The sequence below is a fragment of the Euprymna scolopes genome, chromosome 2 (genome assembly GCF_053919585.1).
Source record: "Euprymna scolopes isolate OS-2025 chromosome 2, ASM5391958v1, whole genome shotgun sequence".
NCBI lineage: Eukaryota > Metazoa > Mollusca > Cephalopoda > Sepiida > Sepiolidae > Euprymna > Euprymna scolopes.
In genome coordinates, this window is record NC_136483.1 from 191,877,350 (window position 1) to 192,021,528 (window position 144,179).

At 33.9% G+C, this 144,179-nt stretch overlaps 3 protein-coding genes across 5 annotated transcripts in view; 2 read left to right on the forward strand and 1 right to left on the reverse strand.

Moving 5' to 3' along the window:
• Nucleotides 1–200, reverse strand: part of LOC145300203 (vacuolar ATPase assembly protein VMA22-like) — a 32,383-nt gene extending 32,183 nt beyond the window's left edge. Inside the window, exon 1 of the mRNA XM_080144464.1 lies at nt 161–200. Within this exon, the coding sequence (XP_080000590.1) occupies nt 161–185 (25 nt within the window). The 5' untranslated portion in view covers nt 186–200. The remainder of the gene's footprint in view (nt 1–160) is intronic.
• Nucleotides 201–18,997: 18,797 nt separating this feature from the next.
• On the forward strand, nt 18,998–80,265 carry LOC145300245 (cytochrome P450 3A4-like). The gene is made up of 14 exons (XM_080144468.1): nt 18,998–19,459; nt 30,278–30,374; nt 37,969–38,021; nt 39,720–39,816; nt 42,353–42,469; nt 44,390–44,478; nt 48,522–48,670; nt 57,862–57,989; nt 61,484–61,604; nt 65,703–65,860; nt 70,687–70,775; nt 73,581–73,718; nt 75,434–75,596; nt 79,833–80,265. The coding sequence occupies exons 1-14, from the start codon at nt 19,389–19,391 to the stop codon at nt 79,905–79,907; spliced, it is 1,545 nt and encodes a 514-aa protein (XP_080000594.1). The 5' UTR covers nt 18,998–19,388; the 3' UTR covers nt 79,908–80,265.
• A 15,783-nt stretch (nt 80,266–96,048) lies between these two features.
• Nucleotides 96,049–144,179, forward strand: part of LOC145300261 (cytochrome P450 3A4-like) — a 56,294-nt gene continuing 8,163 nt past the window's right edge. Inside the window, exons 1-11 of one of the 3 annotated variants that reach the window (XM_080144469.1) lie at nt 96,216–96,373; nt 100,915–101,011; nt 104,497–104,549; nt 113,186–113,282; nt 115,702–115,818; nt 118,756–118,844; nt 124,417–124,565; nt 128,589–128,716; nt 134,976–135,096; nt 138,668–138,825; nt 140,502–140,591. In XM_080144469.1, the coding sequence (XP_080000595.1) occupies nt 96,303–96,373; nt 100,915–101,011; nt 104,497–104,549; nt 113,186–113,282; nt 115,702–115,818; nt 118,756–118,844; nt 124,417–124,565; nt 128,589–128,716; nt 134,976–135,096; nt 138,668–138,825; nt 140,502–140,591 (1,170 nt within the window). In that variant the 5' untranslated portion in view covers nt 96,216–96,302. Of the gene's footprint in view, nt 96,374–100,914; nt 101,012–104,496; nt 104,550–113,185; nt 113,283–115,701; nt 115,819–118,755; nt 118,845–124,416; nt 124,566–128,588; nt 128,717–134,975; nt 135,097–138,667; nt 138,826–140,501; nt 140,592–144,179 lie in introns of all 3 variants that reach the window. The other 2 variants (XM_080144470.1, XM_080144471.1) reach the window with 2 other exon arrangements.

The window sequence follows — 144,179 nt, forward strand, 5'->3', positions numbered from 1 at the left end:
TTTTTAGTTTTTTTTAAGAGCGGGATTTATTGTTTGCTTGTTTGAGAACAAGCAAACAATAAATCCCGCTCTTAAAAAAACTAAAAAAAAAAACTGCTTGTGTAGAATAGAGGATTTTGAAACAAACATATTTCAGATGAAAACATTATTAGGTACTTACGTGTCACGTCAGAATTATTATACATTCCAAAAATTACGAAAAAATAATCCAGTAGAAAAATAATTATAAGTAAAAATAAAAGTTATCGAGTTTATCAATTCATAGTTTTATCATATGTTTTAATGTGGAAGAGTTCTCAAAATCCAGGGGAAGTAACTGCAATCGATCAATTTGACAATCTGTCAGTTCAAAATACAAAATTTCGGACTGTTATCATGCGTGATCTTTTTGTAACAACTAGATCTAGCACATCTTCTACTGGATCATTTTTTAAAAATAATCTTTGGAATCTATACTAATTTCGACATGACACTTGAATACGTTATAATGTTTTCACCTGAAATGCGTTTGTTACAAAATCCAATCACTTCCATAGGTAAATATTAAGGCATAGAATTTCGTAATGAAATATACTTTCCTGGACAACGCCAGAACACGAGTCTCGCTAGTTATAATATAAATTGTGAAATGACGAAAAGATTCAAATAAAAGTTAATTTTTAAAAAAATCACGTTTTATCTACCAGTGTTTATGACAAGTTTCATTTTTATAACTGATTGTGAAATAAAAGATAAAAGTTGGATAATTACTAACTAATAAAAAATGTTATCTTTATGTGTAACCGAAATAATAAGTGTGTATCATAGTGTTTAGTTATCTACAAAAGTTTGCTAAGTAAAAGTGCACTAAAGCATTACATCAAATGGTGAAATGTCTTTGAAGTTGGGATTGCTCAATAAAAGGGTTATCTATGAATGACAAAGTTAAAAGAATTTCATTCAAAACAACATCAAATGACTAACTGTACTTGAAGTTATGACCAATAAATAAAATGATACATTCTTCTCTATATCAATAACAATTATGTTGATTCTTCTCGTGTCATTTTGTGTTTCTCGTCCCCACGTGGCTGTAACCAATGGTTTTGGTTGCGAAATTACGACCAGTGGTTACAAGAAAGTTCTAGTGGTTATGACACGCCACGAGAACTAGGTCTTAAAAAAAAAAAATTTTTTAATTACATTTTCACCCCAAACAAGGCACGTTGCCACTTTGATATAGGGGGCTACTATCAGGGACCTAAGTTGCAGGGGTACTATGTAGAGAGTTTACCAGCAAGATGTTTGTTTACATTACACTTGAACTTCTGCATGTCAGTACAGTTGGGGAAGCAGGAAACCGGAAGAGAATTCCAAAGTCCTGCAGTTCTGGGGAAGAAGCTATTAGAGTAAAAGGCTTTCTTACATCTAGGGATCTCAACTGTATAGGGGTGGGACTTCGCTCCTTGATTGGACCCATAGCACCCGAGATTGGACCACGTATTAGATACAAATCTGTAACATCTGTATTTACTTCAGGATTTTGACGGTCAGTTGAGGCAAAATCAGCATCCATGAATATATCCATGTTGTAGTGGCTGCAAATCCTGCCTTGATATTGCGTTGTGGCATGGCACAAGTCTGAGCTTCAGAAACAATAGTGGGAATGTCATAAACGGTAACTGTTCTCCCAGGATGAGAATGAATCCATCTGTTCATTGCCAAATTGTAGGCTTTCTTAAATGAACCATAGACGACTCTTTCAAGACATTGTAATCTGTGTGTGTGTGGGAGTTGGGTGGGTGAACAGAACGACGCCATTCTCACGTGCAAGATCAATTGTCTTGATCGTGATATGTGCTTCCACATTATCCAGAATTAGCAGCACTGTTCTTTCTTTCGTGTTGAATTAAATCTAGCATATAATCTACAAACAGGCATTCATTCAACCAACCAGTGAGACGCTCTTCCAATAGAGCCAACATGGGCACCATTCAAGAAATATTCCCAAAACTTCACCTGTGGAAACATTAAAAATTGGTGGAATCACGTTCCTTACGGCATTCACACAATATCCCATTCTGCACTGGTCAGATATCTAACTTGATTTTTTTCTTTCTCTGTGACAACCATTCCAGCCGATTTCATTGAGATTCTAAGAATCACTTGCAGAGAAATTGAATCTGTCTATATATCTGTTGCCAAATTCTTGTAGAACTGGTCTGTATTGTGGCAATTAAAAGCAATCATCTGGGCAAGAGATGTAGATTCTGCTGCTCTAATGACTAATTTGTGCCTACCTTTAAATGAGTAAAACCAATCTCTACAAGCCTTATTTTCCCTTTTCCTTTTTTGTAAACTCAGTGGCAAGTGCCTGACATTTCTCTACACTTGATTGCATAAGTATGCTATGTGCAGTGGAACACACATTTTCATTTTGACAGTTTATCTGTTTTTCTCTTTACTTCACAATGAAGCGGTGCAGTATGGCACGGTTGATGCTGAAGTTCCATGATACTTCTCGTAGAAGATCACCAGCAACGAATTCAGCAGTGGCTAGTTTTATCATATCAATCGGAACTTGGCCCTGCTCTGTCTTTTGAACATATTTCCAAGGCATTTGAAATGGAATAGATATCACGGGGATAAGAGTAATGTTCTAATCTAAAACAGGGTTGCCAGACAAAAATAAATGTTTAAAGCCAAACTTTTCAAAATAAAAGGCCAAAAAAAGGCCAAATTTAAAACTGTGGCCACACTTTTAGAAACAAAAAGACCAAAAAAAGAAAAACGTTCCTGTGGCAGACCAAGGTGTCACATATAAAGATCAACTCTGCATGTGTACACAACTACATGTCAAACACTCTCAGTGGGAAAGCGTGAGTTCACACCAAGGCTTTCAGTGAGGTGCTCATTAGAAGACGACTGATTACCTTTAAAAAATTGGTGAAGGAATATGAGCTCTCAGTAGATGTGACATTGATCGGCCATGTTGTGAATTGACACATATCTTTCATTAATTCTTGGAGGGTATTCAGTCGTCTTCTAATAAGCATCTCACTAGCAATCTTGGTGTGAACGCATGCTTTTCCACTGAGAGTGTCTGACACCCAGTTGTGTGCTGAGTCGGTCTTTATGTGTAACTGGAGTGACAAGCCAATTCCTCTCAACATGGCATTCAATTTAGTCAGATTAATATGCTGCGCATTATTCTCAGGTTGCAGCCAACAAGCGTCCTTCACCACAGTTCCATCTCTTTCTAATGCCACTCCGGTTGCTAGCGCGCAGGCATCGACCCATACATTCAGTTTCTGACTGTTCACGCACCAGTCCCCATAAGCTGGACTGTTCCGCTTTACTGCATCCACAGTCTTACACATCATATGCCAGAGTAGAGAGTCTGTAACCTTGTCATTCCAGCTGTTTGTGATTGAACAAGTTCTTCTCTTTATTACTCCGCATGCCACAAGCTTTCTACACAAGGAAAATACAGTCCATTGTGTTATGATATTGGGAATTTCCGGGGTTGCATTCCCTTGTTTCCAGTGCAGGACACCGTGCTCTCTTAATACTGTCAGCCCCAGCACATGTGTACCGTCTCCAAGTCGTTTCGGGTCCTTGAATTTTTGTCTGAATCGAGCTAAATGTTCCCGGACTCAAGATGTGGGCACAATGTCTTCGTTAACAAAGATATCTTTGCTGTAAGCTGATGTCGCATGGTCCACAGCTTCCTCCTGTGATAGCAGTAAACAGCTAATAGTAACTGAGAGGGTGGGGGAGGATGTAAATCGGAAAATAGAGTGGGTGCAGAAGCAATTCAATGTACTCTTCATTGCCATTGTTGGAATCAAATTGTTACACAGTGCCTTGTATTGGTAAAGGAGCATTTTTTTTCTTCATTTATGGCAATATTTGGTGATTTCTTCCATCAAACATGCCAATAATGCGATATAATATTCGTTATTTATGGTTCATCTTTTTTTAAACAAATCAATCAACAAAATATCTTACACATTCCAAAATATAAAGACCAAAACCTTACCTGCTGATGTTTGTGTCTTTGGCCAGCTTTCACTTGTTTAACACTCATCCTCATCACATTATTGATGCAAACAACTCCTTTTTTGTTTCATCGAAATAGTTGCAAACAACATTTTAAATCATCAATACGTTTTTATCAACCGTGAGCAAAAGCGGCATCCAATTTGAACACAGTTTTCTTATTGACAAATGTGTTTGGCAAATGGTAATATATTCAACTTTTCGGTCATCTCATGGAACTTCAATTTTTAATTGGCCAAAACGAGTTTGTGGACTTTTTATGTTTTTTGGGATAACAATTTAAACTGTGTCAATCGCTTTATTGCAGATTAGTAAAATATCAATATTTCCCTAAATATACGTCACAAAAAAAATGAAAATTTTAGCATCAAAGGGTTGCTTTAAGTTTAGTTATTTCCCAAAATGTTATTCAAATTCATGCGATATTCACGAAGTTGTGGCATTTTATTTATTATCAAAGAAATTTTACTGTCCATAGCTTTATGGCAGATCTCTTACAATGCTAAAAAATCAAGCGAATAAAGCAAAGGATAGTTGCTGGACTCGCAGAAGAATTGTCCATCAAAAATTTAGCCACGGAGCTGGAATGGGATCCAAAAACCTTTGCTGCATTCTTGAACAACTCGAACACCAACTCCAGAAAAATAAGGGCATCTGGAGAAACCTTTTAGGTCGTGATATTCGGAAAATTCGTAGGGGAGGCAACCGAAACACAAATAGCACCAGTGCTTTTGTTTTTGCAAAAGCTGAAGTAGCTCCAAGATCCAGGCATGCCCGATACAATGTGTTGAATGAGATTGCAAGGAACATCAAACCTCTTCCAATGCCTCCATTGAGCAAACAACGTAGGGAAAAACGAATAGCTTGGACACAGAATTACATGAAAATAGATTTCCAACATGTCCTATTTAGGGATTAGGCCCATGCTACTCTTGACAGCCCGGATAGATGGACCAAAGTTTGAAACCCGAACTAAACTGACCCGTTACAGAATTCGTCGCCAACAAGGAGGTGAAGGCATTATGTTTTGGCCGGGAATTATTGGGGATAAATTTGTTGGACCATTCCGAGCGACGGAGGGTGTAAAGCTTACCAGCAATGCGCACACGGCCTTTTTGAATAATCATTTGTCGACATGGCTAGATGATTTACCATTGTCATGTCGCTTTCAGATGATTTGTATACATGACAATGTACCATCCCATTCTGCTTGGGGCGATTGCATCTTTCATTGAATCTATGGAATTCATTGGGGAAACTCCCATGACCCGTCCACCGTGTTCTCCAGACCTTAACCCCATTGAATCTCTAGTCAATATTCAAAAGGAGAAGTTTATGAGGAAGGAGAGCAATTTACTTCAAAGGCTGCCTTGTGGAGGAACATAGTTGATGTTGCTAGAGCCATAACTCCTTTTAAGATCAAACAATTGACTTCCTGGGGGACAAAAGGTTATTTAAAGTTATTTAAAAAAATGATGGACATGTCGATACATAATTAATTTATATGAGGCCGATATTTAGGATATGGTTTTGCTTATAATCCTTTGACAGAAAAATATAATAAAAACTAAAGTTCGCAAGATAAGACATATTATTTTGCCCTAAAACAACATTTCAAGAAACTTGCAATAAAGCGATGGACAGTGAAAATTCTTCGATAAAGAATAAAATGTTATAACTTCGTGAATATCGCATGAATTTGAATAAAATTTTTGGAAATAACTAACCTTAAATGAGTCGTTTGATGATATAATTTTCATATTGTTGTGACGTATATTTAATGAAATATTGATATTTTACTTATCTGCAATAAAGCTATTTACACAGTATAGACAATCTGAGCATTCAGCATTATTTGTATCTGTATGTGCATTTCAATTCTAACCAATGATGGAGCAGAGTCAAGATGTTACAAGAAAAGGATTCCCTTTTCTTGTAAGTAAGAAGAACATTCTCTCGGGCGTTGGCTTTTTAATCCCCCCCGTCTCCCGATTTTGTCACATCTTCCCCAAAACAAACAGGAGAAACATTTTTTTAATCCCTAATTGAGGTAATTTTCTTTACTGTAAATTTTGGTTCCTTTTAAAATATTTGTTAACAATTTTTCCAAAATATTTCTTCACTTTTATTTTGAATTAGACGCTAATATCACGATCTGTCATTTGTGGAAAATCCTGTTCTTCAAACACCCTACAAATTACCTCAGTAAAGAAGGATTTCTTCTCGAACGGGAGATAAAAAAATCTCTGGGAATATTATGTATTGGCTACATTCTCAAAACAATACTTTCATTAAGAATTATTTTTAACGTATTCTCAAACAAGTAAACAATAAATCCCGCTCTTAAAAAAACTAAAAAAAACTGCTTGTGTAGAATAGAGGATTTTGAAACAAACATATTTCAGATGAAAACATTATTAGGTACTTACGTCACGTCAGAATTATTATACATTCCAAAAATTACGAAAAATAATCCAGTAGAAAAATAATTATAAGTAAAAATAAAAGTTATCGAGTTTATCAATTCATAGTTTTATCATATGTTTTAATGTGGAAGAGTTCTCAAAATCCAGGGGAAGTAACTGCAATCGATCAATTTGACAATCTGTCAGTTCAAAATACAAAATTTCGGACTGTTATTGTGCATGATCTTTTTGTAACAACTAGATCTAGCACATCTTCTACTGGATCATTTTTTAAAAATAATCTTTGGAATCTATACTAATTTCGACATGACAATTGAATACGTTATAATGTTTTCACCTGAAATGCGTTTGTTACAAAATCCAATCACTTCCCTAGGTAAATATTAAGGCATAGAATTTCGTAACGAAATATACTTTCCTGGGCAACGCCAGAACACGAGTCTCGCTAGTTATAATATAAATTGTGAAATGACGAAAAGATTCAAATCAAAGTTAATTTTTTTAACAATCATGTTTTATCTATCAGTGTTTATGACAAGTTTCATTTTTATAACTGATTGTGAAATAAAAGATAAAAGTTGGATGATTACTAACTAATAAAAAATGTTATCTTTATGTGTAACCGAAATGATAACTGTGTATCATGGTGTTTATTTATTTATTTAAAACAGTTATCTACAAAAGTTTGCTAAGTGCACTAAAGCATTACATCAAATGGCGAAATGCCTTTGAAGTTGGGATTGCTCAATAAAAGGGTTATCTATGAATGACAAAGTTAAAAGATTTCTTTCAAAACAATATCAAATGACTAACTGTACTTGAAGTTATGACCAATAAATAAAGTGATACATTCTTCTCTATATTAATAGCAATTATGTTGATTCTTCTCGTGTCTTTTTGTGTTCCTCGACCCAATGTAGCTGTAACCAATGGTTCTGGTTGCGAAATTACGACCAGTGGTTACAAGAAAGTTCTAGTGGTTATGACACGCCACAAGAACTAGATCTTTTTTTTTTTTTAATTTTTAAAATTACATTTTCACCCCAAACAAGGCATGTTGCCACTTTAACCGAAATAATAAGTGTGTATCATGGTGTTTAGTTATCTACAAAAGTTTGCTAAGTAAAAGTGCACTAAAGCATTACATCAAATGGCGAAATGTCTTTGAAGTTGGGATTGCTCAATAAAAGGGTTATCTATGAATGACAAAGTTAAAAAAATTTCATTCAAAACAACATCAAATGACTAACTGTACTTGAAGTTATGACCAATAAATAAAATGATACATTCTTCTCTATATCAATAACAATTATGTTGATTCTTTTCGTGTCATTTTGTGTTTCTCGTCCCAACGTGGCTGTAACCAATGGTTCTGGTTGCGAAATTACGACCAGTGGTTACAAGAAAGTTCTAGTGGTTATGACACGCCACGAGAACTAGGTCTTTAAAAAAAAATTTTTTTAATTACATTTTCACCCCAAACAAGGCACGTTGCCACTTTGATATAGGGGGCTACTATCAGGGACCTAAGTTGCAGGGGTACTATGTAGAGAGTTTACCAGCAAGATGTTTGTTTACATTACACTTGAACTTCTGCATGTCAGTACAGTTGGGGAAGCAGGAAACCGGAAGAGAATTCCAAAGTCCTGCAGTTCTGGGGAAGAAGCTATTAGAGTAAAAGGCTTTCTTACATCTAGGGATCTCAACTGTATAGGGGTGGGACGGGGTTGCATTCCCTTGTTTCCAGTGCAGGACACCGTGCTCTCTTAATACTGTCAGCCCCAGCACATGTGTACCGTCTCCAAGTCGTTTCGGGTCCTTGAATTTTTGTCTGAATCGAGCTAAATGTTACCGGACTCAAGATGTGGGCACAATGTCTTCGTTAACAAAGATATCTTCGCTGTAAGCTGATGTCGCATGGTCCACAGCTTCCTCCTGTGATAGCAGTAAACAGCTAATAGTAACTGAGAGGGTGGGGGAAGGATGTAAATCGGAAAATAGAGTGGGTGCAGAAGCAATTCAATGTACTCTTCATTGCCATTGTTGGAATCAAATTGTTACACAGTGCCTTGTATTGGTAAAGGAGCATTTTTTTTCTTCATTTATGGCAATATTTGGTGATTTCTTCCATCAAACATGCCAATAATGCGATATAATATTCGTTATTTATGGTTCATCTTTTTTTAAACAAATCAATCAACAAAATATCTTACACATTCCAAAATATAAAGACCAAAACCTTACCTGCTGATGTTTGTGTCTTTGGTCAGCTTTCACTTGTTTAACACTCATCCTCATCACATTATTGATGCAAACAACTCCTTTTTGTTTCATCGAAATAGTTGCAAACAACATTTTAAATCATCAATACGTTTTTATCAACCGTGAGCAAAAGCGGCATCCAATTTGAACACAGTTTTCTTATTGACAAATGTGTTTGCCAAATGGTAATGTCTTCAACTTTTCGGTCATCTCATGGAACTTCAATTTTTAATTGGCCAAAACGAGTTTGTGGACTTTTTATGTTTTTTAGGATAACAGTTTAGGCAATCTGAGCATTCAGCATTATTTGTATCTGTATGTGCATTTCAATTCTAACCATTGTTTCTGATGGAGCAGAGTCAAGATGTTACAAGAAAAGGATTCCCTTTTCTTGTAAGTAAGAAGAACATTAGATAAGTGGAAAATGAAATTAGGATAGACTGAGATTCGAACTTTGTAAGCAAGATTCAAAGATAGATTCAGGAAATAGAATGTTGGAATTTGGCTATTGTTAAATTTCACATAAAATAGTTTAGATATGTTTGTTTGTAAAAAAATTAATTGTTCATTCTTTTATGGAAATTGAATTTAAAAAAAGTCAGCTAAAAAAATAATGAATAATACAATTTAAAAATATATTTAAAAATAGGTTAGTGAGAATTCTTGTCTGCAGAAGCATGTTTTGGGAACATGTGCCGAGCCACGTATGTTTAAGCCGTGTGAGTCGATCACGTGTAGAGCCATACATATGACGTCATAGCAGAAAGGGAGATTCTCAATAATAGAAGCTAGGTTTAGCAGAGAGAAGGGAGTCGAAGATCAAAAGCAGTCGAGTCCGAAAAACAGGCAGCAGAGTCGGTCGGACAGAGCTGACATGATCAGAGGAGGGTCCCTTTAGAAGTGAAGGGAGAACTTTAATCATGTAATACGACTCTGAATTTCTTGACGTCATCATCATTCGACCGGTCGATCTGATAATAAAGAAGTTATCATGTTTTTGTAAAAATGTGTCGTGTCATCATTCAACAGCAAAAGGTAATATGTGAAGCATCCTTAATATGAACTATGTCTCCCTCATTGTTATTAGGAACTTTATGTAACTCTACAAAGAATGTGCATCCCCTATCTCAACCCTCACTAATATATGTTATAAGAAACATCCCAGAACGGTATAAATGTATCTTCTCCTCATCACTGTTATATATATGTCCGCCGTCTCCCTCCAATATGAATGTCCCCTATGCAACAAAAATAACACTTATCAAGCCATTGTTTTCCTTGAACAGTATTTTTCCCATCAGAAAGTTAGGTTGATAGATTAGTTTGGAAGTCAATTTCTAAAAGCTGTCAGACACATGCCCGCGTGTAAAATGGTTGTTTTATCCATGATGATGATGATGATGGTGATGGTGATGATGATGATCAAAGACAAATCAAATTTTTTAGTTCTTTTAAAACTAGCATCGTAGCTTAACTTAAATAATAGTATTTGTAAAGTAATAACCCAATTAGGCTACATTTTGATATGTGCGATTTGATGAAATATTGATTTATATGTCAAGTCCAGAATTTATTACGTGATGTGTTACAGCACAAGAAATACTTAGTCCCCAATTTATGTGCATTCTACAAAAAATCAAACAGTCTTTTTCCTTTTCTTTTTCTTTTATCTGTTTCTTTCAAACAACATACAGCCAAAACAAATATCAATACTTAATTCCGCCTTACAGAGGAAATACTTTTCTTTCACTAGAACATTCTCAGATCTTTTGAACTTTCATTCTTTATGAAAATTTTATTTTACATTGTCTTAACAACGTTGCTGATAAAAGGTATTTATTTTGTATGCATATACTGTCATTCTTCCTCTATTTTGATAAAGTCCTATTTTCTACAATGTTATTGGGCAATGGAGACAATGTTGCAGGTTCGAATACAGGTATCAATCATTTCAACTTTTAGCTTTGAAATATGGATATGCATTAAAGACTCTTTACAAATATAAGTTTGAACATATATAATGCATACATCTATGAGCTGTACTTGTGCGTTCATTGAGCAACGTGTATATGCTTCGTTGGACACTATATTTAGAATTCCATAAAAGTCTTATTCATCTGATGAGGCCTTTTTTCACTAAAGACTGTAATTAGCTTTTAAGGACATACTCGCATGCTAAGGATGAAAAATAATGAAACAAAGAGAGTTTGGTTAGATTATTTGAATATTTTTTAGAGCCTTACGGGTTGGATTGTGATGCAAACCTGTGTTCAGCTTTTTATATTACACACTGATTTCTCTGAGTCTCTGAAAGAAACTTGTAAATGGAGATTTTGATAAATGAAGAGTTGTTATGCAAATATCATATTTACAGTGTTGTTCCTCTCAACAACTTAAAAATACTTAATTATTAATCAATAATTAGTAGTTTTCTTTAATAGTTACTACAAAATAAAATTTTATGTGAAACTGCTGAAAAAAAAAAATTAAAAACTTTAAATGTTCAAGTTGACTCAAGAATACATATTTGTAAAGTTTCCACGAATAATTGCTTTCAAATATATTTGCAAAATAATAAAGAAAAGGCCAAAATAAAAAAAAGCTTACGCAATATTTCAATGCCAAACTGCTTGAAAAATTACATTTTCTGTAATAATTATTCCTATTTACTTGCCTTCCCACGAGGGCAGGGTTAGAGACAAGGTCGGTTTTTAATGTGGGGCAATCCAGCTCCCCAAAAGGGGGCACTCTAGATAGGTTTAACTGTCCGATACAGTGTGAAGCGCTGGTCGAGTTAAATCTATTCAATAATAGAAAATCCACTGTTTATAGTAAGCACAGTTGATATTGGAATACAGTCAGACAATCATAGTGTAATTTATTTACGAGGAAACGAGTCCTTTACTGAATCTGTTACGGTTTGTACAATCTTTCTACCGGGTAGCGCCGGTACGCGGGTACTGCTAGTTATTATGTGAACGATAAGTACTGGCTGAATTTTCCTGCAAGTTGAAAATCTATGTTGAGCAGTTGATTTTGAATGAAAGTAACTGAAAGTAAAACCTGTTTAGCTTTATGTACATTTAAGCTTAGAATTTGTACAGGTTTAACGGAAACCTTGTGTTGCCTTATTTAGAAAAACAAACAAAACAAAAACAAACAAATACTTTTATGTTGAGTACATTATTCGGAAGTAAGCTAGATGTTGTGGATAAGAACACGTGACTTCATTCATACAGATATCACAGAAAATAAATACCTTGTATGGAAATACGTGAACATGGTTCGTGCAAATTGGAAACTAGAAATTCTTTATCGTCGCATTTGATAGAAACAAGTGAAAAATACACGCATTAATAAAAAAATATTTCTGCACACACATTTATTATAAGTAATAATCCTTGCTTTTTTGTTATTATGGAGATCATTGTTTATCAAGGGCAAGAACCACTGGAGGATAAGTGCTAATGAATATCGGGTAGACTGTGAGATAACACCTTCATGATCGATAATGGCCGAAGTTGGGTAGAGTTTGATTATAAAAGAGGACAGCTCAACAAGAACTTATTTATATTAGATTTGAAAACAACCATGTTATAGTCAGTTGAGGAGCAGTTCCACCGTATTGTGTTCCACAGACAGCTAGTTCTATGAAAAAAAAATTGTCCATGAAATTTTCGTTTAGCTTTAGGTACTAATAGAGAGTAAAAGAAATTATTGACAGTTGTTGTAGCTAGACGAGTGTTTGTTGCGAATATTTTGCAAGAGACAATGAAAATTCGATTAAATATTGAGTGATACAGGCGGTTTCAAAAGGCGTGGGAAATCTGTCTCCTTGGGCTAGGAAATACTTTACAATTATGTCCTCAGTCAACAAGTCTAATAGCAAATTGTGAAAGCCGTAGATATCTTTGTAAACAATACAAAATAATAGAATAGAAAAATACAGATGTCAGTGGGAATATATTAGCTATCCCATAAGCAGCAAAATCCTACCCCTTCAATATTTTATGATATACGATTTTATTATATGTATATATATATATATATATATATATATATATATATATATATATATATATATATATATAAATACATATATATAGCCTAGTGGGGGACGCCCTTTTCTCTTCCCTGCAACCTCTCTCCCACAGAAGGGACGTAGCGAGCCTGTTGTTGTTTTATCGTTATTTTCATGGGAAATGCTCGTCTGAGCTCCAATCTCTGCCCCCCTTGCCAATCTTTCAAGAAGAACACCCGTCTAGCAGAAACCACTGTCAGTAATTTCCCCTCACTCTTTATCTGTGCCTAAATCAAAACGTAGATTCCACGAACAAAGCTTCTTTCTCAGAAGTGCATGCCTGTGGAACTCTCTTCCGTTTGCCTGTTTCCCATCTGACTACAACTTGGATGTCTTCAAATTCAACCTAAACAAATTCCTGATGAACCGCCCCCTTAAGTAAGACACTTTATCAGATCTCCAATACTAATCATTATTATATACTGTCCCATTGATTACTACTGTACACGCAATAACCCTTATCCCCGAGTGGTCTCTGTGCCTTGATAAGTGGTGACTTTCATATAAAAAAACAAATATATAGATATAAAGCTGAACGTCTGCGTGTGTGTTTGTTGTTTGTGTGTGTGTATCTGGTCACGAATAGGCTCCTATATGGTTGATTATTTTAAAAAAACTGATTACATATAATGATAGAAGATGTATCGAGGATCAGGAATGGGTATGTTTGATCTGGCAGAACGGTGGTTCATAAAAATTGTGGGGTCTACGTTCGCGCCTGGCCCCCAAAGTATGAAAATAAAAAATGAAAAAAAACGTTTACAAGGGTTTTTGAAATAGATGTTCATAAGAATACATTGATAAGTACGTTTCAACTTAAATAGGGATGATATAATAAAATTGTGGGGTCTGCGTTTGCGCCTGTACTCCATGGAAATATAGCACAAAGTTTAACAAAGACTTTTCATATCTATTTGCGTAAGTATACTTTGATAATTATGTTTCCGTTCGAAGAAATATGTTATAATAAAATTATGGGGTGTTCGTTCGCGCCTGACCTCCATAGAATGTAAATATGTCACAAAGTTTAACAAGGTTTTTTAAAAGGGGCGAGGGTCCGCAATAACACCTTAACTTTAATTTTAATTCACGTTAGCTTTTATTTATTTTTTTTAGTTGAATCATATTGTATCGAATACATTCACCTCATAAATTCATGTTCTTATTAAAGTGAAAGCAAAAAAAAAAAAAAAAAAGTCGGAACGTTAGACAATTCTCGACACAAATTTTGCATAACTCTGTTTTTTCCTTCTCCACTTGCACGTGGCACTCTTTCGAAAATAGATGGAAAAGGTGCTTCTTCCTCCTCTTCACATCAAGCTTGGTTTGATGAAGTAATTCGTGAAGGCGTTGAACAAAAATGGTGCTGCCTTCCAACACGTCTATTGTGTTCCCGGGTGTTAGTGCCGCTAAGCTCAAAGAGGCCACCTTTGTCGGGCCTCCGATCCGAGAAGTGCTGAAGGATACTGATTTTGAGGAGCTTAACTTTAACTTAAAGGAACTGAGAGCATGGGAAGCATTCAAGTCAGTCTGTAGTGACTTGCTTGGTCACACACGCGTACCAGGTTACCAAGCCTGTATTGAGAAGTTGCAAAAATCTTACATGGATATGGGGTGCCGAATGTCACTCAAGATTCATTTTCTCCATTCCCACCTCAACTTCTTCCCGCCAAACCTTGGAGCAATGAGTGATGAGCATGGAGAAAGATTCCACCAAGACATTACGAACATGGAGAGCAATTATCATGGCAAATGAAACCCTGGCATGATGGAAGACTTCTGCTGGATGCTCTTGCATGCTATCTCGAAGGCAAAATACACCAGATCTTCTAAGAAAACACCGTTTTGACTGTGGTACTACGAATTGTGTAATTGTGTCATCCAAGTACATTGATTCAATCAGTGTTCTTTATATATCCTGAATTATCTGTTATAAGCTGCTGCAACTCTTGAAATATACACATATATTTTCTGTTTATACTAAAATAAGATTATTTAAAAGCCTGAAAACAAGAGGTGATAATGCAAAACTATTTATAAATTTAAATTTAGAAAATTAACACAAAGAAAAAAAATTCTCATTCTTGCCCTAGACCAAAAATTTATTTTTGTAAATCAGTGTTATTTGTAAAAGCGTACTTTTAATGAACGTATTGTTATAATTGTGCTTTTAAAAAACTTAATTGTATAATTGTACTTATAATGAACATATTTGTAAAATTGTAGTTTTAATGACATATTTGTAAAATTGTACTGTTCATGAACTTATTCGCAAAATTGTACTTTTAATGAAATTATTTGCAAAAGTGTACTTTTAATGAAATTATTTCTAAAATTATACTTTTAATAAACTTACATGTAAAATTGTACTTTTAATAAACTTATTTGTAAAATTATACTATTAATAAACATATTTTACAAACATTGTACTTTAATGAACTTATTTGTAAAATTGTACTTTTAATGAACATATTTGTAAAATTGTACTTTAAAATACATTTTTGTAAAATTGTATCTTTATTTAACATATTTATAAAATTGTGCTTTAAATACACATACTTGTAAAATTGTACTTGTAATGATCTTATTTGTAAAATTGTACTTTTAATGATCTTATTTTTAAAATTGTACTTTTAATTAACATATTTGTACAATTGTACTTTTAATAAATTTATTTGTAAAATTGTACTTTTAATTAACATATTTGTACAATTGCATTTTTAATGAACTTATTTGTAAAATTGTACTTTTAATTAACATATTAGTGAAATTGTTCTTATAATGAACATGTTTGTAAAATTATACTTAAAATGAACATATTTGTAAAATTATACTAAAAATGAACATATTTGTAAATTTGTACTTATAATGAACATATTTGTAAATTATACTTTTAATGAACTTATTTATAAAATTTACTTTTAATGAATATATTTGTATAAATGTGCTTGAAATGAACATAATTGTAAAATTGCCCTTTTAATGAACTTTTTTTTCTCCATATCCGATCAGATTATTTCCATATATGATATTTTGATTGCAGAAATTCTTATCTGGGCCAAAGTACCGTTGGTTTGCAACAACAGATGCCACATAAAAATTTATTATGCCTAATAAGTTACTATCTTATGTAACTTTAGAACGACATTTAAGACACATTTATAATAAACCCAACCTTTCATCCTAGGAGCAACATCATCACAATCGCAAACATCTTTAGAGGAAGTAGTTCCTTTTTTTCCTCTAAATATCAAGTCCTCTTACTGTCCTCAGTCATCACCGGGAGGAATTCTGCACTTTCGACAGATATGGAGTTTCATCCTTCATAACTGGATCATAAACTCATAGACATAACATAATCTTTCCCTTTTTCTGATTAAAAAATAATAAAGTCTCTCCGCATGTATTCCATTCAATATTATTGGCTGAGCTTTGACCATACCTATATTCTGGATTAACAGTGTTTGCATGCTAAATGAACGCTAATGTACTATTCAAATATGGCGTTGCAATGATACCTACTTTTGCCTCCTCAGTAAATTGCTGCATTCATTTTCTTAGATTTTACTGTGTACGTTTGCATTTCCTCTTTCCTTCTCTCTATTCCCCTCCCTATCTCTGTATATTCTTCCAAAGTCTCTCTCTTTCTCTCACTTGCTTTTTACATTTCTTTTTATGCTGAAAACAAAATTTCACTGCGATGCCAAAGAAAAAACAACAAACATTTATTTCCTCTCTCTTTTGCTCTCGCTTTGTACATTTGTTCCAGTAACTAATTATATTTTTTCAAACATAGTCACGTTTTTTTTTATGTGTACTTTATTTAAATATACTTTATTTAAACCTGCATAATATATTACGATCGTCACCGGATTAAAAATAAATGTTTTGGCAATATCATATACTGGATTTCGACATTGCCCACACATGAACTTTTTTATAGGTGGGGGTAAATTTGTACATTAGGTTAACCTCCACACTTTTCTTTAGAATGACGACTTTCATAGGTTTTCGACTATGCTGATTAAGAAAAAAATCTCATTCAAATTGTGCGGAGACAAGTACTTATAGAGATTTAAAGACTTGTATTATGCACTGTAATTCACTGGCTGCCAGATTTGTACGCACGCATGATAAACAAATCTACTTCTCTACTAATGACACTGCCACCCTCCCATTATTTTAGCATTTACGGGTGGGTATGCTGACAACAGTTATTACGGTTAAATTTGGGGAATTATCCCCGCCCCCCAGTAAAAAGGGGACTGTCTACTCCAAATGCCGTTTTTAAGATGGGGAGTTTGGCAGTGTCTATTCCGAAAGCTGTTTTTAACATGGAGAGTTTGGGATGTCTGTTCCAAACGCCATTCTTAACATGACAATACTCAAAGAAGTGAAGTGAAGTGAAAAAAGTCATAATTGTTTTGTTTTACATGTTAAAAAAAGACAACATAAAACTGGAATTTACTTTAATACTATTGGTGGAAGGGTTGAAAAGAAGAGGAAGACTTGAACAACAAACGGCAACAGCTAGAACTGCTACCATTGATTTCGATCACTCTGAACAGTTTGTATACAGTAAGAATCTCTAACCTCTAAAACTTCTGTTTTTTACTTTTCATTATTATTTCTAATTGACCAGTTTTCTTGAATTTATTAATTTATACTGATTTACGCATTCCCTTAATTGCTTTTTTTTAAAAATTCAAACAGTACCTACAATGTGAGATATTTTATCTCACCTGTTTTTGTACCAAAACTGTGACAAACAATTAACATAACAATCACAACAAAGCGTACTTCTAAAATTCGAGACAAATTTTGTTGGTTCTTTGTTGCAAAAAAGGAAATACTTAATTTGCCTCTTAATAGAACTGGTAACAAACTTGAAAGGTAATATTTCTTTATCTTCATCAAAAACCAGTGTTTGGGTACAGCACTGTTCGAAGATCAGATTAATTACAGCCGTTTGAAGGGGTTAGTATGATGCCTTCTGATGAAAAGATTCAATCTTCGACTTAAGTCGACATTACAGAAGTTCATAGTTTAAAAAATTCATTAATAACAGATCGATAATTCTGACCTTAAAAAGGTCTCTGGGAGACATATATAATAATAACTTAGCCTAATCATTTAGGCTTTAAAATAAAGTCTCAAGGAGACGAAAAGTTAGAGGCATCCATATGCCTCATATCCTGAGAGAGTTGAGTTCCATCCTTCTGGTTCGGCTGTCTTACTGGAACTGCCTGTAAAGAGAAAAGGCATTAAAAAGTCTGCCAAGTTCATCGCTGGCAGTTAAAATATCAACCAATTTGATTGGTCTAAATGAAGACAGTGGGTGGCCAAATCAACCAATGAAGGACTTGCTTATAATTGTAGAATTTCTCACAGCATGTTATCGCCCCCAAAACAGCACTAATCGCCAGTGAAAGCCATATTATTTCATTTCAGCCATAGTCACCAGTGTCCGCAATTGTTCAGGCATCACCAACCATAGTTTACTTTTTTGCAAGGGGAGGGGCAGGTTTTCACCGGGCAACGCCGGTTAACGGGTCCTGCTAGTAAGAAAATAAATAAAAAATAAACACACAACAAAGAGGACATTATAGTAGATTAACACACTCAGCTAAATCATACACATCACATAAAAAAACAAAAAAATTCTATTTGTTTAAGACTATTACATGTGAACAATTCTAGAAAATGTAGGTGGACAGAAGAATAAAAAAATGAAAATTATTATAGATAATAGAGTCGGTGATCAGTTTTGCATATAAATTTAATGTAAAATGATCCCCCGTTTTAGGTTCATTCCATCGGGGTAGTTAACAATTTGTTTTTGTTACGGAAAATAAATTCTGTGCTTTTTCTTTTTGATAGTAGAGGAAATTTTAAAGTGATTATATGTAGTTTTATGATCTTTCCATTCTAACTTAGGGTTGGTGGTAACAAAATTTGCTCCACTTTCCTAAAAAAACTAGAATGGTCCAGAAATAGAGGATCATTTTACGTTAAATTTATATACGAAACTGGTCTACCACTCTAAATTATAAGTAAGTAATATTTTTTGCTTTTTGTTTCCCTTCTTTCCGCCAAGTTCAAAAGTAATTGCCTAAAAAGTAGAATCTATTTTTTTTGGGGGGGGGGAGGCTCAGCGGATAAGCGGAGGGTGTTAATTAACAAATTCACACAAAAAAAAAAAGAAAAAAGAAAATACTACAGTTTATTATATTTATTTTACATAAAAACAGTTTCATTTTTTTTTGTTTAGTGATATTAAGCCACGCCTTTATCTCCAAAGGCTAGTTTACTAACGGAAGATGATTCATCAAATTGAAGTATTGCTTCAATGAAGCAATGCTTCATTTACAACAGCGTCCGTTCAGTTTTTAAGTGCGTGTTGTACGCGCGGTCGGATCGTAGTTCGGCGCTCCTGTGTGTGCATGTAGTGCGTGTTATACAAAGACACGTTCATTTGCGCGCGTGCGTATCTGTGTATATATAACGCGCACACGGAAGGAGTTCTTTACAGAAAAATTAAGCCAACGAGAACAACAAAACCGAATTCGACATACGAGATGGATGTTTTCGGAGTTTCTATTCCCAACTTTCTGTTGGTCATCTCGATTTTTTTAGTCACTGCTTATTTGTAAGTTCGAAATTATTATTTTATCTATCCGGTCAAGTAAACGAAACATTTTTTTTTTTTTTTTTTAAATCAACAGCTTTATTTTTCATTTTCGCCCGACTTTCTGTAAAGTTTTGCGTCTTTCTTTTCAAAGGAATTTTTTTTTTCTCTTTTTAAAGAATTGTTGTTTTTAATTAAAACTAATTTTTGTTGCTATCCGTATTCTACAATCTCAACTACCCCAGTCCAGTGACCCCACTACAAATATTTACATCAATTTTTGTTTTCATTTTTAAATCCGTTCAATTCATTGTTGTCGCTATTTATTGATTTAATCTCTGTTTATTCTGTGATATGTGCCTTTTTTTCTCGCCTCTACGTAACTTACGTATATATTTTTTTTATTATTATTTAAACCAGCTGGCTTCATAGGTTCGCTATCGCTTCCTAAAGTTCGCGACTTAAACAAAAGTTTTAAATAAACTTTTCATTTATGATTTTGTTGTAAAAAAACAAAAACAAAAAACCTCTCGCGTTTATTCATATAGAAAAATAAGCATTAAACTTTTTGTAATTGTGACACATTTTTTTTTAATGTGATTGTGTGATTGTAAAGAAAGAAGAAATCAAGTCGCCTGGGCGATGGTAAAAATAACTTTTGTTGACAGTTGCTATTGCTTTTTTTTTTTTTTTTTCTCAAAACGTGAACCTGTTGCCCATAATTGATTCACGTTTTCGGTAAATTACATTACTTGATTCCCTCCCCCTACTTAAAAATTAACTGGTTCAAAATTGTTACAGAAAATACGTGATTATTCACATTTTGATCCAAACAACTGTTCACTTCCTATTTGCTTGTTTCCCCACTATAGCAGTCAATCTAGAATGCCCCCCCCCCGACGGTATTCTAGATTGGGAGAAAAATTAAAACTGCCTCAGTCTAAAAAGATTTCTTTTTTACTGACCGAGGACAGGACAGATGAAGTGTAATATCATAACAGCTACAACACTTACATCTTAGCGAATTTTTTAAATTTTTTTTGTAAATAATGAAATCGACGGTTTAAACAGATTTTACAAACTTCGAATAAAATTCATGTATAAGCGATAAGTGATAATGGTAATCGTGAAGAAAGAGAGAGCCTGTTTCCTCCGTTTAAATATAGGTGGTGTTTGTGTTACTGTCTGTCCACCCAATTACGGAAGCACAAAATGTATATAATGGCACTCTTGAAATAAAAATAAATGTTTTTGTTATATTTTTATTTTAAACATTTTTTTTTGCAAACATATTTACATTTTTTTGTTTTTGCAAACATATTTAAGTTTTATTTTTCCAAACATTTACGTTTTGTCGCTTGTTTATTTTCAAACATTTACATTTTTTTTTGTAAGCATAAACTAAATAGTTTTGCTATATTTTTCCTTTAAACATATTTATGGGTACAACCGTTTGTCCGCGAGTATTTTTTACGCTCTTATAATAATAATAATAATAATAATAATAATAATAAAAAAATGAACTTTTTTTTCTTTTATCTTTTTTTATGGACCCCCCCCCCCATTTTTTTCTTAATTTTTCTGCACTTATTTTACCTTTTCCGCGAGTTATATATTTGAAAAAGGATATTGTAAAACCTGACTCTTACTTGAAACTACTATTAAAAAATAGCGCGGTACAATAAGTGCATAGGCAAACTTTTCAAAAAGAAAAATATTTAAAAAAAAAACCCCAAAAAAAACCGTAAATGCTTGAAAATAAACAAGCAACAAAGCGTAAATGTTTGGAAAAATAAAACTTAAATATGTTTGCAAAAACAAAAAAATGTAAATATGTTTGCAAAAACAACAGAAAACAAAAAAACAAACGTAAATATGTTTGCAAAAAAACAACCAAAAAACATGTTTAAAATTAAGATATAACAAAAACATTTATTTTTATTTCAAGGGTGCCATTATATACATTTTGTGCTTCCGTAACTGGGTGGACAGACTGTAACACCATCTATAGTCAAACGGAGGAAACAGGCTCTCTCTTTCTTCACGATTACCTTGATAATGATATTAAGAACATTTTGGAGTTTAAATTGCGCGCGAAAAAATTGAATGCGCAAAGTGGAGTACATGGAGTCAGTCCCAGAAATTGCTGAAGCAGTTTACGATATATCACTTTATTTTATATTTCCATTCAAAATTGTGTAATTCTTCAAAATTGAAGAAATAAAAGCACAAGTGGAAATAAAAGGAAATAGTTTTATTTAAACTGCTTACACATTAAGTCATAGTTGTTTTTTTTCTTTTTGTAATAATTACACGTGAAATTATTCAAAGTTTAAAAAATGCGAAACTGAAATAAAACGTGTTTTGTATCTATTCTATAATTTACCCTTACAATTGAATTAAAAACATATAAAACTTTAATTAAACTTGGAAATACGATTTAAAAAATAGCGCGGATCAGTGCACTCTCTGCACTAGCACCAACATTTGTATTCAAAATTGAGAATAACTGAATTTCTTTTCTTTTCTTTACTATTTTTCGTTTCACATGTCAGTTACGGTTCGCGTTTTTGATGCTTTAATTTTTCTCGTCTTACACTGTCAACACAAAAACGTGGCTATAAACAGGAAGACAAAGGGTTCATGAGAAGCTCAATTTCTTATGACCTATTAATAGGGTGGAAAAAAATTAAAAAGAAATGGTTTAATTTAATATTTTCGCCTCTAGCAATACAAACATAAACAAAAACATGGCTCCATAAGCAAGTCTCATAAGACTCCATTTTAGCATATTTAATATTTCAAACGTGTTTCATCTTCAGATTGCATGCGTAATACTAACTTGATTTTAACTCGAAATGGTTCCTCATTTACTGTCATTTAATAATGCTAAAGGACAACATAAAACCATTTTTATCGCCTCTACAGATTTTTTTAAATCGCATTGTTTAGTTATGGATTTTATCACTTACCTTTAACTGACAAAAATAATGTAACTATTTTTTTTTATTTTTATTTTATTTTTATTTTTTTTTAATTTTCACCCCAAACAAGGAGTGTCACTTTGAAGTACCTATTTACAATGCCTCCCCACAGGACAGTTAGACACCAGGGTCGTTTTTTAACGTGGAGAAAAGGTACAAAAATAAAAAAAATTGTCTCCGTCGTGAAGGATTGCTCATCCACTGAAAGAGAACAAGAAATGGAAGTGCAGCATCTGAAGAACAGATACTACACTTTGAGATATTAAATTCTTTATTCAAGCTAAAATTACAATGTAAGTTCCAACTGAACAAAAAACTTAGACACAAGGCCAACTCGAAAAAGGGGAAAAATGTGGGGTCGTTGGTCAACCTTATCACTCCAGAACTAAACAAAAGTTTCTCTTAGCTAGTATCTTCTTTCACCATAATACCACATTCACTTTTTCGTACTGGGAGACGTCCTACTTAAAACCCAATTGTTTAAATCATTTTTTATTTATGTGTAAAAACAAAAAAGATAACAATGATGATACAATAATTCATTTGTGCCGAGGGCGGGAGACTTGGCTAAAAGGCCAAGTGTCACTTTGAAGTAGGGGCTACTATCCGGGACATAAGTTGCAGGGATACTATGAAGGGAGTTGAGTAGCAAAATGTTCACATTACACTTTAACTTTTGCATGAAAGCAGAATCCCGGAAGGGAGTTCCAAAGTCTTGCAGTTCTGAGGAAGAAACTATTGAAGTAGAAGGCCTTTTTTTTTTTTTTTTTTTTTTTTTTTTTTTTAAATTTTCACCCCAAACAAGAAGTGTCACTTTGAAGTACCTATTTACAATGCCTCCCCACAGGACAGAGTTAGACACCAGGGTCGTTTTTTAACGTGGAGAAAAGGTACAAAAATAAAAAAATTGTCTCCGTCGTGAAGGATTGCTCATCCACTGAAAGAGAACAAGAAAGGAAGGGGTGGGATTTAGCTGCCAGTTCAGGACCTATCAGGTTGGCGACTCTTTTGAACTCTGTCCAGGAGTGAGAGACTAGTAGCAGATGTACCAGCCCAAATGTGACAACAGTACTCCATACATGGGCGAATGATAGCCTTATGGAAGTACAGGATAATTTCAGATGTAAGTAGCTTTCTAGCATGGTAGAGAGCCTACCTTTTTCGCAGCAGCCTTGGCAATGCTCTCAATGTATCTATTCCAGTTCATGTTCCCTGTGAACGTTAGGCCAAGGAGTTTAAAGGGAGTACTTTCAGGTAATGTGTTCTTGGCCATTGTTATTGGTGGTAGAGAAGGTTTCTTGTAATTATTGAAGGAAACAAGCTTAGTCTTGGCAGTATTGAATGTGACCATCCATTTTTGTCTCCATTCAACTACAGATTAGAGGTCTTCAGCTAGTGTTTCTGCCATTTCCTTAGATATGTGTTCATTTGTTTTCCCCCTCATGCCTATTATATTGAGTGGTTTCATCAGCAAATATACCTCTGAAACAATTTTATCAGGGAGGTCATTTATGAATATTAGGAATAATAAAGGTCCTACGATAGACCCCTGAGGTATTTAAATCATATTGTTTAGATGTACGACTGTTGAGGACAACCTGGATTTTTCTCTTTCTTAACAAGAATTTAATTACATTATGTATTCTTCCAGTGATACCATATGATCGGATTTTCCTTAGAAGACCATCGTGCTATACCTTGTTAAAAGAGCTTGATTAATTATGAATTCAAATAATTTGGTGAAAAGCGGGAGGAAGTTAATGGGGCGATAATTTAATAGGTCAGTTCTTTCGCCAGAATTCTTGAAAACTGGTACCACAGAAGCAGTTTTCCAGCAGTCAGGGAAGCAAGATTTGTTAAGGCATTTGTTGTAAAGTTTGGAAAGAACTAGAGCAACCTCAACGAAGCATTTTTTTTTTAATAGCACAGCCGGGATGAGATGCTTTTGAGGTGACTAGGTTTTTATGAACCATGCACCTGAGAAGGCATGATTTTCAGATCATCTAGTGTGTCCACAAAGGAAAGTCAGGGAGGGAGTGGTGTGCCGGATCCAATGTGGAGTTTGAGGCAAACCGACTGGCAATATGTTAGCCTTCTCGGTTGTCATGCAAACAAACTCCTGATTGTTTGATGGTGGGAGAATCGTTGATTGCCGATTATTTACTACATTGTTGCTGATTTTCCAAAAATCACAGGTTCCTAATTTATGTGCTTCGATGCGTTTTCTGGTGGTTTCAGTGTATTCTGTCTTAGCTGTCACTATTTCTCTCTTACAATTACTTCTAGCTTCTATAAACTTCTGTCTGAAATCTCCGGTATGCATGCTGCTTTTGAGCAATGGCAGCTGCACAAGTAGAAGTAAACCAATGGGGAGAGTGGGGCTTGCTATAGAATTTCCGTGTGGGAACATGTGCTTCAATAGCAGTTTTGAACCATTCAGTGGTCTCATTTTCACACTATTCAGCAGGAAGAGAAGATATTTCCCCATGGGGAATCTCTGATGAGATCCCTGCTGGCTTCCCAGTCAGCATTTTTGTAATACCTCGTTATTTTGAGCAGTGGCTCTTCATTTTTGGGTCGAGAATTTAGGGCGATTATTGCAGAAAAAAATCTATTTCAGTTTGAGAAATCTTGAGAGGCCATTTATCAACATCTTTTTACACACTTACTGATGCATTATGGTCGAATACTAAAACTTTGCTGATGGGGAAGCAATTAAAATGGATTTGAAAGTAAATTCCAATTTTGTTTCTGGATTAAAAATAAAATGTAAAATAAACCATAGATGTCATCCAAACAGTGAATTTTCCAAAAATCATTAAGTACCTCCAAAGCGCGCCACAGAATTATCCCTCCCCTCGGGTATGTAACTTTAATATAAATTAATATTATCATAACTTGGTAAAATTGACCAATAGCTTTCGCAAAAACAAATAAGTCTGCCTCAATGTTGATTTAAGAATGAAAACATGGAACTGAAAACTGAAACGAAATAGTGAATTTGTCAGTATTTTCATTTTTTTATTTTTATTTTTCGAGTTTCTCACCTCGGTTTGTTGCAAAACAAATCCTTACATTTTTCTCATGTGAACCTGAATAAAATTCCAAAAGTTATCACATGAACTGAAAAATGAAACGAAACGGTGGATTTCTGTCATATATATTATTTACCTTTACTTAAAAATTACGTTCGGAATGTAATATTATCAGTCTCTATCTTTTTTTTTTTTAACTCGCCTTCACTGCAAACAAGGCATATTGCCACTTGGACATAAGGGGTTACTAATTGTGGTTATGCCTAAGTAAGATAACAAGATGTTGGTTTACATTACATTTAAACTTCTGCCTATCTATACAGTCAGTGAAGCAAGTAGCAGGAAGGGTATTTCAAAATCTAGTTGTTCGAGGGAAGAATCTATAAAATCTTTCTGGCATTTAGCGATCTCAACATTGAAGGGGTGTAATTTTGTTGCTAAGCGAGCTTGTCGGGGATATGTACATCGAGGGGTTGCACAAGTGCAACAGGTTCATCAGAGCATATTCCATTAAAATATTTGTAAAACGGGCACAGGGATGCGACATTGTGGTGATGGGACAGTTGGAGCCTAGTTGACAAAGCGGGATCTATTAGATTGGAGACTCTTTTTTGGAGGCTATCCAAGAGGGAGAGATTAGTGGTAGATGCACCATCCCATATGTGGCAACAATACTATTAACAGAAGATATATATCGATGTATAATATTTTAAAAGGTTTTTTCATCTCACCTAAAGTTTGAGCACGTTTAATTGCAGTGATACAGCTTGATAGAGTTAATATATTGGATATTATTATTAGTAGTAATATTTTTAAAGTTTCGAATCATACATTAACAATATAATTATGGAATCTATTATCAATAAGGATTGTTTTTATATTGCATAATTCAAGTAGTTTTGATTTTCACGTCCAGAATACTTTAAAAAGGTGATTAAACAGCAATAACCTAAAATTTAAAAAAAAATATCAACTGTTGACATCGAATTTAACGATGGTTATGTTATAGCCTGTAAGGAATCAATTCCTTAGTAATGTCTTCCACAGATAGGATGTTCTTGAAAAGAAGCTACATTTATGAAAATTCCATCTGATGTTTGGCACATGGAGGAAGAAAGGAAAACTCGTTACAATTGTGCTAGGAGGACAAGTTCTTGCGGTTTAACATGAGAAATTCAGTTCTCCAAAAGTGAACACTCTGGATCAATACAAAAGTAGTCACGAACATCCATCCTCTTCCTGGTCATAATTTGTGTGGAATATTTTGTCTTTGAGTTAAATTTTCTGCATTAAATCGACCTTGTGTCTAGTTTTGCCTTCGTATGGACAAAGATAAATAAAAATAGAATTTATGAATAGAAATTTAGAAAAATAATCTAAAAAAACACAAAACCTAAAATTAATAAAGACGATAAAAAGCAAGCAAAAAATTATGGTATTTGCATTTGTAGTTTTAAGATGTCAGGAAGTAGAGTTTAAAAAGGCCAACTAGTGCTGTGGTCATCTATATCTCTTCTGTTATATAAAAGAAACTTTTTGTGTTCGTTCCCTATCGACTCGAAAATGGCTGTGTAGATTTTTATGCAATTTCACATGAAGGTACTTTATGCACCTGACAGTGTCATTAGATAGGTTTTGTATTGAAATGTCTTTGATAAATATGGATGATCGATAATCGAAATAATTCAATGAAATGTCCGGAAAAATCGTCCATGGAAAATTAGCCAATGGAAAATTCGTCCATTTTTTTTGCTAGGTAGGAAAACTGGTCCATTATTATTGTTAACATTTATTCTGTAGTTGCTTAATTTTCATACCTTGCGAAAATTAGTTCTACGGTATCTAATTTTCCTAAATTCAATTAAATTAAAATTAAAATATGAAAACTGATTTTTAATACTTTTTATTCATTTGAGATTTTATCTGTTTTCCTTTTGTTTTAAGTAGATGGTGGGGGTTGTCCGGGGTGATTTTATCCGATCCCCCAGCTAGCAATTGTAAAGTTTACAAGGAGTTATAAAAAGTATGCTACAAAAACAAACGTTTGATACTTTCAAAGTCTTAGCCTCATGAATTGGACAGTAATAAAATTAATGAATTCAAACTTTCGCATCTAATGTTATTTCCTCTTTGATGTCGGTGTATATACACCCAAATATCCAACTTTCTTTTCGCACCTATTCGATAAAAATTTATATGAAAGTTCCCCTTTAAGTATGAATTTGTTAGCATTTTTTTCGATTTTCCCCTTTTACCATCTCAAAATGCCGCTCCCATGCGCCCCCATGCCCCCCCCCCGACGCTCAGAAAATAGGGACACATTTTTTCTGATTCCGATATCCCCCAAAATTCCGATTTTTTACAACATTTTTGGTATAAAATTTCATATTTTTGTTAGCTTTTGTTTATTTTTATTTATTTATTCTACTTTCTATTTTTACTTTCTCAAAATGCCGCCCCTGACATATGCCGCTCGCAAAATAGGGACACTTTTTTGCGATTCCAATAACTACAAAAGTTCCCATTTTTTACAACCTTTTCGATATAAAATTTCAGATTTTTTCTTAGCATTTTTTTCGATTTTCCCCTTTTACCATCTCAAAATGCCGCCCCATGCCCCCCCCCCTGACGCTCAGAAAATAGGGACATATTTTTTCTGATTCCGATACCCCCCAAAATTCCGATTTTTTACAACCTTTTTGGTATAAAATTTCATATTTTTTGTTAACTTTTGTTTATTTTTATTTATTTATTCTACTTTCTATTTTTACCCTCTAAAAATGCCGCCCCCTCAGGTGTGCCGCCCCCACTAGCTACACCAGTGGTCTATCTTTCCTGATGCTCACTTTGCTTCTCTTTTCGACTACGTGATGTATTTTTTCTTTTTCTTGTAACACTTCCTAATTTGCATATGTGCTTTAACGGCTACTGCTGCTAATATATTCACAAGCCAGCTATTCTACAGCTACTGCTGATATTTTCACATGCGCCAACACGTACTCTATTACATAGTTACCCTGCTAGCCTAATATTAAATGTATAGATCGTCTTTAGAATAAGAATGAAAATCGAAATATTAAATTTCCATTAAAAAAAAAAAAATTCTGGGCAGGAGCTGCTAGAAAGGACTTGTCCTGCATTAATAGTTCAAAATAGACTTCGCAGCCTTGTAGATGTCCTTTTATCTTCCCTGCAACCTCTATCTCACAGAAGAGATGTTGCGAGTTTCTCTGCTTTATCGTTATTTTCATGGCAAGTGCTCGACTGAGATTCAGTCTATGGTCCCCCCTCGCCAAACTTTCTTAAGAAACACTCTCAATAATTCCCCAACTCTGTATCTGTGCCTAAACCTAAACGTAGATTCCATGAACAAAGCTTCTTTCTTAGAACTGCACGCCTGTGGAACTGTCTTCCGTTTCCCTGCTTTCCCAGCTGACTACAATATGATTGTCTTCAAGTCCAATGTAAACAAGTTCTTGATGAGCCGTTCCACTTAAGTTGACAAATTTACCGAATTTCCATTACTATCGATTACTATATTGTCCAATTGACTACTGTACTCTCTTAACCCTTATTCTCGAGTGGTCTTCTCTGAGCCTTGATATATGGTGATGCCTATGTAAAAAAACAAAACAAAAACAAAAAAAACTAGGAGTTCAATTCCTGGTGTTATGGTTTGGCTAGTTTCACTGCTGCACATTGGTCGGATGATTGTTATTACAGCCTCAGATGATGCCCGTGATCATCATCTTTGTGCATGTCCTGTCGAAAAGCAATAGGTGCTCGGTTTTGCCATAAGCCATAACCTGCATATAGCTTGCTGAAATAAAAGCGCTCTTGTCAAAATGAAATGATATCACTACGTTATTAACAATTAACCACTTTTATTAATTTCAATTAACATTAACGTAATTCAAAACATTTGCATTTCATAACATTGGAAAGATGTTAGTGAAAAGTTAATATGTGTAGTTTGGTTAATAGTTAAAAATAGGGGAGATGCTATGAACAGATCTTCAATTATTCTCTGGAGGTATTAGGTGTCTCTTGATGGCATTTGTGGCAATTGGCTCGTAATGCAATTTCGATGAACGCTAAACAGCAAATTTCTCAAATAGCTTACTATTCAGCTTGTGTGCTGATTTCTTAAAATTACACCTGACTTTGTATTTAACACTGTCGTATCATCATAATTAAAATCTAAAGTTCTAATTTTTTTTTTTGTGATTATTTGTTACTAGCTTGGGTGCCTGGCGTTGCCCGGGTGTTTGGAGGTGTGTGTTGAACAAGAAAAAAAAAAAGTGGTAGTAGGCAGGCAGGCTCGAACCCATACTGCAAAGGAGAAAAAGAATGTGAAAAAAAAAATGACGTCTTTGTCGTTGCGTCCATTGCCAAATCGGAAGTATCGAAGGGTTAAATCAAGGCTAGTCAGTCAAAAAGAGGGGATGACCTTCGAAAATATCGGCGAAAAAAAGCGATCCCTCCTTATAGAAAAGTGCCAAGTTGAGGGTGAAGGAATAAATGTTTTTAGCCAATTTTTTATATTTGTCGTCTGATGGGTCGAGCTTCAAAATGATACCGATCTTGTGAAAATCCACCGCCTCTGTCGAAAGTTTTAAGCAGACATACATACATACATACATACATACATTTAAACAGACAGGTGAGATTTATATTATAGAAGATGACTATAAAAAAAACTATCTCCCCTCCCCCTTCCCCCCAAAAAAATTAAGGAAAATATTTTCCTTTTAATTTTTTAATCGATTTTTTTGTTCATAAATCATATGTATTTAAATCATTTTTTTTTCTTTTTACAGTTATGGAAGAAAATCTTTTGGCTTTTTCACTCAATATGGAATTAAAGGTCCCAAACCAACAACTTTTATTGGAAATCTTTTTGAAATGAGCAAGATTGTGAGTATTTTGGAAAGAAAAAAAAAACTTGATTAAAAAAAAAATATCGAGATTTAAAAGAAAGTACTTAATCTTGAATTAAAAAAAAAACAACGTCTCGGTGTTTTTTGTATTAATTTAATTAGTCATAATGACAATATATCAAAATTTAAAAAAAAATCTACATCTGGTTAAAAATGGATAACTCACGATTAACTATACTGAAACCAGTAATCTCTTAGTTTCGTAAATATTACGTTTCTAAGAACTTAAAATTAGTTGATGAATTTAGTTCAAATTTTAATCATAACTTAAAAATTATACCCCCTAGGGTTCTCTGATATTTTAATCATTTTTATAATTTGTGTAAACTTACTTCCAACTAAATTCCAAAATTTGAAACCTTACAGTGCAGATCTAACCACTTTTTTCTTCCTAAAACATAGCGACTTTTACACCTGACATGCCTCCTCTCAAAAAATTCAGAAATGTGAGAAAGAAATCTGATTATTTTGTATTTTTCCTAAAAAGTAAACAAAAAGGATAAAACTAACGCTCTACTTCTGAGACCATCTTTCAAACTAATCAGCCTAACATTCACAGGCAACATGAATTGGAACAAATACATTAAGGACATTGCCAAGGCTGCTGCAAATAAGGTGGGTCCCTCTACCGTTACACAAACTAGAGATTATCCTATATCTTTACCAAGCCACAATTCGGCCGTGCATGGAGTATTGTTACCATTATTTGGGCTGGTGCATCAATCACTCGTCTCTCACTCTTAGACAGGGTTCAAAAAAGTCTCAAATCTAAGAGGTCCTACACTGTTGGTCAACTTTTGTCCCATCGCCACAATATCACATCCTTGTGCTTATTTGTCGAGTACTTTAATGAAATGTGCTCTGAAATCTGTTGCCAAGGCTGCTTGAAAAATGGTGGGATCTTTCTATCGATCCAGTAGATATCTCACTGCTAATGCAATTCTCTATCTATATAAGAGCCAGGTATATCCAAGGATGGAGTACTGTTGCCACATCTGGGCAGGAGCTGCTAGAAAGGACTTATCCTGCCTTGATAATGTTCAAAATAGACTTCGTAGCCTTGTAGGAGATGTCCTTTTCTCTTCCCTGCAACCTCTATCTCACAGAAGAGATGTTGCGAGTTTGTCTCTGATGTATCGTTATTTTCATGGAAAGTGTTCGACTGAGCTCCCGTCTATGGTCCCCCCTCGCCAAACTTTCACAAGAAACACTCGTCTAGCTGAAAACACTATCAATAATTCCCCCAACTCTTTATCTGTGCCTAAACCTAAACGTAGATTCCATGAACAAAGCTTCTTTCTTAGAACTGCATGCCTGTGGAATTGTCTTCCGTTTTCCTGCTTTCCGGCTGACTACAATATGGTTGTGTTCAAGTCTAACGTAAATAAGTTCTTGATGAGCCGTTCCATATAAGTTATCAAATTTACCGAATTTTCATTACTAATGATTACTATATTGTTCAATTTCTACTGTACACACTTTAACCCTTATCCTTGAGTGGCCTCTTGGCCTTGATTATGTGGTGATGCCTGCGTTAAAAAAAAAAATTCATAGTACTTTTGTATCCTCAACGTACCTACCCTAACAAGCAGCAAAATCCCACACCTTCATTATCGTTCCTAGATGTCATAAAGCCTTCTACTCTAATATTTTCTTCTCTTGGAATACTAGACTTTGGAATTCCTTCCCTGTTTCCTGCCTCCCTAATTGTACTAACTTGCAGAAGTTCAAATGTAATGTGAACAGACATCTCGCTGCTAAACTATCTACAGATCTCTGTTAGACATGATCCCAAATAGTAGCCCCTCAAGTTATTCCTTGTATTGGAGTAAAAAAAGAGTTAAAAAAAAAAAAAAGAAGAAAAATAAAGACTGCTTAAACATAGAAGAAAAGTCTCCATCAAATATGGTTCTTCTTTTTTTTCATAATGTGTAATCCCAAATCACGTGACACAATGTTTATTAAAAAAAATGACCGACTTTCTTGAATCGCATTTTATTGAAACATTTCGGCCTTGAATTCCAGAAAGATCATCTAATTTCATTTGATCATCTTGTTTTGCATATTGACTCATTGTTTTTTTCTTTTCTTTACTCTTACTTTAACAAGGCGTATTGCCACTTGAATGTAAGGGGTTACTATTTGGGACCAAATCTACAAGGACACTTTTTTTTTTTTTTACAAGGTAGCACTTATCAAGGCCCGAAGGCTACTTGAGGATAAGGGTTAATGAATGTAAGGTGGTAGTTAATGGTGTAGATTGAGTAGAATTTGGATTATTTAAAGGGACAGCTCAACAAGAACTTGTTTACATTGGACTTGAAGGCTACCATATTGTAATCGGCAGGGAAGCAGTTCAATGGAACAGTGTTCTACATGCGGGCAGTTCGAGGAAAGAATCTTTGTTTATGGAATTTGCATTTAGAATTAGGCACAAATAGTGGCGAAAATTGTTGATAGTGGTTGTAACTAGTTAAGCGTTTTTGTGATGGTTTGGCAAGTGGTGGACCATAGATTGGAACTCAGATGAGCACTTGTCATGAAAATATAAAGACGGGCGCACAACATCTCTTCTGTTGGAAAGAGGTTGCAGGAAAGAGAGAAGGATATCGCCTACTGTGTTTTTAGATAGGGCGCACCGAGCAGCTCTTGCCTAAATGTGGCAACAGTATTCCAATTTAGGACATATTTGGCTCTTATATTAACAGAGAATTGCATCAGCATTGAGATACCTACTGGAGCGGTACATGATGCTACCCCTTTTCCAGCAATCTTGGCAACAGATTTGATGTATATATTCCATTTCAGATCAGGAGTGAAAGTCAGTCTCAGAAGCTTGTCAAGACATGGCGCTTCCACAAAACGAGAGCCATTCATTTCAGTTGGAGCCAAATGAGGGTCAGTGATATCTGATGAAAAGAGAGAAGCTTGGTTTTAGATGCATTAAAATTAGCCAGCTACTTTTCTCCCCATGCTTAATATCATCTGGCTCAACGTTGCTTAACTTTGGTGATTTAATGAGACCTGATGTGTCGACGTGATTATGTTGTATATATATATATATATATATATATATATATATATATATATATATATATTGATAATACAACATTATATTAAATTATTTTACTTTTAACTTTTTATGTTATTAGATGTACCTGGTATTGCCCGGTATTAAACGTAACTTTATATTCCTTAAAAAAAAAATTAAGTAAAAAAAAAAAACAAACAAACAAAAAAAAAAAACGAAAGAAACTGAGACATGTGCATGCGAGTAATGTTTTTTGTAAGCAGTTCAATTCTTGCAATTAAAAAAAAATCAAAATACTCGATCTGAGATCGAAACCAAAACCTAAAGACACTGAGTCAAGTAGGATAGCCATTAGGCCGGCTTGTCACGACCTTTTAAAGTGTTTTCAAACCTACTTTTTCTTAACATAAAGAAGCTGTTGTGTAAACGATTCGGGCATGCGCAGTCATGAAACAGTTGATAAACAGATAAAAATCTGACCTCCCCACGTACCAATTTTTCAATTTTGATCCCTTAGCAGCCCTTTTTTCCGGATGAAAACCGATAAAAAAGTTTTCCACATGTCTGAATATCCTATATATTAAATTTCAAGTCTCTAGATAAAAAATTCTTTGAGTATATAGGTTGAGAGTTGTTCTCACACACGCACATACACACACATTCTCACTTTTATAGATATATGGATAACGAGAGTTAAAAACCAAAGAACCCTGAATTTTTCATTATTCTTAGGGCGCATATCTATTGGAGAAAATAGAAAATTCAATTTAATTTAATTCTTTTAAAACAATTTTAAGACATAATTTGTACATGAGATTATTTTTTAATTTGTTCTCTTAATTATAAATAGAACTTTTCATTGAGTATCTTTAATATACTTTGAAGTTATGTTTATTTTTTTATATGGGAGTTGAACAACTTATGATCGACTATGATAATTCTTTTAACTTCATTTGTTTCTTTTAAATTTATTAAATTCCGTTAAAACATTTGTGTGGGTAAAAAGAATGTTCCAAGTTTATTATTTCTGCAGGAAATTCTTTTTTGTGTGTTTATAATAATCGTTTTTAATTAACCCTTTATGGCCTGGTTAAACTAATTCGTTCAATCGTAAATAAATGAATATAACGGCATAAATATTGAAAACATTGCCAGGGCCGTTGCGAAAAAGGTAGGCTCTCTCTACCGTGCTAGAAAACTACTGACACCTGAAAGTATCTTGTACCTCTATAAAGCCACCATTCGCCCATGTATGGAGTATTGTTGTCATATTTGGGCTGGTGCATCTGCTACTAGTCTCTCGCTCCTAGACAAGGTTAAAAAAAGAGTCGCCAATCTGATAGGCCCTGAACTGGCATCTAAGCTTCAGCCTCTGTCCCATCGACGAAATGTTGCATCCCTCTGCTTGTTCTACAAGTATTTTAATGGTGAATGCTCTGACGAACTGCAGACACTTGTGCCCCCACGACGTAGACACTCTCGACAAACCCGACAGGTAGCTAAATCCCACCTCCACACAGTAGAGATCCCTAGATGTAAAAAATCTTTCTACTCCAGTAGTTTCTTCCCAAGAACCGCTAGACTCTGTAATTCCATTCCAGGTTCCTGCTTCCCTAACTGTACTGACATGCAGAAGTTCGAGTGCAACGTGAACCGACATCTTGCTGCCCAAATCCCTACATAGTGCCCCAGTAGTTGCTGCCCCTGATAGTAGCCCCCTACACCAAAGTGGCAATGTGCCTTGTTTGGGGTGAAAATGTAATAAAAATAAATAAATAAATAAATAAATAAATAAAGTGGGAATTGATTCAAACACGCCTTGTACATATTAGTTCAGTATCTGGGTAGATAACAGATATCTCCAGATTGCAACTGTCCATTGCTTACATTCAGTATACAGCCATCTGTATCAGAGATAGGAGGATTCTGTTTGTTGTTATAGACATCGTTTTTGTTCCCCCCCCCCAAGTACTATGGATAATAATCAAAGTAAGTTTATAAAATGCAAAAATTCTCAGTGGTAGTTTAACTACTGAACTTCATAATTTTTCCAGTTTGAAGACAATCATAGTATTATTACCCTTTAAATTAACTAAAATTAACAAATATTTTTTTTAATCATCTACATCATAATTCAGGTCATAAAGGGTTAATATCCTTGTCCAAATGTTATATCAAGAAACACCAACATATTTTCATAAAATAACCTCTAAGCTATCACGTCTAATTAAAAACTAATGTAATTTTACTTGGTATTATTTGGATTATGCGGACTGCTATTCTCATTTGGAGTGTTATTTTCACAACGTTTCAGCCGGTGTAACATCCGATCTTTTTCAGGTGCATCTTGTCAAATTCATAACTCTTTCTGTCCATACGGAATTTTGAACAGAAGGTCGGAGGTTACATCACTCGAAACGCTGTGATAATAATACTTAAAATAAGAACAGTAATCTCAATAACTTGTTGTAGGTATTAGGGTCTGCTAGTTAATTTAATTAACCTGAAATAGAAAATACTTAACACGCATAAGTTAAGCACAATGACTAACAAAACTGCGTCTGAGTACAAATTTATTAAATGTGCCAACAAATGCAGAGAATACAACATTTCACAATGACAAAACGATACAAATGTTCATTAACTCACATGGGTGGAATCTTTCTCACCTGACTACAACTTGGATGTCTTCAAGTCCAACATAAACAAGTTCCTGATGAACCGTCCTCTTAAGTAAGACACTTTATCAAATCTCCAATACTAACGATTACTACGATACTATCCCATTGATTACTGTACACGCAATAACCTTTATCCACGAGTGGCTTCCGGGGCTTGATAAGTGGTGACCTCCATGTAAAAAAAAAAAACTCTATCTTGGATATGACGGAGACATTCTACCAATGCTGGAATGCACTCAGCATGGGGGAGTAATTGTTCTCTACCATGTAAGGTATAATGACGCGCAGAGAACTTTCTTGGGATAGGTGCTCAAATGAAAAAACGTGAGATGACAACAACTATGGAAGGCAGTAATTACTGAGGATACAATTAAGAGACTCGGAATTCCTATCCCGTCATGGTTAACCACCTGACGAAGGCCAGAAGAATAGTTGGCTGAAACGTCATGAAACAACTAAGATGAGGTTAACAGTCCGCAAATAGATAAATATACAAATTATTTATCTCAAAGGATTCCAATAATAAATTGAATTGTTTCTTTCTTTTTTAAAAGTTTTCTAATGCTTTTTTTTTTTTTTTTTTTAAAGCTCTCATTCATTATCAACTGTCTGACTGTTTATATCACAAGCATGACGTCATTTAAACAATGAAGCGACCTTAGTTTACAAACAAGAAGCAAGTGGCATTTCAGGACTTTGATGATATGTTAAGATGACCAGATTATTTTCTGTTTTTATTTACATGACTTTACATGATAGGGTTAACCATTTTTGACTATTGGTTCCACTTCTTTTGTATTCACGTATTCATTTTTATTCATTGCTTTTTATTGAAGACGAGTTCACATGCACCTCGTCAGTAGATATTTATCAGAAACTATTATCTTATCAAAACAAATGTCTACTTTAATAAAATTGTGTAACAACCTTGTGTGTGTGCGTGTGTGTGTGTTTCTTGTGTCAACAAAGTTTTGATAATTATTCGTTATTTTTATTTACTAATTAATCAGTTATTTATTGAAATGTAAGTACAACATTAACTAGAATTATACATTTTTTTTAATCCTATTAAAACTAGAATCAACCCCTTTTTTAAAATTCTATTAAAAATACAATTACGAAATTAAATCCACCAGAATTCATTTATTTTTAATAATTCGTTTTAATCTTTTAATATTTGAAAATAAAATACTTAATACTATGTGATCTTTTGGAATTTGAAAGGAATTCATAAGCATTTTAAACTATTTAATAAAAACTAATTCGCGGCTTAAAAATTCTTACCTAGTCCTCATTTAATTAAAAAAATTGAAAATTTTGGTAACTTTTTACATCAAATTTTATAAATTAAAATATTACCTTAATAACAATTAGTTATAAATTTATTGAACTTGGTTCTCAATTTAATGACCACATAATATTGTAAATAATAATTTGGCAAGAAATTAACACCAGCAAAATAACACCACCACCACCAACAATGACAGCAACAAAACGCTAACAACAATAACAGCAAAATACAATCAAAATAATAATTTGGTAAGAAAGATAACTGCCACAACTAACAACAACAAAACACCACCACCAACAACAACAACAGCAACAAAACGTTAACAGCAACAGCAAAATACAATCAAAATGATAATTTGGCAAGAAAGATTACTACCACAACTAACAATGAAACTTTTGTAATAAAAAAAATTTATTACAAAAAGATGTAATACATTTCAATTTTTTTTTCCTTTCTTTAAATTGAATCAACTTTTTCATAATTTTATTTTTAAACATGATCAGTTGTAAATATTTTGAGTCATTCATGTTTTTTAATCATTCAAATTTCCTGTTTTTATTTATTTTAGGGGTTTAGACAAATGTTACTCGAATGGAAGAAACAACATGGTGACATATATGGGTAAGGAATGTTTTTTCATAAATAATTTAAAGGAGTGAAGCAATAGTTTGAATCTTTTATCCAAATAAAGGAGAGATCAAGTTGAACCTCTTCAAAATGAACAACATTAAATATAATAGTACGGTTTTTGGTTGAGATAAGGGAACTGAATTAGATTTTTAAAAGAAATAAACAGTTTTATTAATATTTTTTTTTCTGGATTTAGTTTTTTATATCTAGTTGAAGGAAATCAAGTTGAACCTCTTCAAAATGAACAAACAGTAAATATAACAAACATAGTACGTTTTTTTTCTGGCTGCGATGAACGAATTGAATTAAATGAAAACCAGTTTTATAACTATATCTTTTCTAGAACAATCTGTTGTTTTTCATGTTAATTTAAGTTTAAAGATATATAACTACTCTTAGTTGTGAAGGGATTTCGTTTGAATCTACAGAACTTTATTAGTTTATGCTCCAAATTCCGCTTCGTTCACATACTCCTGGTTTTTGATAATTGTTAGGGAAGATTTTTTTGTATAAACTCCATTTTAGGAACAAAACCAACTTCATAGCCTAGTAGGAGATACTTTTTTTCTCTTCCCTGCAACTTCTTTCCCATAGAAGAGACATTGTTAGCTTGGTTAAGTCATAAATACCGGCTGGTTGAGCCACCTGGGACAGATGTTGAAAGGTACACAATCTTCATGCTAGGAACACCTGCTTCGACTATGGCACTCGTTCCATACGGCGACTTATCAGATTTATTACTTGAACTGTAGCAAGACCACTCGGCTACTTCAAACGATATATATCCCTTTCGCGGGATCATATCAGGTAGATACATCCCGAATCTCGTTACTTTTTGAACACTTGTATTTTGAATAGAAATGAACTTTTAATTTATTGGAAAATTTTATAAAACTAAATAACTTTATAAAATATTTTATTAAATGATTAAATCATTTTTTTTTTTCTGAGACTTTGATTTTCTTAAATGTGTTACATAGTAGGGACCCTATGCCAATAAATAATCATTAAGTTAGCTAGTGTGAATTTTGATAAAGGTCACTTGAAAACAGAACCGTTCTCAGGATTGAATGAAAGACAGATGACAAAGCAGGGCAAAAGATCAAACTCCGTAAACAAAACAGGGGTCAAATGTTGACATGACGTCACGTTTTCGCGCCAGTCTCTTTTGAGAAGCCATACAAACGAGACATGTCCAAATGATGTAGAAACTGATAATTTCAATGAATATTATTAATATCTCTGTCCGTTTTCATCATTCATTTCTTGCGTTAGTAACCTAGTAAGTTTGAGAATTAAATAATTATTTAGTTATTAGTCTCTTTCTCCTTGAATAAATTCTCTTCAATAAAACCTAGAAGAAACACGGTAAATGTCTCCTTTATGCGATCATGAAATGGTGATGATCAAAAGAAGTAAGAATGAAAAGAATAAAAAAAAAAACATATCTAAACATCCCATGCACATATGCATAAAGACCTTTATTTGTTTATTGATTGCTCATTAATGAAAACATAACAAACGAAAAACAATTTGAATAAAATAATTAGACTTAATTTTATCAATTTTCAGAAATGAAATTATTTACAAAAGTTGAAGATGTAAAACATGTTTTTTTTTGTTTGCTTTTTTTCACTAAATACGGTTATAATTAAATAAAAACAATTTTTTTTTTTTTTTTTTTTTAAGAATATTTTTTGGGGCTTTTCCGAATTTGGTCATCAGCGACCCTGAAATTATTGGAGAAATCATGATAAAAACTTTCTCGAATTTTACAAACAGACCCGTAAGTAATCCTTTTTGTCTTATGATGAGTGTTTTTAAAAATATTGTCATGTAGGTGCAAAGGATCTTAACTGAAATTCCGAGTAAAGTAAGCCAAAATAATGTCGAAGACCTTGAGTTAAGAACATGTTTTTTTTTGGCAGTCAGCTGGAGATATTTGCCTTGACCACATGGCCTAGCCGCTGATCTTAGATATACAAGGGGTGTTCCAAAAGTAATGCCTCCTATTTTTCATTCCACCTGAATCGATCAAAGAGGATTGCAAATTGTATCATTATGATAACTGAGCGTAAACATTCATGACCTGAAAATTTCATCTCTGTTGCAGATATTGATGGTGTGAGGCTCTAAGAAAACAACCCCTGTCATGGACGTGCATCAGAAACAGATCCTTCATTGAATTCGTCCATGCAGAAAAAATTGACCTAATCAACATTCACTGATGCCTGTTGAACATTTACAAAGCCAAAGCAGTTAATGTCGGTACAATTAGGAGATGGATTTGTTGATTTCAGAGTGGAGACAGATGTGAGTGACGAAGTGTGCTCCGTATGCACAGCCACCACTCCAGAAAATACTGCGTGCCTCGACCAACTCATCCATGCTGATCGGCAGATAGCGGTGAATGAAATGCGTGTAGATTTGAACGTGGATGTTGGTGCACCTGGAAATGTTGTCATCCCTAGAATGCAGCAAAGTGTGTGCTAGGTGGGTTTCACGAATGCTCACACAGGACCAAAAGAACCACTGACAGGGTGTTAGAATTTCTTGAATTAGAACGAAGCTGAAGGTGATAGATCTTTGGACCGCATCATCACTGGTGGCAAAACCTGGTGTTACCACTATGAACCGAAGTCCAAACTACAGTCAATTGAATGGCAGCACTCATGTTCCTCAGCAAAGAAGTTCAAGACATCTGCAGGCAAAATGATGTGCACTGTCTCTTGGGACAAGAAGTGGCGTCATTCTCCTGTATTTCTTGGAACTAGAGTTGACTGACCATTACGTTAAAACGTTGACAAAGCTGAAGGTTCAGATTGCCCATGTAAGGCTAGAGAAAAGGAAATGCTTTGTTTACAGTGCGACAAGTTAAGCCACACACGAGTTTGAAGACTACAGAATGTGTGACAGTTTTGCTGGACTGTGCTGTCTTACTCTCCATATAGTCCTGATCTGGCACCATCAGACTTCCACTTGTTCGAAGGATGCTTACGTGGGCATCATTTAATAACATTGTAATGGATTGCCTCATCAGGCACTGATTTTTGCGATCAAGGCTCTCATTCATCGCTGGCAAAACTGCATAAAAATAAATTCTGGAGCACAAAAAGTCGCTTGCTTTAATGGTACCACTCCGTCGCTCTTCAACTTTTGGAGTTAAAAATACGAGGCATTAATTTTGGAATGGCCTCGTATCTTCAACATAGAGAGGGGGAAAACAATGGATTGTTTTTTGTTACCAGGCTTAAATACTTAGAAAGAGAAAACAAAAACCGCTTTTTTAAAAAATTTTTAAAAATAAATTAACAGGCATTTTGAATCTGAATGCGATAGAAATGTTTTTGAACTTTGCAATTATTTTAAATAAATATTGTGTACAATACCGTTATTGTACTGTTATCAGCAGTATTTTGTCAGTCATTAAATTTTTTTTCTAGATTATTGTAATCATGGTCTGCAGTTAAAAATGGGAAAGAACTTGGTTATCATGATTTTGTGAACAGCATGACTGTTCGCAGTGGACCGGTTGGTCCTGTCACCTGAGAATTGTTGTCACAAATTCTATCAAAACCAAGAATAGCTCCTGTCAAAAAAAGGCTGCCAGATATATTCGTCCACAGATAAGGTGCACAATACCAAACGAAGGCAGATACAAAGTTACAAAACTATCATCGTCTTAAGTTAAGACTAAACTCTTATGCTTTGTTATTTAAATACTAATTTTCATTACACTTTGTTTATGGTTTTTATATTGAACGTTTCAACTTTGTTAATGAATGCATGTCTCATTTCGAACTTCCTATCCATGACGTCATATCATGACATCTAACTCTAACTCTAATCTTTAATTTCTAATTAAATTTTCTACTTTTCTGCTTACAATGAAGTGTGTGGATAGTACCGTTTTTAACATTATTTTTACACACACTGACCCAATCTGACTGCATTATTCTGTGGTCAATTTTTCTCAAACTATCATTATTTTTTTTTATTATTAAAATAAGATTGAACTTTTATGGAATGCGACTTTACCCTAATTCTACATTTTAATTTCTAATGGAATTTTCCACTTCTCTGATTAATCTAACCTATATGAAAAATACCGTTTTTAATACTATTTTTACGGACTCATCCTATCTGACTGCATTATTCTGTAGTCAATTTTTCATAAATTATCATTATTTTCTTTTATTAAGATTAGATCAAACTCTATTGTACTGTGATTGACATACGAATTTTCATTATAAATTGTTTGATTTTTTTTAATTATTTATATTGAACTTTTACTTTTTTAATAAATGCATATTTATTTTCAGTTAGCCTTTTCAGTAGATGAGTATTCTGAGAATATGTTAACTGTTGCCAAAGATGATCACTGGAAATATCTTCGAACCGTTTTGGCACCATCTTACAGTTCTAAAAGAATGCGTGAGGTTGGTATGATATGGAAAGCTATAAAAATCGAAGAATACAAGAAAAATGGTTTTATGTTGTTTTCGTTATACATTACTAAACGAGGAATCCTTTCCATTAAAAATCCATTCAGTATTATGCAATAATTTGGGAAAAGTACACTTGAAAAGTGTCTACACTATGTGGCTAAGTCAAAGCAAAAAAAAAAAAAAAAAATATGCCTACCGAATTTGTCCTGATGTCGTGTTCATCTAACAATGAACCTAGAATTTTAACTCAAAATGTTTCCTCATATAATATTTACTAATAATAATATAAATTGATATTTCACAAAAATAACATAAAACTACTATTAATACTTAAACAGATTTTTTCTTGCATTCTTTCATGATTGAGATCTTTCTAAATTGTTTAAATATCTATTCAAAATATTTTCTCTTGTAAACGAAATTGAGATGAATTTATTAGAGTTGATTATATGAACTTGCTTTTCCAAATGATTAAATCTTTTAGTTTGGAAGTCAATTTCTTAAAGCTGTCTAATGCATACCAGTAGATACAATTGACGTTAAATTGATGCTGGCTCACCACATATCAAGGCCAAAACTCATTCGAAAATAAGGATTAATAAGATGGAACAATTATCAGCAGAGTTTTCGTCATACAGTTTACAACAAATACTTATTTATATTGAATTTGAACATAGTTACATTGTGGTTTGCAGGGAAGCCGTCCCACAGTAATGTGTTCCACATATGGGAAGCCCTTGCAAAAAAACTGTCCATGGAAATTCCTCCTGGTTCTAAGCACTTGGATGGGAAAGTCCTTTTTCATTGTTATAGAAAGTTGAATATAATTATGAACTAGTGGGGGTACCCGGCATTACTCGGGTGTAGTAAGGAACCCCGGGTGGGGAATCAAAACAACAGTAGACAGCCTGGATGGAGAGAGGTGCTAAAATAAGTGGTAGTAGTGGGGTTCCCTGGCGTTGCCTGTGTTAAGTAAGGAACCTTGAGGTGGGGGTGGGGATCAAAACAACAGTAGGCAGTTTGGGTGGGGAGAGAAAAAAAAGGGTAGCAGGCAGGCTAGAACCCATAACATGAAGGAGGAAAAGAAAGTGAAAAAAAAAAAAAGTAACGTCTTAGCCGATGTCTCCATGGCGCGACCGGAAGTGGAGAACATTGAAATTAAGCATAGTCAATCCAACAGAGACCATGACTTGCGAAAATGTTGACGAAAAAAAAGCGACCCCCCCCCCCTTATAGAAAAAGACGGGTTTATGGTGAAGGAATTAATGTTTTGGGCCAATTTTTGGATATTTGTCAGCCAAGAGACTGAGCTTACAAACGATACCAATTTTGTCAGTGTTGATCGCGTGTCTCGAAAGTTTTAGCGACACATACATACATAGATATATGCTAACTGACAGATGAGATTTATATAATAGATTTCTTACTGTAACAGAGCCGCTAGCGTTTGTAACTGCAGCAGCAGCAACTGCATGACACATATGCAAATGACTGAGACAGTGCATGAAGTGACGTCATAGTGGAAAAAAGCAGAGGAAAAAAGGACACATCTGAACAACAAGTGATGGTGAACACACGTGGACAGTGAGCAACGGAAATGCATGTGGAGTACAGAGGGGTCTGGCAAGATGTGCTGGCATGAGATGGACGTGTGGCCAGGTGGTAGCTAGTTCTTATCATTGTGCGGCACTCCCACAAAAAAAAAACAAAAAAAAACAAAGGGGAACCATATATACCTACTTCTAATTCCTTTCCTCTATTCTACAAAGAAAAAAGAAAAAACAATTTAACTGAACTTATGCACACAAATGAACAATTCAGTCATATAAACAACTTTCAAACTTTGTAAATACATCAAGAAAACTAAAAAAAAACAAAAACATAGATTAAATATTTTTTATCTAATTCCAGATGGTTCCATTAATTGAAAATGTTCTGAAGACATTTGAAAAGAATTTAAATAAAATTGCAGATAGCAAGGAAGCAGCAGATGTCACTACGTGAGTCGATTTCTTTATTTTAATCATCCACTTTCAAACAAAATATACACAAAATATTTATAAACTATGAGCAGTTCAGCCCGGTTTTGCTCGGGCCCTATGTAGTGTTCATAACCTTATGTGCGCATATATATATATATATATTAAAAAGTTTGACTCGTGTCCAGGTAACTTACATCTAAAATTTCAAGTATATAGGCCCAAAATTGACGGAGAAGTTTGGTAAAGTCTGAAAAGGTCAACTCTTTCAACTTTGACCTCTTGGCAGCCAAATTTTCGCCCAAGAACTGATTAAAAAGCTTGCTGCATGTCTAGATACCCTTTATGTAAAATTTCAAATGTTTCGACCCTAGATTGGGTGAATAGTTTGCTAGAGACAGCAAAGATGAAATCTTTTGAATTTTGATCTATTGGAAGTCAGATTTTTGGCTAAAAATTGATTAAAAAAGCTTGCCATATGCCTGAATACACTTTATGTAAAATTTTAAATGTTTAGATCAAAAATTGACTGAGTAATTTGGTAGAGACCGCAGAGATCAAATTTTTAACTTTGACCTTTTAACATTTATTGTTTGAGGCTCAAATCAAATTAAAATGTTTGATGCATGAAAAAGTAACCTACATCTAAAATTTCAAGTGTTTAGACCCCAAATTAGGGGAGGAGTTTGATAGAATTTTCAAAGGTCAAATTGTTGAACTTTGATCCTTTGACAACCAAATTTCTGGCCGAAAACCGATTAAAAAGATTTTCCCAAATCTCAATACCCCTTATGTCAAATCTCGAGTCTGTAGACTGAAAATTGACTGAGTAGTTTGGTAGGGAAATGTACACACACAGAGACGAACACATGCACAGACAATTTCACTTATATATATATATATATATATATATATATATATATATATATATAAACCATTTTATTGTATACAATGGTTTATAATTGCATTGGAAAATTAAAAGTTGTAAATCTGTTTCAATTACCATTTTTTTTTTTTTTTACTAAGAATGAAGATAATTCTAAGAGATCTGTTTATCAATAACAAATCTTCTATACTCCTATAAATTCGTTTTTCTTTTGTGTGTATTTATATTCATATTAAAAACCCTTTTTTCTATGTTCTTATATATGGGTCGTAGAATTGCATTCACTAGCAAAAGATCTAGCTAATTTGCATATTCTTTTAAACATTCATTTTAATTAATTCCCTATTAGTTTTTTTCGGTTTCCTTATGGGATGATCATCTTTAGTTAACTATTACGTGTAATTATATTCATGCAGATATTCTACATGATTTATACTTGCATAATATTTGCGTAAAAAGTGTGCAGTAAACACAATTGTTTCCATATATATTTATCTATACGTATATATTTTTGTTGAAGCTATAAAAGTGAACGTGTCTGTGTGTCTGTCTGGCTGTGTAGATTTTCCAACGCAATAACTCTGTCAATTTTCATTCTACAGACTTGAAATTTGATATACCGGGTACTGTGATTTGGGGGAATCTTTGTAATCCGTTTTCGGCCAGAAATTTGGCTATTAAGGGGTCAAAGTTCAACGATTTGACCTTTGAGAACTCTATCAAACTCCTCCGAAATTTTGGGTCTAAACACTTGGAATTTTAGATATAGGTTCTTTGGACATGAATCTAACTTAATAACTTGATTTAAGCCCAAAACAATAAAGGTCAAGGGGTCATAATAGGGCTCAAAGTTAAAAAAATTTATCTTTTTTTTTTTTTTTTTGCTCAACACTTCAAACACCCGGGCAACGCCGGGCTGAAATGCTAGTATTCGATAAACAAAGAAGTTATTGATTTGTTTTGGTGTTTTTTTTTTTGTTTTTTTTTTTCTAACCATCCTCAAAATATTATGAATAAAAATGATAATACATGATGAATTACAGTTTTAAACGTATGAATATGAAATGTACTGTGAACAAAAGTGGTTGAAAATATTCATGAGATTAATTTAATAATACTATTATTAATTAATATTAATATTGACATATAAAATATATATTAACGCTGAAGTAAAAAATTGATAGATTCTACTAAAGAGCCCAAAGGAGGGCGAAACTCAAATTTAGGAATTCTGCTTTGTGGCTTTCATGGTTAGTGTGGGTTGTGGTGTAGTTTGATTGTAGAAATAATTATATATTATCTCGAATTAAAAAAACAAAAAAAAATGAATATTCATTTGCTTTGGACTACCTTGTTGGATAACATTATTCTAGCAAGTGTAAAATTTTATTTGTGAGACATCGGTATAATTTCTTAGTCGGATGACTCTGAGAAGAGTATGTACATTAAACATGGTCAATCCTGACTGATGGAGATCTACATTCTATAATTAAAAATGAATAACCATGGAAAGTTTAAAATTAAATAAATTATGGTATAATATAATTTTGCCAATAAATAATCTTGCATTTAATATTGATAAAATTTATGTATTTCGTATTTATTTTGTGAAAAAATATTCAGCAATTGTCAATTTGAACAGTCGGTTCTTTTTTTTTTTTTTTTTTTTTTTTTACACAGTGATCACCACTTATCAAGGCCCGGAAGCCACTCAGGGATAAGGGTTATTGCAAGTACATCACGTTAGTGAGGAGATTTTATGAAGTGTTTAATTAGGGGGGCGGTTCATTAGGAATTTGTTAATATTAGACTTGAAGACATCCAAGTTGTAGTCCGGAGGGAAGCAGGCAGACGGAACAGAGTTCCGCAGGCGTGCAGTTCTAAGAAAGAAGCTTTGCTCATGAAATCTGCGTTTTGATTTAGGCACAGATATAGAGTGGGGGAAATTTTTCACAGTGGATTCAGCTAGACGGGTGTTTTTCGTGAAAGATTGGCGAGGGGGGGACCAGGGATTGGAGTTCAGACGAGCACCTGCCATGAAAATAACGATAAAACAAGGATAGGCTCGCAACGTCTCTTCTGTGGGAGAGAGGTTGCAGGGTAGAGAAAAGGGCATTCCCCACTAAACCACGAAGTCTATTTTGTACTCTGTCAAGACATGATAGGCTGTTTTTGGCAGCTCCTGCCCAGATATGGCAACAGTATTCCATCCTTGGCCGTACTTGGCTTTTATATAGATAGAGAATTGCATCAGTAGTGAGATATCTTCTGGAGCGGTAGAAGGATCCCACCATCTTTCCTGCGACCTTGGCAACAGACTTGATGTACGTGTTCCATTTCAGATCAGGAGTAAAGGTCAAACCCAGAAGCTTGTCAAAACACGGGGCCTCACCCAGACGAGAGCCATCCATCACAATTGATGCCAGCTGGGGATCATAGCGTTGATGATGTAAGGATAGGAGTTTGGTTTTAGATGCATTAAAGGTAACTAGCCACATCTTCCCCCACTGAACCACGCGCTCGAGATCAGAGGAGAGAGAATCCGAGAGAACTTCGTCATTTACAGCCTTTGATGTGTTGCCGTAGATGGTTGTGTCATCAGCATAGATGTCAACGAATGATTTAAGTATGTGTTTAGGGAGGTCATTGATGTAGATCAGGAAGAGAGTTGGGCCCAGGATTGACCCCTGAGGGACTCCAGCATTTATATTGCAGGCCTCCGATTTTTGTCCATCTACCACTACTCTTATGAGCCTATTGGAGAGAAATGATTTAATGATTGAGAAAACATTTCCAGTTATACCGTAGCTGGAAATCCTGTGAAGTAGACCCTTATGCCATACTTTGTCAAAGGCCTTTGATATGTCAAGAGCAATTGCCCTAGAAAGGAAGCCTTTGTCAAGAGATTCACTAATCCTGTGGGATATAACCGTCAGCACATCTGCGGTAGATCTTGCAGAGCGGAAACCATATTGTGTGTCACTAAAAAGGTTCTATCGTAAGTTAACTATAAATTTCCAAACAAATTTTTTTTTTTTAACAAAAATGGGACTACAAAATATTTTTTAAATATAACTTTTTAGAAATCCATCTTATTGTAAATTTTTGTTATAAATTTCAATGAAAAATTTTATACTTTTTAAATACAAAATGAATTAAAAAAAATTGTTAATTTTAGTTTATTTTCAGGTTATACAATGGATGTTATAGCATCGACTGGATTTGGAATAAAAATAGATTCACAAGAAAATCCTGACAGCCCTCTCGTTAAAAATGCGAGAAAAGTCTTTGATGTTGACTTTTTCAAGTCTTTACAGGTTATTGGCAGTAAGTAATTATTATTAACATGTATTCTCCCTTATATGAATTTGACAAGAGAAATTCCTTTGGATGAAACACGAACTTTAATTTACTAATCGAATTTATAAACTTCACTATGATTGCCTGTCTGTCTCCATATTTTCAAACTTTATCTCCTTCGAAACTAAAAGTCGCAGAGTGGCACTAGGGGCCTCAAATGATTTTATGAACCGTTCTTTTATGGGTCTTTAGCCGATTAAAATAGATTTCGAGGGATCAAAAAGGGGTCAAAATTGAAAAAAAAATCTTATATTTTGTACATTCATCTTAGTTTATTTTTAATCAGTTCATATGCGTGTGTCATGTTGGTATAGTGGTAACGTCACCAACTTTGAATGCTACAGTTTTGCTTTCAGTTTCGATTCTAGCTGATGGCACCCAAATACTTTTTTTTCGTCAAGGGTGTGAATTCCATATAGAAACGTGGATTTAATTTGAATAAAATAAAATATGCATTAAGTGTGCTTGAAAGCGAAATCACAACGTAATATTAGAAAAATAAACAAATATTTTACTTGTTTGAAATTTATAACATAAATATATTTCAGAGCTATACTCCATCTTCAGTATGTTGTTTTCTTTCTTTCTTTTCTTCTTTCTCGCCATGTTGTAAAGTTGGAGAAAGAAATGTCTATTTGTAAAGAGTCACGCGTTGTATCTTAGCGGTTGTATTTTGAAATCTCTGAACAGTGCGTAGGCAACGTGAGAATAACGTCAAGGGTGTGAATTCTATATAGAAACGTTGATTTAATGTGAATAAAATAAAATACGCATCAATTAAAAATTAAATCAACGTTTCTATATGGAATTCACACCCTTGACGTTATTCTCACGTTGCCTACGCACTGTTCCAACATTTCAAAATACAACCGCTGAGATACAACGCGCGGCTCCTTACATTTCTTTCTCCAACTTTACATGGAGAGAAAGAAGAAAAGAAAAAAATATAACATACTGAAGATGGAGTATATCTCTGAAATATAATTGTTATACATTTTAAACAAGTAAAATATTTGTTTATTTTCCTAATATTACGTTGTGATTTGGTTTTCAAACGCACTTGATGCGTATTTTATTACTTTTTTTACTTTTGAAATCACGACTCTATAATAATAATATATACAAAATCTGATCGAACGAAAATATCATATTTAAGCGTATTTTACGACCGGGCAAAGCAGTAGAGTAAGTATATTTTTAGATTACTACATAGCTGTATTCATGTACTAAGCGCTATTAAAATACTAGACTACCCGTGACCCGTTGGGTCAGTATGTTATATTAGCTATGGAATTAATGTATGAGCGTAACACTTGTGACGTAAAGAAAATAGTTTTTGTGACATAACAGACACATTTCTATGAAAGGTTATTAAAATGAAAAAAAATATAGATAGATTTCTATGAGTTATTCTGTTTATAATTGTTTATTTTTGAAAGAAAAAACCAAAAAAACTTACAGCCATTGAATTATAAGTTGCGTTAAAATAACTTAAACATAATATGGAAAATGAACGATGTAAAAAAAAAAAATGCAGAAAGTATTAACAATTGTTTATTTGGATAATTTAAAACGCAAAAAAACAAAACAAAACAAAAAAAAAACAAAACAATTTGGCCGCTGAAAACGTACACAGTAAAAAAAAATATACGTTGTCAACAGGTCAAAGTTGATTTATTTGTGAGAAAATTGCGACAGTATAGTTGTAATATAGAATAGTTGCAAAACATCCCCTAAGGGGTCAGTATATTATATTAGCTATGGAATTAATGTATGAGCATGACACTTGTGACGTAAAGAAAATAGTTTTTTTTTGTGACATAGCAGAAACATTTCTATGAAAGTATATTAAAATGAAAAAAAAATAGATAGATTTCTATGAGTCATTCTGTTTAGAGTAGTAGGGAAAATACCTGTCAACTAGTAGTAGTAATAGTAGGATAAGGAAGAGGAGGCGTAGTAGTAGTAAGAGAAGGAAGCAGAGGCGTAGTAGTAGTTGTAAAGAGAAGTAATAGTAGTAGCAAGAAGTGGAGGCATAGTAGTAGTAGTAGGAGGAGGATATTGCGCAAGCAAACAACCAAGAACGACAGAGTTTTAGTATTATATAGATATACCCCTTAAGAGATATACATAATATATTAAAAGTATGTATATGAAACAGTAATTGCTGGGGTTTTAAACTTTAATTGATCCGAAATTTCAAACTGGAACTCTTTAATTAATTCACATATATGAAAGAAGTTAAAATTTTGCAGTATTAGAATTTACATTTATTATTAAAAACAAGGGATGCAGATTAAAAATGATTATTTCCTTATTCCAAGGAGTTTCAAAGAATTACGCTTATCCTTAGGAAAAACGGCAAAATAACATAGACTAGCTATAATTTTGTTAGTAACACATAATTTAAAAGATTCAGAGTAATGTTATGAAGCTAATGTAGAAAGTAAGGTAATAAAGATAATATAGAAAATAATGTTATAAAGATAATGTAGAAAATAATGTTATAAAGATAATATAGAAAATAATGTTATAAAGATAATATAGAAAATAACGTTATAAAGATAATATAGAAAATAATGCTATAAAGATAATATAGAAAATAACGTTATAAAGATAATATAGAAAATAACGTTATAAAGATAATGTAGAAAATAATGTTATAAAGATAATATAGAAAATAATGTTATAAAGATAATGTAGAAAATAATGTTATAAAGATAATATAGAAAATAATGTTATAAAGATAATGTAGAAAATAATGTTATAAAGATAATGTAGAAAATAATGTTATAAAGATAATATAGAAAATAATGTTATAAAGATAATATAGAAAATAATGTTATAAAGATAATGTAGAAAATAATGTTATAAAGATAATATAGAAAATAATGTTATAAAGATAATATAGAAAATAATGTTATAAAGATAATATAGAAAATAATGTTATAAAGATAATATAGAAAATAATGTTATAAAGATAATATAGAAAATAATGTTATAAAGATAATATAGAAAATAATGTTATAAAGATAATATAGAAAATAATGTTATAAAGATAATGTAGAAAGTAATGTTATAAAGATAATGTAGAAAATAATGTTATAAAGATAATGTAGAAAATAATGTTATAAAGATAATGTAGAAAATAATGTTATAAAGCTAATATAGAAAATAATGTTATAAAGATAATGTAGAAAATAATGTTATAAAGATAATGTAGAAAATAATGTTATAAAGCTAATATAGAAAATAATGTTATAAAGATAATATAGAAATATATAGATAAAAAAGAATATCCAATTTGAAGTCCACGTATGAAGATGAAAAACAGAACCGTAACAAAATATAAAAACAGGTTTGGTTGGAACTTGAATAGTAAGCATAGATCTGATGGTATTATCCATAAATCCAATGATGGAATGTCCATATTTAAGCTTGAGAAATTCAAATCAGATATATCTACAATTCTTACACGAGAAGTTCTGCAGCATAGAGGCTATGTCTTAAAATGTTAAAAGATTTATATCTTTCTTTTAATGCAAGGTGATATATAATTATTTCTCCAACCACACTGGTTTTGGTCGCTTATACGATGACGAGGTTGATGTGCAATTCCTGTATTCCTTGCTTCAACAGTGGTTCGTAGGAAAGAACAAAAATTAAAAAAAAAAATAATAAAAAGAATGCAAAAAACAAACAAAACAAAATGAACAACTCAGTCTTCAGGGAAATACATGTGCTGTGGGCCACGGTCCACAGGCATTGGGTTGGCTGACCTTCTTTTCCTGCTTGCTCTCTCTTGAAAGGCATTAATTCGAATGGATAGCATTATTTTGTAATTTAGTCATGAATTCCATAAGCAACAAATAAATCTAAGTCCTTGGTTTTACTTTTATAAAGATTAATTATTAGTAGGGCTATGACAACAGAATATTCTTTTCATTGTTTTGACTCTCGAGTATATATCCGACACAGACACAGTTAATCAACTGAGAACCACATCACGCTATATATAAACGGATACACACGCGAGAGTCAAAACAATGAAAAGAATATGCTGTTGTCCTAGCCCTAATTATTAAATAAATTCTGGATACAACTGCTATTTTACAGATATAAAGAAGGCAAAAAATATGTGATTTCTCTTTTCTTTTTTTTTTAACAATGCAGCATGCGTAGACAGTTACTCAAAAAGAAACTTTTTGCAACGACCGATTGTCTCTTTCCTCTCTCTATCTTGCGGTCAGTGAGCGGGAAGGTGTAGCATGAAGGGGCGTCTAGACTCAACTCAATTACTCAAAACTTTAGCTCCCAACTGGTAAAAATCTGCTTCACACATATTCTTATACTAAGGTACGGGTGAGAGCGGAAGAAGTCCGGAGGTTCCATTCAGCCAATCTACTTTCATTACGTCAAAATCTAATTTGCCTGATTGGATAAATTGGTAAAATCATCTAGGCATATTAATTAACTTTCCTCTAGAAGTTTTCCCACACAGGCAAATTTGAAACCTTGAACCCAGAATCATATCTAAGACAAAATAATGGTGCCTGCTATTTGACATCATGCAATGGTTTCTTTCACAAAACAATATTAGTAATAAATATTATCAATCCCCTCATTCAGCCAGTTATTTTTCCTTCTTATGATTTGCATCACCAACCAAACAATACAGATCCGTAAGAGAACCGAGGTTGTCCGGGATTGTTCACATAACAAAAAGCTCTAATTCAGCCTTAATTCAACTGTTACTGATATAATTTTCGACCATCACAAGTGGTTGAGTCCCACGAGTTCATCATTGGAATATTTGTAAAACAGGCACAGAGATGCAACATTGTGGCAATGGGACAATGATTGGATCTTTCTGTGAGGATTAATCAGCAGTAATAGTTGAAAAAAAAAAGATGAAAAGAAAAATATTGTAAGGGGATGCCAATTATTCAGGTGCACCTACATGTTTTTTTAGAAATGTTTTCTTTACCAAAGTTGTGCATGATTAAAACTTGATTTAAAAAAAAAAAATTGTTTTTGTGTCCAAAATTATTTATTTACGATTATTTTATTTGTATTTTTCATTGCAAGTTGGAATTGTTTTCAAACAAATAAACAGAACAAATGTGTTTTTCTAATGTAAAAAATACTTGATCAATTTACATCTTCAATTTCTTTTGTTTTTTTTTTGTTTATTTAATACGTTCTAAGGGCCCTTAAAGATAATATAAAAAGAATTTATTTTTTAAATAATTAAAATTGAACATTTTAGGGTGGGTATCACTTTTCGATATAAATTTAATGTAAAATGAGACCCCATTTTTTTTTTTTTGGCGACGTAGAGAAACAATCGTTAGTATTTTTTATTTTTTTTTTCAAGTTTGATGTGGGGCAGAAAGGGAAAATGAGGTGGGATCATAAGTTTCAAACATTTTAAAAATACGTAGAAACACTTCAAAACGTGTGTGTAGGGGGGACTTTTCATTTTCTTTTTTTTTAAATATTTTCTGTGAAAAGGTCTTGCAGTTAAATATTACTTAATCAGTTAATTATTTCCTGATATTTTTAAGGCTATTACACACACACGCACGCACACACACACACACACACACACACACACACACACACACACACACACACACACACACACACACACAAGCGCACACGCACACACACACGCACAAAAAAAAAACTAGGGTGGGCCTGTACAATGCACATACCCTTGTATTTTTTCTTTTCGTTTTATTTTAAATTTTTTCAACAGTTTATACCTCTCTTATATAAAGGATTTTTCATTTAATTTAAGGGCAATGATGTTAAAACCTTTATTATCCAATGTATTCCATATTGGTTTCACTCGTCGCCATGTTTGTTTTCGTGCGTGTGTGCTTCAGTTTTTTGCACACGTGAACTTGCATATTGTTTTCACTGGTCGCTACGTTTGTTTTCGCATGCGTGCATTCAGTTTTTACGCATGAAAGTGACAATCAAAGAGGGAGGGAATCTTTGTCATCATGTATTTTAACTGACTCTTGTAGTGGCATCAACACTTAATTGCACTCCTATGCATAACATAATAAATATAATACTTGTGTAAATATCAAAATCAAAAAGATTTCTTCCATTATTTAGCGTTTTTGACCATCTGCCGATATTGAATGTACACACAAAATCAGATTTATCAGAGACGATACAAGACACATTTTTTTTCTGAAAATAAAATGCAAAGGAATTTAATAGATAAAAGATCTAAAGCTGTTCTTATAAGTTCTTGATTGTTGATACATTCTACAAAGGAAAGTGACATCCAGCAAGAGAAGAGTCATGACAAAATCTTCCTTTATCGTCTGTTTTGTTTGAATAGACTAGAATCTTACGTTATGAAGTCGAATGAATGCTAAAATGACCTGAAATCTCATTGAATTCACTGACAAAAATGAGCCAATCAGGTTTGGTCTCGTGTAAATGGATTTTAACGAACGCAACTTCCGATTGTGTTTATTACAAGAATAAAAAATGCAAAAGGATATAGGGATGGTATGCCAAAAAGTATACAAACAAGATAGCTATGAATGGCTAGGCACATGGAAATGGAATTGCATCCAAAGTATAGCCCTATAGCTTTTCTCCAATCTTCATTCCGTGCCCTCATTACGGTTGTAAAAAGCTATAGGGCTATACTTTGGATGCAATTCTATTTCCATGTGCCTAGCCATTCATAGCTATCTTGTTTGTATACTTTTTGGCATACCATCCCTATATCCTTTTGCATTTCTAATGCTTTTTTATTCTTGTTAATTAGTATTTTTACTTACAGTCTTATTTTTAAACTTACATTCATGATAGTATTGTCTTTTTTAGGAGGCGGCTCATTGCCGCCTCCATTAGTAGCAGGTCGCTTCCTGCTGGGTTTTAGGTCTTTGGGGTTTTGGGCCTTAGGAGTTGCCTCTTGGTCCTCCATCGGTTCTATATTACATAGAGAGTGCTACCGCCTCTCTGATAAAACAGTTAGAGTATTATAAAGTTCTAAAATGTTCATACCTTCACTATTAAATTTTTCTTGGTTCATTCTTTGGCGTTTTGGCAAAGATTTGGCAGTTTTTGATATTTATATTTATAATAGTTTGTGCATGAGGCAGCTTTTTTCCCCTTGGGATCCATGTTATACCGTGCTTTTGAGTCAGCACGTGAGGCAGCCTTCTTTTTTTCTGGTTCTTTGTTATAAAGAGCACGTGAGGCAGCTTTTTTTCCCTTGGAATCCCTGTTATACCGTGCTTTTGAGTCAGCACGTGAGGCAGCCCTCTTTTTTTCTGGTTCTTTATTATAAAGAGCACGTGAGGCAGCTTTTTTTCCCTCGGAATCCCTGTTATACCGTGCTTTTGAGTCAGCACGTGAGGCAGCCTTCTTTTTTTCTGGTTCTTTGTTATAAAGAGCACGTGAGGCAGTTTTTTCCCCTCGGGATCCCTGTTATACCGTGCTTTTGAGTCAGCACGTGAGGCAGCCTTTTTTGCCTCAGGATTTGCATGATACTTAATTTTTATTATTTCAGCATTTTTCTGATAGTATTCTTTTTGCTCAGATAATACCTTGACTTTGTTTTTTTTCATAGTCTATATTTCTCTGAGCTTTTTTACTACGTGCTGACTTTGGCATTTTTTATTAAATGTAAACATATAACACTTATGTGTATCTTACTATAATATCACATCTTATAGCAAGACAACTCTCGTAGAATTGAGATACTGCCCCGTCACCAATAGTTAAAGTGTGGAACGGTATATACACCAATAGTGTAGTTGTTATCTTTATATGAAGTCCTAATCAGTGACAGTGTGAGGTTACTTGGTTAATTTATTGTAGTTTATTTTAGAAAACTTATTTGTTTTTATTAGTAGATTGTGTATAGTAGCCACAATATCTAGTTATTTTTGTGGCTAGGGCTTGGATTTTGATTCTTTTTGGTCAGCTTCCAGTGAGTTCTTAGAAGATGACTTTCTTGCAGTTTCTTTTGCGGTTAATTTAACTTATTTCCTTTGGCGTTTGGTGAGTTCTTAGAAGAACTGGTCTGATCTACTTTTCTTAGCGAGCGAAGAGATTCAGCTGCATTTAACAATGGTTGCTATAGTGTATTTTTGCGCATGCGTGAGAATTTCAAGTTTCCTCCTTATTTTTCAATAGTTTGACAGTAGTCATGTGTCTTTCTGCCAAGGGCGACAGACGTCAGTGTTAGCCGTGATCGTCTAGAGGTTAGGACCCCACGTTGTGGCCGTGCTAACCTAGGTTCGAATCCTGGTCACAGCATTGACATTTTGTACATATTTTACAGTCCAAAATCTGAAGAATTATTTGTTTTTATAACATTGTTTTTTGACGTCGTACTTGCTGATAGGTTACTCTTATAACAATTTTGATCAACTGAGATAAAGATTTCGTGGTTTCATTAACGCTGGTGGGTTACTGTTTGAAGAAAAAAACCTTAACGTTCACCTTAAATATTCAGCGTCCAAGAAATATAGGTCACTGGCAAACTGGAACGTCTGTGAGCATCCGGTGTATTATTTGGAGCTGTCCCTTTTGAGAGAAGTTCCGTGTTCGAAGTGGTCTGTCTACATTGGGTATATAGTGTTTAAAACTTGTTATTACACGTAATCTTATTTAATTATGGAAGCTAAAAAGCGATGGGTAACTGCACTTCTCCGTGTAAAGAGCAGTCGATTGATGCTTGAACTGTTGTCAGAGACCGTTCGTACACCGAGATACATCGTCTCAAAAGAAAGAAGAAAGAAGAAAGAAGAACAATTGGCCATTTTTGTACCCTTTTTTTTTTTTTTTTTTGCTCTCTTTTGACATTTTAACCGACGTTCTGACACTCGCTGGATTCGTAAGACGCTTCTCTGTAAGAATATGTGCTTTTTGAAACTTATAAGTTGATTTTAGTTGAGATTTGGATAGTTTTGTTTTGTAGGCGTATATAGGCGTGTACGGGCCATCCCTATATAGAGAGTGCTACCGCCTCTCTGATAGTTATAGTTTTATTTAGAAAATAATTGGGTTTTTTTTCTTTTTATTTCATGTTGAGTGATTTTAGGTTTATTTTCTTTCAGCACAATCCTTATGTGTCCAATAATGACATTTCATCTCTAATATATTTGTCATTGCAGTAATATTTCCAAATCTCATAAAACTCGTGAACAAAATTAAACCGGGTGCAACACTTGGAAATCTGAGTTATTTTATCAATTTCTGTAAGGAACTGGTTGAAGAAAGAAAACGTGAAAAGCATATAACTGTAAGTATTTTCGCAGACATATTTTAATTATAATTAGTAATGTTTTAGCATTTTTTAATGTGTATCATTTGGCGTACTATTCTCATCTTATTTGTTACATTCTCAACATTTCGACTGATACATTTTCTGACCTTCTTCAGATGGATCTATTTGAACTTTGGAACTTTCTAATCAAACTTGAGGAATCTTTATGGTGAACTCAAGAACCTTAAGCTATTTCAAACTGAAATCCTGTATTTAATTCATGGAGGTAGTGTTCCCATTATTTTTTTAGTCTAGACTTATTACCTTTTACTGCTCAGGAGCTATAACTTGTTCACTAATAACAAAAACTATATAATAATTTTATAGTAATACTTCACATCTATACAAGCTTATGTTTAAAGCTCCAAAAATAATACTAGGATTGCTTGTTTGAATTTATAGCATAATGGTTAAAACATAACGTTATATCCTAGAAAATAACGATAAGACAATGTAGATAATTACTTTGATTTGTTGTCCGAATTCAGTCGACAAATTTTAGACTGTCTACAGTAAAAATTTGTCGCTATTTACATTCTCCATCTGTATAACCGAGGACTGCGAGCACCTCAAATTTTTAGTGAGCACTTATCTTTCTACCCTTCATATCAACTGTTTTTTACCTGACCGCCATTCGGTCTTGCTTATAATGTATTTCAACATTAAAACTACTCAAAATTTTAATATTTCAGTGTTCGATATTTATCTGAATCCAAGTAGCAAAATATCAGCAAACAAAAGCATCGCACACGATTAAAAACCTCGCAAATAAAACAAAATCATTTATAAGTTGCTTAGCATAACCCATGTTAAAAATGAGCATGTCTTTTCTTTTTCAGTTTCTTATTTAAAACAATAGTCAGATTTATTTATTTTTTTAGTACCTACTTAACGTGTACATAATATTTACTTTTTTCCCCATGCTATAATAAATTAAATCTCTATTTTAGGCTTGGAAATGTAACAGCTAAGTTTTCCAAATTTTAAAACTTTAGTAATTCATAAAAATAAAACTGGAAATACCACTTAAACAGTTGAAACAAAAATTTATAAAATATGTTCAAGTCAAAATGGTTTATTTTAACCTCGTCTCTAAAACAAAATATCTATTTGCTACGTTAAAATGAGTATGAAAAATATCTCTATATGTATAACCAACACGTAAGACTAGAACATTCATCTTTAACACTAAAACAACATTGATAGTAAACCACGGTCCCCACAAAACAAAAAATATGACTGAAAGGTCCAAACAAAATTTGAAAGTGGGCAGAAAAGAAGAAAAGAAGCAAACAGTTGACTTGTCAATTGATGTAAAAAATTTTTTTTTCTAAGTTCTCCACTCTCGACCGGGTTTGTTTTATATATTAACATAAAATTAAAGCTTATGAGCATTGTTGACATAATGAGAACAATCTACTCTCATGAATAAAAAAACCCTTAAAATACTTGTTTTCGGGTGTACTGAAAATGAATATCGCATTTAAATTTCCACATATAAGTATTTTTCCGTGTATTAAGCAATGTAATTCTTTGTTATAAGCGGTGACTATTGTTGTATGTGCTATCGCACATATTTTTACTTAATACCTGGAAAAATACTTACTTGCAGTAAAATTTAAATGCAATAGTCATTTTCAGCACACTCGGAAACAAGTTTTTTAAAAAAAATTTTTTTAAGGTAGGTTTTATGTTGGTCTACCAGTGTTACATGAAAAAGGCGTGTCCCTTTTTCATGTAAGTAAAAATAAAGAGAATTAGTAAATGAAAATAAAATCAGAGAAAACGGGAATCGAACCCTGGAGATAAATTTTAAAGAACAATAGGTTTTAAATGGAATGTCCAGTAAATTGTTAATTCTGATAAAATATTTAATAAATACAAATTTTGCTGGAAACTATGCACATTGTTAGAAAGAATGTGCATAATAAAATATGGGTTTTATGAATTAGATAAGTAGGTTAAATTCCTTTGTAAAACAACAAAGTAAATTGGGAAATTTCCTGGTCATCAGAATGTTTCAAAAACGTGCAAATTGCGCATGTTGATGACACGTGAATTATAGTCACGTTGGCCAGACATACATGTGATTTCTCAATATAGGAAAGAGTTAGAGTTAGAGAGAGAGTCGGAGAGTCAGATAAGAGTTCGACCAGGGATGCAGAGAGGTTCAGACCGAACCTTGGCACCTTCTGGAAGTGAGAGGGTTTTAGAAGATGTAAAGAAGAAACTTTGAATTCCTGGATGCAAAGCCATTGACCGGTCATGTGGAAGAAATAAATGATCATCATGTTTTTCATAACTGCTGTTTTCTGTGTTCATCATTACGAGAAAAGGTATTGTCCATTTATGTATAAGGACCATTTGATAAAATCATCATCTAAAAATATGTGTTAAAAAGTAATTGTGTATATATGTATATGCATCACATATAAATCTAGATAAGACGTCTACACGATTTTACCATAAAGAATCGTCAGATTCAATGTCGTAACTAATACATTACTTGTCTGATAGCTAAATGTTTTGGTTTGGATTCTAGCTGATGGCACCCAAGTCATATTTCTTTTTAAAACTTTTGAAATCATTACTATACATTGGGTACAATATAATAATCAATAGAGAATTGGCTGTAATATATTAAATACGAAATATGCATAAATTAAAATACCATTTTAAAACCGGGTAACGCTGGGTGGCATACTAGTAATGCTTGTTTTTTATGTTTTGTCAAATTTTAAATGATTCTTATTTCATTAATATACATGATTTCTTTTTTATTTTATACAAAAATACGATTGAGATAAAAATGGAGGACATGTTGCCACAAGAGTTTGCCATCTTTAGTTGCACTTTTGTCTATTCAAATTACAGGCACGTAAAGATCTGTTGCAACAATAATAAGAACTTTATTATGTATAGTTTTTAATTCAGATTAATAAATAATTTAATACAACCGGAAATTGAACATTTTTTTTAGTATCGTATATGTAAACATGTGTAATAGATTATAATCATTAGTGTTATTTAGGTAAATATGGATACATTAATTATAAATAATTGATTTACTAATTAATAAAGAGAACATTTTTGGCAGAATATACCTAAATTAATGAAATTTGTTAATACGTATATGTAGGTTTTTAGTGACTTTATTTCTAAATTCAAAATGGCGTAATGTAAGAAAACTATAAGGTATTTGCAGCTTCTCTTCCAATTTTCAGGTTTTTTAATTATGTGCAAATGCATTTTATTTCCTCTTGGTGGATTGATTGTTAGTTAAGGGAAAAATAGATTCATTGATTGATATAATAATAAGTGATTGATTTTGTGTTATGAAACAAATACTATCAAGAATTGTAAGTGTCGACTGAATTAAGGCAATAAATTGTAAGATGTCAGCATCATGAAATTTGGAATGTAGACTTTTGTCATTCATTATATTTCTAATTTGTCACTTTAAATTGCAGGGACGTAAAGATCTGATGCAATTAATGCTGGATGCTCAACTTGAAGGCCATGAAAAGTTGGATAAGAAAACTGAACAAGAACTCAAATTGGAAAATGTAACGGATTGGAGAACTAAAAGAGGTAAAATGCAAATTTGTTAAGACCACACATTACTGATTTTCAAAATGACTTGACTTGGGATTCAAAAATATGTCCATATTTTTATTTACATTTGCTTGCCCATATATTTATGAATGTCAATGTAAGTTATTCCTGTTTAGAGTTTGTGAAGATAGAAGTTACTAGTTACAAATTTTCATGCCAGTTATGGTGATGAATTGTTTCTATATAAATTGACTTAATTACTGTCGTATTGTGGAGTTGTATATACGTGCGTTCATGCACGTTTAGTCTATATAATGTGACGATATGTCCCGGTTGAAAGTCCCAAAATTTATCCCTGAAACGTATCGTAAAATAAAAGAAAAAATGATGTATGTGCCGGTCGCAAAATTATAACAACCAAGTGGCACCTTACCCAGATTCTGGACAGTAATTCCGTCGTGGAATATTCTTTTGAGATTCATGGTTGATGAAATACCAGGCAATGAATAACGGAACAACACGGTCATATATTACATGCATGTCATTTATTGTACGTTAAAATTTAATAATCAAGACAACATATTGAAAGGAAATAATAGTAAAAGAAAACATGCAGACAATGTCCAACGGGTCAAAACAAAAGGGGGGAGCAATGGTAAAGAAAATTGTTCAGATGAACATGGCCTCTTTTCTTTCCTTCCCTTTTTATCTTTTCTTTCTTTTTTTTTTCTCCATGTGGAAAAATGGTTCAGTCATGTAAGGCAGTAGAAATTATTCAAAATAAAAAAAAAATAAAAAAACAAAAACCAAATCGGGGGGGGGGGGGTAAGACGATATTGGACAGTACTTAGGTGTGAGGCAATCCACCTTCGCCGGCGTGCGATTCAGTGTCTTTCAGATTTCACTTATCTACTTCTCTTCCCTTATATTTTCTTTTTCACTTGTTTCTCAACCACCGATATTAGGACGTTTCGTTCCCACATATCCGAACAAAAGGTGTATTCATAGTTCTTGGTAAAATTCCCTTTTGGCTCCAGGCATGAGATTAATATTGAGTGGGCTTCTGATTTGTTATGTGAACCATATTCGCCGATGACGTTCGTTTTTTGGACGTCATTTTCTCCACAACGTTTTTTGGATGTCATTTTCTCCACCAACTCCTTTTTTTTGTGTCCCGGACGTAAAAGCACGCGATTCCTGCTAAAGTTTGTTTTTCTTTTCTTCTCTTTTTATTTCTTTCCCCCCTGCTGCTTTGTTTGGGGTGGAGATGGAGTGTCTGGATGATTTCTCGCCGTGACCTTGGCATATATCTTACCGAATGACTTAGTGGGAGGGGGAATGGCGATGGGGTATCTAACTCGCTTCCTTTTATGGGTAAACATGTGGATATTTGGTTTCCGCATATCTCTCTAGCAATGGGGTGGAGTGGGATAGATATTCAAAATAAATTAAAGGGGAGGGAGGTGGACACTTCTGCATTATGGCCTGTTTTCTTGTGACACTCTCCTCCATAAAGGAAAAAAAAGAAAAGGATAAGGAGGTTCTTTCTAAATTTCCTGCACCTATTTTTCTTTTTCTTTTTTTTTAATTCTGATTTGTATCTTCGTGATAAAGCGTCAGCTCCCGTGTTATCTTTGTCTCTTATATGCTTAATATCTAAATCAAATTCCTGCAGTATAAGATTCCATGAAAGCAATCTTCGATTTTAATTTTCATCTTATTGACATAAATTAATGTGTTATGATCTGTGTAAATAGTAGTCGGACAGTGTACTGAGGACATGTATACTTCAAAATGTGATAAACTCATCACTAATGCTTCCTTCTCTATCATGGAGTAAGATTTCTGAAATTTGTTGAGTTTCTTTGAATAAAAGCTGACTGGGTGTAGCTACTTATCCTCTCCCACTTGTAACAGCACTGCTCCAATCTCACTATTGTTTGCATCTACTGCTACATTGAAGGGTTTATCAAATGATGGAGCTTTTAACACTGGTTTACTATTCGCTTAATTCTCTCAAATGCTTCTTGACACTCGAATGTCCATTGAAACTTCTTATGCTTTTTCAGCAACTCTGTTAGTAGTGCAGTGAGATTCGCAAAATCTCTGCAGAACCAGCGGTAATGTCTTGCATCGTCTCTTAGTAGCTCAATCGAATGCTTCCACGACTGACAAAGTCAACCTCTTTTCGTGGACAGCTCTCCCATTCTCTCTTCTTACTTGTATCTCTATCTTTCTTTGTTACCAGGTGAATTCCTAAATCTATTTTATTACATAAGTATCTCTGTAATATTTTATTGTTTATAAATCTAAATTCAAATTCCCTCCGTTAGATTTTTAGCATAAATATTTTAGCTAAACATTTCTTTCTTTCAAAACATTCTCCCTGCTTATATTTTTCTATATACCAGTTAACAAATTAAAAAATAATCGTTCAGACCTTTGGCATTACCCGCCACAACATAACACAGATACTACACAGTGATCATAGCCAAAAGGCGCAACATGATATTGGTTTTTGAATAATTTTTTTGTTGCATATGTTTATTTCTTTTATTTGAAAGAACATTGTTTTTACATAAGCAGCAAAAGTTTTTTTTCTCTCTCTAACCAACAATAAAACCATGTGCGAATGAGGCAGTGTCTGAAAACCAAAACACTTTTGTGGAGCAAAAAATCCATTCTATTATGCTCTTACTGTGGACTCTCAACAACGTCCAAATTTGCAAAATCGCATTATTCTTGCATATGCAGGGTTCCAGGTTAGCACGCCACTGCTACCCTATTATTCCTTTTTTGTTGTTTTTTTTTTTTTAAATTACAAAACCTGTCGGTGTAAAGAAAAATATCAAAATAATGTGGGTCAAACTGTTCATCCAATTTTTGTCTCCAAAACCCTATAAGGATTTTGTAAACAAAGCAGCAGACAGATATCTGGATGAAATGAAAATCTTTATCAGAAAAGCTACAATGCTTATATATTAACCATGTTTTATTTTATTTATTTATTTTTTTTTGTCAAATGTTATGTATTAGCCTCTCGGAAGACGCCGGGGTGGCCTTGCTAATAGTCCATTGTAAGATCAACTATTATTATTATTATTATTATTGTTATTAAAAGTTGGATGTTCATTTAAAGAAGTTATGAAAGAACATTATTATGATTATCGGTATGAAAATTAGATTGTGTTACAAGGACATATAATATATTATATATTAACCATTTTAAAATTTATTTTGTCAAAGACTCTTTTGGAGACAAATAAAAAAAACCTGTCAATGTGAAGAAAAAATATCAAAATGACTTGTGATTGTGTTAGAGAATGGAGAGAGAGAGAGAGAGAGAGAGAGAGAGAGAGAGAGAGAGAGAGAGAGATTGTGAATTATAATGTAGACACGTTGACCGGAAGTCAAGATCAGCTGATTGAATTGCGTGTGAGTCATGTGATCAGGTTAGCTGAATCGAGGAGATTTGCTTGGGACTTGGACGAGAGCAGAGGGCTTCACCGTTGTCTCCTCCCCTTCGCTGGGGGTGGGGAACGAACGCTGTGACGTGGTAGAAATAAGACCTAGAAGAAAAAAACAACACAGGCCAAATTCACTTTCCACCTTCTGCAAGACATCTGGGAAAGTGAAATAAGCTATAGAACCAATTTCTTGTCTTGGTGTGAAATAATTCTTTGTCCCCAAAAACAGGTATCAAGTCTCCCTCCCAGACGAGAATTTCCAGATGGACCAACAAAATGGCAGAAGGTATGTTCAAATGACATGTCACATACATATTCACACTTAACAACATATGAACATATGTAATAGAAAGACCACTAGACGATCACACACACAGCGTCATTAACTCTGGTAAGATAATCAAACACTCAATCTTTTATAAATAGACACGTTTTAATATATCGTCTCCATTCCAATTTCAACCAATATACAACAAACGCTCATTTTATGACACAACGTAACAATTGTTCATCCAATCGGTGATGTAGGATGTTACTTATGTCTCTTAAGTTGTTTATTTTGTTATTGTTTATAGAAAGGGGGGGTCATAAAAGGTAGATTTTCCGTGTTCAATATAATGAAAAATTTTACTCCAAAAGGGTTGATAATTTCTTTTGTCTTTTGTAGGTCTAACTGATGTGGAGATCATCGCTCAATGCATGGTGTTCTTTTTGGCTGGTTTTGAAACCACAGCCTCCACACTGTCCTTTTTTGTTCATTCTATAGCAACGAACCCTGATGTCCAGGACAAACTTTGCCAAGAAATAGAAGAACAGCTTGGACAGGTAAAATCTTTTTCTTATTAAATCTGTACTTAAGCCAATAAATATTTTATATCGTAGCTTTTATGTTTTTAGTGATCACGTGATTATCTATCTTTCCTGTACAGGTGATCACCGTTCTGAGTGTTGCATTATCGTCAGTTAATAAACAAGAATTTTGAGAAAGACGAAAAAAAGGACAAGAAACTTTAATTTACATAAATATTTGTGTTCATATTGTTACTCATCAACGTTGGTTGGGTTTATGAAGGTTTTTGTTAAATGATAATAAAAAAGATTTAAATACTAAAAAACGAACACCAACGAAGAGTTTCTACAATTCAAAACCCCATTGAAAGTAAAAGAAAGACAATCACCACACGAGTGTAAAATCATATAAGACAACCAAGTCGAAAATCTAAATCCAAGTATATACGAAAGAAATAGAAACAAAAGATCAAATTCTTATAGGAATATTGACAAGCAAAGAATACATTCACGTAATCTGGTGCTACCAGATCAGGCTGTCTAAAGATACTGGCTTCCTCACCTAAAATGCACCAAACATTAATGTTGTTGATTTTTTTTGTCTTTCCTGTGAAAAACGCAAGCCTACAAAGTAAAAAAACAAAAAAACAAAACAAAAGCATCAATTTTCCTGTACAAATAAAAAGCAAACCAAACACCATGAATAAATATTTAAAGACATAAAGAACTTGAAGCATAAAAACATTTTCCAAAATTACTGGATTTAGCATTAAATAACTCAGAAAGCGTTGATATACCATAATGCAAACCAAACTCCATAAATACGGGAAAGAAATAGAAAACAAAAGATGAAAATCTAATAAGGGTTTAAAATATATATAGCCAACGAGCAAAGAATACATTCATATAAATAAATTCTTCAGTTTATGAAAGAAAGAGGAGTTTCAACTTATAGCAATTGAGAGAGTAATCGAAAATAGTTAAAATGTATGCAAATTCTCTCAGTAAAATAAGAGTTAAAGTACAGTAAATAGTAGCCTGAGGATGGATTGAATCCTTGAATACAAGGTTATCACTACACAATCTTTCTTTAGACTGATGTTGGGATATCATTTTAGTTTATTGGGTAAAACTGTCAATGGGATCTTTATTGGTGGAATGAGTTGATAACTTCAGAAATCATCCCAATATATCACATCCAGCTTTTCGTTCGTAGTTGTAAAGAACCAAAATATTAATTTTTATTATTTGGGTTCTTCTGATTACTGTTCTCGTTCTGTTATGTTCACGTTTCGGTCGATGTAACTTCCGACCTTCTTCACATATATTGTGACCAACAATCACGAGGTTGTTTGCTCAGCAACTGACAAGGCTAATATGCTTGCCAGCCAGTTTGTCTCGAACTCCACACTGGACCCTTCCAACCACTCCCTGCCTGACTTTCCTTTGCGGACAGACGCCACGCTAGACGATCTAAAAATCACCCCTGCTCAGGTACACGCTATCATAAAAAATCTTGACACTTCAAAAGCATGTGGACCTGATCTCATCCCAGCTGTACTATTTAAAAAAGTGCTCAGCCGAAGTAGCTCCAGTTCTCGCCAAACTCTACAACAAATGCCTTAATGAATCATGCTTTCCGAGCTGTTGGAAAACTGCTTCTGTGGTACCAGTATTCAAGAATTCTGGCGAAAGAACTGACCCATCAAATTATCGCCCCATTAGCCTCCTCCCACTTTTCGCCAAAATATTTGAGACCATAATTAACCATGCTCTAGGCCGGCACCTTACAGATGCTAAACTTCTGACTAACAAACAATATGGATTTAGACGAGCCCGTTCCACAGCTGACATCCTCACTGTAATCTCTGAACGTATATACCATTCACTGGACAAAGCAGGGGAGGGCAGAGTGGTAGCTCTAGATATATCTAAGGCTTTTGACAGGGTATGGCACAAGGGTCTCCTCAGGGAAATTAAATCATACAGTATCACTGGTAGAATACTTAACATAATTAAATCCTTCTTAGGTAAGAGAAAAATCCAGGTTGTCCTCAATGGTCGTACATCTAAACAGTGTGATATAAATGCGGGAGTGCCTCAGGGGTCTATCTTCGGACCTCTATTGTTCCTAATATTTATTAATGACCTCCCCGACAAAACTGCCTCTGAGATGGGTATATATGCTGATGACACTACACTCTATAACAGGCATGACAGGAAAACAAATGAACACATATCTAAAGAAATGGCAGACACACTAGAGGATGACCTCCAATCAGTAGTGGAATGGGGACATAAATGGATGGTCACATTCAATGCTGCCAAGACAAAACTGGTTTCCTTCAATAATTACAAGAAACCTTCTCTGCCACCAATAGCAATGGCCAATGACTCCCTGTCTGAGAGTACATCTTTCAAACTCCTTGGCCTAACGTTCACAGGAAACATGAGTTCGAACAATTATATTGAAAACATTGCAAGGGCCGCTGTGAAAAAGGTAGGTTCTCTCTACCATGCTAGAAAACTACTGACACCTGAAAGTATCCTATACCTCTATAAGGTCACCATTCGCCCATGTATGGAGTATTGTTGTCACATTTGGGCTTGTGCATCTACTACTGGTCTCTCGCTCCTAGACAAGGTTCAAAAGAGAGTCGCCAATCTGATAGGCCCTGAACTGGCATCTAAGCTTCAGCCTCTGTCCCACCGACGAAACGTTGCATCCCTCTGCCTGTTCTACAAGTATTTTAATGGTGAATGCTCTGACGAACTGCAGACACTTGTGCCCCCACGACGTAGACACCCTCGACAAACCCGACAGGCAGCTAAATCCCACTCCCACACAGTAGAGATCCCTAGATGTAAAAGATCTTTCTACGCTAGTAGTTTCTTCCCCAGAACCGCTAGACTCTGGAATTCCATTCCAGGTTCCTGCTTCCCTAACTGTACTTACATGCAGAAGTTCAAGTGTAACGTGAACCGACATCTTGCTACCCAAATCCCAACATAGTGCTCCAGTGGTTGCTGCTCCTGATAGTAGCCCCCTACACCAAAGTGGCAATGTGCCTTGTTTGGGGTGAAAATATAATTTAAAAAAAAAAAAAAAATTTTGTCAAATTCAGGGAATCTTTCTGTTGAACTCAGGAATCTGCACAACATTTTTAAATAGAGCCCTTAATTTAATTCATGGGGGCAGCATGCTTTCGTTTGTCAGCCAGAACTGAGTAACAATCTTAAGCAATTATAAATTGTATTTTGAGTGTCACCTGCAGTGATGATTGAACCTTTAACCTCTAGAAAGATGTAACTTAACCAATTTTACCAAATACTCTATCCACTGCACCACAGACTCTGCAGATTCCCTAGCTCAACAGAAAGATTCCAGAGTTTGATAAGATGCACTTGAAGAAGGTCAGAAACTGAACTGAAACGTTGTGAAAATAACACTGAAGATGAGAACAGTAGTCCAAAGAATCCTAATGACATGAATATTCAATCCTCATCTCAAAAATTCAGAAACAGAATATTAATATTATTCATATAAATTTTTGATTCACTTGAAATTGTTTTCTTTTCGATATTTTTGTGTAATCTTTTTTCTCCATTTTTTCATCTTTTTTAATCTTTTTTTTTCTCCATCTTTTATCTTTTTTAGCTTCGTTTTTTATCTTTTCCATCTTTTTTCATCAGTTTTTATCTCTTATCTTTTCATTTTTTAAATCTTTTTTCATTTTCTTTTATCTCTCCATCTTTCCTCTTATCGTTTTTCTTTTTTATCGTTTTTCTCTTCATCTTTTTCATTTTTATCTTTTTTTCATCGTTTTTTATTTTTTCATCTTTTTCATCATCTGTTTTAATCTTTTTCTTTTTATCTTCATCTTTTTCTTCTTCATCCATGTCATTCGGCTGGTGTGAAACTATATGTTCCCAAATTAGGAGACTGTGGATATCGATCATGTGACTGGATGCATAGGGCTCCTTTACATAGGTGTAAGATTGAATAGTCGATATTCATAAGGTCAGTGTACTTTGAGGTGCAGTGACCTTACCTGATAAAGGGGGGGGGATAAATCAACAAATTAGTTCGGTGACAATGTATGTTTGATGTTTGTCTGCTTTCTGTTTACAAACTGAAATGAGAAAATGAACATATACAAGTGTACTCCTGAGCTCTGTCTGTATTCTCTCTGATAAATATACTTGTCAAATATTAGGTTCAAATAATGGTATGACATGAAAACATAAACAAATTATTAAGAAAAATGTAAAAAGGGGATAAGAAACATGCAAGATTGTACATATAATACACAAAGGAAACAATAACAAATGTAATTACTATAGAGAAAATACATTACTGTCTCATTATAATTGATAAAGACATGTTTCCTGGGTTAGAGAACAGAGAATATACATGGACAATGGTATAAGTGAATATTACTTGTATTTAATTTGGGCTATTCTGGGAGTCTAGGCTGACTGCTATCAGATGGTGCATGACGGACACATTTGTGAAAGCCATGCAAATACGGTGGTCTTTTGAAGTATGTTTGACTGCTTGCAAAGAGAAGCCAGAAAAGAGAAAGAGCTTCATTCAGCATTCTTCAATTCTTCAGGTGGGTGAAATGATATATTTTTGAATTCTGGACAGGCAAGCAAATTCTTCTAAGATTGGTCAGTATAATCCAAAGGAAATTATTCAGATAATTGTGGGACCAACATTTATATATGATGTGATCTCATGAAGCAATTGTTTTATGCTGACGAGGTCATCCAAAATTACTTTGAACCAAATAAACTTTAAATATTTTAATGCAAATCGAATGTAATTTATGATTTGATTAACATTCTTGTTTTTATAGGAATCTCCGAATTATGACAACGTTCAAAAGCTGACCTATCTTGATATGTGCATGGATGAGACGTTGAGATTGTATCCAATTGGTATTTTGTAAGTTCTGTTAAATTTTTTTTTTTTTTTCATATTTAATCTGTAGAGATTCACACCATTTAATAAAAAATATGAAAAATGTGCATTTTAATTATTATCAGAGCAATATTTCCAAATATTCAAATCAATTCTATCTTCAGATTTAAATTAGTGGAATTACTATTCTCATTTTGGGTGGTGTAGCCTGCGACCTTCTCCAGTTTCATTTTTTCAAACTTAAAACAGTTTAGTTAATCTTGGGAACCTGTACATAGGCCCAATGCATAACCATTACAAAATGGATTAACAATCAGTTTTAAATGATAGTCATTTTGAGGTTAAAGGTTAAATCTAATATATAAAAGGCAAAATGTGTGTGTCGCAAAAACTTTTCACACACACAACGGATCCTTGCGAGATTGGTATCGTTTTCAAGCTCGATCCTTCAGACGACAAATATTGAAAAATTGGCCAAAAATATTCATTCTTCCACCCTCAACTGGGCAGTTTTGTACAAAGAGGCGCTGATTTTTGTGTCGAAATTTTTGCAGTCATCCTCTCAGTTGAATTGATTATGCTTAATTTCAATGCTCGGGATGTCCAGTTGCGTGATGGAGACATCAGCTAAGACGTCATGTTTTTTTTTCTCCTGTTCGAGGCCACTTTTTTTTTCTTTTTTTTTATAACAACACCTCTTTCCACTCAGGCTGCCTACTGTTGCTTTTATCTTTTTACACCCACCCTCTACCACTTCTTCTTTTTTTTCTGGGGTTCCTTATTACACCATCTACACACACCCGGGCAATGCCGGGAACCCCAACTAGTTTTTATCACAGGAGATAATAACTAAGACGAACATAATCTCAGCCAAAATGTTTGTGAATGTAACAACCAAGATGACAAAAATAGTTTGAATAATTTTAATAAGAATACGTTATTAATTTTCATCAAAATAATCTTTTGCTCGTAATTTGTTATTTATGATTGGAAGTTATCGATGAACACTTTTCCCAATCTTCATCACTATCATTATCTAAGGTCATTTGTTTACATTTAGGCAGGTGACTCACTTGCCTATGGCAACACTTCGAAAAGTATTAATAATCAAGTTTTTTTTTCTGTAGTGGAAATCTCTGCATCTAATTCAGAAACCTATAACTGGGCATAACGTTGATTAACAATTTATGTATTCGCTGTGGCTGCTTGTTCAAAATGCGCTTTCCAGTCTATATAAATGTTAACATCTATTTTTGTTGCTGGTCCACGATAAATACACACTGATAGCGAGTAAAGCACAATACAGTTGATCTATCAGAAAATTTATTGTTTTTATTTCATACCGATAATCAACTTTGGGTTTAAAGTTATTACTTGTGTTTTCATATCTCTGAAGGCGCATGAGGTGGGTGTGAATGTTGGTGGTGAAGAAATGTGTCAGGCTTGCTCTTTCTATGGTTGACTGCTTCGCTCTCTCTCTTTATGATGATTTGTATAAACATTCTTTTCCCATTGGAATGTTTAATATTTCCCATTGTCTATTGTTTCAATCCTTTGACCGATATCCTCTCACATTTTTCTGAGTCAAATTATGCATTCCAATAAACAACGGTAGAAATTCCCGCATTCCTTGCATGGAATTTATCTGTGTGTGTGTGTGTGTGTGTGTGTGTACAACCCATCGACTGTTTCTCTTGCTGGGGTCGCCTGCCAATATCCAACATTTGTTTTAAATGCAGTCCTCTGGAGGTTGAAGGCCGATAAGGATAACATAAGAAGGCCAATAAGTAAGAATAACAATTCAACATTTCTACACGGAATGAGAGCAATCTACCACATGAATAAAATAAAGGGTTAGGGTTAGAAACTCTGTTCAGGTAAACGTGTGACTATAACAACCTAGATGATCAATTTTCGTCTACACAAATTCTGAAAAATCATATTTTTTTTAACTAGTAGGCCGCCTGACGGTGCCCGATCGTAAAATATGCATAAATATTATATTTGAATTAATACAAAATTCTTATTTATTAAAAACAGAAATACCGTAGGTATTAAACGTAACGTTAAATTTAAAAAAAAAAGAAGAAACTGAGACCTGTGCATGTGAGTATTGTTTTTGCTAAACAGTTCACTTGTAAGTAAAAGATAAATACATGAGCTGAGATCGAAACCAAAACTTAAAGACAGTGAGTCAAATACGATGACAATTAGGTCAGCTCGACACTATCTTTAAAGTGTTTTCAAACCTACTTATTAACATGTAATGTGAACGATTCATGCATGCACATTCGTGAAACGGCAAACAGATAAAAATCCTATGACCCCCTCCCCCCCATATAGCTATTTTTCAATTTTGAACTCTTAGCAGCCGTTTTTCCAGATGAAAACCGATTAAAAAATTTTTTCCACATGTCTGAATACCGTATATACCAAATTTCAAGTATGTAGATCAAAAATTCGTTGAGTATATAGGTCGAGAAGTGTCCTCACCCACACACATGTTCCTACTTTTATAAATACAGTAGAATCCGGTGATACGGTGGCCATAGGATACGATTTTTTCATGTTACAATGAGGAATGCAATGTTTCTGTTTTTTTTTTTTGTTTTTTTGTTTCTTTTTTGGCCCTGGTTATGGTATTTTCCTGCCTTACGGTGTTGTTTATGATGTTATTTGATTATATACATGTGTATTATATACTGTACTGTATTTTGTTACTAATTTTTAATGCCGTCTCTCGGGGTTCTACCGTATATAGTTTTGTTCTTACTGATAGAAAATGAGATCAAATCATGATAATATATAAAGTTTTATTTTTTTTGTCAGGTTGACAAGAGAATGCAAAGAAGATTGCACGATAAAAGATGTTCGAATTCCGAAAGATATGGCAATCATTATTCCAGTTATAGGTTTACATTATGATTCCCGATATTGGTCGGAACCAGAAAAGTTTAATCCTGAAAAGTGAGTATCAAACAGTTGAAAGTCGAAGTTTCTTTTTTTTAGCTCTTTTTCAGGAAATGAACTGAAACTGCTGTTAAATTTAGACTTGGATTGATATAGCATACATTGGAGACGGTGAGAGAGGGATAATGAATTAAAATTCAGATTTAAATATTTAGCATTTGTTGCAAATGCGTATATTTTTCATTAGGTTGTCTAAATTTTAATCTAAAAAAAAATATGGAGATTTGAAATAAATTTGTTTTGATCACACTTTATTTGCTTGCCATCAGATTTGTCTTTCATTGAATAAGATAGGATTTTGTTTTACTAATATTGCTGACAAAATATTTATTGTATATTTATAGCTTTTTGTGATTTGCATATTCGCTAACATTTACAATTATAATAAATCTTGTCAGTTTTTTTTTAATTTGTTATTGACTTAATACAAAGTGAATAGTTAAAGATGTTTTAATATAAATATGGTTTTCATTGATTATATTTAAAGATTTAATTTTATGTTAGAAATCATCGAAATCTGTGAAAAATCCCTTTACAATGAAGTAAAAGTGATAAGATAATTTTAATTAAAACTTCAACAATATATATATATATATATATATATATATATATATATATATATATATATATAATGAACAAGTAGTTAATAAAACATGTAAAAATACTTTGAAAAAGAGTTAAAAACATTTATTTAAAAAAAAGTAAGCACAAAATAAGTGAGTAGTCCTTAATCCACAGAGTTTCGAAGAAATACTTTCCTTCTCATCAGAAGGTAGGATTAAGCAAAATACGAGATCGGAGTTTGCTTGCAAAAATATTTAATGAAACTACAAGTAAGTCATAGATCTTACTTGGTAACAAATAGTGAAGCAGAGGGAATAGGGTGAAGAAAAAAAGGTGATTTCACGTGAATGGATAGTTTGAGATATATATATATATATATATAAAGCCTAGCAAACTCACTAGAATGAAACTCGGAATATTCTGTGTAGCTTAATTGCCATATATATTTTCATAACTTATATATATGTTTAAAAATTTTAATTTGAACCTATCAAGATAATCAAAAACTCAATATACTAGATATAGCAATTAAAGAAATAGGAAAAATTGATAATGAAAATAAAATTGAATAAATTACAATATTTAGTGATCCATCAAATTCAGACAAAGAATTATAAGAAATATCCTATGAAAATATGTATATAAATAGAAAATTATTATAAAATATAAAAAATGATTATTTATAATTATATATATATATATGGCAAAAAATCCGATAATATGACTTCAAAATGGCAAGGAAGAGATAAAATGCTCAACAATTCGTCTGTTTAGTGAATTTTATTAAAGACTTGAAAATAATTGTTTTTCAACTGTTTTTATATGTGAAATATATCTTTTGGCATCCAGTTACTGTCCGGTATTCAGAATAACAATATGGATCGTTTTGTCACTTTCTTCTAGCAGTTATTTCGCCCATAAATTAGTTTGTAGATTGTTTTTAATTGTGGAGTATTATACTTTTGTTTCCATATAATGTCAGGTCATCAGAAGAGAATACACACTATTTCGGGACCAACCTTTTAACTTTTTATGTGTATTGGATTCTTTCACTGATATGAACTTTGAATTGCAAGTAAACGAAAATTCCACGTTTATGCAAAATGTTTGAATGTTATTTTGAATTGTCCACCATTTTGTCATTTCAGCTTCAGTAAAGAAAACAAAGCAAAACAAACACCATTTACATATCTTCCTTTTGGGGGCGGACCAAGAGTTTGTGCTGGAATGCGATTGGCTGAACTAGAATTCAAGATGGCAGTTGTACAAATGTTGAGGAAATTTCGTCTTGTTCCATGTGAAAAAACTGAAGTAAGTAATCTTCATTGATCATTTTTAGGTAAAACTAGCTAAAACTTCAGACAGCAATTAATAAAACTGGTCGATTTTATCGAAAAATAGAAAAAAATTTGTATTTTGATAATTTTGAGAAAAACAGCAAAAAGATAATTCTCATGGTGTTGATATATTCCAAAGTGGAGGAAATTTACTGTGTATGAACAAATTTTATTTTGACTGCAGAAATTCCCCTCTAGACCAAAGTATCGTAGGTTTGCAACAACAGATGTCACATACAAATTCAATACGTCTAGACTATTAGTCACTATCTTATGTCATTTCCGAACACAATTTTAGACATTAAATCGTTATAATAAAATACTACATTGCATCCTAGGAGAAACACTATCACAATCGCAACGTCTATAGAGGAAGGAGTCCCTATTTTTTCTATAAATATTTAGTCTTCCCACTGCCACCAGTTGACACCGGAACCAATTATTCATTTTCTAATGATACTGTTATGATATCATGATAACTGGTTATTAGATACATACACATAACATAATCTTTACATTTCATGATTAATAAATTCTTTTTTCTCAAAATCCGCCTATTCTAATTGGTAGAGACCTAACAATTCACATATTCCTGAATCCACACTTTCATTACATAAACGAATGCTCCATAAATTTACAAACAGGAGCCAATCTGCATGAGCCTCTCTACAGTATCCAATCATGGTAAAAAATAAACCAAATTCAAACATGTTAACTACTCATAATCATAAAAATAAATACTGGTAACCTTACTATTGCCTATGCACAAAATACTTACACACCACTACCCCCCCCCATCCAATATTCACAGGTACCTTTATTTATTTTTTGATTTTAGAATGGCTTATCGACCCTTACAGGATGCTATGTTTTTGTGTTTATCTTTGTTTGACTTGTTTATTCCGAAAGCTGTTCTTAATGTGAGGAGGTTGGGTATGTCTATTCCAAAAGCCGTTCTTAACATGAGAAAGTTGGGTGTTGGCCACCAACAACAACAACCATAATTTAATTTTTATACAAAGAGGGGTCATGCTTCCACCGGGTAACGCCGGTTAACGGGTCCTGTTAGTTAATAAAATTAATTCATTGAACAGTTTTGTCCTTTTAAAATAAAAATATGTACTTTGAAACATAATATTTGAAATTATAAAGAGGATGGTGTGCCCATACGATGTCCTAACAACTCTTTAGAATATACTCCAAAGAAACTGAAATTTTGGAAATATCTTAATGGTTAAACTTTCATCAAAATTAAAGATATATGAAAATTTATGGATTTTATTGTAAAGTAAAAAACAAACATTTTGGATAATTTATAAAAAGCCTTTTTCTCATTCTTTAGCCTTTTGGTTTTCAGAGGCAAATGAAATGGAAATATGATTGAAATGTTGTACAATGTTCTCTTTTCATAAAACTAAATTTAAACAAATATAGCCCACATTACTCCCCTTTACGCTTAGTAATTGTATTTATATATTCATAATATTTGGCTATATAATGCATCACTCAATAAGTCTCGGGTATAACATTAAACAAAACTCAACTTTATTCATTAGCATAGTCTCCTTCTAGGGTGATACATTGATTCCAATGCTTTTCTAATTATTCAATATCGTTTTTATTTTTTGTAAAATGATTGGTGGCAAACACATATATTAACTTAGTCAATCATGGTCAACATAAATAAAAGGCCCTTCTATTAAAGCCACATCTGATGTCGTAAAATAAAGTACAATTGCCACAATTAGGTCATAGATGACTATTAACGAGGATTAATTTAAAATGGGTGCATTTTAAAATTAATGATTAAATAGTTTAAAAAAAATAAAACTTTACTACAGTATTTTCTGTAGCAAAACATACCCCCTTTTAATTGCACCTGTCCAAATGTAAAATAATACTTTATCTTTTAGAAAAGAAAATACAATAATTTTTGGATCAGTTTCATAAATCCCTCGGCAATTTCTGTGAGAATTGAAGCAAAAAATAACTATCCTTGTAATAATCGTCTATTACCTAACCATAGCCATAGTATTTTATTCTGCAACGTCAGCAGATTACGTGACTTTAATGGAAGGGCCTTCTATTTACATTGGTCATGCTTGAATAAGTTAATATGTATGTTTACCTGATTGGTCGTTGGCCTCAAAATACCCCTCAGTTTCTTATGATTTTTTCATTGGAATCAAATCTTGTTCCCTAGAATATTCTTTTGAGGTCGGCAAACAGCCAAAAGTTGCTGGGAGCATATCTGGAGAATAGTGGGCGCAGAAGCTATTTGAAGTGCAATTCATATAGTTTTGCAATCAACTTGTGATATGATGCCTTGTCTGGGTGAAAGATCACTTTTTTCTTTCTTCAAATGTACCAATATTTGCTATTTAAGGTTCTTCCTTTCTCTAGGTAATTGATTAACAAAATACCTTGTGCATCCTAGTATATGAAGGCCAAATCCTTGTCTGCTAATATTTGCATCTCTGGTATTTTGGGACAGCTTTCACTTGCTACTGTCCACTTAGATGACTACTAATTTGACTCTGGAGTGAAGTAATGGATCCGTGTTTCATCCATATCCATTGTCAGATATTGTTGGGGTGGCATCCCTACAGACTCTGACGTGTTTTGACAAGCTTCTGGGTTTGACCTTTACTCCTGATCTGAAATGGAACACGTACATCAAGTCTGTTGCCAAGGTCGCAGGAAAGATGGTGGGATCCTTCTACCGCTCCAGAAGATATCTCACTACTGATTCAATTCTCTATCTATATAAAAGCCAAGTACGGCCAAGGATGGAATACTGTTGCCATATCTGGGCAGGAGCTGCCAAAAACAGCCTATCATGCCTTGACAGAGTACAAAATAGACTTCGTGGTTTAGTGGGGGATGCCCTTTTCTCTACTCTGCAACCCCCCTCCCACAGAAGAGACGTTGTGAGCCTATCCTTGTTTTATCGTTATTTTCATGGCAGGTGCTCGTCTGAACTCCAATCCCTGGTCCCCCCTCGCCAAACTTTCACGAAAATCACCCGTCTAGCTGAATCCACTGTGAAAAATTTCCCCCACTCTATATCTGTGCCTAAATCAAAACGCGGATTTCATGAGCAAAGCTTCTTTCTTAGAACTGCACGCCTGTGGAACTCTGTTCCGTCTGCCTGCTTCCCTCCGGACTACAACTTGGATGTCTTCAAGTCTAATGTTAACAAATTCCTAATGAACCGCCCCCCTAATTAATCACTTCATAAAATCTCCTCACTAACGTGATGTACTTGCAATAACCCTTATCCCTGAGTGGCTTCCGGGCCTTGATAAGTGGTGATCACTGTGTAAAAAAAAAAAAAAAAAAAAAAAAATGGACTATTTCTGATGTCACTGTGACTAGGTTCTGCTTTTCAGCAGTCTGAACCCAAGACTCGGAGGCGGTCATAATTTAACTTTAATCCTTCAGTTGAGCGGAGTTCCCATTCAATTAACATCGTTTCTGTATTTTCTGTTTAATATATTATTCATTTCACTGTTTCTATGTCTTATTTCCAACATTTGCACGATAACAAAACCTTTTTGTTGTGTTGAAACAATACTCTGAATCGTTACTGAGTTCTTATTTTTAATTGACTATGAACACCCACTTTGAGCACAGCTTTCTCATTCATAAAGTTTCATGCAAAATGGTGACTACATAAATGCCTTCTGATATCTCAAACTCCTTTGTTATCCAATGCCACTTCACGTTACAATTGACTAAAACAAATTGGACATTAAAAAAAAAATTGGGGGTGGGAGTGGAACAGTCAAATTTAGGCCACCTGAGATTTCAGCATCTGTAGGATCATGTTTAAAGTCAGCGTATCACCTCTTAATTGTTTCTAATGGAATAATATGTATAATACTTATCAAGGCATTACTTTGCTTGAATAGTATTTTTTTCAATCAGAAAAATGTTTTAACACAGTGAAATCAGATTTTTCCATTGTTTTATAAATTTGTAACAATAGTTACACTTAAATAACTAATTTTTAAATTAATAGTTCAATTGGGCTCAAATTTTAATATGTACCATTTGAAGGCTAGTCTTTTATAAAATCACACTAATACTTTATTAGTGGCATCATCTATATGTCAGGCCCGGAACTTATTGAGTGGTACCTTACACATACCCAACTTTATAACTTGATGTTCTAAAATCTCTTTAATACCTTCTTTTGTCTTTGCAGAAAAAGATCGAATTCTCCAAAACAGGATTGCTAAAAGCAAAAAATGGAATTTGGATTAAAATTGAACATCGTTGAAAAACAATATCGGTTTGATAGATGTAAAATATTTTCATATTATGCAAAAATATGTGTTTTTTGTCCGTGTTAAATAAAACTTCAATAAAAAGAACTCTTATTGTGGTTCTTTTTAACTTATGTCATATTTTAAATGCAGATTTTCAAGAAAAGCAGTAATCACCATTTTCTTCTTTTTATCCATTTCTAAACTTGTATAGTGTATAAAGTTTATAACATTTTGTAAACTTTTCATCATTAAATCATAATTTTTTTTATATAAGATGTTTCTTGTTTTCATTTTAATGTAAGAGAACGAATAAAATAATTTTAATTTTTAAACAATTTTATTTTTAACCAATAAAAACATTGTTTCGTATCAATTGTGTTTGTTTTTCTTATTAGTTTAATTTTGCTGCAGAATCGAGAAAAGCAAACATCAATACTGATTAATATTTTTCTTTCATTGCTTCCGTCATTTTAATGGTTCTATTATGGAGTGATTTTTTTTTTCTTTTTTTAATAAATTCTAGTGTTTGCTTCTCTTTAACAAATAAAATATTTACTTTTGCCATTACTTACTAGCAAAGTGTTATTGCTGTTGAAAAACAAAATAGGACATTTCTTTCCTGATTTTACAGACAGAAACAATATACATAACGGAACTAAAACAAAGTAAAAATTAATGGGATAATGATATTTGACCTAAATACAAGTTCATTTTCACTATATCAAAAACTGGCCTTGCTTGGTACCCGGGTGTTTGGAGGTGTGTAGAACAAAAAAAAAAAGTGGTAGGCAGGCTCGAACCTGTACCATGAAAGTGAAAAAGAACTTAAAAAAAAAAAAAAAAAGTGACGTCTTTGCTGTTGCATCCATCGCCAAACCAGAAGTGGCGAAGGTTTAAATTAAGGCTAGTCAATCGAAAAGAGGGGATGACTTTCAAAAATATTGTTTGTAGAAAGGTGCCCAGTTAAAGATGAAGGAATTTATGTTTTTAAGACAATTTTTCGATATTTGTCGTCTGAAGGGTCGAATTTAAAAGCAATACCGATCTCGTGAAAATCTATCGCCTCTGTCAAAAGTTTTAGGCATGCATACGTTTAAACAGACAAGTGAGATATATATATAGATATATATATATATATATATATATATATAGATGATTTTGAAGTACATTTTTGGCATTAATAGCCCAAGCTAAGACTTTCTGGCTCACATTTTTTATGATCTAATGTTTTTTCTTCCATTGTTTCAGCAATTATTAAATTATGGTTCACTGTAACATTGCAAATGAACTTTCTGCAACCGTCATGCATGTTTCAATATTCAATTGTTTTTCATTTAGCAGTTGGTAGCCCTCATTATTAAACTATTCTCCATAATCACTTAAAAACCGTTTGGAAGCTTCAAAATGTTACAAAACAGAACAGGACATTTACAGATAGAAACAACATATATAAAAACCTGATGTGGACGGGACAATGGCCGACTCCTAAATGACTAGAAATGTTATCTGAACATGGGCTTTGCACATGAGTTCTAGTCAAAAAATAAAAATATTTTTTACTTTTCAATTAACCAAAACGATCTGTGGCCAAATTTTCCCCAAGATGACCAGAAGTCATCGTAGGGTTATAAATCGCCTGAGCAGAGGCCATGCCGCTTGAGTTCACTGAAGCCCATCTACGTAGGCGCACCATTAATCGACGTACTAACCAACCATTATAACAGACGATCCAAGAGTCAAGCAGCATCGCCAGAGAGGTGATGGTGGCTCAGTGGTTAATGCTGACAACCTGGTTGTGCCACGTTTAAATCTAGTTCGTTTCACAGAAACACTTTCACTAAGGAAGGTTGGCAACCTTCAGGTGGTCCCTCCTGTAAAAATCTCTTAATGAAAAGATATTAGGGAAACGAATGCCAACAAAATGATCATGGATGATGCTTAATCAAACAAGCAACTCCGCCAGCAGGACAACACTATTTACATGCTAAACAAACCATCAAGACACTATTTAAATGCTAAACAAACCATCAAGACAGACGACCCATTAATTCAGCAGCAGCACCAACAGGTGTAACATAGTGCATGTGACTGTGTGAGAAAATATCAGCAGAAGCGAAGAATAGCTGGCTGCAAAGAGATTAGCAGCAGTAGTCGAAAATGCAAATTAGGAAGTGTGCATGAGAAGAGAAAGAGAAAAATGCAACACATGCTTGAGGGAAACAAAGTTGGCATCAAAGGGAATGCACGTGTAAAGTAAAGGGCTGGCTGCGGCCAGCATGTGGTCGGAGGAAGGAGAACCTTGGCCAGGTCAAATAAACATGTGACAGCGAGAAAGATTTTTATGGTAATAAATGCTTTTGTTAAAAAAAAACTGCCGTTACAAATATATTTCAATTTATAATTGTTAAAAAGTAAAAATGCTGACCGATATTTTTAGTTGTTTCCAGCTTTATTTTTATGAATTAATAAAGTAAAATGTAACGACACGTTACACAGGAAGGGACTACTAATATTCTATTAATAAAGTAAAATGTAACAGCACGTTACACAGGAAGGGACTACTAATATTCTATTAATAAAGTAAAATGTAACAGCACGTTACACAGAAAGGGACTACTAATATCTTGATGCAAAACCGAAAATGAAAGTATATAAATTCAATCCTTTTGTTTGTATTTTTCTTGCAAGTATAGAATAGTCTCAGTCACATCTGCACAGTGAAAATGTATGGTTGGTTGTTTTGTTTTACGGCATATCAACCCTTTTTGGGTTATTTAATGCCGAATCCAAAGATTCTGAAGAAAAATTTTTTTTAATAGAATATATTTGTTGTTTTCACATCGGTTTCTATTTAACCCATAGTTGGGACCCTAACAGGTACTACCACTCCGGGTCAGAGTGGACCTGGAAGCAATGGTAATTAAAGGGTGGCTCCACACTTCCCAAAGACCACAAGCTGGGGCCTCACCACTGGATATAGTTTAAGGTCATATCCAGGACCCCCATTGAGGGACTTTTACCCTCTGCAGGGGGGCAGTCGGCGTATTCTAATGCCTCACCGACAGGGCCGAAAATGTATGGAAGTGAAAACTTATCAGTGAGGGTTGAAGGTATGCGTTGTATGGAGAAAACGATGCGAATAATACAATAAATATGTAACGTGGGTCTAAAAACCTCAGAAGCAGATTACATCTACACATCGTTTGTGGAAATGTGTACAGAATCAGTCTTTGATGGTTTGGTTAAATTTTGAAATAAAACTTTTACGAATTTTACATATCCATGTTTGTGTTTCCATCACTGTGCATTTTGTTTCTTCATCAGTTCTTCAACCCAACAGACCTAGTCAATGACTCTTCATTGTCTAGGTTGACATTGCCATTATTTGGACCTAAATAAAAATTAATTTAGTCACGAACGTATTAAACTTTTAAAAGCAAAAAAATTTGTTCGTGGAGTTCAGGATTTAAGTGTGTATTCTTTCTGGAGACTTTTCATGATGGAGTTTTAAGATTTTCGGAATAGGTCGACAGACTTGGTTAGAGCAGGGCAGAGAGGGAAAGTAAGGGAGAAAAATAAGTGAAAAAAATATTTTTTTGTAGACCATAAGGTAAAGCCGTTACAATTACCCACTAATATGACATTGAGAAACTCCATAGAAGTTACTGCATGGTCCAGAATCCATTCATCAAATGGCAATACAGCAGCCCTAGTACTTTGTACCTGCTGATAAGACGGCCTCCTTAATGGTTAGTCCAAGGTTTAGTTTCCTGACTATCAGGTGGATAACATCAGCCCAGTAAAATGTTTACCTCCGGCATCCTTTTTAGTGAATGGTTACAAGGATAAAAATAGAAACAGAAAATCTCCGACGTATGAGGCTACTGCTGACGCAAAAATACTCTAAACAAGGACTGAGAGAAAAATTAGGAGAAGCAAAAGTTTTGGGAGCTGCCGACAACGTATCCACAATGCATTATTTACTCTTCATAGTATTTCCAAAGTACCTCACAAATTTACCCCCTTTCCATATGTAACATCTTGTGCAAATATTGATAAAAATGATAATAAAAAAATAATGAATATTCATTACTTTTTGTTCATTATTTGGGAAGTGTGTTTGGAATTCGCTGCTAAAAAATCACCGCTGCTCTTTTCCTTTATTCACATGAAATAATGTCTGATGTTATTTCGAATATGAGTTAACAAAAAGACCCCCAACTTGAATTATGTCATTTCTTAGTTCCCAAAAAAAATTGCTGCGTCAACATGTGGTCTATAGGCACCTCCAAAATTCACCACAGAATTACCCCCTCCCTTATATGTTACACGATGTAACTTTATTATAAGTTAATATTATCAATATAACTTTTGTATCATTTAAAAGAAGGGTAAAATAAACTTTGTTGTCTGCGTTTTTTCAGAGGTGGAATCGAACCCATGATGCCCAGTTACAAAACTGGAGTGGTCTTGGCATTACACCTTGCATGAGAGGCGAGAGCGGGCTACTTAAACAAGACATTCACGGCAACGGGTGTGCTTTCAAATATACGTCGTCTTGCCAACACTTTACATGGCGTTGCCGATATGGGAAACCTGCTACAAACAATGTTGAAATATGGACGAACAAACACAGAAGACATTACTTCAACAGATCTTCAAGCTACAGCAAGAGAATATTGCCCTGCAAAGAGACAGAGGACAATCCAGCAAGCCACTTACATGGAGACCCGACGGACTTACCATAGAACCGAACTCAAGTGATTACTCCTGGAATAGATACAAGGAGATGTATGGGCTGACGGAGCCAACAACATTAATAAACGAGCTGAGAACGGCCTGCTTCCCAGAAGTAAACAGCTTATTGTTCGATATGGTAGGAGCAGAAATATTGAACTCCATCACAGAAGAACAGCTGTTACGACACATAAAGTTTGTAGCCGTCAGAAGCCTACACAAAGAAGTGTACCTGCAAGAATTCCATTCCATAAGGCAGAAGGAGGGGAAATTGGTTACGGACTTTGTGGCACGACTTCGATCAGTCGCAAAATTCTGTGACTTTTCAGTGACTTATCCGAACGGGATAGGATGCGGTCAGAAAGTCAGCTACTCCAACAATACGGTAATGGGACAAATGTTCGCAGAGCTGGCAAACCTGGAACATCAAAGCAAGGTGCTGTCAGAGTGTGCGACGCTTACAACACTGGAAAAATTCAACAAGCCTGTCAGCCTAGAGACCACGGACAAGTCTATCCTCCATCTCCACAGTAGTGTATACCCTACTACAACAAGCATACAGAGGTCAGGCTGCAGGAGACCAGACTGTATCAACTCTGAGAGACACTGAACTCTGTAAATGGTGTGGGAAGAGTTCACACCCTGACGGCTCAAAAGGACAAAGGGACTGCCCAGCAGCAAAGATGATTTGTCACAATTACGGCTTTGCTGGACATTTAAAAAGAGTCTGCCAAAAACTGAAGCAGGGATCCGGCAACAAATCCAGAACTCTCACTACCCAGAGACACAAAAAGGGTCGTAACCGGATGATTTGCCAAGATGGACAAATAAAAAAGAGAGGTGAAGCCAACCTGACAAAACCAAAGGCCATGCCGCACCTTATTTGGAACAAAAATAAGTTCTGAAGAGATACTCTTGATTCAGTACCAACCCTGACGGTAAAGAAATCCAAAACTTCTGAAGTTTCCAGACAAATATCTAGTACTAACCAGTTACTGAATTCGGGGAATCACAGAAAACCTACTAAACATAAAAAGTGTGATATTTGCTAAAATCAGAGTAGGATCACGGGAAACACGTCAGATTATGTATCGAAAAATACATCAGATTTCTGCCTGTCCGAGTCAGCCCTAAAAGACCTTGGCCTGGTACCAGAGAACTTTCCAGACCCAACTTCCCAGCAGAACGTGGCAACTAGTGACGGTGGAAAGGCACCATGTGGGTGCTCACAAAGAACTAATGTCCCACCAAAGCCGGACAGTATCCCTTTTGCCCCTACAAAAGAAAACAGACCCCAATTGAAATAATGGATAAAGAAGCATTTTGAGTCCAGTGTATTCAATGTATGCCCACATCAACGCCCGCAGGCGATGAAAGGAAAACCCATGGTCATCACGTTCATCCCGGGGGCCAAACGCTCAGCTGTCCACACCCCAATCCTAGTCCCACACCAGTGGAAGAAAAGAGTCAAGGAAGACCTCGACCGAGATGTGGCATTGGGCATCATAGAACCTGTACCAGTGGGTACACTTACAACATGGTGCTCCAGAATGGTGGTTGCACCAAAAAGGGATGGGTCACCAAGGCCTACAGTAGACCTACAAAAGCTCAACACCGCTACCCTACAAGAAACCCATCATACACCGTCTTCTTTCAACCAGGCATCGCTTGTGCCTGTGAAAACTAGAAAAACCTACGTTCATCACGGAATGGCGTAGATACCGTTATCTTTGAGCACCACAAGGATTCCAAGTGTCAGGGGACACATATACATGCAGGTTCGACAATATCGCTGTAGACATGCCCAGGAAAACAAGATGTATACACGACATGATACTATGGGACGACTCTATTGAAATATCATTTTGGAATACTATGGAGTATATAAATAACTGCAGCAAAAATGGTATTGTATTCAACCCACAGAAATTTCACTTTGCAGAAAAAGAGGTGGAATTTGCCGGGTATAACGGAAGACAGGATAAAAGCCACCAAAAAAATGAAGCAATACGAAATTTTCCGACACCAAAACATATAACTGACATAAGATTCTGGTTTGGAATGGTAAACCAGGTAGCCTACGCTTTTTCTCAGGCCGAAGTAATAGCCCTGTTCTGAGAGCTGCTGAAGACAAAAAATCGAAAGTTCTACTGGGACAACACACTCGAACGAATCTTCGAAGAAACGAAAAGAAAGATCACAGAAGAGATCGAGAATGGTGTAAGAACCTTCAAAGTGAACAAACCAACTTGTTTGTTGACGGACTTCAGTAGGACAGGCTTGGGATATTTTCTTTTCCAGAAGCATTGCAACTATGCCACTGAAGCCGGACTGAAGTGTGATGAGAACCACTGGAGATTAATCCTAGCCAGCTCCCGATTTAAAATTTTTTTTATTACATTTTCACCCCAAACAAGGCACATTGCCACTTTGATGTAGGGGGCTACTATCAGGGACATAATCTACAGGGGTACTATGTAGAGAGTTGGGCAGCAAGATATTGGTTCACGTTACACTTGAACTTCTGCATGTCAGTACAGTTGGGGAAGCAGGAACCTGGAAGGGAATTCCAAAGTCTAGCGGTTCTGGGGAAGAAACTACTGGAGTAGAAGGCTCTCTTACATCTAGGGATCTCTACTGTGAAGGGGTTGGATTTAGCTGCTTGTCGGGTTTGTCGGAGGTATTTACGTTGAAGGGGTACAAGTGCATGCAGTTCGTTGGAGCATTCACCGTTAAAGTACTTGTAGAAGAGGCAGAGGGATGCTACATTTCGTCGATGAGACAGAGGCTGAAGCTCAGATGACAGTACAGAACCTATAACATTGGCGATTCTCTTTTGAACCTTGTCTAGGAGCGAGAGACTAGTACTAGATACACCAGCCCAAATATGACAACATTATTCCATACATGGGCGAATGGTGGCCTTATAGAGGTATAGGATACTTTCGGGCATTAGTAACTTTCTAGCACGGTAGAGAGAACCTACCTTTTTCGCAGCGGTCCTGGCAATGCTCTCAATGTAATTTTTCCAACTTATGTTTCCTGTGAACGTTAGGCCGAGAAGTTTAAAAGATGTGCTTTTAGATAATGAATCTTTGGTCATTGCTATTGGTGGTAGAGAAGGTTTGTTGTAATTATTGAAGGAAACAAGTTTCGTCTTGGCAGTATTGAAAGTGACCATCCATTTTTGTCCCCATTCCATTACTGATTGGAGGTTATCCTCTAGTGTTTCTGCCATTTCTTTAGATATGTGTTCATTTGTTTTCCTGTCGTGTCTGTTATAGAACGTGGTGTCATCAGCATATATACCCATCTCACAGACAATTTTGTCAGGGAGGTCATTTATGAATATTAGGATATAATAAAGGTCCAACGATAGACCCCCTGAGGCACTCCTGCATTTATATCATATTGTTTAGATGTATGATCATCGAGGACAACCTGGATTTTTCTCTTATCTAAGAAGGATTTAATTATGAAGTATTCTACCAGTGATACCTTATGATCTGATTTTCCTAAGAAGACCTTCATGTCATACCCTGTCAAAAGCCTTAGATATATCTAGAGCTACCACTCTACCTTCCCCTGCTTTGTCCAGTGAATGGTATATACGTTCAGAGATAACAGTTAGGATGTCTGCTGTGGAACGGGCTTGCCTAAATTCGTATTGTTTGTCAGTCAGAAGTTTAGCATCTGTAAGGTGATAGACTAGAGCTTGGTTGATTATGGACTCAAATATTTTGGCAAAAAGTGGGAGGAGGCTAATGGGACGATAATTTACTGGGTCAGTTCTTTTGCCAGAATTCTTGAAAACTGGTACCACAGAAGCAGTTTTCCAGCAGGCAAGAAAGCAAGATTCATTAAGGCATTTGTTGTAGAGTTTGGAGAGTATTGGAGCTACTTTGGCAGAGCATTCTTTTAATAGCATAGCCAAGATGAGATCTGGTCCACATTTACTAATGATGCAGAGTCCCAATATGCACCAGTTGAAGGAGAGACATTGACATTTGTCTATGGACTGGAAGCATGCCGCATGTTTGTTTTGGGATGCCCAGAACTGTTAGTCATTGTGGACCATAAGCCCTTGGATAAAACTCTAGAGGACATAAAGAACCCAAGCATGTTCAACTTCAAAGAATGGTTCTTGCTGTACAAATTTCGAATAAAGCATCTCCCTGATAAACTCAATGCGGCACCAGACTGTACATCGAGATGTCCAGTAATGTTAAGCTAGGAGGAAGCAAACAAAAAGGACATCGCACAAACCATGGATAGTATCATAAGAGTGTCTTTTAACTCCATCTATGAGCAGAACCCCAAATTATGGCAATAACATGGGACAGGATTGTGGCAGCAGCTGCTACTGGTGAGAAATGCCGTACCCTCGCTGAATTCATACAAGATGGTTTCCCTAAATCTCAGCACAAACTGCCGGAGAAAATTCGCCAGTTTTGGCACATGAAAGAATGTAACCCCTACAGTGCAGCTCAGGTGCATAGGCTCGTGGTTGAGATGCACCTGTAGCCCATACCTGTGGCGTCACCCGTGATTTCGTCTAGTGGTCAAATTCGTCTTTGCCGTCGTCTCCGGTTCTGCTTTCAAATCAGCTTCCAACCGTTACCTGGGCTATCGGAGAAATATATTGCATTCACAATGGCGTTTCCAATTAAAGAAAAGAAAGTCAAAACTTAATTGGGTTTTCTTAACATAGAATTGATTATTGTCTTCGACATTACAAATAATAGTTACACACTGGCCTAGTCATGCAACTTAGAGGGCTGGCAGTTTTCTTTCCTTTACCAAGTTCTCCATTTTTCATCTACTGTCAGCCCACGGGAAGGGATCAACTGCCCAAGCGAAAAGAAGACACCAATTAGCCAAGTGTCTTGTTTTTATCAAATCAGTCGCTCCTCCTTCCACCTTTTTTGGAGTTATTCTTTCTTTTTTTTTCCTTTCCTCTCCCTCTCTTCCTTTATCCTATTAATTTGTACCCCCTTTCCTTTTTCTTCTTTTGAATTTCCTCCTTCTCTCTGTTTCTTTAATTTCTACTCCTCCTCTCAGCCTTATCTATACCAGTTTTTAACCCTCATTGCACTGAGGTGTTAACTTATCATCAAATTAAGAGTTATTAATCACCCCAGGTCGAACAATGCCTGGCGGCGACCCCTCACCCCCGATTCCCACCCCAAGCTGTCAGCTTAAGATACCTGGGTTTCTTTCATATCGCTCAACAGAGGGTTTAAAAACAACCTTTTCGTTGTTCACAGATATATAACAGCAATAAGATAAGAACAATTATCATTTGTTTTTCTCTTTCTGACAAAATCCCATAGACATTTTCTGTTTAAAACAACATCAAACCACCATCATCATCATCATCATTAGAATCCAGCCGTGTGAATTCCTCTGAATTCGTGTCGACTAGCAAGGTCACTCAGCATCGCTTGGTTCCCATCAGGTCACAAGAAGAGTTATATTGCTTGGAAGGAGTGATGATAATGGAAAATAAAATCCTCATACCCAGAAAACTATGTGTGGAGGTACTGGAATCGCTTCATTCGATGCATCAAGGCGTCAATGGAATGTTGGCAAACACCAGACAACGGCTGTTTTGGCCAGGACTGGACGCAAGCATTCGTCAGACCCGGGCCCAGTGCAAAGTATGCAATGCAATGGCTCCGTCACAACCTAGGGAACCTCTAATGCCGCCCTCGAACCCCGAGTTCCCATTTCAGAAGACGGTGATAGACTTTTTCGATTTACGAGGGAAGAACTACGTAGTATATGCAGATAGATACGCCTTATGTGTAGAAGTCACTCTGATGTCATTCAGGAATGCCAAGTCCACATATGATGCCCTACAAAACTGGTTCTGCACATATGCTGTCCTGGAGGAACTGTCAACCGATGGTGGATCACCGTTTGACTCCAGTGAATATAACCGGTTCCTAGATAATTTGGGCATAAAGAAACGAACATCATGGGCGTATTACCCTCAAAGCAACGGGAGAGCAGAATTGGCCGTTAAAACGGCTAAAAGGATCCTTAGTGATAGCATGGATAGTTGCGGTCGCATATGCCGTGACCGGGTAGCTAGATCCCTACTGACTCATCGCAATGCCTGGTACAAGACCTACATATGTCTCCAGTGATGATGCTCTATGGTCGCGTCATAAAGGACCATCTCCCAGTGCTACAGGACTGATATCGAATCCATAATTGCTGGAGAGAAATCAGTCATTATAGCAAAACAGCGATGGAAAAAAGACACTTATGAAATGAAAAGGAATACAATCTAAAAAGTCACCCACTTAAGGAACTAAAAATCGGGGAAATGGTGCAGGTTCCAAACCAAGTTAGTCCACACCCGTGCCGAGGGGCAAAGACAGGAAGGGTGGCGGAAACACTGGGTAACCGGCAATATAATGTATGCATTGATGGGAGTAACTGGGTAACCCGTCGTAATTGCAGATTCCTCCGAAGAATAAACCCCGTGGTAGATACCCCTTGTCACTCAATACCTGAGGAGCCACAAGGAATGTTGGATACTATAGACAACCTAACAGCGCCCAAAATACCGGGACAATGGTCCACCACATGTACGGATCAACACCAGCCCGAAACATCCGACACTCTGCCAAAACAGATGGAAATGGATGACACAGCATCCCCTGGGATGATGGAGGTTGAGGAAGACCAACTGGTGTGTCATAGAAGGGTGACGCAACCACCCAGGAACCTATCCCCACAGATATTGGGCACACTGCACAACTACTCCAGGGCCTTAAAACATTGGACCACAATGCGAGTGTCTTGTGGCCCCAAAAGGGGAAGAGCGTGTAGAGTTGGAATCAAACCCAAGACGCCCAGTTATAAGAATGGGTGTGCTTTCAAATATACATCGTCTTGCCGACACTTTACATGTGTTCATTGATGCTTTTGCTTTTTGTGTGTATTCTTATCTTCTGTGTACCTATTTTTGTTTTGCAAGTGGATGAGATGACTTTGTTCAGAAGATTGTGCAGAAATAAGGTCGACATGTTCTGCTACATATGTGGAAACTACAACATGAACTTGGTGACCAGGATAAAGTTTGGGCGCCACACTTAATGTGCAAGGCATGCACAGAGACTCTACATGAGTGGGCCAATGGCAAGAGGAGTCTGAACTTTGGAATTCGCATGGTTTGGAGGGAGCCGACAAGCCATGTCACTGACTACTACTTCTGCACTCTTGATTTGACTGGGATCAACAGAAAGAACCGAGGCAGCCTCAAATATCCTGATCTTTAATCAGCACGTCGTTCTATAGTTCATTGTGATGAAATTCTAGAGCCTATCTTTAGAGAAGACATTAGTAATGAAGATACCTTCAGTTTTAAAGGACAACAAGAAGAAGAAGAAGAAGAAGAAGAAGAAGAAGAAGAAGAAATACTTTCTGAAGATGATGCTCCACATCCATTTTCTCAAAAGGAGTTGAATGATCTAGTTTGTGACCTCAGCTTGTCAAAAAACTCTGCCAAACTGTTGGCATCCAGATTGAAGGAAAAATGCTAGCATCATATTCTTCTGCAACAGACGTAAAGAATACCTCCATTTTTTCCTCTGGAGAAAAGGACTTGGTGTACTGTGCAGATATTGCGCAGTTTCTACTCAAGCTTGGGGTATCACAGTACGAACCCAAAAATTGGAGACAGTTCATTGACAGCACCAAGCGATCACTGAAATGTGTTATACAACGGCAACAAGTTTGCCTATCGCTCACTCGACTACACTGAAAGAGAAGTATGAAGCGGTGAAGTATGCACTGAAAAAAATTGGTTATGATCAGCATAAGTGGTTTATCAGTGTCGACCTGAAAATGGTGAACTTTTTATTGAGACAACAGTCTGTCTTCACCAAGTATCCATGTTTCTGTGCATGTTGGATGGTAGGGACCGTGCTCAACATTACACGAAAAGAACTGGCCTGTGCACATGAAACTTGGTTTGATCAGGCATTTTACCAAGGCTCTCAACACATATCGTGACTGTTTCACTTACTTGTGCCAGGCTTTTTCAGGATTAATCATGGAGAACAATGTAAACCCCTATTACCATGTCTCCTTCTCCAACATCAAGAGTCTACGTTCCAATCTTCCAGAGGTTAAAATCCAGTTACAGGAGACTAAACTTGACCTATTGTTCCTGTGCAAAACTGGCATTGGACTGACTGTTTTCCTAGATTAGTTTGCGATTAAAGAATACTCAAACTTGACGTCAGAATCTGACCCCAAAAATCTTCATGGGTATAGAATATGTGCCTATATTAAAGATGGATTTCCAAGTGGTAAAGACATCTCCAGATAAAATCCTAATTTTCCTTATATGTGCTTCAGAGTAGCACTTTGCTTTGTTTGTCCTCTATTGCCTCCATAACAGCATAAGTATCTCTGAAAAAATTGACCACATTCTGTCTACCTAACCCTAACCCTAACATTCACACCTGCAGAGACTTCAACAACATTGAATGACTAGTCCATTCAAACAAGACGGATAATGAAGGGAGATACTGTCATGATTTCTGGATTGCTTATGACCTAACGCAAATTTTTCATAAACTCTGACAGATAATATGCAAGTTTTCTTGATCTTTTTCTTACAACTTGCCCAGAAATGTGCTCATCCTCCGTTCTGTCTCAATTGGGATCTTCCGATCACTCAGTTGTCTCAGTTAAGATATAAACAAAATGTAATAAATCTTCAGATGTACCTATCCATCGTACTGTTTATCATATTCTATAGCTACAACTGTAGTCATCCCAAAATGTGCCGCTGCCATTGTGCACAGAAATCACTATTTCCATTGTTTCCAGTGTAATACATATTGTGAAATTAAAGCCACCTTTAGGATGGTCAGCAACCATTGTAAAAGAGTAATAAAGAATGCAAGAGATTCACATACTCTATACATCAAGTTTAAAGTAGCTGGCTCTGACCAGTTTTGGTGAATAACAGAGTCCTGAATAGAAGTGTGTTCCTACCATCATCAATTGACTTGAGGTAATCTTGTCAGCATCTGACAAAAGAAAAGTCTTTGCTAAGAACTTTGCAGCAAATTCTACCCTTTGCGATCAGGGTCGCCTACACCCACTTCCATATTTCTGCCTCTGACTAAAAATTCACTATTAGACTTACAAATATTTGTACATGATGTTGGCAAGCTTATGAAAACCTTTATTCTAGTAAAGCAACTGGCTCCAACGGTATTCCAATCATAGCGCTCAAAAAGCTTCAATCGGAACTAGCTCCCATACTTACTGATTACTGATTAAAAGTTGCCTTAAAGAGAAATGCTTCCTTAGAAAACTTCATCAGTCTACCCAGTAAATTCCGGAGATCAGTCATCTCTCTCTCAGTACAGACCAATCAGTCTCCCGTGCATCATAAGTTGTTGGAATCTGTGATAAACAGAGAAGTGGTCAACCACGTCTGCAAAAATAACCTGCTCAGTGGCATGCAATATGATTTCCGTTCTGCTAGATCTACAGCTGATGTGCTAACTGTTATATTACATATATCACACAGGATTTGTGACTCTCTTGATGGGAGCTTCGTCTTTAGAGCAATAGCTCTTGACATATCAAAGGCTTTTGATAGAGAGTGGCATAAAGGTCTAATTCACAAGATCACCAGCTACGGAATAGCTGGGAATGTCCTCCCAATTATTAAATCGTTTATCTCTGATAGGCTAATAAGAGTAATCGTTGATGGACAGAAATAAGAAACTCAGTCCCTCAATGTTCCATCCTGGGCTTAACCCTCTTCCTGATCTTTATCACATTTTTAGATCATTCATAGACATTTATGTAAATGGCACCACAATCTATGGCAACACTTCAAAGGCCAGCAATGGGCAAGATCTTTTTGATTCTCATTCTTCTGATCTTGAGAACATGGTGCAATGGGGAAAAGGGTGGTTGGTTAATTTTAATGCATCGAAAATCAAGATTATCTCCTTTCATCATAATTGCTTTGATCCCCATCAATCTCCAATTGAAATGAATGGCTCTCGTCTTGGGGAAGCACCATGTCTTGACAAGATTCTGAGACTGACCTTCACTCCTGATCTGAAATGGAACACATACATCAAATCTATTGCCAAGATCGCTGGAAAAATGGTTGAATCACTGCTGCTCCAGTAGATATCTCACTACCGATGCAATCCTCTATCTGTATAAAAGCCAAGTAGTCCTAAAATGGAATACTATTGCCACATCTGGGCAGGAATTGATGACCCTATCCTGCCTTGATAGAGTTCAAAACTAGTTTGAAACCTAGTGGGTGCTGCTATTTTCTTTTTCCTGCAACCTCTTTTCACAGAAGAGACGTTGCGAGCCTATCTCTGTGCTATTGCTATTTTCAGGGAAAGTGCTTGTCTGAGCTCCAATCTATGATTTCCCTTTGCTAAACTTTCACAAAAATCATTCGACTAGTTACAACCACTATATATGATTTCCCCACTTTCTATCTGTGCCTGAATCTAAACGCAAATTCCATGGACAAAGCTTCTTTCCCAGAATTACCCGCATTTGGAACACTGTTCCACTGCCCTGCTTTCTAGTTGAATACTGTATGGTAGCCTTCAAGTCCAACCTAAACAAGTTCTTGTTCAAGTGTCCCTATAAGTAATCACTGTCCTGCGGCCCTTTCGCGGCCCAGGCGATAAGATCAAAGTGTAGTATCTGCTCCGGCAGATACTGCAAGCAAAGGCCATATGTGGAGGTAACCTCACATAATGTAGGGGCAACCCTTCATACCAATTGTCACTATCCAGCTCCCATTTCCCACCCATCAGAAGCTGGTCCCCTTTTCCCTCCCCCTCCCTCTCTCTCTACATTAAAAAAAAACGGCCTTGTGCCTAATTTGCTCAGTGGGGAAGCAAATAAATCCAACTGTCCCTATAAGTAATCGAATTCTACCCAATTTACACCATTAATGATTACTACATTACCGCCTTACATTCATTAACTCTTATCCTCGAGTGGCCTCCGGGCCTTGATAAATGGTGACTCCCAAGTAAAAGAAAACAAAATAATTAAAAATAACTAAATTCACGAAATTTGGCTTAAAAGTGTCGAGTGGTTCTAAAATGGGTGATCGATTTACTAGAACGTTGCATTAGAAACTGAGCACCCCCTACAAATATTTAAATATTAACTTTTTCATTTTTTTCTTTTGATAATCTAGTAGTTCATAGATAAGCTAGTGTCTATTCGATAACAATCCGCTGAAAAAAAATTGAAAAAACAAAAAAAGTTTTTTTAATTCGAATCCTTCAGGTCCACCCATTTTTTAAAAACAACGATTTTAAGGCACTCCCTTATTTCCATAGGGTTATCTACGTATTTAGTTTATTTTTAGAAAATGACATAAAGTGGAAGTATCGCTTCCGCTTCAGTTAACAATAATACTAAAGCCACCGTTATATGCTCGCTGGAGTGAATGCGTGTTATATGGAGACACGTTCAATTGCGCGTGCGCGTGTGTGCGTATATATAACGCACATGCGGAAAAACGTTCTTTAAATCTCTCTCTCTCTCTCTCTCTCTCTCTCTCTCTCTCTCTCTCTCTCACACACACACACACACACAAGTCTACGAGAACAACAAAACCAAATTCGACGTACGAGATGGATGTTTTCGGAGTTTCTATTCCCAACTTTCTGTTGGTCATCTCGATTTTTTTAGTCACTGCTTATTTGTAAGTTCGAAATTATTATTTTATCTATCCGAAACATTTTTTTTTTAATCAACGACTTTATTTTTCACTTTTTGCTCAACTTTCTGTAAAGTTTTGCGTCTTTCTTTTCAAAAGGATTTTCTTAAAAGTAATTATCTTTTTCTTTTTTTGATTTTAATTAAAACTAATTTTTGTTGCTATCCGTGTATTCCACAATCACAAAATCTACAAATATTTACATCAATTTTTGTTTGTTTTCAATTTTAAATCAATTCATTATTTTTGCGGCTGTCTATCGATTTAAATCTCTGTTTATCAAAAACATTGTGTGCCTGTGTTTCTCGCCTCTATATAACTCACTCATTGTTTTTATGATTTAAACCCAGCTGTCTTCCTCGTAATTTCAATACAAATTTTTTTATTTTTTAAATGTGAAAGAAGAAAAAACACATTGATGTGTGTGTGTGTGTGTGTCTATGTAAGTGTGTGTATATTTGTGTGTGTCTATGTGAATGTCACGTGTGTATATTTGTGTGTATGTGAATGTGTGTATATTTGTGTATGTCTATGTGAATGTGTGTATATTTGTGTATGTCTATGTGAGTGTGTGTATATTTGTGTGTGTCTATGTGTGTGTGTGTACTGTATATTTGTGTGTGTCTATGTGAATGCGTGTATATTTGTGTGTGTCTATGTGAATGTGTGTATATTTGTGTATGTCTATGTGAGTGTGTGTATATTTGTGTGTGTCTATGTGAGTGTGTGTATATTTGTGTATGTCTATGTGAATGTGCGTATATTTGTGTGTGTCTATGTGAGTGTGTGTATATTTGTGTATGTCTATGTGAATGTGTGCATATTTGTGTGTGTCTATGCGAGTGTGTGTATATTTGTGTGTGTCTATGTGAATGTGTGCATATTTGTGTGTGTCTATGTCAATGTGTGTATATTTGTGTATGTCTATGTGAGTGTGTGTATATTTGTGTGTGTCTATGTGAGTGTGTGTATATTTGTGTGTGTATATGAATGTGCTTAAGATAGATTTTCAAGTTAAAGTGAATGTTTACGGTATCTTTTCGGTAAATTTTTGGTACTCATGCAGAGAGTGATCCGCGCTGAAATGATAACGTTATTATTTAAAAAGCCGTTCTTAACATGGAGAGGGGAGGGTGTTTTGTACCTAATCTGTACTTTAACCTTACAATTGAATAAAAAACATATTATAAAACTTTAATTAAACGTGGGAATACGATTTAAAAATAGCGCCGATTAAAGTGCACTAGCACCAAATTTTTACTTTCTTTCCATCTTAACACTCACCTTTAAAATGACGACTTTTGGGTATGCTGAAAGTGAATATCATATTTAGATTTTGTACAGGCAAGTAGTTTTCCGGATATTAAAACCTTTTTATGCAATGTAATCGATTATGTTTTCACTGGTGGCCATGTTTGTGCGCGCATACATTTTTTACGTGCATGAATGCCAATGCGGACACATACGTGTGTGAATGTGAGCATTTTTTACGCATGTAAATGCGGGCTCTTCAGTAGATGTGTGTATGTATAGAATCGTTTAGAAAACACATTATTCACAATTTCTTACCCCCCCTACACACACAAAAAATAATGTAATGAAACGGTAGGTGTATCAGAATTTTTGGGAAATTTTTGACACCCCTAACACGAAACTGCGAATAAAATATAAAAAAAACTCGTAATTTCTCTTTTAAAAGTGGATTGTTTATTTTCTGTATGGAATATACTTCCAAAATAAACTATTAAAGTTGTTTAAAAAAATAACAGAAATATTATTTTTTATTTAAAAAAAAACAGTGTTTACAAAGTGCCGGCGCGCTTTCATGCAGCCATTTTTTTACGCAATGAAATCAATTGAATTTTACAAGTTAATTTTTTTTCAATTTTAAAAATTTAAAAATCTATCAAAATTTTTTTATTGGTTAAATTTTTACGATATTTTCAGGGTCAATGTGAAATTTTATGCTCTTTTCAATAACCGAATATAATATTTTAGACAAACGTTTTTTTTTTTTAAATTCACCCCCCCCCATTTTGAAAGGTCTATTAATATTTTAATAATTAATTTACTCACCAAAGTTTTATATATCCCAAATTGAAGATAAAAGATCAACAAATAATATATTGTAAATTACAACAACAAAAAAAGTGTTTTTGGAAATTTACTTGTAAAGTCCAAAGTTTAAAACCTTTTTTTTTAAACCACGTTGATTTTTTTTTTAATTGGAAGCCTATGTTCTGCCTATATAGTCCAGTAAGTATTGGACGCTGACGACAATTTTTTCTATTTCATTCAATGTTTTCGTTTTTTAGATATTTAAAAAAAATTTCACTCGATAAAGAAGAATTTAAATATAATAAATCAAAAATTTGTGTATTACTTTGAGAAAAGAAAAAAAAAATTCCTCGACCGTTTTTTTATTTAAAGGCAAAAACTTATAAGTGAAATTTTACTATTTTTAAACTATGGGAACACATATTTCTTCATGCACAAGGCTAGACGGCTAATGCGAACGTGTGGTTTTTACTGCCTTCTGTCCATCCGTAATTCTAAACAAGGACAAACAGAACTTCCGGTTTTTTGATAAGAACATAAAAATGGTTGCGTAATGGTGCTTGTCGTTTAAAAAATTCTTTTATTTAAAAAATAAATGGAATTTAAAATATAAATATGGATAAATTCTGAACAATGAAGAATGGAATTATACATTCAATAGTATTTTTTATAGGTAAATGATATTTTGGAATTTATATCGATTTTTTATAATCGAAATAAGTAAAATTTCGTTGATTTTCTTCAAATCTTTTTTAAAGAAAACCGATTTAAAAAAACAAATATTGCATAATTTGCTATGAAACCTGTTATTTTTTTAAAATTTGGTCTTTGCTCCTTTTATTGAAAAAAAAAATAGGGGTTAAATTACATTTTTTTAAGTAGTTATAAGCTTCGAAAGATAGTGAGTCTAATTATTCAAATGTTTATCACTCATTTTTAATGGCGATATCTGTCACTGCTAGCGTACTCCTTCATTAGCAGTGTCAGAAACCGATCTTAAGAATGCGTGAAAAAAATTGAATAATTCGACCTCCTATTTCAAGTAGTTATAAGCTTGTAAGCTTATAACTACTTGAAAAATGTAATTCAAACCCTAATTTTTTTTCAATTAAAGGAGCAAAGACCAAATTTAAAAAAAATAACAGGTTTAATAGCAAAAAATAATAAAAAATTTTATAGAAAAATATGCAATATTTTTTTAAAATCGGTTTTCTTTAAAAAAGAATTAAAAACGAATTTCAACTTACTCCAAATATAATAAATATATATAAATTCCAAAAAATCACTTGCTTATAAAAATACTAATCAATGGGTACTACAATTCTTAATTTATAAGAATTTGTCCATATTTATATTTTATATTCCAGGTACTTTTTAAATAAAAGAATTTTTTAAGCAACCATTCGAAAAAAAACGCGATTTTAAATTCTAATCTCAGATGTTCACAGAGCGGATTTGTCTCCCTTTCTTCTAGTTGACAAATACGGAGGCCTAATTAATTATTTCTGACATGTGCCTTATCTCCCTTGTGTATTTCTGACATGTTTGCTGTCAATAACAAAGTTAGTCAATATCGGTCACCGTACTTGAAAAATGATGACATTTCACTCATAAGTAAGTTTACTTTTATAAACAAACCCCTCGATAAATTTTCCATTTTTTTTTATTCTCTTAAAGAAATACATGAGTTTTTGATTTAAAATATTTTATTTCTTCTTTATGCAATGAATTCTTTTTTAAATATCTAAAAAAGACAAAAAAACATTGAATGAAATAGAAAAAATTATTGTAAGCGTCCAATATTATCTAGACAATGTTTTCAAATTATGAGGTTCTACTTATAAAAAAAAATCAACGTGTTTTTTTTTTAAAAAGGTTTCAAACTTTTGACTTTACAGGTAAATTTACACAAAACTATTCTTTTTTTTTATTTTAAGTTAGACTATTTTATTTATTGATCTTTTATCTTCAATTTGTGATATATAAACTTTAGGTGAGAAAATTAATTATTTTCATTTTAAGAGACATTTCAAAATGGGGAGGGGGTGAATTTAAAAAAAAACGCTTGTCTAGAATATTATATTCGGCTTATTGGAAAGAGCATAAAATTAAATGTGCAAATATCGTAAAAATTGAACCAATAGAAAAAGTTTGATAGATTTTTAAATTGAAACAATTGAAAAAAATTTGACTCGTAAAATTCAATTCATTTTATTGCATAGAAAAAATGGCTGCATGAGTGCGCGCATGCACTTTGTTTACACTGTTTTTAAAAAATAAAAAATAATATTTCTATTATTTTTTAAACAACTTTAATAGTTTATTTTGGAAGTATATTCCATAAAGAAAATAAACAACCCACTTTTAAAAGAGAAATTACGAGTTTTTTTTATATTTTATTCGCAGTTTCGTGTTAGGCTTATAATTGCATTGATAGTTTTTATTTTTATCACTTTTCTATTTTACAGTTATGGAAGAAAAACTTTCGACTTTTTCTCTGAATATGGTATTAAAGGTCCAAAGCCAATCACTTTTTTGGGAAATCTCCTTGATTTAAGCAAAGCCGTGAGTATTTTGGAAAAAAAAAACTTAGACATAAAAAAAAAAATGATTTAAAAGAAAGTGCTTATTTTTGAACAAATAAACAATGTTGTTGATTATGTTTTTTTTTTTAAAATAATAAGAAAATGAGATTCTTTGTATTTTTGCTCATAAAATAAAGGAGACACGGACAAAACTGCTCAGAAATGAAAGAAGTGTCCATGAAACATAATTCTCCTCTTAAGGACATTTTTCATGGTGTTTGGTCTCCCAGATCACGTGACATGGGGCGATATTCATTTGAAAAATTTTCCCACCGACTTTCCTAAATCACATCCCGTCAAAACACCTCAGCCTTGAATTTCAGAGAGAGATAATGTACGTTTTATTTGATCACGTTGTTTAGTGCAATAACCCATTTTCGTAACTAAGACAACTATCATCCATAATTAGTTTTTACATTGATATCATTATACCCTTAATCACTATTATTGCTACCCACTAGGAGTTCTCACGCAGGTTACCATCAGAGATTGCTCACTGACAACAACCGGTGTTGCCCCCTGGAGACTGGGTGAAAACAAGTCTCCCCAGATTTCTAGTACTCTCTACCTCTTTTGCTAACCTTTGCAAATGAATTTATATTATCACAACAGCTCCTTGCCATTGACTTCTCGTTAGCAATGATCATTGGTCATCACTGAAATTTCCAAGATCCCAGTCCTTTTCGCATTCATTTAGTGGAAATCAGGTTAGTGATTTCATTCCCCAGTTTTTCCATACTCTTGATTATTTGGTGTGATGGCATTCGATGCCAGCAATACAAATATTTTTTTTTAGGGGGGGGGATAGTTAACTTACACTTTTGTGGTTTAAATTTTCTTCTTTTTATTATTATTACCGTGTCTATCTATCAGGTAGTTTTATTAAGTGACTCAGAAGTTGAGACTTACCAAGTTCAAGAAACTACAATGTTTCACTTGCCTGGTTGCATTCACCATTTATAATTCAGTTAAATTCAAAGCGCATGCTTAGTTCTAAGTGGTCAACCACCTCAGCAAAGATCACCTACTCAGTGACATGAAATATGGTTTCCATTCTGCTAGATTTACAGCTGATGTGCTAGCTATGTAATATCACACAGGATTAGTGAATCTCTCGATGAGAGTGTCATTTCTAGAGTAATTGGTCTTCACATATCCAAGGTTTTTAATATGGTATGGCATAAAGATCTACTTCACAAGATTGCCAGGTACAGAATAGCTGGAAGTGTCCTCTCAATTATTAAATATGATAGGCTTATAACAGTAGCCGTTGATGGGCAGAAATCAGAAGCTTATCAATACTGGCGTCCCCCAGAGTTCCATTCTTGGTCCAACTCTCTTCCTGATCTTCATCAATGATCTCCTAAGTCTAATTCTTAGATCATTCATAGACATTTATGCAGATGACACCACAATCTATAGCAACACTTCCAAGGCCAGCAATGGCCAAAATCTTTCTGATTATCTCTTCTGATGTTGAGCATGTGGTGCAATGGGAAAAAGGTGGCTGGTTAATTTTAATTCATCAAAAACCAATCTTCCCTCTTTTCATTATAATCGTTTTAACACCCATCAGGTCCCAATTGAAATGAATGGCTCTCGTCTTGGGGAAACTCCATGTCTTGACAAGCTTTTGGGACTGACTTTCACTCCTGATTTGAAATGGAACACTTACATCAAATCTGGTGTCAAGATTGCTTGGAAAATGTTTGGATCACTCTACTGCTCCAGTAGGTATCTCACTGCCAATGCAATTCAATATCTGTATGAGAGTCAAGTACCTCCTAAAATGGAGAACTGTTGCCATATCTGGGCAGAACCTGCTTGATGCACCCTATCCTACCTTGATAGAGTTCAAAACCGGCTACGAAACCTAGTAGGTGATGCCATTTTCCTTTCCCCTGTAATCTCTTTCCCACAGAAGAGACGTTGCAAGACTGTCTCTGCTCTATCGTTATTTTTATGGCAAGTGCTCGTCTGAGATCCAATCTATGGTTCCCGCTTGCCAAACTTTCCCAATAAAACACTTAACTAGCTTCAATGACTATCAACAATTTCCCCCACACTCTGCCTGTGCCTGAATCTAAATGCAGATTCCATGAACAAAGCTTCTCTCCTAGAACTGCCTCTGGAACACTGTTCTGCTGGCCTTTTTTCTGGTCGACTACAATATGGTAGCATTCAAGTCCAATGTAAACAAGTTCTTGTTGAGTCGCCTCTATAAATAATCAAATTCTACCTAATCTACACCATTAAAGATTACTACACTACCACCTTACATTCATTAACTCTTATACTCGAGTGACCTTCGGGCCTTGATAATTGGTTACTTCCTTGAAAAAAACTCCCCCCGAAAAAACTGTTTACAATCTGTACCAGTGATAGCCAACTAGATAAAAAGTGGGCTACACAGATAACCAGTAAGTGGTATTTCAGGACTTTGATGGTCTGTTAAGATGACTAGATTATTTTCTGTTTTTATCTACATAACTTTGATATGGGCATTCATTTTCGACTTGTTACACGTCTTTTGTATTCGTGTATTCATTTTTATTTATTGAAGACGAGTTCACCTGCACCTTGTCAGCAGATATTTATCAGAAACTATTATCTTATCAAAACAAATATCTATTTTGATAAAATTATGTAACAACTTCTTGCGTATTTATGTTTCTTGCGGCAACAAAGTTTTGATAACTATTCATTTTATTTTTTATTTACTAATTAATTAGTTATTTATTAAAATGAAAAATGTAACAACATTAACTAAATTAATTTAAAAAAAACTATTAAAAAACAATTTAATTTTGAAATTTAATCCACCAGAATGTATTTCGTTTATTTGTAAATAAACCGTCCATTTTAACCTTTTAATATTTGAAAATAAAGTACTTAATACTATGTGATCTTTCGAAATTTTCAAGGAATTCATGAGCATTTAAACTAAAAAAAAAACTTTAAAAAATAATTTTGGCTTAAAAATTCTTAGCTAATCCTTATTTAATAAAAAAAAATTGAAAATTTTAGAAGTTTTTACATTACCAAGTTAAAATATTACCTTAATAACAATTAGTTATACTTCTCAATTAATAATTTAACAACAAAATGATACTGTAAAAGATAATAATTTGGATAAGAAATAACTGACCAAAAAAAAAAAAAATGAAATAGTTAAAACAAATAACTAAAAAAATAACAAGACTTGAAAATATTTATGTGATTAAAAAAAAGTGAAACAAAAATGAACACAAAACTCCTGGGCAACATCGGATAGATACTGATTGATGAGAAATTCAGTTTAAACTTATAATCGAAACAAAATGTACTACTTTTAAACTTTGAAATTGAATCAAATTTTTCAGAATTTTATTTGAAAACATTTCTGTCCCATTCGTATCAATTTAAAGTCATTTCTTGAATGATTCGTATTTTTTTAATAATTCAATTTTTATTTTTTTATTTTAGGGGTTTGGGCAAATGTTACTCGAATGGAAGAAAGAACATGGTGACATATATGGGTAAGGAATGTTTTTATACAGATAAGTACTGTAAACGAGTGAAGCAATAGTTTGAATCTTTTGTCCAAATAAAGGAGAGATCAAGTCGAACCTCTTCAGAATAAACAAACAGTAAATACGTTGCCCGGTCGTAAAATACGCATAAATATTATATTTTAATTCATACAGAAACGGTGACATGTGCACGTGAGTATTGTTTTTTCGAAACAGTTCACTTCTTGTAAGTAAAAAAAAAAAAACTCGAGCTGAGATCGAAACCAAAACCTGAAGACAGTGAGTCAAGTACGATGACCATTAAGCCAGCTTGACACGATCTTTAAAAAGTGTTTCTAAATCTACTTTTTCTTAACATAGGGAATTTGTCATGTGAACGATTCAGACATGTGCATTCATGAAACTGTGTTGATAAGCAGATAAAATCCGATCACCCCCCCCCAGTACCAATTTTCAATTTTTACCCCTTAGCAACCCTTTTTCCGGATGAAAACCAATTAAAATCTTTCCACATGCTTGGATACCCTATATACCAAATTTCAAGTCTGTAGATCGAAGATTCGTTGAGTATATAGGTTGAGAAGTGTCCTCATGTTGTATATTGAAGGGGACAGATCCTGATATTTAGAGAACTGAAGTAATTAGGATCGAAAATAATATTTATTAAAGGAGAATGCTGAAATCGAACGTAGTGTTCAAAAGTATAAATGAATACATATTGCTATTTAGATGCGATTCCAGGAATGCAGTGGAATTATCCATTATAGTTAGAAATAACTATAAAAACAAAGTTAGTTCAAAGGACAATCAAACTAAGAAATGCTTTTTGTCTTGCCAGAACATGTGTTGGAAACATATGCAGTGTCCAATATGCAAACTAGGTACGTTTGGCCACGTTCTGACATCACAAAGAAATATAGATTCAATATATAGTTAGGTTAGACTAGAATTTGGTAGTTGAGAAAGGCAGTTGATAGACGAGTCAGAGAGGGGTCAGAGTTCAGTTTGATTTGATTTCGCCTAAGTGCCTTTGACAGAGAGGAAAAGACAAAATGTAGAAATCTAACACGGCATCAGATTCTCATCACCAGCTGGAAATAAATGTTTTCATATTGTTATTTGCCTTGGTTTCTCATCAACCGAAAGGTAATGTGTTGTCTTCTATTAGGTTGGTGCAAAAATAATGTTTTTAATTAGATATATAAACGTCATAAAACGACATTATTTTTGCACCAACCTAATATTATGTATCATCTAGCTGTCCTGTTGTATTGAATAATGAACATTATATGAAAGCCTTCCAAGTGTTTTTTCTTGTCAAAGAAAATTGTAAGAAAAGGTTTAAAAAAGTTCAATTGTAAAGTTTTTTCTTGTCAAAGAGAATTTTAAAAGGTTTGTATAGCTCCAACCACATCCATCGCTTACAGAGACTTTCTTTGCAATCTATCTATACTCCTATAAATTCGTTTTTCTTTTGTGTGTATTGATATTCATATTAAAAACCCTCTTTTCTATTTATTTAAAAAGAAAATACAATTTTGTTATATATGGGTTGTGGAAATGCATCAACTAGCAAAAGATCTAGCTAATTTGCATATTTTTTTAACATTCATTTTAATTAATTCCCTATTAGTTTTTTCGGTTTTCTAATGGAATGATCATCCAGAGTTAACTATTACGTGTAATTATATTCATGCAGATATTCTACATGATTTATACTTGCATAATATTTGCATAAAATCTTTACAGTAAACAAAAAACTGTTTTCATATATATTTATGTATACGTATATATTTTTGTTTAATCTATTAGTCTATCTATCTATATATCTATAAAAGTGAACGTGTCTGTCTGTGTACATTTCCTTACGCAATAACTCTGTCAATTTTTAGTCTACAGACTCGAAATTTGATATACATGGTACTGAGATTTGGGAAAATCTTTGGGTTCGGTTATCTTCACCTTAAACTGGGCACTTTTCTACAAAGGGGGTCGCTTTTTTCGATGATATTTTTGAAAGTCATCCTCTCCTTTCGATTGTCTAGCCTAAATTAAAAAAAAAAATGTCACTTCCGGTTTGGTGGTGGTCGTAACAGCATAGATCAGGGTTTTTTTCCTGTTCTTTTCCTCCTTTGCGGTATGAGTTCGAGCCTGCCTTCCAACTACCACTTTTTTTTTTTTTTTGCTTAACATGCACATCCAAACACCCGGGCAACGCCGGGCTGAAATGCTAGTATATTTATAAAAGTGAAAGTGTGTGTGTGTGTGTGTGTGTGTGTGTGTGTGTGCGTGTGTGTGTGTGTCTGTCTGTCTGTTTGTCTGTGTACATTTACCTACACTCTTGAAATTTTACATAAAGGGTATTCAGGGATAGGGCAAGCTTTTTAATCGGTTTGGGTCGAAAATTTGAGCTACCAATATATAAATGTATGTATGTATGTTTGCATGTTTGCCTAAAACTTTCAACAGAGGCGACGAATTTTCACAAGATCAGTTTCGTTTTGAAGCTCGACCCGTCAGACGACAAATACCGAAAAATTGGCTAAAAACATTAATTACTTCACCCTCAACTGGGCACTTTTCTAAACAGGGAGGGCTCGCTTTTTTCACCGATATTTTCGAAAGGCATCCCCCCTCTTTTCGATTGTATAGCCTTAATTTAAACCTACGTCACTTCCAGTTTAGCAGTGGTCATAACAGCAAAGACGTCAGGTTTTTTTCCTGTTCTTTTCCTCCTTCGCGGTATGGGTTCGAGCCTGCCTTCCTACTACCACTTTTTTTTTTCTCAACACACATCTCGAAACACTCGAGCAACGCCGGGCACCCATGCTAGTGTGGCATAATGCAATTATTTTTTGGGATCCGATTAATTTCTTGTTTTGACATAAAAAAAAACTACTTCAGACGTCTGTGGTTGTTTGTCTAACATTAAAAAATTCATAGTGCTGTTAGTCTCCATGCTTTCCATGTAACGTCTAGTTTTTTTTTTTTCTTTTCTCTTCCAATATTTATTGAAAAGTCGTCTGCTTATTACTCGGCATCTCACGTCAGATTACAAGTAAACCCGAGCAGTTGACGTCATGTTCCGAGCAAAGCCGAGCTGATGCTTAGATATGCCCGGTTCAAAATCTGCATGAATACCGAATTCTATTAGTTTATCCTCTTTGTTCACGCGATGGTCGTCAGGAAGCATTCTTATGTTCAAATTCCATTTTAGGAGTAGATTAGGGAAATAGGCTGAAAGTTAAAAAGAAGGGGTGCACAAATTTTATCAAGCTAGTTTCACTAAATGATTTCGCTTGGTTAATTCACCGTCAATTACTCACAGACATCGTTACAATGGGAAAATTGGTCTGTTTATAAATGAGATGACTTCGATAAGTTTTATAGATGAAAATTATTTTTTGAACTTAACAAAAAATAACCTCTGACCTTCTCCAGGTGTATTTTGTTGAACTCAGGAATTTGGACGAAATTTCGAATGGAACTCTTTATTTACTTCACGGGGATAGCATGCTCTTGTTCCATCAACCATGACTGGATAAAGGTCCTAAGTAATTTACAATTGTATTTTTGGATCGCCCACGTTGAGAATTGAATCTTTAACTTTCAGGAGAATATCACTTTTACAAGTGATTTTTCCAAGTACTCTAACCACTGCGCCATGGGTCCTTATTGAGTACGACCGAAACATTCCGGAGTTCAACAAGATACACATGAAGAAGATCGACCGAAGATAGTCCGATAAATCCAAATAATACGAATAACCAATCCTCATCTCAAAAATTCAGAAACGTTATAAAAAATAGACTTCATTTTTGACAGACAAAAGAAAGTAATAAAAATGAAGATATAAGAAAACATTTTTTTGGATTCTTACAAAGAAGATATGGATTTCAACATTTCTTTCTTTCATGACTAGCAGGGTTACATAGTGATGTTCGGGAGAATGGCTGATAAAACAGTAGATTTAAAAAGTGTGTGTACGTAGAAAATAAGGCATAATTGAAATACATGAATGGAAAGAAAAGAGAAAAGTGTCTCAACCAAAAAATTCTACTGAATTGGCATTGCATCTACTGCCTTAATCGTTGATTTTGGTAAATACATCACCAATCTTGTTACTTTATTCGTTGATTTTGGTAAATACATCACCAATCTTGTTACTTTATTCGTTGATTTTGGTAAATACATCACCAATCTTGTTACTTTATTCGTTGATTTTGGTAAATACATCACCAATCTTGTTACTTTATTCGTTGATTTTGGTAAATACATCACCAATCTTGTTACTTTATTCGTTGATTTTGGTAAATACATCACCAATCTTGTTACTTTATTCGTTGCTTTTGGTAAATACATCACCAATCTTGTTACTTTATTCGTTGCTTTTGGTAAATACATCACCAATCTTGTTACTTTATTCGTTGCTTTTGGTAAATACATCACCAATCTTGTTACTTTATTCGTTGATTTTGGTAAATACATCACCAATCTTGTTACTTTATTCGTTGATTTTGGTAAATACATCACCAATCTTGTTACTTTATTCGTTGCTTTTGGTAAATACATCACCAATCTTGTTACTTTATTCGTTGCTTTTGGTAAATACATCACCAATCTTGTTACTTTATTCGTTGCTTTTGGTAAATACATCACCAATCTTGTTACTTTATTCGTTGATTTTGGTAAATACATCACAAATCTTGTTACTTTATTCGTTGATTTTGGTAAATACATCACCAATCTTGTTACTTTATTCGTTGATTTTGGTAAATACATCACCAATCTTGTTACTTTATTCGTTGATTTTGGTAAATACATCACCAATCTTGTTACTTTATTCGTTGCTTTTGGTAAATACATCACCAATCTTGTTACTTTATTCGTTGCTTTTGGTAAATACATCACCAATCTTGTTACTTTATTCGTTGCTTTTGGTAAATACATCACCAATCTTGTTACTTTATTCGTTGATTTTGGTAAATACATCACCAATCTTGTTACTTTATTCGTTGATTTTGGTAAATACATCACCAATCTTGTTACTTTATTCGTTGCTTTTGGTAAATACATCACCAATCTTGTTACTTTATTCGTTGCTTTTGGTAAATACATCACCAATCTTGTTACTTTATTCGTTGCTTTTGGTAAATACATCACCAATCTTGTTACTTTATTCGTTGATTTTGGTAAATACATCACCAATCTTGTTACTTTATTCGTTGATTTTGGTAAATACATCACCAATCTTGTTACTTTATTCGTTGATTTTGGTAAATACATCACCAATCTTGTTACTTTATTCGTTGATTTTGGTAAATACATCACCAATCTTGTTACTTTATTCGTTGATTTTGGTAAATACATCACAAATCTTGTTACTTTATTCGTTGATTTTGGTAAATACATCACCAATCTTGTTACTTTATTCGTTGATTTTGGTAAATACATCACCAATCTTGTTACTTTATTCGTTGATTTTGGTAAATACATCACCAATCTTGTTACTTTATTCGTTGATTTTGGTAAATACATCACCAATCTTGTTACTTTATTCGTTGATTTTGGTAAATACATCACCAATCTTGTTACTTTATTCGTTGATTTTGGTAAATACATCACCAATCTTGTTACTTTATTCGTTGCTTTTGGTAAATACATCACCAATCTTGTTACTTTATTCGTTGATTTTGGTAAATACATCACCAATCTTGTTACTTTATTCGTTGATTTTGGTAAATACATCACCAATCTTGTTACTTTATTCGTTGATTTTGGTAAATACATCACCAATCTTGTTACTTTATTCGTTGCTTTTGGTAAATACATCACCAATCTTGTTACTTTATTCGTTGATTTTGGTAAATACATCACCAATCTTGTTACTTTATTCGTTGATTTTGGTAAATACATCACCAATCTTGTTACTTTATTCGTTGATTTTGGTAAATACATCACCAATCTTGTTACTTTATTCGTTGATTTTGGTAAATACATCACCAATCTTGTTACTTTATTCGTTGATTTTGGTAAATACATCACCAATCTTGTTACTTTATTCGTTGATTTTGGTAAATACATCACCAATCTTGTTACTTTATTCGTTGATTTTGGTAAATACATCACCAATCTTGTTACTTTATTCGTTGATTTTGGTAAATACATCACCAATCTTGTTACTTTATTCGTTGATTTTGGTAAATACATCACCAATCTTGTTACTTTATTCGTTGATTTTGGTAAATACATCACCAATCTTGTTACTTTATTCGTTGATTTTGGTAAATACATCACCAATCTTGTTACTTTATTCGTTGATTTTGGTAAATACATCACCAATCTTGTTACTTTATTCGTTGATTTTGGTAAATACATCACCAATCTTGTTACTTTATTCGTTGATTTTGGTAAATACATCACCAATCTTGTTACTTTATTCGTTGATTTTGGTAAATACATCACCAATCTTGTTACTTTATTCGTTGATTTTGGTAAATACATCACCAATCTTGTTACTTTATTCGTTGATTTTGGTAAATACATCACCAATCTTGTTACTTTATTCGTTGATTTTGGTAAATACATCACCAATCTTGTTACTTTATTCGTTGATTTTGGTAAATACATCACCAATCTTGTTACTTTATTCGTTGATTTTGGTAAATACATCACCAATCTTGTTACTTTATTCGTTGCTTTTGGTAAATACATCACCAATCTTGTTACTTTATTCGTTGATTTTGGTAAATACATCACCAATCTTGTTACTTTATTCGTTGATTTTGGTAAATACATCACCAATCTTGTTACTTTATTCGTTGATTTTGGTAAATACATCACCAATCTTGTTACTTTATTCGTTGATTTTGGTAAATACATCACCAATCTTGTTACTTTATTCGTTGATTTTGGTAAATACATCACCAATCTTGTTACTTTATTCGTTGATTTTGGTAAATACATCACCAATCTTGTTACTTTATTCGTTGATTTTGGTAAATACATCACCAATCTTGTTACTTTATTCGTTGCTTTTGGTAAATACATCACCAATCTTGTTACTTTATTCGTTGATTTTGGTAAATACATCACCAATCTTGTTACTTTATTCGTTGATTTTGGTAAATACATCACCAATCTTGTTACTTTATTCGTTGATTTTGGTAAATACATCACCAATCTTGTTACTTTATTCGTTGCTTTTGGTAAATACATCACCAATCTTGTTACTTTATTCGTTGATTTTGGTAAATACATCACCAATCTTGTTACTTTATTCGTTGATTTTGGTAAATACATCACCAATCTTGTTACTTTATTCGTTGATTTTGGTAAATACATCACCAATCTTGTTACTTTATTCGTTGATTTTGGTAAATACATCACCAATCTTGTTACTTTATTCGTTGATTTTGGTAAATACATCACCAATCTTGTTACTTTATTCGTTGATTTTGGTAAATACATCACCAATCTTGTTACTTTATTCGTTGATTTTGGTAAATACATCACCAATCTTGTTACTTTATTCGTTGATTTTGGTAAATACATCACCAATCTTGTTACTTTATGAACTTTTAATTTATCATCCTTAATCAATACATCTTCAGTTTTTGACTTTTTTAAAATAATAATAAAAATGTAAGAAAATTAGACTTTAAATTTTAAAGTTATATATCAATGTCACAATGTCGTTTCATTAGTATAAAACAGAATAAAGAAACAAATATTTGTTTGAATTTTACATGAGATAATAAACTTTCATTTTTCGGATTATTGTTCCCAGGAAACGCTGAATTCTATTCAAAATAAAAAAAAAACTGAACTGAACTGGTGTCAAACTTTAACTTTGTAAGGAAGCATGTAAATATAGATAATATTCAACATTATCTTTTTCTTTCTGATGTGCGATGGATATATTCCTATCACCTGAGGTTTCCCTCATTTGTGGAGGATTTCTGGCAAGGTGATACACGTACTTTCGTTTTTATTAAGATGGACGCTTTCTTGGGGAACTAGATTTTCTTCACATCAAAATCTGATCTTATAGAAATAAATATCATCAATTCCTTCTTTCTTTTAAAATATCCTTTCTGTTTGCCTGTTAGTCTCTTTCTTTCTTTCTTTCCCTCTCTTTCTCTCTCGCTTGCAATCTTTGAATATAATCGAAAAAAAGAAGAAAGAAACAGAATTAATCAACCGAGAATTTGACCTAAATTAAATGTCCATTTTTCGTCTTCTATTTGAAATATAACAATGAACGAAAGAAATTTTTACTCAGAATAATTTTTGTTACCCTCCCTCATAAATACTGATTTGATACTTAATGACCCCAGAGGAAGGAAGATTACAGTATTTTTTTTTATAACCATAACTAAATCTGGGTCATACTGAATGCAATGATATAAGTTTTGCAAGTATATCTTGGCTAGTACCTAACTTAAACTGGACTCACACACTTAGATAAAATTACGACTTTCTTGATGGAAATACGTAGAACACAGTTTGAATAAAATAATTAAAATCATAATTTTGTCAATATTAAAAATTAAATTATTTACAGAAATTCTAAAATTTCTTTTGTTTTCTTTTTAAACTGAATATGACTGCAATGAATATTTTAAAAAATCCTTTTTCAGGATGTTTTTTGGGGCGATCCCTAATTTGGTCATCAGTGATCCTGAAATTATTGGAGAAATTCTTGTGAAAAGTTTTTCTAATTTTACAAACAGGCCTGTAAGTAATCTTTTGGCTTCTAATCTCAATCAGAGTTAGAAATATTTTTTATAGGAAGTAGGGAGCAGCTTAACTGAATTGCAGGGATCCAATTAGAGCCAGCCGAAGCAGTCAGTCAAATGAACTCATCTTGTTTGTCAGTCAGTCTGAGAGGATTCCTTTGACCACATGTCCTAGTCACTGGTCTTGGATATACCTTCAACTTTGAGAGAAGAAAACAACTGCCTGTTCGTTTGTTTCGCCTTTGTTGCCAATCTTAAAGAGAAAAGAAAAACTTTTTTTAAAATGAATTACCAGCCATTTTGAATCTGTGAAATAAATGTTTTTGAATTTTGCAACATTGGAATTATTTTAAATACTGTTATCAACCGTATTTTGTCAGCCATTAAATTTTTTTTTAGGTTATTGTAATCATGGTCTGCACTTAAAAATGTGAAAGAACTTGTTTATGATGATTTTGTGAACAGCATGACTGTTTGCAGTACACCAGTTGGTTCTATCACCTGAGAATTGTTGTTATAAATCTCATCAAAGCCAATAATGTCTCCTGTCAAAAAAAGCTGCCAAATTTATTCATCCACAAATAAGTTGCACAATACAAAACCAAAGAGGATAGAAAGTTACAAAAGTATCATTATCTTTGTTAAGTGCATTGACAATGATGGTGCCTGTGTAAAAAAAATAAACTCTGGAGCACAAAAGGTCACTTGCTTTAATGTCACCGCTCCGCTGCTTCTAAACTTTTTCAGATGAAAATAGGAGACTTACTTTTGGAATGACCTACGTATCTTCAACATAGAGAGGGGAAACAATGAATTGTTTTTTAGTTGCCAGTCTTAAATACAATTTACATTTAGAAAGAGAAAACAAAAACTGTTTTTTTTTTTTAAATAAATTAACAGCCATTTTGAATTTGGATGTGATAGAAATGTTTTTGAACTTTGCAATACTGCAATTATTTTAAATAAACTGTTATCAGCAGTATTTTGTCAGTTATTAATTTTTTTTCTAGATCATTGTAATCATGGTCTACACTTAAAAACGCGAAAAATTTGATTATCACAAGTTTGAAAATACGAGGAATCTTTGCATTGCGCAAAACACAGGTTGGTTCTATATATCTAATGAACATTGTCACAAATCCTCTCCACATAAAAAAGAAAAAATGTATTATCTATTTATCCACAGATACTTTGGACAACATAAAATAAAAAAGTTATAGAATTACAAAACTCTCATTATCTTTGTTATGTAATTATTTTTAAAACAAAATAATGAATGAGTATTGTAACCAAGATGTGATGTCGGTCAGGTGTGCGGATAGGCATCGCATTTGGAATGCGACTATGATTGTTTTGATAATTTCAAGTTGGAAACTAAAATGTAAATCGTAAACATTGTTTCGTTTACATTTTAAAGTATGATGTCATAGGTAGAGGCTCAGAAAAAAACATCAGCAACAACCATTGTGAAGAATTTTCCTTTCTTCCTCTGTGTTCCTAAAACTAAATGGAACTTCCATGAGCAAAGTTTCTTTCTGAGAACTACTTGTTTGCGGAATACAATATCACGGGGCTGCTTTTCAGCGGATTACAACATGATCGCTTTTAAATACAATGTTAACAAATTCTTGTTTGGGCGTCCTCTTAATTCAAGTTTACCCAGTCTCCACCATCATTTCTGATCCTCATATTATTGTTTCGCTGTCCTCTTGATTTCAAAGAAGATTTGACGATCAAAGTGGATCGATATTCTGCCTTTTGCGTCCTCAGTTTTAAATTTGGAGAATTTGCTGTAAATATAAAGGAGTGTGTTTAAAGGAATACTGGCATTCTTCATGCAATAAATTGTAAACCCTTTTTTTCACCATTTATCAAGGCCCGAAGACCATTCAAGTATAAAGGATAATGAATGTAAGGTGGTAGTTTAGTAATCGTTAATAGTGTAGATTATGGTTGTGGTTTATTATACTAGTTTTTATATGAGAAGAAATTTAAGTGTATAGGCGGCAGAATAATGTAAAAGTGTGATGGATAGATTCAAACTGATTCAACTTAAGATATAATGGTGGAACCAACTATGCAGTTTCACTTTTATTTTTTTATTTTATTTTTTTATATACAAAATTTACATGTAGAATGTTCTTACTGGCGTCAGACGTTCAGGTGGTTTTGTCTGTGATGCTATATTTCGGGATGTCTTTCCTTTGTCAAGTGTTTGTTCGACTTTCAAACGTGCATGGCAGGTTTTATTGTAGACGGAGCAGGTTTGCAGAAACTGTAAATTAATTTATCTGTTTTAGATGCATGATCTATTAATATTGGATATGTGTTGTTACTTGATATTATTTTTATTATATTTTGTTTATTTTTTTATATTGGACTTTTTAACTTTTTTTAATGAATGCATTGTTTTACAGTTAATCTTTACAGTAGATGAGTACACTAATAATATGTTATCTGCTGCCAAAGATGATCATTGGAAATATCTTCGAACCGTCTTGGCCCCGTCTTACAGTTCTAAAAGAATGCGTGAGGTTTGTATGATATCAAATATTGGAAATCTATAAATTCGCGTTCATGGAAGAAAATGGTTTTATGTTGTTGTTTTTGTTATATATTACTAAAGGAAGAATCATTTCCATTAAAAATCAATCCAGTATTATGCATGTAAAATTGATAAAAGTACACTTGAAAAGTGTGTACATTATGTGAAGAAGTCAAAGCAAATATATATATATATATATATATATATATATATATATATGTTGTTACATATGCGATAAAAGGTGTGGTAAGGCAATTTATAACGTAGGGGTATGAACGGAAACTTAATGATAAAAGCAAATATCGTTTACCTTTGTAACATGTCGCCAAAAGGGGGGTATAAGGGAATTTACGGGAAAGCAAAAATCCAAGTATTTTTATCTTTATCGCATACGTGACACAGCAAAAAATAAAAAATAAAACAAGTGGATAGAGATACAAGGACGAATACAATAAAAACGCAATGAAATAACGATGTAACAGACACTTTTCCAAATGATACAAAAATAGATTTATTTAAGATAACAAAAGAAAAGGAAATGTATTCAAAGTTATGGAATCTGAAGTATATCTATGCGTATTGAAATGAGCAAAAGTCTTTTGGGGGGGGAGGTAATCAAAGTCTTTGCACTTACAGGTCTCTTTTGTTTTCCCTTTTTATTTTGTTTCTTTTGCTGGTGTATTTCACAACTCGACAACGATACAATTAATCCAAGATATTTCCTTCGGTGGGAAAAGTTCGAATAGCAAATTCACGTGTTCTCTTTTCTTGCTCGCACTTTATATATCTGTCTCTTTTGTGAGGGATAAGGGATCACATCGTCCGTGTCAATACATCCACATCTTCTCCGCATGTTGGGAAAAAAGTCATCGTCTCTTTTGTGAGAAAGTAAATTAATCGCATTAATCGCGAAGAAGGTTGTGTCGTCCATGTATCATGTACCCGTCTCTCCTTTTCGCATGAGGGGAAGAAGTCGACCCCCTCCTCCAACGAGGAGAGAGACCTCTTTACAGGTCAGCGACCCAAACCGAAAAGAGCCATTTCCACCAGTGTCCAGTTAGAAAGGGAAAGGGGAAGTGATACCACTTCCGGTCTCCCCCTCTTCCTCTCTGCTTCACAATCCGGTCTAAAAATAGACTTGACAAAATCTCTAGCCGGTAAAGTCTCTGCAAGTTTTAAAGGGGAGAGTATACATTAGTAAACTTTCGCTCAGTTCAAAACAAATACTATATTAGCCTATCTTGTTGGAATCATGTTTTATTTTACCTCGACGACAAATATAAAAACAAAAAAACGATATATCTCGTCAGCCTAAAATTAAATATTTAAATTTTGATTAATCCAATTTAAAGATTAGGTCACAATATATATATTTAGCTAGCTACCTGATGTGGTGTTTATCTAACAACGAACCTCGAATTTTAACTCGAAATGGTTCCTCATATAATATTTATTAATAATGATAAAAATTAATATTTAACAGAAATAACAATATAAAACTACTTTTAAACCTAAACAGATTTTTTTCTCACGTTCTTCCATGGTTGCAAACTTTATAAACTGTTTAAATATCTGTTTAAAATCTTTATTGCCATTAAACGAAATTAAGTTAATGCTATTTAACTGAATTCATTAGGGTTATTTATACAAACTTATTTTTCCAGATGATAATCTTGTAGAAGTAGTGCCTTTATGGAGTCAACATTAAAATTAATTCTATATTTATGAACCAATCTCAAGTTTTTTATTATAGATCTGGGGTTAAAGTCAGTTTTAGAAGCTTATTGGAGTAATGGGCCTCCTCAACGATAGCGCAATTCATTTTGACTGTGGCAAAACAAGGATTCAGGTATCGGTAATGGAAAAAGACAAGTTTGGTTGGAGAAGTGTTAAAAGTAAAAAGCCCCCCCCCCTGATGATAATCTTATATTATAGATGTAGTGTCTTTATAGCATTAACATATCTTTAAAATCCTATTTTCATGAACCAATAGCATAAATACAAATAGATATGCTTAAACAATACCTGTAGGATTAACATATCTTTAAAATTTCATATTTATGAACCAATAGCAATAGTACAGGGTGGAAAGATAAAGTTTTCGCTCTAAAGAACACAGCATTATTTTAAAACTTTTATTGAAAAAAAACAATTCAGGTAACTTGATTATGTAGTAGAGCTAACATCCATTCAATGTAATCGCTTTCAGCCACAATCACTGCCTCGATACAGGTCCGGAACTGGGAGCTTGCCTTTTCCACAGGAGCTTGGCGAATACTCGCCAGATGGCGGCGATCAGGCTGACTTTGGTCTTGTGAGAGGTCATGTTCATGATGTTCTCTATGTATGACAAAATGAAGTAGTCCAGCAGGTTCAGGTTGGGGAAGGAGGGCAGGGGACAGTGAGAGAAGGGTACAAAGTCGTAGCACTCCTTCTGAAGCCTGGGACATTTTGGGCTTGTGAACCAGTGCCGAATCCTACTGCCACACTCAGGGTATGTCAGCAGCCACCTAATTGCACCAGGGGATCACCACACTCTTCAGCAAATCCAGGTACAGTTTGGAGTTGACTTTCAGGCTGACTTGTTCTACACACAGACAAAAAAGTACACTTATATATATATATATAGATATATAGATTAAATGAATCAATTATACAGACTTAATATCCCAGATGTTAATTTTAGCATAAAAGATGATGTTACCACTGAAATAAAAATAATAGCAAAACAAAATATCTAATCGCATTTTTAAATTGAGTGGCTTTTTAAAAAATTTCAGATGGTTCTATTGATTGAAAATTTGGTCCAATCAGATTTGCAATTTTCATGTTGAGTGTCATTCATCAAAATACCCATCATACACAATTTGATTTTGCTGGCATATAAGTAGAAAATATTTTCATCATATCTTTTTAAAAATTTCAGATGGTTCCATTGATTGAGAATGTCCTGAAGACATTTGAAAAAAACTTAAATAAAATTGCAGATAGCAAGGAACCAACAGATGTCACTATGTGAGTCGATTTCTCTATTTTAGTCATTCAATTTCAAACAAAATATTGACACAATAATATTTTAAAGCTATTCATTAGAAACAATTGTTTATGATTGCATTGGAAATCTGAAAAACAAAAGTTGCATTCAATTTTGAACAATCATCAATTTTTACTAAGAATGAATATGATTTTAAAAGATTTGTTAATCAATAATCAATATGCAATCAACAAGGAAAATTGCTATTCATTTTATTAAATTTTTTATTACCTTAAATCATCCTCAAAACATGAATAAAAAATATAGGGAAAATAATATTTATAAACAATTCAATATAAACAATTTATAATTCAGCATGACTTTCGTGATTTTGTTCAGCTACGAATCTTTTATCTGTTGTAATTGAGCAGATCTGTCGGTTGATGGATAATTCAGAAGAGAGTACAGCCATTACGCTTGACATTTCAAAAACGTTTGAAAGAATATGGCATTCTGGTCTTCTACACAAACTTAAGAGTTATAGTATTAGTGATAATTTTCTTAACATTGTTAGTTTTTTTCTATATGATATAAACTTGCAAACAACTCTGGATGATGTCTCTTCATTCTTTTTTCCTATCAATGCTTGTGTTCCTCAAGGTTCTATTCTAGGCCCAACTCTGTTTCTTCTCGATATAAATGATTTTCCTGGAAACATTATTTAGAAAATTAGCATCCATGCAGATGATGCCATTCTCTATTTGCTTCTTACTCTTTTCCCTAGGATCAGTTGAAATATGCAGCTGATCTTGAAGCTGACCTGGGTTGCATTGTGGATTGGGGTCCAAAATGGCTTATTTCATATTACCCTGTTAAACATCAGTTCATGTCTTTCAAGCGTCGTTATGTCCCTTTTCTTACTGAGATCCTCATAGATAACCTTGTTCTTAAGGAGAAATTGATTTTGAAACTTCTTGATTTATCTATCTTGTCAAATCTACCTTGCAGTTCATATATTAAATCCATTTCTCTTTCTGCTTCTTGTAAAGTCAGTTTTTTTCTATCACTTTAAACACTTTCTCACGCCTAAAGCTATTCTCTATCTCTGCCAATCTACTATCAGACCACGTATGGAGTACTGTTATCGTATTTTGGCTGGTGGATCTGTGTTCCACTTAAGGGGTTTTGATAAAATTCAGAAACATATCTGTAATTTGATAAGCCTAAACCTTTTTTTCTTTTCTGCAACTTCTCTCGCACAAACGTAATGTTGCAAGTGTCGGCATTTTCTATAAATATTATATCATGTGTTATTCAGAAATATCTTACCTATTCCCCGCTTCTTTTGCTCCAGCTTGTGTAGTATTGGGAATCCCAGTTTAATTGCTATATAGGTAGTTTTAGAAATAGAAAGTTATATAAGCATATTTTGGTTTCCCATCAGCGAGTTAGCAGGGTCAGAAAGGTAAGGTTTGACAGGCATCAAACCCAAGTCACCTTGAACGATCTAGATTAGAATGTACCGAAAATTAAGGAATTGACGACCACATGGATGGAGTTTGGTCTTAGCAGCAGAGGAATGCAGACGAGAGATTTCGGGTCTCTCCCGACGACCAGGGGTTCAAGATGTTAGGCTTGCCTTGAATAAAAAAGGTTTGAAGCTTCAATTCCATCTTGTTGTTGATTGATGAATCTGTCTGCAGCATCATTCCCCAGCAGGATGGAAGACCAGCGACCAAGAAGACGTCATGCGCTGGCTAAGGCAAACCAGGTATGTTTGCATTATATTGTTTGCACATACTCATCTCGGAAACTCCCCAGGGCAAAAGAAACTGTAAAGGAATAGCAAACACACACCCACACACACATATAACAGTGAACTGCACGTAAGGACACACGTTTATAGATAAAAACACCCACACCCACACGTATATGTAAGAACATTGATAAACACACACAGACCCGTAACAATAAACGTAACAGTAAATGTTTACAAATAATAATAAATAATAAACACACGTCGTCTTTTACGGTAACACTTGTTTGACTTGTAGGTCTAGTGGTCTTCATCAATTTGCTTTTCCAAGAACCGCAAGCCTGTGGAACTCTTTTCTTGCTGACTGTTTTCCTCCATTTCATAGCATTTGTCTTTTCAAGTTAAGGCCGTTAGACATCTCCTGTATTTGCGATAATGACCTCTCATTTTGCTAGCTCCTTACATTAAGTAGTTTCATGCCTTGTCTTGAGCGATTGCAATTAAAAAAAAAGAAAAAGAAATTGCTTTAGAAATCTGACAACCAGAAGTTGCTGTAAATTTTGCAAATCATTATTATTTTTTTTAGAAAGAATGAAGACAATTCTAAAAGCTATGTTCATCAATAATCAATATTCAATGAACAAATAAAAGTTATGATTGATTTTATTAAATTTTTGTTGTTTCTTTAAATCATCCTCAAATCATTATAAATAAAAGGATTACCGGGCAACGCTGGACAGGTACAGCTAGTTATGAATAGAAAGAACTGTGTTTTAACAACTGAACTATTAAATTATTTAAAACAAAACAATGCGTAGTTAATTGTGATAGGTTTCATGAACTTAGACAAAAATATATGGTATATTAAAGTATATGATATACCATACTAAGATATGCACTTTTAAAATTCTATACTAAATAAAAATAATTTCACATTTAAAAGTTTATGAATGCTTTATCGAGAAATTGGAATAATAAATAGAATCTATATATTTTCAAAAGTTGCCTAAAAAATGTTTGTTTTTGTCTGATGGTAAATACAACTGATGGTTTGAAAAATGAAATTGATAAATTGTCTTAGTACGGATTGCAAACCTATGTGACTTATTTTTTGCCATTCCTTCCAATCCACGGAATTGGTTGATGGACACCCAACTATTGAGACATGTCCAATCAAAAAATATTTTCTCTCCACTTTCTCCTTGGCTTTCTTCTGGCTCTTTTTGCCCTCTAACTTTCAATGTATAACTTTGACAGGCCAGTAGTTGATCGTTTGATATGGCCAAAAAATTTAAAGATTTTACATTTGATTTGATCAAATAGAGAGACTAGGGAAGTAGTTTGACGAAGTGGATTTATTTTTTTTTTTTTTGATCAGGCGATGAAGCGCATTACGTGATTTTGAAACATCTCAATGTGATTGGCTAGTTGTTTAGTCATTATTTATGGCAATAGAATTGTAAGTTGTTCTTGGAAACATATCTGTCAAGATTAATAACAAGGAAATGTTGTAGACAACATTTGAAACTAAAAAAAAAAGCCGACCAATATTTCACTCCAAATAATTTGGGTGACTGAAATAGGATTTAACTGATAGAGCACTGACGGAAAGAAAGAGGATCTATTTTCACAACTGTTGCCATCACAAGTAACAAACCCTATGACCAATGTCAGCGCTCTCTAGTCCTTTTTTGTTTGTTTGAAGTCTCAGAAATAAGCTTATCATATGTTTATTGCATACATTAATGGTGCTTTTCTGTTCTCACCATTTTTTATATTTACCAAATTCCTTTGTACAAATGTTTCAGAAATAAGATTCTCATATGCCTGTGCAAATCACGCTGTAGCCTTTCAATTGTTTGTCTTCATTCTACTTGGTTAAATCAACCTCAGATCACTAATGCAGGAATCAGGTTCTAATCGCACCAGAAAATTTATTTTCTATACAAAACATATTAGCTAATTCTCTTCGGAGTGAGCAACTGATAGCCAGCATAACAAACAAAAACAGACTCTTTTTGTCACAAATAAAGCTAATCACACTTACCCTCACATGTTTTGGCACCAGCCCATCACTTCTATTACAACATTGTATAAGTTGTTATTGTAGAATGAAATTGAAATAAATGCGATGCCATCTTGAAAACAGTCTGAAAGGACAAGGGAGATAATTCCAAATACTTTAAACTTGTAAGATTTGAAAAAGCCATACTTTACATGGCAGGGAGGGGCATCGTTCATTGCTGGCAAAAGTATATTGAGAATGGTGGTGACTATGTAGGAAAAAATAAATTTTGGAGCACAAAAGGTCACTCGTTTTAATGGTACCATTCCCGTTTTTATAGCTCTTCAACTTTTTGAGTTAAAATTTGGGAGACTTTACTTTTGGAACGATCCTTGCAATAAGGGTTTTATATAGCAATGATAATAACAATACAGTAAAGTAAAAATAATTCTTATATAATACCACATTTGTCACATTTTGATAGAGAATAAGGTTTAAATTATTTGGATTATTCAAACCACTGTTCTCATCTTGAGTGTTATTCTCACAATGCTTTGGTCAAAGTAATAACCAACCTAAAGAATAGAATGATAAAATTGTCGCCCTAGAAAAGACGACATGATTCCATTTCCATTTGATGAAAACCGGTTTTCTTTTTTGTTGCAGACCATCTACTAGTTGGCCAGTTGTGTACAAATCCCAAGAGCGATAAGAGCCTTCTATCATGTCTGAAAGTGACACAATGTTCAACGAGCGAGACCTGAGATGTGCCACTGTACAGCTCATGCTCTCTATTGATTCAAGTTATGACAACAGGACCATTACCAGCACCCTCAAAATGCAAATCCGGATGGTTCAATGCTTGAGGGTACAGCTCAATGAAGCTTCCAGTCACGGTTATGGTCTTTTGTGTGGTTTCAAGTGAGGGCCACATCATGCCACCTCACATCTTCGAAGTTGGCTTGAAAGTCAACACCGAAGTGTACCTGGATGTGGTTAAGAGTGTGTGTAGTGATCCCCTGGTGCAATCAGGTGGCAGCTGGGTCTGACAGCAGTACGATGCCGGCCCACAAATTCAAAGAGTCTCAGGCTTGGCTTCAGAAAGAGTGCTATGACTTTGTATTCTTCTCTCACTGTCCCCCTCCTCCCCCGACTTAAACCTGCTGAACTACTTTGTTTGGTCATACCCCAAGAATATCACCAGTTTGACCTCTCACAACATCAAAGCTAGCCTGATTACTGCCATCTGTGGAAAAGGCATTCTCCCAGTTCTGGACCTGTATCAAGGCGGTGATTAAGGATGAAGGCGGCTACATTGAATAGATGTCAGCTCTACTACATAATCAAGTTACCTGAATTGATTTTTAAAAATAAAAGTTTTAAAATAAAGCTGTAGTGTTGTTTTCTTTAGGGTGACAACTTTATCGCCCCATCCTATACTTCACGTGCATCTTGGGAAGCTATACGGAATTTCAAACAGAACTCTTTTATTTAATTGATGTACGTAGCTTTCTTTCATCCCACCAGCCATGACCAGATAGAAGTCTAAAGTAATTCGTAATTGTAATAGTATTACTCATACTTAGGATTGAACCGCCAGCCCTCAGAAAGACTCTCATGTACAACTCATTATAACTTGACACTTTTATCCAAAAACATGTTGCTTGCGATTTCGTATAGATTCCTGGATTTGGCAAGGTGAAACTGGAGAAAGTCGACAAATACACCATCTAAAATATTGTGAGATTAACATCCCAGATGAGAACAGTAGTCTGAATAATCTTAATTATCAATCCTAATCTCAAAAAATTTCCAAACATAAATTGAAATTTTTTTTTTTTTTAAATTTCAGTTTATTTTCAGGTTATACAATGGATGTTATTGCTTCAACTGGATTTGGAATAAAAGTGGATTCACAAGAAAATCCTGACAGCCCTCTCGTTAAAAATGCGAGAAAAGTCTTTGATGCTGACTTTTTCAAGTCTTTACAGGTTATTAGTAGTAAGTAATTATTAACATCTAATTTCCCTTTATATATATATATATATATATATATATATATATATATATATATATACGTTTTATATTTATTACCGTATTTCTCTGTTAAGTTACATTATTGTTTCAGCTACCCGACCGTTTTTTGGCCGTCTGTAGCTTCCTTAGACTTTTACAGAAATGTCCATTATATAATCAATTCTTAATGATGCAATATATATATATATATATATATATATATATATATATATATATATATATATATACTAGTGGGGGTAAATAACTGTTTCGATATTAAAACATTAAAAATCGAAAAACAGATATATTTGAAATCTCAGCTCGAATGTGCAAGCTTAAGATAATGATGCTGACTACAATACTGACTGGTCTATGACCGCGTGAGCGAAATTAGGTCGTTTTTTAATATTTAAACTAATTCAAGAAAGAACGTTTTTTGCACATGCGTGTTTGGCTAAATTGTCATGAAGGAATGATTTTCTGCTACGCTACCCTGTAGAAAAGTGCTCAGTTGAGGGTGAAGGAATTAACGTTTTTAACCAATTTTTGATATTTGTCGTCCGAAGGGTTGAGATTCAAAATGATATCGATCTCGTGAAAACCCGTCGCCTCTGTCCAAAGTTTTGTGAGACATACATACATACATACATGCATATATACATACATACATACATACGTATGTTTAAACAGATTTTTGCCCTTTATATTATAGACTAATTTGTTCTGATAAGATCCTATACATATATAAGTAAATATATGAATTTGTCCTGACAATTTGCTTTTGGATGAAACACATGTTTGTGTAATTTAGTAGCATAAGTATATTTCTAGATTACTACATAGCTCTATTTATGTACGTATCATGTTAAAAAAAGAAAAAATGTATTATGTCGGTCGTGGAATGTTACGACCCAAATGGTAAGGTAAAATAACCCAGAGCACAATTTGACAAGAAGAAATGACAGAACAAAGCAACAAGATTACATATATATATATATGTATCTATATATGCATAAATTATTTCATTATGCAATCAAATTTAATAAACACAAATCAAAACAAAGAATGTAATATCCCAGCGGGTCAAAAAAACAAACAAAAAACAACAACAACAACAACAACGACAAAAATAAATGGGGCGAATGAAGAAAGTCAACAAGTGTGAATCAATGCCTCTCTTTCCTTTCTTTTTCTTTTCTTTCTCGCCATATATATTATTTTGATTACAGAAATTCCTCTCTGGACCAAAGTACCGTATGCTTGCAAGAACATATGCCACATGAAAATTTATTATATCTAGATTATTCGCCATTATCTTATGTAACTTTAGGAGGCCATTTTAGGCACATTTTATCCTAGAAGCAACACTATCACAATCGCAGCATCTTTAGAAGAAGTAGTTCCTATTTTCCCCTAAACATTAAATCCTCCTATCGCCTCCAGTCAAGACCGGGAGGAAATATACACATTCTATATATATATATATATATATATATATATATATATATATATATATATATATATATATATATATATATCAAAGAAAGAGAGAGAGAGAGAGAGAGAGAAAGAGAGGAAATAAAAATTGGTGTAGATATTGTTCGCTATGAAATGTTTTTTTTCTTCAGCATAAAAAGAAATATAAAAACGAGAGAGAGAGAGAGAGAGAGAGAGAGAGAGAGAGAGAGAGAGAGAGAGAGAGAGAGAGAATAAAAACTGGTAGATATTGCTCGCCGTGTAATGTTCTTTTTATGCCAAAGAAAAAATAACAAACATTTCACGGCATCAACATTATCTACAACAGTTTTTATTTCCACACACACACACACACACACACTCTCTCTCTCTCTCTCTCTCTCTCTCTCTCTCTCTTTACAGTTCTTTTTTCTGCCGAAATAAAAACATATATTTTACGGCGTCAACATTATCTACAACAGTTTTTTTAAAATCTCTTCTCTTTCTTTCTCTCTCTCTCTTTCTCGTTCTCTATCTCTCTCACTTCTTCTATATATATCTTTCCTAACTCTCTTTCTCTCTCTCTCTCTCTCTCTCTCTCTCTCTCTCTCTCTCAGTTTCTCTGTCACTCTCTCGCTCTCACTCCAATTATTAATTTTCTTGCTTGGTTCTGTGTCCGTTTGTTCGTTTTACTATGTTGCTCGCTACGGTAACTTACTATCACAAAAGCAACAACAACAAAAAATTCATTTGCCTACTTATCATTCCGCATTTATTTACGTATTCACAGATTGTTGTAAAACAACAATAGAAGATGAGGATAGCAGTCCGCAAATAAATACATAAACTTCCTTTATTAATTAACTTACGGTTATTTTTCTATAATAAAAAAGTTTGTCACATTTATTCCTTCTGAAAAAAAAATTAATTTTGTCTTTTTTTTGATAGTGGAGGGTTTCCATTTACACAAACTGAGCCACAGCAACACATGACCGGGTACGGTAGTATTATATAAGATAGTATTTAGTCAAACAAAAACAAATGTCTGAAGCTTTTAGTTCGGTTATTCATGGGAATGGACAGGATCGGAATAAAAAAGGAAAGATTAAAATCACAGGGTAACTATCTCTTAGAAAAGGTATAATCTGAATAAAGTGAACGACCTGACGGAAATAAAGTATTCAAGAGAAGTCATCGTCTAATTTCAAGCTTCCTGGAATTTTAAGAGTTCTTTGAGATTTGTGGTAACACGTCCATTCCCAGATTTGTGATAAGCATGGTCATTTTCTGCTGTTTTGAGAAAGATATAGAGGAATGTTCGCCCTTTATTCCGTGCAGTTATCTCCAAATCAATTTAATTCGAGTTTGTGGTGAAATTGGTGATTTTTTTACCACTGATTCTGGCAATAGTCTACATCATATGGCGTTTTTACTCAGAATACTTAAAAAAAAAAATTCTGCCTCCATGTGATTTAATTTGCACGTCAACTCTATTTCAAGTTACTTGTCCTCTCTTTCTATCTTTATCTTTAGGAAGGAAAAACGAATGTGAGGAGAGTAAGGGGATAAAGAAATATATGATGTGACAAGGAGATGGAGAGGCTGTTTGTTTGTATCATTTCCGCTAACGTTTAAAGTGTGGGCGTCTGAATGACTCGCTTTTAAGCAATCGAATAAAATCTGATCAAGGAAGGGGAGAATCTTTGCCGTCGCGCATTTTAACTGACTCTCGTATTAGCATCAACACTGAATCGCGTTCACGCGTAAAATAATAAATATAATATTGTGTAAATATCAAAATCTAACAAAACAAAATAAGAGCAAAAAGAGATTTCTTCCATTAATTAGCGCTTTTGACCATCTGCCGATATTGAATGTACACACAAAATAAGATATATCAGAGACGATACAAGACACATTTTTTTTCTGAAAATAAAATGCAAAGGAATTTCAGAGATAAAAGATCTAAAGCTGTCCTAATCAGCTCTTGAGTATTGATACATTCTACATCTGAGTTTTCTTGAATTTAGATTTGATCTTAATGCAGACAACTGAATAATCAGAAGATCCCAGAATAGATAGAACAGTAAATATGCTCTGGTCGTGGTCAGTTGTTAAGAAAACGTTATGAACATCAGGTACATGCGTTGGTTTGTTAAATCCGAGTTGACTCAGAAGCAAGAGAAGAGTCATGACAAAATCTTTCTTTATCGACAGTTTTGTTTTAATAGACTAGAATTCTCTATTGTGAATCTTAAAGTCGAATGAATGCTAAAATAACCTGAAATTTCATTGAAGTCATTGACAAAAACTGATGAGCCAATGCTAGATTCACACAGAAACAACAAGTCAGGTTTGGTCTTGTGTAAATGGATTTCAACCTACACAACTTTCAATGCTACGATTTCCTTCAACTGTGTTTATTATAGTTTTATTTGGAAAATAATTTAATTTTTTTTTTTCATGTTGAGTGATTTTACGTTTATTTGCGTTCAGCACAATCCTTATGTGTCCAATAATGACATTTCATCTCTAATATGTTTGTAATTGCAGTAATATTTCCAAATCTTGGAAAATTAATCCACAAAATTAAACCAGGTGCAACGCTTGGAAATCTGAGTTATTTTATCAATTTTTGTAAGGAACTGGTTGAAGAAAGAAAACGGGAAAAACATATAACTGTAAGTATTTTTGCAAACATATTTTAATTATGATAATTAGTTATGTTTCAGCATATTTGAGACGTGGATTGACAATTTGTATTATTTGGTCTATTATTCTCATCTTGATTGTGATATTCACAATGTTTTGGTTAATTTAAATTCTGATTTTCTTTTGTTCTTTTTCGAATTTTAAAGCCTTCCATTAAACTTGGGAATCTTTTTACTAAAGAACTTGTGGGGGATTTTGAAGTGAAATTCTTTAATTATTCCGGACTTAGTAACTTTGACTTTTAGTTACTTACAGGGAGAAATTTAACTTGTTGACTTAATGTGGCACAAGTAATGAAAAATGTAACTTACACAAGCGACGGCGCTTCTGTCTATCCTGTCGGGTGACGGAATCAAAGAAGGAAAGAGAAAAGAAACACTTTTGTTTACAGACAACTTATTAATATACATATTGATTTAATTTGCATATGAGGGCAATGACTGCTGTGAAAAAGAAAGAAGGGGAAAGCACAGAGCAATCTTTTTTTGAACCGCTGAGAGAAAGAGACGGTGAAAATTTAGTGAAGATTGCAGTTGAAGCTGGCAAGAAGGAGTTTGGACAGAATATTATTATTATTATTTTTGAATCTCAGTTTCCTTCACTTAAGTAGATTTTTAAATTTAAAGTTTTGATGTGAACAGTTAAGTTTAGCAATTATATTACAAAGATAATTGGGTTATAATTGATGGGTATTCCGTGTGTACGAACAAAAATGTTGTACATCGTAATTTGCAAAATTTTTAACTCCTTTCACATTCTGATGATATCGATTATTGAGCATTTTTATCTGCATAATTATTAGTATATATATATATATATATATATATATATATATATATATATTGAATAAAATAAAATTAAAGCTTATGATCATGGCTGACATAATGAGAACAATCTAATCTCATGGATTAAATAAAAGCTTAAGTTCGAAATTTCGTAGAGGTTCCCGATAATAATATATAAAAAAACGTGAAATCACCTTTTTCTTCACTTTTTGTTATCAAGTAAGATCTTTGACTTACTTGCAGCGTCATCAAATACTTTTGCAAGCAAAATCCGATCCCGCATTTTTCTACTTCCTACCCTCTAATGAGAAGGAAACTATTTCTTCAAAACTCCGCGGAATAAGGACTATCCACTTATTTAGTGTTTCTTTTTCAAATTAAATATGTTTTTAACTCTTTTTCAAAGTGTTTTTTTAACATGTTTTATTAACTATTTGCTCTTTATATATATATATATATATATATATATATATATATATATATATATATATATATATATATATATATATATATATTAGCAGGGAGAATATTTCACACTCCTATGTTTTTATTGTCATCGAAATCCGTGAAATCGCCCGGGAAGAAGTTCACATACCTCCATGCAGTAACTTAGTCCAAACTATATGTTATTCTACATTGCACTCTAGAGAACCTACTGTTTCTTTTATAAAATTATTTTATATAAAATTCTTTCCAGTTAACAAAAAAAAAAAAGAAAGTATATTAAGAAATTTACGTGTGGGATTTGAACCTTCAGACCACGTCATGCAAAAAACAAAAAAAAAAACAAAAAAAAAAACACGTAAATTTTTAAGTCTTTTAAAATTCTTTGCAGTTAATGAAAAAAAATAAGAAATGTACGTGTGGAGTTCGAACCTACAGATCACATCATGCCAAATAAAACATGTTATTAACTTTGATATGGTATACACACACACACACACACACACACACACACACACACACACACACATTTATAATCATATATATATATATGTATATATACATATATATATAAATGTACATATATATGTATGTATATATATGTATGTATATATATATGTGTACATATATATATGTATGTATATATATATGTATATATATGTATATATATATATAGTATACGAGGGGCGTGCAATAAGTAATGCTCCTGACCCACTTCCCATAGCAGTAGAGCAACGAAACTTGGCACAGTTATTAGTCGTTCTCTACATAGGAACAACCCAGAGTTATGCATTTCTCTCATCGTTTGATGCAGCTCTGGAGACCGTTTTTGTAGAACACCCCAGGTTAGTCCTCCAACCACGACGTGACTTCGGAAATCAAGGCTGCATCATCTGGGAAACGCTTTCCTTTCAAAAACAACTTCATGGCTGGGAAGAGGTGAAAGTCAGAGGGTGCAAGCTCAGAAGAGTAGGGAGGATGGGGAGCATTTCATAACCACACGCCCGTGTTTCTGATCTGGCGTCTTGCGAGTTGTGGACCGGAGCATTGTCCTGCAGGAGGAGGGTACCTTTGCTGATCTTGCTCCGCCTCTTGATTTTGATAGCTTCTCTTAATTTCCTCAAAAGTGAAGCATAATAGGCTCCTGTAATTGTGGTACCCTTTGCCAGGAAACCTGTCATTACTACTCGGTCCTGGTCCCAGAAGACTGTGAGCATGACCTTGCCAGCGGAGGGCTGCACCCTTGCCTTCTTTAGAGGTGGTGAGTCCAAGTGCTTCCACTACATTGACTGGGCTTTGGTCTCTGGATCATAGTGATGGACCCAGGTTTCATCCTGTGTAATCAGTCTTTTGAAAAACTTTGACTCATCTTCTTGGCACATCTCCAAATTCATCCTTGAGCACTCGACGCGTTCTCGCTTCTGGAATGGTGTGAGTAACCTGGGAATCCATTTGGCAGACACCTTATGCATATGCAAATGGTCATGAATGATAGTTTCCACAGACCCTGTACTAATCTTGACATTTTGGACTATTTGGCGAATAGTAATGCGCCGATCTTCCAAAATGGCAGCCTCAACTTGACGGAGAGATGCCTCATCAATGGCAGAAGGGGAAGGGCGACCAGGTCTGGGAGCTGTTTCCACAGACTTCCGGCCATGTTTGAATTCACGATGCCAGCGTTTTACAAGGTCATATGATTGCGCATTATCACCATACGTTTCTTTCATTTCATCAAAAGTCTCATGTGGTGTGCGTCCTTTCAAATACAAAAACCGGATCACTGCTCGACATTCAACAGGCTCTATTCCACACCTGACTCAGTTCAAACACCTGTAAAACAGAAATCACAATTAGTTCAGAGCTGTAATTTGCCACATAACCCGCAGAGATATAAATCACTGCACATGCAAAATTTCAGCTAGATCAGACAACTGGAAGTGGGTCAGGGGCATTACTTATTGCACGCCCCTCGTATATGAATGTATGTATGTATATGCATATATGTATGTATATATATGTATGTATATATATGTGTATGTATGTATATGCATATATATATATGTATATGCATCTATATATATGTATGTATAGTTATATATAAATGTATGTATATGCATATATATATGTATGCATATATATGTATATGCATGTATATATATGCATTTATATATATATGTATGCATATATATGTATATGCGTGTATATATATGCATATGTATATATGTATGCATATATATGTATATGCATGTATGTATATATATATGTATATGTGTATAAAAATGTATGTATATATATATGCATATATAAATGTATGTATATATATATATGCGTATATGAATGCATGTATATATATGTGAATATAAATATATGTATATATATGTATATATTTGTATGTATATATATGTGAATATATATATATATATATATATATATATATATATATATATATATATATATATATATTGCAATAGAAAAATAATGTGGTTAAGCTTGGACATGGAAAATAAAAGACTAGTTGTTAAAACTGGAAAAGAAAAGGACAAAATATTCTAGTAAAACATATAATAAATTTATAACTTAAAATATTGCATCATTAAGAATTGATTATATAATGGTTTCGCTTATATTTTCTTTTTATATATACCAATCCTTATTTAAGAAGCTCAATGTTATTTCAGAGCATATAATGAATGAATGAAAAAATTATTTTTTATCAACTCTCGAGGTAGAAATTTATAAAGAATTAGTGAAATGTTATATAATTTCTTTAAAGATATTGACTTAATAATAACCACAGATAAAAATCATAAAATAGTAAATTTTTTATGTCACTTTGAATCTAATTAACAATACTTATGTAGGTTCATTTCACAGTCGGATTTTGGCGCGGTTTGCTTCATCTGTGTTGGTTAATAGAAATTCTTGTGTGCGGGGCGTTTGCTCAGTTGGTAGAGTGTTTGCCTCGCATGCAAGAGGCTCGGGTTTCGAATCCTGAGTTCGGATCTGTCTAACTGATGAGACCAAATGAGGGAAAAACTCTTGAACTTCCAGTTCGTTGACTGTTATGGCTCTTGTGAGCTGCGGACTTATATATATATATATATATATATATATATATATTTGGTAAAACTGGTAATTGGTATGAACCTGAAGAGAGTGCTCAATACTATTGCAGAGAAAATATGTGTTTTATTTTTTTTATTACCGTTTTATCTGTTTGGTTACATATGTTTCGGGTGTGGGACCATGTTTACGATCCAGCAGCCTCGTCAGACCTTACAGAAAAAACCGTAAGGTATGATGAGGCTGTATATGTAACCAAACAGATAAAACGGTAATAAAAAAAATAAAAAAACACACACACACACATATATATATATATGAATTAACTAAACGTTTATATTTCAGAATTATAGATTATAATTTAAAAAAGGAAGGAAAAGAGTAGGAGGAGGGAAAAATAAGAAGGGGGCAGATAGCAAGAAAACTATCAATTGACATATGAAACTGTTGGTGTAAACATAGAAATTTCTAAACGTGATTATAATTACAGTACTTAAACATATTAAGTATGAGTTTAATTTTATTTTAAATATAGTAAAGGTCGAATATAAGTAAGTAAAAGTTAAATAAGAATAAAATTTCATTAAAAGAACATACACTTATATGATTTATTCAATGTTAAACAAAAATTATACTTAACTACTTAACTAGTTCGAAAAATGTTTATTAATACTTGTTTTAAGAATGTTAGAGTATTAAAAATACGTTAAATGTGAATTTTAAAGTATTACATTCAAAATAATAATAATAATAATATTAATAATAATAATAATAATAATAATAATAATAATAATAGATAAAATACATATAAGAGTACTAACTAAATAATTTATAATTCGATATTAAAGAGAAAAGAATTATTATATGTTTGATAACAAATAGAAATAATAATTAACCATTCATCTGATAATTATAACTTAATTAAGACTATCGATAGATAAAACTTATAAATATATAATATTGTGTATTGAAATGGTTTTAATACTAACATTTTATATTCAACATATAAATTAATTAATTAATTAATAATTGATGAATAATATAAAATGAATGAAATTGGAACTGTATAAATATTAATTATTAGGAAAATAGAAAGTGGAAGGAATAAGAGAAGATAAAAGAAAGAATGATAAAAAAAAAAAAAAAAAAAACGGAGATTTATTTAAGTTTTTATTCAAAGGGCAATAACTCCGTTAAGCTTAAAATTCAAAATTAAATTAATATTTTTCGCTCAAGGTAAACAATTATGTTAACGGATTATATAGCGAATTCATAAATTTCAACCAAATAAAATTATAATTTTAGAATTAAGAAATAAAAAGAATTATAATTTATGTAATAATAAATGTAATTATAACAGTAATAAGAACTTTATTATGTATAGTTTTTAATTCAGATTAATAAATAATTTAATACAACCGGAAATTGAACATTTTTTTTAGTATCATATATGTAAACATGTGCAATAGATTATAATCATTGGTGTTATTTAGGTAAATATGGATACATTAATTATAAATAATTGATTTACTAATTAATAAACAGAACATTTTAGGCAGAATATACCTAAATTAATGAAATTTGTTAATACGTATATGTAGGTTTTTAGTGACTTTATTTCTAAATTCAAAATGGCGTAATGTAAGCAAACTATAAGGTATTTGCAGCTTCTTTTTCAATTTTCAGATTTTTTAATTATGTGCAAAACGCATTTTATTTCCTTTTGGTGGATTGACTGTTAGTTAAGGGCAAAATAGATTCACTGATTGATATAATAATAAGTGATTGATTTTGTGTTACGAAACAAATACTATCAAGAATTGTAAGTGTCAACTGAATTAAAGCAATAAATTGTAAGATGTCAGCATCATGAAATTTGGAATGTAGACTTTTGTCATTCATTATATTTCTAATTTGTCACTTTAAATTGCAGGGACGTAAAGATCTGCTGCAATTGATGTTGGATGCTCAACTTGAAGGCCATGAAAAGTTGGACAAGAAAACTGAACAAGAACTCAAATTGGAAAATGTAACGGATTGGAGAACTAAAAGAGGTAAAAGCAATTTGATCAAGAATCTTCAAAATAAGCTCATTTGAAACTAAAAGATATGTTCATGGTTTTATTTACAACTTCATTAGCACCCATCAGTGTAGCTATCTGTTTATGCCAATGTAAGTTATTCCTGTTTATGGTTTGTCAAGATAGAAGTCACTGGCAACAAATTTGCATAGTAGTTATGGTGAGGGTTGGTTGACTAATAATAACTTAATCTTGTTGCAATATTGTTGTGGTGAAACTAACCTATATTACCTACTAATAGACTATTCCAATCTTAATAAGTACCGGAAGACTATTCCATAAGGTGTCAGATGCACTTTGGTACTTGTACTGGACCGGTAGCTGAAATGTGGTGTCTGCTTAGATGCTGCACTCAAATTAATTGTCTTTAGTCAATGGAGGGAGAAACCCTTCTATACTAAAGCAATTTTTTTTGTGCAGAATCCCTTTTTCAGAGGAGCTGATTATATCCTTCATTAAACCGACCTTGTGCCACATTTTTTTTTGTGGGAAACAAATAAATAACCAGTCGACACCCGGTACTTGTACTAGACTGGTCACTGAAGTGTGGTGTCTGCACAGATGCTGCACTCAAATGTATTGTCCTAAGTCAATGGAGGGGAAAATCCTTCTATACTAAGGCAAATTTAATTTTGCAACATGCACCTTTTGAGAGGAGCTGATTATATCCCACATAAAACCGACTTTGTGTCACATTTTGTTTCATGGGGAACAAATAAATAACCAGTTGATATCCGATGGATCAACTTAGGTTGTTCGTATGTTTTGCAATACATGTTGTTACTTTATTTTGGAGTTCTGTTTTTCTTTAACAGGGTTATAACAAATACAGAATAGACTTTTCAATGTCGTTATTAATCGTTTTTTAATGCAGTTGTTAAATATGTTTGTTTTGGTGTAAATGTTCACGGTTTTATTTACAATTTCACATGCACTCATCAGTGTAGCTATATCTTCATGCCCATGTATTTATGAATATCTGAAAGTTATTCCTGTTTGATGTCAAGATGGCAGTTATGATGATGAGTGGTTGATCAATCATAACTTAACCTTGTTGCTATATGAACAGACTTGATAATACACTTTTCAATGCCGTTATTTACCGAAATACTCATGTTAAAAGTGCAGATATTTTATCGAGCGTAAAAATACACTTGTGGTGGATAATCTATAGACTTTAGCTTTAAAATCTGTAAATATTTATTATTTTATTATTACTACCAGCAGTGTAAAGTTTTTTTTTTTTAACAAAAATAAAAAAGACAATTAAAGAAATCGATTTTGGCGTCGGAAATGTTCTAATTCCTATTAGTTGTTTCAACGCCAGTTGTTATATACATGGCCCACATAGCTACCCAACTTCCGCTCCATCATCTAGCATGCTTTGAATCGATCTGTTATGCTTACCATTTGAAAAGGGAATTTTTCCGAAATTAATAATGGAATTTGTCGCAGACATAACAAGTAAGACATTTTACCAATGCAACTGAATAAATATATGTATATATAAAATATATGTATGTACTTATTGATTTGTATATCGCCACTTGTTCTCGTCTTCTCTTACCAACAACGACTATATTTCATTCCTCGCATTGTGACAGCCTTCTAAATCTCCTCTACATACCTATCCCACACAATGCTTCAAGCAAACTACATATCAATATATATGTTTATTTCCTTGAATTGTATTCAAAGTTTCTAATGATGTTTTTCAACAATTCTATTGATTTGATACCTATATGAACAATCAAATTCAATTCTTATGTTTAATCATCGGTATCCTGTTGGAGATTTTTTAAATAAAACATTGAAATTGTATTTGTCTGATACCCTACTAGTAAAAAACCCCAATGCACCCTATGTTTTAATACTATATATTTTTAATACTATATTACCTTTATTTTTTTTATACCATCACAAAATGAAGACTAACTTAAGTGTGAAACAAATAACCTCCTATATCACTGATTGAATAAACAATCACAGGTCAGTTTGATCCACAAGTTTTTTGGGGTTTGTCTCCAAAAGAGTCAAATGTCTTTGTGTTACGTGGCGAGGTAGTGTATTTTATGTATGTAACGAGTGTGTATTTTTATGTTTGATAAAATATCTGCACATTTTTTTAATTTTTATATAATATAGTTAAATTTTTAGAAAGGGGAACAAGGATCTACTCAGCATACATTGGAATAGATCGGGTGCCAATAATGTTACATGAATTAAAATAAGTGTTGGTAAAGTTTTCATCTATAACCCTTTAAAGCAGGGGTCAGCAACTCATTCGACCCCGTGGGCCAGATCACGTTATAATAACAGGTTGTGGGCTGGACAAAAATCATTAATGAAAAATTAGTGAAAATGGCATATGTAGACCCCTACCAACCTAAATATTTCAAACCATATTGAAAATAAATATTGAAAAATCAGAAAAGCAAAAGAAAATCTAAAATAAAAAAAAACGTCCAGCAAAATTTAGTTTTCCTGAAGAATTGTCAAAATACGTCAAAGTGCAAAAAAAAAAAAAAAAAAAAAAATCAACCAAAGTGAAATGGAGGAAATTATGATTTTAGATTTGAAAATGTTATTGAAAATTGTACCACAAACCAATCACACACACACACACACACACACACACACACACACACACACACACACACACACAAACTAAAACAAAGTACATATACCCATAAGTGTTGGGATTATTAATTGGAATTCATACATAGTTTCCGATGCCAAAAGCGATTCCTCTAATTATCTTTTTTTTTTCATTTTGTTTATTAAAACTGCTGGAAGTAATAATAAAATAATAAATATTTATTGATTTTGAGCGACCAGATGTCTGGCAGGAGCCAGAGAATAAATGTTGTTATATATAAATATAACTATTGTGTCATGTCGTCTTTGAATAACGGGGTATGTGCATATTTGTCATTTAAAATGAGTTGTTTTACATGTACTGTCCACAACTGTTAAACATATCATCATCCGGTCTGTTATATAGACTGCTATGATATACACTCTTTTCGTCATTCATCAAAGAGCTCGTCTCTTTCTCGTCGTCATGTACAAGCATTCGTTTGTACAAGTAATTGCCTCTCCCTCTCTCCAAACATATTGTCAATACGTCCACGTCACCGTTTCGTGGCAGTATCACAACACAAGTTATACGTCTATAAGATTTGACCTGCTATCGACAACGTAACATCTACATAATTTGATACACCTATTATATACATAAAGAATATATGCACACGTGCACCACACACTCATTACATACATAAAATACACCACCCTGCTACGTAACAGAAAGACTTTGACTCTTTTGGAGACAAATAAAAAAAAAAATTAATGTAGATTAAACTAGCCTGTGATTGTTCATTCAATCAGTGATTGGAGGTTATTTGTCTCACTTAAGTTAGTCTTCATTTTATGATGGTATAAAAAAAAGGGAAGGATGTCATAAAAGGTAGATTTTTGTGTCCAATTTGAAAAGTCATTTGAACCCAAAAGGATTGATAAGATTTTTTTTTGTCTTTTGTAGGTCTAACTGATGTGGAGATCATCGCTCAATGCATGGTGTTCTTTTTGGCTGGTTTTGAAACCACAGCCTCCACACTGTCCTTTTTTGTTCATTCTATAGCAACGAACCCTGATGTCCAGGACAAACTTTGCCAAGAAATAGAAGAACAACTTGGACAGGTAAAATCTTTTTCTTATTAAATCTGTACTTAAGCCAATAAATATTTTATATCGTAGCTTTTATGTTTTTAGTGATCACGTGATTATCTATCTTTCCTGTACAGGTGATCACCATTCTGAGTGTTGCATTATCGTCAGTTAATAAACAAGAATTTTGAGAAAGACGAAAAAAAAGGACAAGAAACTTTAATTTACATAAATATTTGTGTTCATATTGTTACTCATCAACGTTGGTTGGGTTTATGAAGGTTTTTGTTAAATGATAATAAAAAATATTTAAATACTAAAAAACGAACACCAAAGAAGAGTTTCTACACCATTGAAAGTAAAAGAAAGACAATCACCACACAAGTGTAAAATCATATAAGACAACCAAGTAACAAACATGATAATTATGATTGGTTATTTTTGTTTTACGGCATATCAACCCTTTTCAGGTTATTTAATGCCGAATCCAAAGATTTTGAAGAAAATAATTTTAATAGAATATATTTGTTGTTTTCATTTCGGTTTCTATTTAACCCATAGTTGGGACCCAAACAGGTACTACTACTCCGGGTCAGAGTGGACCTGGGAGCAATGGCAACTAAAGGGTGGCTCCACACTCCCGAAAGCCCGCAAGCTGGTGCCTCACCATCGGATATAGTTTAAGGTCATATCCAGGACCATGAGAATTATGTGAAACGGGTTAATTGCGAAGAAACAGTTTACTTTACACATATATTTCTTATCACATAAATAGTTAAAGAAAAATATAAAAGTGAGATAAATAACAGATTATAATACACAAAGGAAACAATAACAAACGTCATTACTAGGACTAGGACAACAGCACATTCTTTTCATTGTTTTGACTCTCGAAATTGTATTCGTTGATATCTTATATGCTTTTATAAGAGTTTAGTCTAGACGCCCCCCCCATTCATGCTATACCTCCCCGCTCACTGACCGCAAGGTAGAGAGAGGAAAGAGACAATCGGTCGTCGTAAAAAGTTTCTTTTTGAGTAACTGTCTACACATGCTGCATTGTTGAAAAAAAAAAAAAAGAAGAGAAATCACATATTTTTTGCCTTCTTTATATCTGTAAAATAGCAGTTGTATCCAGAATTTATTTAATGATTAGGGCTAGGACAACAGCATATTCTTTTCATTGTTTTGACTCTCGAGTGTGTATCCGTTTATATCTTATATGCTTTTATATAGCGCGATGTGGTTCTCGGGTGTCTAACTGTGTCAGATATATACTCGAGATTCAAAACAATAAAACGAATATTCTGTTGTCATAGCCCTTGTCATTACTAAAGAGAAAATACATTTCTGCTCCACCACAATCAGACGTGTGTTTCTGGGCCCAGAATACAGAAAATATGCATTATGAGTAAATATTGCTTATATTCGGGTTAGTCTGTTCTGAGAGTTTGGCGTTGCTATTATCAAATGGTAGCTAACAGGTTTGTTGAAACTGTAGCGGAACTGAACAACAAAATTAAAAAAAAAAAAAGAAAAGAAAAAGAGAGAACGAACAAAAGAAACACATAATGGTTTACCTGAGGATTCGAAACTAGCCGGAAGTCTAGGCTAGAAGCGTGAGCATGCTCAGACAGTACAATTTATAGTCTCTGTCACGAGTTTTAGATGCAAATTTACCAGCTTGGTTTCTTTTCTTATCTTTGTAGTCGGGTAGTGGTGTGGTGCGATGTGGAGGAAGAGATGACCAATTTGAAATCATGCAGCGAAAACAGAAAGGCTCGCTTTGCATTCCTCATGTGGGTGGAATAATATTTTTGACTTCATAACAGAAAGCACATTCTTCTAAGATAATTCAATATAATTTTTTCCATATATTCTGGTGACTGCAATGACTCGAACCAAGCATGCTGTAGTCAAGTCACATTTCCACAGTTATTTACCTATCTCCAAACTACTTCGATGACAGTCTATCCAGCTGTTATATAAAAAAAAATCAAATTACTATCAGTACTGTCGGTTTCAAATCCAACGTCAATATCTACCCTCCAACAGAGCAATTGTTCAAATAAATAAATAAATAAATAAAATTGAGAACACAATATTTTTTTCTTTTGTATACGCATTATAAAAATCGGTATGTCGTCAATACCGTCAGTTTCATTTTGTCCGAAGGATGGGTATAACTTCATACCTCTCTCCCTCCTTATTTAATTAATCGATAACATTTTGATACCAAATGACTCCCTACTCAACAGTTTAATTGCTTAAAAATTCCCTTCAAATAACTTGCTGTCTCACTCCTTTATGAAGTTCCACCCCACAACAGTATCGCAACTGCTCACCAAGACAATGCCAGAATTAACATTCTAATTTGCCAGTTTAAATACTCCAAATTCCTTTCAATTAATTGAGTGTTATTCGTTTATAAAACTTTCTTTTATAGATTTTGTTTGCAACAGTTTCGTAACTGTTTGCCAAAAACAACATTAGAAATGACATACCAGCTGGCAGTTTAAATGATTTAAAGTTCTCTTCAAATAATTTGTTGTCTTTTCCTTCATAAACTCCGCTCGACCACAGTATCACAACCGTGTGCTAAGACAATATCAGAATTAAATTCTAATTTGACAGTTTATATACTTTAAAATCCCCTTCAAATAATTTGCTGTCTTATCAAATTCCCCTTGTTTTATCCTGCAGGATTTACAATTCAAATGACGCTTTAGTTTATATCCTATTTTATTCCCACTTGATTTTTATCTTCTAGCAACCTCTGAGAGAGCAGCCTGTGTCACAGCCCACAGCACCATGCATACATAGGGGCCGGCTATGCACATGAGAGCACAGGTGCAACCCCGACTACCATCAGAGTGCTACCCAGTTCACTACTTCTAGTCTATCTGGTTCCTAGCTCTTGGAGCTTAAGGGGCGTCCTGCTCCTCCCAACTGCAGCCTCAAAGGCAACTTTCTTGTCTCCCCGGCGATTTCTTTGCTTCTTCTTATTTGCTGGAGCCAGGAGATAGGTATTGAATCCTCTTCCTCCTATTCACGACTCCCCAGCTGACTCTGCAGTTGAATTCAATTCAACTTCCTTTTTCACAGAGGTTGCTGCTATTCTTTGTGACCTTCCATAGCTGGAAGAGCGAAATTTAAGCCCTGCGTATTCCTATTCCGACTTGCTACCCATTTCCATATTTTCAGACTTTACAAGGATCGTTTTCTTTGCCCTCAATAGTCGTTGGGTCTCGACCCTATATTTGTCAGGAATACCAATGTTCTCATCTCGCAGCTGACCGCCCCCAAGATCTTTTATCTTTTTCCTTCATTCGAACCTGATCAACCCGTCTTAACTGTCTGCAATAGGCTAACTGTTCCTCTTTTTTATTTTTATTGTCTTATCCGATGTGTTGACCATTACTATAGGGATCGTCTTTAACTCCCGAACCACCGATTCACTTAGGGTCTTTCCCTCCTTATTATCGGGATATTTTTCTACAGGGTCGATCCAGAAAATTCTCTCCTTTGGTCTCTTTTCACTATTTATTTTACCTGTATAGAACATGGCCGTCCTTGGAGGGAGCTTCACATCCTCTTCGACCCTCACAGGCAGAGGATCACTCTCTGTGCCTTCAGGGAAATTTTTATTCTCCCTATCGTCAGCATAGCTGGGTCACAGCTCAATGCATCTTCCTCCACTCTGAGCCAGTTTTCCTTCAGTATCATCTCATTATACAGTCCTTCAACTACGTAGAGGGAGTATTTCCTCTTTTTTACAGCTGTTTGCAAGGGCAACCATATCATTCCAGAAACTTGCAACTTCCTACCATCGGCCTGACTGGCCACCAGATCTTATAGATACAGATTATTTTTTCCAGGCAACGCCTGATATCTTCAAGTCTATGAGAGAAATTGTTGCTCCAGTGTCGATCAGCGCCTTTGATATCTCACCCTCATGAATATCATAGTCTGTGACAGCATACTCCCCTCAAATCTATCTTCTTGCCCAACCTCTCTTTCTCTACAGGTTCGCTGAGAAGGTAGGGGTTGATTCGAACTCCTTCTCCTCGGAGGATCTCTTGCCTTCGAGTGGCATTTGTTCTGATCATGACAGTCTCTTCTAATGTGACTAATCTCTCCAACACTTTCGGAACTGATGATTGTTAGATAAGCGGACACTTTTGCTGTGCATCCGACACGCTTTTGGTCTGGCCCTTATCATGCCCATTCTGACTCCCCTTCTGTCAAGGTGGCTCATCAACATTTCTCTGGTTATTTCCAGTGGCTCTGAGTGTCTGGTGTTCCACTCTCTGATCTTTGATCCCCTGCTATCCTGCACCATCGACCCTTGTCGTCGAACTGTCCACACTTGGTACAGTTGGGGCTATATGAACAGGATCATTTCTCATTAGTAGGGCACACTCTTGCCCGATGCCCCTCACCCTTACAGGTCCAACATATCAATCTAAGCCTACCTCAAGTGGACTCATAGACCCCATATCGAAAGTCTCATGCCCTTCATTTGGGATCCGCTTCTGCCCTACTAATCTTCTATAACAAATTTTCCTTTCAACTGCTCCTGCAATTCAGACCAGGCTATCCCCAGCATGCCTTCTGTACATCTACAAATAAAATCTGAAGCTAACCTTATCGCCCCATCACACACCAACAGCACCATTTACTGATCAGTCAGGCCAAATACTAGCCTCTTCTTTTCAATTGTAGCTAGCTATTCCTTTAAACCTGTAGCGTCTCCTCCATAGGAGGTATGCTTATCCCCACAGTGGCCATTCTATAGTCATCTATAATTCTACTGAGACCTCAACCTCTTCACCTACTGACTGGCCTTCATCTATGTCGTTCTCTACCACTTGCTCTTTGGAATCCATCAACTATCCCTCTATTGTATCCTCTACCACCTGACAACAAAACAACTTTAAACTCCATGCAAAGTTAAATCTTAAAATCAAACAAAACACAGAGCACAAAACTGAAAAAAGTGTAAAAAGAGTATAAAATGGTGACTTACCCTCTTCCTGGCTGTTCTTTCCTTCTGTTATTTTCTGCTGCTATGTGGTTATTTTGGCGAGGTGACCTTAAACCCCATGGCCAATCGATCAAAGTTTGTGGTCCGGCTATGCTCTCAAAGTCTCTTAGGAGAAAAAAGAACCATATTTCCTTCCTTTTCTCCTCTTTTTCTATTTTTCTCTCTCTTTTTATTTTTTTACTCTCTCTTTTCTTTTCTCTTTTCTCTTCTTTTGGAAAAAATTTTTTGTTGGAGAAAAAAAAATGTCCGTTAACATCCAGTCGAATCTATCATAAAATTGTTATATTTTGCAAATCAGTGCCACTAAAATGTACCTTCTTTGATTTTTTTCGTTGTCCAT

Bases quoted from the DNA above. Each gene is read 5' to 3' on its own strand.
- LOC145300245 (XM_080144468.1), top strand. From the start codon at position 19,389: ATGGATGTTTTCGGAGTTTCTATTCCCAACTTTCTGTTGGTCATCTCG. The intron at 30,375-37,968 runs GTGAGTATTTTG...TATTTATTTTAG, and splicing joins TTTTTGAAATGAGCAAGATT to GGGTTTAGACAAATGTTACT. The intron at 75,597-79,832 runs GTAAGTAATCTT...TTGTCTTTGCAG, and splicing joins TTCCATGTGAAAAAACTGAA to AAAAAGATCGAATTCTCCAA.